General features: G+C 40.7%; 5 protein-coding genes across 11 annotated transcripts; 2 read left to right on the top strand and 3 right to left on the bottom strand.

Annotated features, from left to right (window-relative positions):
* The first annotated feature begins 2,168 nt into the window (after nt 1–2,168).
* LOC125466403 (glucose-6-phosphatase catalytic subunit 1-like) lies at nt 2,169–23,304 on the top strand. Of its 3 annotated transcripts, XM_048560855.2 has the most exons (10): nt 2,170–2,491; nt 4,791–4,900; nt 5,017–5,122; nt 6,751–6,866; nt 11,826–11,875; nt 18,767–18,999; nt 20,856–20,965; nt 21,074–21,179; nt 21,588–21,703; nt 22,584–23,214. In XM_048560855.2, the coding sequence occupies exons 1-10, from the start codon at nt 2,262–2,264 to the stop codon at nt 23,096–23,098; spliced, it is 1,692 nt and encodes a 563-aa protein (XP_048416812.2). In that variant the 5' UTR covers nt 2,170–2,261; the 3' UTR covers nt 23,099–23,214. The 3 variants fall into 3 exon arrangements, with proteins under 3 accessions (XP_048416811.2, XP_048416812.2, XP_048416814.1); XM_048560854.2 differs by having other exon boundaries at nt 2,169–2,491; nt 20,856–21,179; nt 22,584–23,304; XM_048560857.2 differs by lacking the exons at nt 11,826–11,875; nt 18,767–18,999; nt 20,856–20,965; ... (1 more) ...; nt 21,588–21,703; nt 22,584–23,214 and adding an exon at nt 10,114–11,750 and having other exon boundaries at nt 2,181–2,491.
* A 5,793-nt stretch (nt 23,305–29,097) lies between these two features.
* Nucleotides 29,098–58,466, bottom strand: aoc2 (amine oxidase copper containing 2). 2 transcript variants are annotated; one of them, XM_048560572.2, is made up of 4 exons: nt 56,750–58,466; nt 35,939–36,227; nt 34,659–34,788; nt 29,098–33,959 (listed from the first exon to the last, which is right to left on the bottom strand). In XM_048560572.2, exons 1-4 carry the CDS (start codon nt 58,329–58,331, stop codon nt 33,693–33,695), a joined length of 2,268 nt encoding a protein of 755 aa, XP_048416529.1. In that variant the 5' UTR covers nt 58,332–58,466; the 3' UTR covers nt 29,098–33,692. The 2 variants fall into 2 exon arrangements, with proteins under 2 accessions (XP_048416529.1, XP_048416531.1); XM_048560574.2 differs by having other exon boundaries at nt 56,762–58,458.
* An 18,451-nt stretch (nt 58,467–76,917) lies between these two features.
* Nucleotides 76,918–109,829, bottom strand: psme3 (proteasome activator subunit 3). 2 transcript variants are annotated; one of them, XM_048560434.2, is made up of 12 exons: nt 109,735–109,791; nt 109,128–109,197; nt 105,947–105,979; nt 99,924–99,986; nt 99,161–99,268; nt 97,045–97,093; nt 87,298–87,410; nt 85,401–85,469; nt 83,591–83,658; nt 83,259–83,313; nt 80,817–80,903; nt 76,918–78,680 (listed from the first exon to the last, which is right to left on the bottom strand). In XM_048560434.2, exons 1-12 carry the CDS (start codon nt 109,749–109,751, stop codon nt 78,600–78,602), a joined length of 813 nt encoding a protein of 270 aa, XP_048416391.1. In that variant the 5' UTR covers nt 109,752–109,791; the 3' UTR covers nt 76,918–78,599. The 2 variants fall into 2 exon arrangements, with proteins under 2 accessions (XP_048416391.1, XP_048416390.1); XM_048560433.1 differs by lacking the exon at nt 109,128–109,197 and having other exon boundaries at nt 109,735–109,829.
* A 57-nt stretch (nt 109,830–109,886) lies between these two features.
* Nucleotides 109,887–134,730, top strand: becn1 (beclin 1, autophagy related). Of its 3 annotated transcripts, none has more exons than XM_048560429.2 (12): nt 109,887–110,094; nt 111,058–111,186; nt 116,789–116,856; nt 118,841–118,899; nt 121,012–121,102; nt 122,588–122,724; nt 123,007–123,201; nt 123,821–123,967; nt 126,130–126,279; nt 128,568–128,628; nt 129,572–129,714; nt 132,953–134,730. In XM_048560429.2, the coding sequence occupies exons 2-12, from the start codon at nt 111,060–111,062 to the stop codon at nt 133,119–133,121; spliced, it is 1,347 nt and encodes a 448-aa protein (XP_048416386.1). In that variant the 5' UTR covers nt 109,887–110,094; nt 111,058–111,059; the 3' UTR covers nt 133,122–134,730. The 3 variants fall into 3 exon arrangements, with proteins under 3 accessions (XP_048416386.1, XP_048416388.1, XP_048416387.1); XM_048560430.2 differs by having other exon boundaries at nt 109,903–109,915; XM_048560431.2 differs by lacking the exon at nt 123,821–123,967.
* On the bottom strand, nt 118,588–143,678 carry cntd1 (cyclin N-terminal domain containing 1). Its single transcript, XM_048560432.2, has 8 exons — nt 143,283–143,678; nt 142,959–143,034; nt 142,360–142,528; nt 142,083–142,245; nt 137,624–137,768; nt 136,655–136,751; nt 136,460–136,508; nt 118,588–119,166 (listed from the first exon to the last, which is right to left on the bottom strand). The coding sequence occupies exons 1-8, from the start codon at nt 143,605–143,607 to the stop codon at nt 119,072–119,074; spliced, it is 1,119 nt and encodes a 372-aa protein (XP_048416389.2). The 5' UTR covers nt 143,608–143,678; the 3' UTR covers nt 118,588–119,071.
* Nucleotides 143,679–144,179: the final 501 nt, after the last annotated feature.

Below are 144,179 nucleotides of genomic sequence, written 5' to 3'. Positions count from 1 at the left end.
GACCATGGCTACTGCCCCATCCTCATCAACCTTCTTTGTCACTTCACCAAAGAACTCTAACAAGTTTGTGACTCATGACCTCCTACACACGATGCCATGCTGACTACTGCTAATCAAACCCTGTCTTTCTAAATACATGTATACCTTATCCTTCAGAATCTTCTCGATTAACTTACCTACCACAGATGTTAAGTTTACTGGTCTCTAATTCCCAGATTTTTCCTTGTAGCCTTTCTTGAATAACGGCTCTGCAGTTGCTAACCTCCGGTCTTCCAGGACCTCACCTGTGGCTAACAACGATGCAAATATATCAGCCAGGGTCCCCGCAATTTCTTCTCTAGCCTCTTGCAGGGATCTTGGCTGTATCTGATCAGGACCAGGAGATTTATCCACCTTCATACATTCTAATACTCCCAACACCTCCTCTACTGTGATATGGACTGTCCCCAAGATATTGTCACTAACTTCCCGAAGTTTCCATGCATTCATGTTTTTCTCCATGGTAACAACAGAGGAGAAATATTCATTCATCACCCATCTGCTGCGGTTCCACATATACATATCCACTTTGGTCCTTGAGCGGTCTTATTCACTCTCGAGTTATTCTTTTTCTTTTAATATACTTAAAGGATCACTTTAGTTTCCCCCTAATCTTCTCAGAAAGCTATCTCGTGCTCCCTTTTAACCTTCCTGATTTCCTTCTTCAGTAAACTCCTGTATCCCCTATATACCTCCAGGGATTCCCCTTGATCACAGCTGCCTGTTCCTTAGTCATGCCTCCTCATTTCTTCTGGTCAAAGCCTCAATATCCCTTGTCATCCAGGGTTCCCTACTTCTGCCAACTTTGCCCTTCACCCTCACAGGAGCATATAGACATTGAAATCTAGCTATCAAACTTTTATATAGATTAAAATTCCTCATAATTTTCACCAGACATTTCGGGCAAAGTTTTCATTATTTCTTCCTTAATGCTTCATCTCACTGTTAAATTTAATGTTAGTGTAATGTGCGCCTAAATTCCTCAATCTTCTAAGCTGGTTTAGCAAATGTTGACTAATGGTCTGGTAAAACCAATACATATTAACAGCCACTCTAAACTAAGGTGTATTTGCTGTATCTGTATTAAAAACATATGAATTTTGAACTTTACCCTACCCTCTCAAGTTCTGCCCATTGCAATATGGACCATTGTAGAAATCAAAGATGGGTTCATGGTTTGTACAATAAATTCAATTTGCATCAGGTGACACTATACGCCATTGATATTTTCACTTCTAAGAATGAAAATGTGAAAACCATGTTACGTATGAATAATAGGAATGGTATCAGGAATAATAGCTTTTTGTACTTTTCTGTATAAATGGACAATTTTCTTGAAACCTTCTGGTTGGCGTGTGTAAATTCTATTTACTTCTGCAAAGGAAAGGGACAAATTTCCATCGGAAAACTTGTTTAAACCTACTTTGTCACAGGAATTATGCACGTAAGCTTGTTAGTAATGATTAATGAATTCCTGAGACGAAGGTAAAATGAAAAGAAATTGGTTATCTTGTTTGAATCTACAAACCTGGCCTTCTCATGCAACTTCAGGGTTTCGTAGTTAAAGCAGAACAAATCTCTTGATCATTTAAACAGAAAGAATGCCCACCTATTAAAAGAAACTGGATTATTCTTAACAAGCAAAATTCTGCACAATGTTTTTTGCACTGATATAATTTCATACAGTATCCCCTCAGATGACCTTTACAGGATAGCACACTGATTTGTACATATTTACACAGTAACTTAACAGGCATCTGAGCTATTAGTGAAAACCCCAGCTGTTGCAGGGTTAACTTTTGCTTTCTTCTGGTTCAAAATAAAGAAGTACATGACATGTTGTAATTAGTTTACTTTAATTAAAAATTTGGTCAAGCTTACACTACTGTTGCTGTATCTGAAATTACATTATGTGAAGTACAATAATGTTAAAAACACTTCAGTCTTTCCTCTCTAATTGTTTATTAGCTCAATCAATAAATCCAATGACTTGGGTGTTTTTCACCTAATAGGTATCCAAATATGTTTGCGTCAGCTTGACATGATCTTGCTTTGTTCATTGACTCTGTGAACCTAGCTCGAGTCCAAAGATCACGGTTTGCGCATTATACTGCTGGCTAGCACGGTATATAACGGAACCACACAGTACAGCACAGAACAGCTAATCCTGCAAAGGGACAGATTGTGAAAGAGATTGTCTTAAATTCCCAAAGGTGCAGAGAATGGACGCTGGAATGGACCTGCTCCACAGCTCCGGGGTAGAACTGGTGAGGTATCTACAGATGAATTACAGGGACTCCCAGAGCTGGTTCACCTTTATCTCTTTGGCTGCTGACCTGAGAAACACTTTTTTCGTTTTCTTTCCTATCTGGTTCCATCTGTGCGAAGCAGTAGGCATCAAACTCATCTGGGTGGCAGTCATTGGAGACTGGCTCAACCTCATCTTCAAATGGTAAGTTTCAGAATAAAAAATATGTGTTATATATTATCATCTGTGAAACCTCATGAATTGCTTGAACATTTCTGAGAATCAGATTTATAGAAAGGAAACCTGGTTCTATTTACACACCAGGAACATGTTGATGCTGTTAAAAGTTTCTGTCATTATCCAAAATTCATTTTGCTAAAATTAAATGGTGTGCCACATTTTACCTTCAATGAATGTGGGCTCTTGTTGGTTCACCACAGCTATTCACAGGCTTAACTAGCTGAACATTTGAGGCTTTGCTGTCTGTCATCGGGAGTCTTCATGGGATTGATGGGCACTATTTTTATATCTTTCTTCAAATGTTTCCTTTTGATTGAAAGGCTAACTTCCCATTAGCTGATTCAGTGAACAAGGGCAAGTCAACCACAACGAAACACATCATAAACCAGTCCTGTTCTCATCAGATGTTTACACACAACTTCTGTCCAAGATAGTTGGATATTTATAGATCAGGAGCGTGACTTTATACTCTCTATAATAGCCAACCAATTCATTCAAGATTCAGGTCACAAGCCAGAACCCTCCTGACTTGCCACCTCAGTGTTACACTGATAATGGTGTTGTATGTTTCTAAATTCTATTCTTGTATATCCTCTAAAGGATATTATCTCTCATGAACTTGTTACGTCCTTATCCTCACTTTAGCTGAAGGGAAATTTTTTATTCAGATGCTGGTCAGAACGTACGTGTGAATCCAAAGAAATATAAAATCCAGAGCTAACGTCACTGCACCATGTAGTAGACATAAAGAAAGCAAATGACTGGCATCAATAATCAACCGACACCACTTATTTTAACACAATTTAAATTTGCAAATACTGAGAGGGTGTGTTGAATTCTGGGCCTATTCCATGTTTCACATTAAACAACTGACCACACAACTTCAGTTCCCGGTTCCCACATTCGCAGATAGAGTCATTGAGTCATACATCATGGAAATTGACTCTTAGATCCACCCAGTTCACACTAACCATGTTCCCAAACTAAATCAGTCCCACCTGCCTCAATTTGGCCCATATCCTTCTAAACCTTTCCTATTCATGCACTTATCCAAATATTGTAACTGTAATTGCATTCACCGCTTCCTCAGGCAGTTCATTCCACGCATGAACAACTCTCTGTGTGAATAAGTTTACTCCATGTCCTTTTTAAAACTTTCTCCTCCCACCTTAAAATAATTCCTCCTCATTTTGAACTCCCCCACCCTAGGGGAAAGAGCCTCGCTCTTTCCCTTATCTAAGCCACTCATGATTTTATAAACCTCTGTAGGTCACACCTTAACCTTCTAATACTCCAGTGAAAGATGTCCCAGCCTATCCTGCCAATTTTTATAATTCAAAATCTCCAGTCCCAGCAATATCCTGGTAAATCTTTTCTGAATTCTCTGCAATTGAATAATACCGTTCCTATAGCCGGGTAATTAGGTCTGCACACAGTACTCCAGAAGAGACCTTACTAACGTCCTATACAACCTCATCATTCATTCCAACTCCCATACTCAAAGGTACTGTCCTTCAAACCTGACATCACTCTTTTTCTTCAGAAAAACATCATTGCAAGCACAGTTCTGAAAATGCACTAGGCATGTTCCTGGGATGTACGGACTTCTACTCATTACTGCATAGAAGAATGAGAGATGGTCTTTTGAAATATCTAGTTCTAAGGAGTTTCACGGAGCAGATGTTAAAAAGGATGTTTCAAATTGGAGACACAAAATGATCTACTTCCGCTCCTATTTCTTTTATTCCAACTTTCCTTTCCTTTCCAATATCCTTAACGGTGCTGTCATCACAGTAATAGTACAAATGAACCCTCAGATATCTGTTACCATTTAATAGTATATCTATTATCATTTAAATCAGCCTTCAGGTCCGTTATTGGTGAAATGATGTGGGTACATTTTGTTCAAACAGATTTTGGGGGATGTATAAAACAGGGATCAGCAATTAACAAGACCAAGGCAACATTCTAGATAACCTCTCTGCAATCAGGACTCAGTAAACAAGAGGCACTTCGATCTGGAGTTTTACAATAGTTACACCTGCTGAGTTCAGCTCATTGTTCAAAATACTTTTATAAAGCATTTCTTATCAGCATTTTGCAGATATTCCCGTGTAAATGTTTAGCAAATGTTCCCTGTTATTTGGTTCAAACATGTTTTGCAATAGTGAAACTTTCGTGTAAAAACCAGAAGTTATTTTCTTCAAGCAAAATATATAAATGGCCTTTTTTTTCAAAGTTGTTTTTATCTTTTCATTTGCAGGATATTATTTGGACAGAGACCTTACTGGTGGGTTCATGAAACATCCTACTATGGTAATAGTTCTGTTCCAGTCTTGGAGCAATACCCAATCACCTGTGAAACAGGGCCAGGTATTGACACTTTAGCTCACTTCCAAAAATATTAGGAGTGTACATCTTTAAAAAATTAATGAATTAGGCTTTTCTAAAAATTATTCCTGTTGACCCCAAAACTTTGTCCATTCCAGGAAGCCCATCAGGTCACGCTATGGGATCAGCTGGGGTTTGGTATGTGATGGTGACAGCATTTCTGACCAGCATACTTCAGAATAAGCAGCATCGCATTCAGAACTGGTGAGTATTTGAAACATTTAATCTCATAAAAGTTATAAATTTGAGGCAAAATAAGTTTGATTGGATTTACAAGTAGGAAGGAAGCCTACTAAAACAAGACACCTTTTACTGTGGGTGAAATAAGAGCTCAGGACAATCATGATGAAATACAAGAGATGTTAAAGGGTGTGGATAAATTGATCTGTGTTTATATGCTTGACAGTCATACATAGAGAGATGAACTCAGTATCAGAAAGTGAACAGCCAATATTTTTTATTCATTCTCGGGATGTGGGTGTCACTAGCCAGGCCAGCACTTGTGGCCTAATTGCCCAGAATCAACTACATTGCTGTGGTTCTGGAGTCACCTGTAGGCCAGTCCAGATAAGGATGGCAGTTTCCTTTCTTAAAAAGGAAATTAGTGAGCCAACTATCAATAATGGCTTCATGATCATTGCAAAACTCTTAATTTTGGATTTTTAATTAATTGCAATTCCACCATTTGCCACGGTGGGATTCAAACCCAGGCCCCCAGAACATGAGGTCATTGCATAATTATTTTATGTAGAGTTTAGTAACTTCACAGGAGATAGATAGCATGTATTAATCCAAGATTGGTCCGGTGAGCAATTGCCTGAGAACATAATTCGTATTTAAGAAATTGAGAGAGAAAGAAAGGGTATAAAAGTGTAAATGCAAAGCATTTTCAAACTTTGGAATAAATAAATGCTTTTGGACATGACTGTGAATTATATGTAAAGCTTTGTTGCAATAAACCTTCTAAATATCAAAAGAAGCATTTAACAGGTAGTTAATAATAATTTTTCACCTTTTTATTTCTATATTCAAACTGTCAGGGTTCGATTTGGTTATGGTAACTGTAAAGTAAAAACAATTAAAATTATCCAGCTGTTTGTTAAATAAATTGGGCCCAGAAGCCTTTCCTGGCTCTTCAACAACTGAAAGTTAATGAATTAATATTGAAGTGTTATCGCTGTTGTTTTCTAAATAAATACAGCAGCCAATTTGGTCACAGTAAGCTCTCACGTAAAAGTTAATTCATTCTGGTGATTTTACTTGAGGGATGAATTCTGCTGTCAAATCTCTAAGGGAATTCTTTACCGTACCTTGTAGATGGTGACCAGGGATAGTTTGCATCACCAGGCATACAACAGAAGAATATACACTCAGTATGACACCAACATCTCAATATCCATATACAGTAAAGGCTGTAAACATAGACTACAAACTGAGGCTGATCATGGACTGAATCCATTAAATTTGCTGGCAAACATTGTAAGTTCTACAACACTAGTAAAGTCAAGCGTTGAGCTGCAAAGCTATAGATCAGTGAATAGTCCAAAAGTTAAACAAAGAGGGCATAGTTCTGTTTGTTAATAAAATGTATTCAGTTGACAAAACTCCTGAGTTGCCAACTTCCTTCTGTGCCAATTCATTACACCTCAAACAACTGCAGCATTTTATAACACCAAGACCAGAAGTTTAAGCTAAATATTGGTTAAAAATGTGCTTGCCATATTTTAAAAGATGTCATGTTTGCTCCATGTGCTGTTTAGATATTTTACGAGTATTTATGTTTCATTCTAACTGACATGTTATATTGTCACCCACTGCTCTCACTATTTCAGGTGTTTGCGTGCTTTATTATGGGGAGTCTTCTGGCTAATTCAGGTCAACGTATGTGCATCCAGAGTATTTGTGGCTGCTCATTTCCCACACCAAGTCTTCCTGGGAGTTATTTCAGGTTAGTGAAAGAATGTGGCAATCCTTCTTGTACCACTAAGAGATCACAATTTACAATCTGTGCTGCTATTGAGAATGGCTGATTACAGTTAAAAAGAGCTGACACACAGACATGATGGGCCGAATAGTCTGTTTCTGTGCTGCAACCATTTTATGATATAGTTCAAAATTCCTTTCTGTTTATTTAAAACTTGTCAAGCCTTCTGTGAAACTGGCACAGAGATAAATGTTGTGCTAGTGTACCTAAATGACAGCAGTTCAAATTCCAGCTTATATCGATAAAAAGCACATTTTTTAAGTATTATGTCTTTTTCAACAGAAAGTCAGCACATAATTATTTATGCAAAATTGTTTTAGCTGCCATGGTAATAGCTTTGAAATTGGAATTATTTCTCCTTCAACAAATTTGAAAGAAAATGCAGTGTGCTATCACATTCTCTGGATGATCCTAAGAGTTTATCGCCAATGAACTACTTTTGAATTGCAGTCAGCAAACGTATTGTTCAGAATCTATTTTTGACTTACAAATGATGTGAAATTGAGACAACATTTATGAAATTGTTTTGTCTTTTAATGTCATTTAAGTACAATATTATCCATATTAATAAACATTTACGGGTGTGAATTGCATTTCCTATATTTAAACAAACTGTTCATTTCTGTTATTTTTATGCAGTTAAGCTATTATGAATTAACAAATTCAACTGAATTCTAATCCAATAAATCTAACTAATGATTTGAGAAACTACTTAGATAGAAGTGTAGTATGCTTCCTGGAAAGATGGTATTAACATATAAATGTACATGAATATGGTGCCAATTATTGTAAGACTGGTTCAAGCTTTTTTTTTTCAATGGGTGAAGCTCGGCTTTGTATGACTGCTTTCTTCCCTTTTATTTTCTACTATCAAATTTCTCCCTTCCTGAAGTTGAGACCTTCTTACTGGGGTGGATTTCCATCGGCACTGACAGCCATTAGTACCCCTCCTATGTAACCATTCTTAATGTGAGCCTGATCACTGAGCTTTGACAGAATGCCATCATCCTGTCCTCTTCAGCAAAGGCCATTGAATAATGATCAGGAGCAGGACCCCAGAGATAATAGGAACTGCAGATGCTGGAGAATCTGAGATAACAAAGTGTGGAGCTGGATGAACACAGCAGGCCAAGCAGCATCTTAAGAACACAAAAGCTGACGTTTTGGGCCTAGACCCTTCAACAGAAAAGGAGGATGGGGAGAGGATTCTGTACTAAATAGGGAGAGAGGGGGAGGCGGACCGAAGATGGCTAGAGGAGAAGATAGTTGGAGAGGACAGTATAGGTGGGGAGATGGGGCGGGGATAGGTCAGTCCAGGGAGGACGGACAGGTCAAGGGGGCGGGATGAGGTTAGTAGGTGGGAAATGGAGGTGCGGCTTGAGGTGGGCTCCATTTCCTACCTACTAACCTCATCCCGCTCCCTTGACCTGTCCGTCCTCACTGGACTGACCTATACCCTCCCCATCTCCCCACCTATACTGTCCTCTCCACCTATCCTCTCCTCTATCCATTTTCGGTCTGCCTCCCCCTCTCTCACTATTTATTTCAGAATCCTCTCCCCATTCCCCTTTTCTGATGAAGGGTCTAGGCCCGAAACGTCAGCTTTTGTGGTCCTAAGATGCTGCTTGGCCTGCTGTGTTCACCCAGCCCCAAACTTTGTTATCTAGGAGCAGGATCCCAGTCAATCAATCTTCTCTTCTTAACACAGAACTCGAAAGCCAAGTATCGAACTCAAGTGGAAGGACTCTTACGGTGCAGCGGTCATGTCTCTCTTGACCAGCAGGTCCAGGTTCAAAACATAGAATTCCTATGGTATGGAAGCACGTCATTTGGTACATCAAGTCCACACTGACCCTCTGAAAACCATGCCACCCAGACTCACTTCCCATAGCCTATTTCCATTACCTTGCATTCCCTAAGGCCAATCCACTTAACTTGCACATCTTTGGACTAGGGAGGAAACTGGGGCACTGGGAGGAAACTCATCCAGCTGTGTAGCGAATGTGCAAACACCACACAGACAGCCACCTGAGGCTGGAATTGAACCCATGTCCCTGGTGCTGTGAGGCAGCTGTACTAGCCACTGAATCCTACCTGCTCTGGAGGTGTGTTATAATAAATCCAAACACATTACTAAAAATACTCTTGAACTATAATAGGATCTCTCCTGATGTCAATTAACAGTGCAGGTTAGGGACTGAACATGATTTCTTCCCTAGTTTCTCTCGATGTGGAGGTGCCAGTTATGAGATGGTGTGGATAAGGTCTGAAGCCAGATGAGCTGAGGTTACAGTCACTTCACCTGACAAAGGAGCAGTGCTCTGAAAGCTTGTGATTTCAAATAAACCTGTTGGACTATAATCTAGTGTCATGTGGCTTCTGTCCTACTTTCTCTCGGTTACCTATTGCATTAACTCAGTAAACCATGGAGGGGGCTCATTGAGGTAGGATTAGTAATCAATAAAAGGCATTAAAAAATGTTTCTCCTTAGCAAAGCTCAACTGCAAACCAATATATGAAACCACCATAAATGAAAATTTGGAAAACATGAAACATAGCCAACCTTTCAACCATCAAGCCTATACCTTGCCCAGGCCTTTAAACTATCATAGACTCTGTTGACTTCTTTAATTTTCTGGTGAAAAGCTCTTTAAAAGTTTTGCCTCATCTCAGAAAATAATTAAGCAAATATATCGATGTGCTTTAATTCTTGCATCTATTTTATTCCAACAAGCATTTTTGCCATCTTAGAGTTGGTCATTCGAACAGTGCAAATATTTTGCTTGTTTAATGAGCTCCAACTGCTGTGATCCAATTAAGTCTTTAATCCCGTCTTAAAACAGCTATCACATTTTTTCTAGTTTGTTTTATTCGTTAATCACATCAAAAACAGATTCACTGGACAATCATCTCATTGAGCAAAAGATAACAAAAACATCAATGTGTCAGCTTACAGCAGGATAGGAGGCATGCATATAATTATTAGGTGTTTATGACCTGTAGGATAAGGCCCAACATTGAGACAGCTAAAGATGGGCATTAGCTAATGTGAGCCTAGCTAGGATGAGCTCAAACCATTAAAACTATATATTTCAGATAGCTTTCACTGTGAGTAATGTCACTAACTAGGGGAGTGTTTTGCATCAACGCTTCACAATTGTTTCTCGGTCTCTGCTGTCACATTGTTAACTTCTAACTATTTTGCATTCAGGATTGATTGTGGCTGAAGTGTTTGGCCGGATTGATACAATCTACAATGCAAGTTTCAAGCAATATCTGAAGATCACTCTGTCCTTGTTCTCCTTTGCTCTGGGCTTCTATCTGCTGCTGAAAGTGCTGGGAGTGGATTTGCTGTGGTCAGTGGAGAAAGCCCAAAGATGGTGTGCCCGACCAGAGTGGGTCCACATCGACAGCACTCCCTTTGCTGGTCTGGTCAGGAACATGGGGGCCTTGTTCGGATTGGGATTAGCTCTCAACTCCCCCATTTACGTCGAAAGCTGTAAAGGGAAGAGGAGCCAGCAGTTCAGCTTCAGACTAAGTTGTATAGTGGCTTCATTGCTCATCCTGCACCTGTTTGACTCAGTGAAGCCCCCGACTCAGACAGAATTCCTGTTTTACTTTCTATCTTTCTGTAAGAGTGCTGCAGTACCTCTGGCTGCTGTGGCAATCATTCCATTCTCTGCATCACATGTCATGAGCCAACAAGAGAAAAAAATGCTATAGTTCGCTAGAACTGAAATATTTGTACAATAGAGGAAAATAGTGAAGCCACTCTCAGCAATCAAATCAGTTTGAGTTTGACTAGCTGCTCTACTCTGGAACAGAATCGGAATTCAATCAACACCATATCGCTTGCTGGTTCCACTAAACAGACAAGATCTTGTTAGAGATGTGACTTCCCAGAAAAATTGTGCATGGTGCAGATTTCCTGAGGAACAACTGCTCATGTTTTAGATCAGCAGTAGCATTTTTAGTTGTTGTTTCTGTCTGTATTCTTTTGTAACCCAGTGTTTGAAGCAAGTTGCATTTATCCAAGTCAAACCTCCAGAAAATCAGTCACCTGTATATTTCTGCGTGGTCAAATAAGAGCCTTAAAGGGTTATGTTTCATGCACTGTTGTTGCCTTCATTGGGTTCCTTGTCAATAAATCTGTTTATTAAAAGGCAACATTTGGAGCTCCACTGATAACCCAGTGCAAAACAGCACGTGGCGTTACAAACAGGCTAATGTTACCTGAGCAGGAAGCAGGGCTCCACTTCCTAATTAATGGCCTGTATGGAAAGCAGGCTTATATGGTTATGGGCGGGGTTGTACTGGATCATGATTCACCCCATGGTCGAATATGCTGCTGGCACAACTTTTATGCTTACGGGATAAAAAATAAGTCAGTTCAATTTGACACTGAAGGTCCGTGTGAAGTCTGTGTTCGGGAGGGGACACAGCACAATATACTCCTTTCTACCATTTCGTGTCCTAATTACTGTGTTTAACTTTAGTAATTGGGAACATATTGCTCATTACCAAATAATCAGGTCACAATCGTCTCGTCAACAGGATTCAAGTCTTCACAATTTGTGCTTTAAGAGGAAAAGGGATTTTAAAATGCACATGTCCGAACCCACCACTTGTGCATTGGAATATAGTGTGGCTCTGACAGTGGGTGGATAGTTATTTATTTTGCGTGGGTTCTTTATGTCACAAAAACATACTGTTAGTTTCAGAAGACTATTTTGGAAGACCAATTAGCTGGGTTAACAATCTGCCATCATTTTGTTCTTTTCACTGTGCACATCTTTGAGTGAAGCTTTTGTTTTGTGTTTTGTTGTAATAAATATTTTGAAAGCAAAAGCATGTTGTTTTGTATTTTATTTGTTTAGATTTTGTGCGTTTTTATTCTAATTTATTTTATTCTGAATATCCCAGCACTGTATACAGCTCTAGCTGACAGATGGAAGTGTGAGCCAAGACAACAGGTAAGACCTGCAATTTGCAAGCAGATAAAAGTGTTCTTGTCTGAATATCATGAGTGCTCCCATATTCCTAGGTCTGAGCAGACACAGGATGGGGCCTAAGTACAGCAGGACCTTGATTAGATGGGCTGATGGGCTGAGGAGTGGCAGATGGAATTTAATTTAGATAAGTGTGAAGTGTTGCATTTTGGAAAGGCAAATCAGGGCAGGACTTATAAAGTGGATGTTGGGTCTTGGCGAGTGTTGCTGAACAAAGAGACCTTGGGGTGTAGGTTCCTAGTTCCTTAAAATTGGAGTTACAGGTAGACAGGATAATGAAGAAGGAGTTTGGTATGTTTGTCTTTATTGGCCAAGAGTTGGGATGACATGCTACTGCTGTGCAGAACATTGGTTTGGCCACTTTTGGAACTGCATTCAGTTCTGATCTCCTTGCTATAGGAAAGAACTTGTTAAACTTGAATGAGTTCAGAAAAGATTTATGAGGATTTTTGCCAGGGTTGGAGGGTTTGAGCTATAGGGAGAGGCTCGATAGGCTGGTGCTATGTTCCGTGGAGCGTTAGAGGCTGAGAGTGTGATCTCATAGGTTATAAAATCATGTGCAGCATGGATACGGTGAATAGCAAAGGTCTTTTTTCCAGGGTAGGGGAGGCCAAAACCGGAGGGCATAGGTTTAAGGTGAGAGGAGAAAGATTTAAAAGGGACAACTTCTTCACGCAGAGGGTGGTGCATGCATGGAATGAGTCACCAGATGAAGTGTGGAGGCTGATACGACTACAACATTTAAAAGACAACTGAATGGAAGGGTTTAGAGATATTTGGGCTAAATGCTGGCAAATGGAACTAGGTTAATTTAGGATATCTGGTCGGATGGAGGAGTTGGACTGATGGATCTGTCTCTGTGCTGTACCACTGTATGGCTGTACAATTAAGTCATTGTAACCCTTTTGACATCCATATTCTAGACTAACGGGACTGCAAAGAAACTAGATTAGGAATGTGTAGCCAAAGGACCTTCAATATTGTTGTGAAAGGGAAACTAAAGAGTGAAGAGAGCAACAAGAAAAAACTGATGGACAGGTGTGTTAGAGTGAGAGGTATTTTTAAGTTGTTACAGCAACAAGGACTGGAGAAGAACAGAACCAGAAGTTGCTGGAAAAGCTCAGCAGGTCTGGCAGCATCTGTGAAGAAAAAGAGTTAACGTTTCGGGTCTGGTGACCCTTCATCAGAAATGAATTCTGAGGAAGGGTCACCAGACCCGAAACATTAACTCTGACATTTTCTTTGCAGATTCTGCCAGATCTGCTGAGCTTTTCCAGCAACTTCTGTTTTTGTTCCTGATTTACAGCATTCACCGTTCTTTCAGTTTCTATTAAGGACTGGAGAGCACCTTTTCAGGAATTCAGCACAGGAGGCTATAGTGTTGATTCAATAAATGGCTAAGATATGAAAAGAAAACATTACAGCTATTCGCACAACTGAAAATAACATTAGGTCTTTAATGGTGGAGATGCTAATAAACTTCAATATTTTGAAATCAATGCAGAAACAGAGCTGGCAGGGATTAAAGTTCTTTTGCATCCTAGTTCTGCTGGATCTGATAACGTTAGATCATTAATGTGTTACAAATCACTGATGAATATATATAATCTCTCATTTAAGCTCATCCTATTCCATGAATCTGAAAGATTCCTATATAGTGCCAGGATAGTGTATAGGATTAGAGATGACTCACCACAACTTGCAGAGTCCAATATTTTTAGGTGATGCCAGTAGAGCTTTTGAAAAAAGTCTTCATCTTTCAATAACTTGTTCAAATTGTTTAAAGTACTGACAAAACTAGACAGCCTCTTTTGTTTTATCCTTTATTTACACAAAGACCTTTGGACAAACAGTGTACACAAATCTGTTAGATAAGATTTTATTCAGAGGATTTAATGATCAGGTTTGGCATTAAGCACCAAGGTGGCTGTAGTTAACGGAGGAAACCTTAAATTCATTCAGTTACAGTAGTGAGATTTTTACCAAATGTAACATCCATAAAATGGTTCCAGCACAGAGGATGGCCATTCAACATATTGCGTCCATGTCAGTTCTCCATGAGAACAACTCACCTAGTCCCAATCCCCCACCTTGCTCTATTCAGATAATTTATTATTTCTCTTTGTAAAGCCACAAATCAATCTGCCTCCACCACTCTGCATGCAGATCCTATTCACCTGCTGTGAAAAAAGACTTTTCCTCATAATTCATTTGCCAGTCACTCTGGTTTCCGTTCCCGCACAACAGGAGCAGTTTCTGCCTATCTGTTCCATTCAGACCCTGCGTGACTTTGAAACTTTCCATCTTTTTAAGTAATCTCTTCTCCAGTGAGATCAGCCTCCAAACTACCCACATAAGTAAACATCCCCATTCCTGGAATAATTCTCGTTTTAGACAGCAAATCCCCACAGTGTGGAAGCAGGTCATTCAGCCCATCGAGACCACACTGACCCTCCAAAGAGCATTCCACACATACTCACCCCATCCCTCTCACGCTGCATTTACTTTGGCTAATCCACCTAATCCACATATCCCCGGACGCTGTGGGCATTTTAGTACGGCTGATCCACCTAGAACATGCACATCTTTGGGCTGTGGGAGGAAACCAGAGCACCCAGAGGAAATCCACGCAGTTACAGGTAGAATACACAAATTCCACACATACAATCACTCAAACCTGAAATCGAATCCGGGTTCCTGGCACTATTTGGCAGCGATACAAACCACTGAGCCACTACTTCTGTATCACCTCTATCTCTAGTGCCTTCTCATCTTTCCTGTAGTGTGGTGCTTGGAACTGGCCATAGCAGTCTAGTTGAAAGTGAATCAGTGAGCTGAATTGGTTTATCGTAATTTATATAATATTGTACCCTGTGTCCCTTTTTATAAAGCTGAAGGTCCCAAGTGCTTTGTTCATTACTTTCTCAAGTAATTTGTCAACAAGTTTCCATCTTTAATGATTTTTGCTCTAATACTCCCAGGTCCCTCTTTCCCTGCATCCCTTTAGAATTGCACCCTATAGTTTATATTGCTTCTTCTCATTCTTCTTACAATATTGAATCACTTTGTAAATATTTCCATTATGTCTCATGTGCTGCATGCCTACTCTCTTATCCTCTTGAAGTGTATTGCTAATTGCCTCACAATACGTCCAAGCTTCATATTGATTCACAAATTTTGAAAATGCCTCCTGTACACCCAAGTCTTGGACATTTTTATAAGATCAAGAAAACCAGGGGCACTATCACCAACCCCTGACGATCACCAATTTGTACCTTTTCATCATTACTCTCTGTTTCCTGTCACTCAGCCAATTTTGTATCCGTGCTGGGCTGTCCATTTTGGTTACAAACATATGAATTAGAGACAATGTAGGCATGCCAGCCCTTCAAGCCTGCTCCACCATTGAATAAATCCATGATGGTAACCTCAAATCCAAGTTCCTATCTACCTCAAAAACTTTTCATCCCCTTGCTTAACAAAAAAGAAAATAATTAAGTTATAGACTTGGAAGAATTTCTTTTATCATAGCTCCTTAGGATAAATTAGCAAAGCATGCACCAAATGTGGATTCTCTGCAGACTTTGAAAAGCAAGTTTGATGAATTATTGAGGATGGGGCTTACCATCCATTATTAAAAATGGGTAAATGGTAAATGTAATTGTTGGTGCTGTGAGTCACTCTCAGGACCTTAATTGCTTGCAGATTGGAGAAGTAGTTATTTTCCTAAATTGATCTAAGGTTCTTTATTTTGATTTTACTTTTGCCTCCAAGGGGTTACGTCACTGGGCCAATCAACAATGTAGACTCTATATGTCGGAATGTCTTTTCTTGTGTTTTTTTAGTCACAATTCAATAATTCACAGTAAGCCCCTTCTTGGTTGAGCTTTCAGACAGAAATGTAGGCCTTGAGAAGGATGGCTTGTTATGGAAAGCTAAAGCCATAGGCAAATAGCATCTCAATTTAGTGTGAGATCTCAAGTATAATTTTACCATTTGCTCCTTGACCACTCTATTGAAAAACACCTTATTATGAGAGATACTTGGAGATGTGGTTTGGAGGTTTCCGAATGGAATTGCTCCTGTTACTTTTCAATTAAGCCAGAAAATGCTACCATTAAAGATTTCAATTATTGTTGGTGAAGTTGTTCAAAACATCTCTTCTGATTGATTTTCTCTTTTAATCTGCTAATAAATTAAACTATTTGAATATTCAAACTTATAACATAATGTCTTTGATTGTGAACATTTGCCCCTGAATTTTAACTGGGTGATCCAAATTTTCAAATTGCAGATTAAAGATTATTGCCCAATTATGGAGACACTTCCAGTAGGATGTTACCGAATAATCAAGGAAGTGGGCTCATAGCAATTCTGGAAGACCTTTACAGCTTTTCTGAATTTTGCTGTTGTGTATGTATGTAATTAGTGGAGCTATCCAAATGGACAAGGAAGATTGAGCCACCTACTGTGCAGTACGAGAGCTACAAGACCAAATTTAATATTTTCTCTGTCACATGGACTGTCCTATCAATATTCCCATTTTGGAAATGTAACCATACTCCAGGCTGATTCTTAAAACTTAACTCTTTGGCAAAGCTGTTGGTCATCTGGTCTACAATCTCCTGGATGTCAGATTTTGTTTGATTACCCGCCTATGAAGTATTTGTGTAGTATAACTATACGAAAACATAAGTGCAAATTGTTATTGCATCAATAAAAAATGCACGCTTCATGTTTCTAACAATCGATCTATTTTTTGCTGTCAATTAGACTTCCAAGAGCTAATAATTATGAGATATGCAACATTTCTTTTTTTTGTAATTCTTTCAAATGGTGCAGCATTGGTAACTAGGCCAACATTTATTGATCTCCTGCCCATTTATAGCTGGCCTTGAGAAGGTCTTCGGAATCCAACTTCTTGAACCACTTCAGTCCATTTGATGTCTATAGATATAATATGATGTTTAGAAAGTGTTCCAGAGTTTTGACACCACCAGCTGGGATGGATAGGTAGTTTAGTTTCAAATCAGGATGTTACGTGACTTTGCAGGGAGCTTGCATCTGATGGATTTCCTATGCATCTGCTGCCCTTAGCCTCTGGGTGGTAAAGTTGCAGGCTTGGAAAGTGCTGCTGAAGGAGCCTTGGCGAGCTTCTATGGTGCATCTTGTAACTGAACACAGTAGCGTCACTATGTGGCAATGTTGGAGGGAGTGATATTTAAGATGTTGGATATGGTGCCTGTCGAGCAGACTGCTTTTGTCCCGGATGATGTCGAGCTTCCTGAGAATTTTTGAAGTCGCACTTAAACAATTCATGGAATAGGATGAGCTTAAATGAGAGACTAAATATATTCATCAGTGATTTGTAACACATTAATGATCTAATGTTATCAGATCCAGCAGAACTAGGATAATTCCATCACAATCCAGACTTGTGCCTTGTAGATGGTGGACAGGCTTCAGAAAGTTACAAAGTGAGTTACTTGCTATAGAATTCCTAGCCTCTGATTTTAATCAGATTCATAGAATAGAATCATAGAATCCTTACATTGTGAAAATAGGCCATTCAGCCCATCAGGTCTGCACCAATCTTCCAAGAGTACCCCACCCTATCCCGGTAACACTGCATCTCCCATGGCTAATCCACCTAACCTGCACATCCCTGGACACTATGGGACAATTTGTTATGACCAATCCATCTAACCTGCGCATCTTTGTCCAATTTACGACATAAACATCTCTTATTGATGGTTTTTGAGGCAAATGCACAATCCAGTGTGGAGCTAAGCCATGCAGAAACTAGGAATGGTAGGTTTGATCACTGGCTTTGTGTAGCTGATTTCTTGGCAGCACAAAAGCATGCTGATAATAATTGAACTCCCTTGATGATGGAGAAGAACTGTTGGCCAAAGACTATAGTTCTGGTTGCAGTATTAACTGGGATAGAGTGTCAACTGATTGCAAATGAATAGAGGATCAAGGTAGGTGTGATCTCCCTATATTCCAATGGCTCATTGACTGTCACCGTCTCAGCTTACTTGTCTCTGGAAGGCTTAAGAAGTAAAGGCGGAGAACATTATGTAATGCAGGAATCATCCTGTGCATGATTAATCTTAGCTAGAAATCTTAAAACTTCAAAATCAGAGAATGCATGATTAGAATTAAAATTGAGAATGCATTAAGCAAAGCCAAAGACTTTGAGTTTTATTTGGCATCACTTGTGACCTCTGGGCATTCTAAAGCACTTTGCAGTGAATGGTATATTTTTTGTTTGGAAGCAGTCAGAACCTGACAATGCTTGTTCACTGTGTAGCCTACAGAGAATGGAGATGGATTAAATGTGGAGATTGAAGGGCTTGTGCAAACATCACAGAAAGAAATCTCGTTACTGCAAACTGCTGACCACCAAAAAAACTTCCTTGTTATTGATTTATCTGATTCACGTTTTTTGAACTTTAATTGTTGACAATGGTAGAGTTGCTACCAAGATCAGAAGAGAAATTACTAACGAAGTTATAAGCTTCTCTGCTGAACACAACGTCAGTCTTTCACATTGGCAATTTAAACAAAAATTAGGTTTTAGTCACTTCAAAGATGAAAAGAAAACCATAATGAAACAATTGCACTGAATTGCTTGATTCAAAGACACAGACAATTCACAAGTTATTGTCCAATTTTACAGGGCATTTGATGAATCAAAAAATCAGATACCAAAGGAATTTTCAGAGCATGTGTTTGTATATAACTGATATGACAAAGTGAGACTCAGGCAATGGGTCAAGGAGACATAAAAGCAAGAACAGGGGAAAATAATCATTGCATTGGACTCCTCGACCATTTTTGAACGTGCAGAGAATGGACGCTGGGATGGACCTGCTCCACACCTCCGGGATAGAGTTGGTGCAGTATCTACAGGTGAATTACAGAGACTCCCAGAGCTGGTTCACCTTTATCTCTTTGGCTGCTGACCTGAGAAACACTTTTTTCGTTTTCTTTCCTATCTGGTTCCATCTGTGTGAAGCGGTGGGTGTCAAACTCATCTGGGTGGCAGTCATTGGAGACTGGCTCAACCTCGTCTTCAAATGGTAAGTATTTACTGGTTAGCCCAACCAAATGTCTAAGGAAGAACCTTAAGCTTTCACTGTCAAGCATCTTAGGACGGTTAGGACTGGGGTGCAGTGTGCATGGATTGGCATATCTGATGATGCTGACTGCTTTAAATATTCATAGAATCCCTACAATGCAGAAAGAGGCCAATCCACCCATCCCGGTGTACCAACCCTCTGAAGAGATCTGACCCAGACTTATAACCCTACCCCAATCCATCCTAGTAACCCCGCATGGAATTTTTTACCATGACTAACCACCCAACCTGCTCAACCCTGGATACTATTGGGCAATTATTTTGTTCCTATAAGATTGCCTGTCAGCAAAAAATTTGAGTTACGGGTTAAAATGCCAATAATTTCTTTCCCTGTTGCAGACTTATCCATTGCTAGTTTAGAATAAAGTCTAGGTTCCCACGCCAATTTATTCATGAAACATTCCTTAGCTTCAGTTTGTGTCTCTGTCCCATATTCCTGCCACATATGGCTCCATTCCCCGTTAATGTGTCAACACTTCCTGTAATGTTTGCATATTTACTTATCCTTTTATGCAGATAATTTTAAGTTTCCTGGACTCGGATTGGCATAGATTAAAAGGTTATTGTAATGTGTTAAGTTTTTATTGTATACTTTGCTAAACTCACAGAATGCAGATAGTGGTGAGGATCTATGAGATTGAACTAACAGTCCCTAGCCACCTACCTCAATGTTGGAGATCATACATAATAATGTGAAGATAGAGCAGTCATACCTTTGACTCTTGACCTCCGTAAAACTGTGTAGTCCATATGTACTGACAGTTACAATCATGTGGGCATGAGTGGCTATGAATTTTGTGAAAAGTCAACAAAAATCCACATAGTGCCACCATGCGAGGAGTTCATAGTGCAAGTCCCATGAGTTAGCAAAGTTTAATTCTCAAATCAAGTGGAATGTTCAAGTTCATGAATTGTTTCAGCCTGGGAGCGGAGGGTGGTCCATTTTCACTTGTATCACTGGGCGTTAAAAGGACAGTGTAGGCTCAGGATGGGATCATCCCAATCAAGTGGTGAGTGCCATTTTGAATGGGGTCGCAATATATGAGATGAAATCTCAGAAGCACTTGGCCATTTCATATAGCAGGCCTCTTTCAAAGTGCAAATTGACATCCCACGATGCTGATTGCCTCCTTAGTTTGAAAAAGGGCAGATGTGTATCAGCCATCACAACAGCAGAGAGGGAGCTTGGGGAGTTTGATATCAATTTTGCAGTACCAGGAGTTAGCTGAAATGCTACTCTGTGTCCCCCAAAGGTCTTTTCCCCACTTTAATTTAGCTTTTCTAGAGCAGCTTCTTTTCTGGAAGATACTTTACAGCATTATCCTGAACAGCACTTACTTCGATGTGTCCACATATGGCTGTACAATGTGAAAATCTCAGGTTTTTCACAAAATTCCCTGTTGGTACTCTGCCTGTACTCATCCATGAGGTACAACTCCTTGGACAACAATGAAAGCAAATCCCAGGGTGAGATATAAAATATTCTTTTGTATGGACAATGTCATAGAGTGGTGTCTCCTCAAAGAACTTGAAATATATACAAAACTGGAGCGTATTCAGCCCATTTGTCTATTTGCCAACCATTTGAAGCAGTAACCTACAGTTCCATTCCTGTGTTATTTCCCCTTTGTCCAACAATTGATTTGTTTTCATCTATGTATATAATTCTCATTGTAAAGTCATTACTGAATTACCTTTCACCACCCTTTCAGATAGTGTTTCACAGACTGTAACAACTTGCACAGTAAAATGTATCCCTCCTCAACCCATATCTGAAAATGTGCCTTCTTTTTTCAGGATCTTATTTGGCCAGAGACCTTACTGGTGGGTTCATGAAATGTCCTACTACAGCAACTCATCTTTCCCTGTGTTACAACAATACCCTATCACCTGTGAAACAGGGCCAGGTATTGAGAGATCAGCACACTTTCAAATTATAGAGAGTGTAGGTCTTAATAAACCAAAGATTGGATTTCTTTCGGTGTTTCTATTGACCCAAACTTTATCCGTTTCAGGAAGCCCGTCAGGTCACGCCATGGGATCAGCTGGGGTTTGGTACGTGATGGTGACAGCATTTCTGGCCAGGACCCTTCAGAATAAGCAGCATTGCGTTCAGAACTGGTGAGTCACACATCATGGATCTATTGGTTTTGAAGTTTGCAACCTCAGGCTTGGGTTCAAAATAGTTGTTTCATGTGTGAATATAATTGACAGAATTTGAATGGGAGCAGAGATCAACGTGTATTATTTGGCTTAATCAATGTTACCTCTGGTAATAAGTGCATGATTCCCCAAGTGGACCCTGTCCTAAACTAAGGATCATTCAAGTGGAAATTGGCTGCTGGGGTTTAGTTGAGACTCTGGTGTTGCAAGACACTGGGCCTCACTTTGCATAGTGGGTGTGAGTTTCTAAATTCTCACCATTCCTCATCCATCTAAACCTGGATCAAAGTTAAAACTGGACCTAGAGATATAGTTAAACATTAGTATTTGTTGTTGCTTTGCACTGAGGCCTCTCTTATGTTCTAGGTGTCTCCGCTCAGTGCTGTGGATGGTATTCTGGGTGATACAGTTCTGTGTCTGTGTGTCCAGAGTGTTTGTGGCTGCTCACTTTCCACATCAGGTCTGTCTGGGAGTCATTTCAGGTCAGTGGATACATTACTCACAGGTCACAGTTAGAATGCATCTTTGATATGTTCAACTGTCATGGTATTAGAAATTCATTTGATGCACTGGAATATAAATAATGCAAAGAGTACCATCTCTGTACAATCTACAGCTGTTAGTTTCAGTCCCTATTAAAAAGACACTTCCAAGTATTTTCATGATTGAATTTAATGGATAATACAGGTCCCCTGCACACTCCTACACCGGCTTCCTTTGCGCTACTGTGAGTGTGTTTGGGACCCCTCCCAAGGATTGCAACATCCAGATCTATTATTTGCTGTTGTCTGAAAATGCTTCTGTCTTACACCCACACCCTCCACCGGGCAGCTGTTATGAGGCAGCTGTCAACTGCAGTACACCAGCAGCACTCAGAGTCAAATCTGCCCCTGCCATTCTCTCACAGATAACAAGGTGCAGAGCAATTTTCTGAAGAAGGGTCTAGGCCTGAAAAGTCAGCCTTCCTGCTCCTCTGATGCTGCTTGGCCTGCTGTGTTCATCCAGCTCTACACCTTGTTGTCTCAGATTCTCCAGCATCTGCAGTTCCTGCTATCCCTGCCATTCACTCCATTGGTTTTGCACGCATTTTGAGTGTGAGTTGAATTGCACAGCCACAGAATTTAACACCCATAAATTGTGGGGAATGGAAGTATTGATCCAACATCATTAAAATACAATGTGACTTGTTCATTCACCACAAAATAATGGCCTCGGCGAGAGAGTGACATATAAACACAATTCTGTCTTTCTTTTACTCTCATTCATAAAATGTTAATCAGCTTCTATACAGAGGCTATGTCCTGATTTGAAGAACTTCGCTTAATTTTCCCAGTGCTAACTGTTATAATCTGTTCTGTTCAGGATTGATTGTGGCTGAAATGTTTGGCCGGATTGATACAATCTACAATGTGAAGTTTAAGCAATATCTGAAGATCACTCTGTCCTTGTTCTCCTTCGCTCTGGGCTTCTATCTGCTGCTGAAAGTGCTGGGAGTGGATTTGCTGTGGTCAGTGGAGAAAGCCCAGAGATGGTGCGCCCGACCAGAGTGGGTCCACATCGACAGCACTCCCTTCGCTGGTCTGGTCAGGAACATGGGGGCCTTGTTCGGATTGGGATTAGCTCTCAACTCCCCCATTTACGTCGAAAGCTGTAAAGGGAAGAGGAGCCAGCAGTTCAGCTTCAGACTAAGTTGTATAGTGGCTTCATTGCTCATCCTGCACCTGTTTGACTCAGTGAAGCCCCCGACTCAGACGGAATTCCTGTTTTACTTTCTATCTTTCTGTAAGAGTGTCGCAGTACCTATGGTTGCTGTAGTGTTCGTTCCGTACTGTGTGTCACAAATTGTGAACCGAGAGGAGAAGAAAAAGCTTCTATAGATTTTGAAAATGAAACATTGACACTGGCAATAGGGTATGTCATCATGTGGTCTTAAAAAAACTTAGTCTACATTAAAATGCTTCATGTACAATTCACAATAAAGGCAATATGGTTTTCTGCTTAAAACTTATTTTCAATAGATATTTTTCTCTGAGACAGACCAGAAAATGACACCAACGAAAATGCTTGCAGTCACGCATCAACTCCAGTGTGACAGGTGGAGATGACTGTTGGATAAAAACAATGCACAAGACAAACAATTTTTCCTAAAATGTCCCTCCTTCCATTGGTCGCACATTATTATCAGATTTGTTTTGAAACTTCTGTTCAGCTATTGTGTCTGACAAAGGATTGCTGCAGAAACATTTTCAAGTTATTGTTATCATTTGTTCTAAACTGGGAGTGGTAGTCTACACTCATTGGGCAATTTGGAATTTGTTTCTCAAGCCAATCTTATCGTATTTGGATCATTTTAACTTCCCAGGGCCTATACTTTCTAAAATGGATCTCAGTGATTTACATAAGGGGCTAGGTCTACCACAGGTTGTAACCACACGGTTGAGAAGCTGATTAACATTTACACCACAGTGATTTTCTTTTATTAAATACCTGTTGTAGAGATTAGAAAGGGTGGGGTATCAAGATACTGATATATTTGGGGTGAATAGCTTCACCGTCTCACATCCTGGGTTGCTAGAAATCAGGGTCAGGAAGACTGCTTACATTAGAGTTGTTTGTGTCTGGGTTAAATGGCAAAATGTTTCCTCTTGGCTCCACAAGGAAACTAATGGGTTTCCTCCACCTGGGACTTCAACTTCCTTCCAGGGCGGTAGGGTGGCTCAGTGATTAGCACTGCAGCCTCACAGCGCCAGGGACCTGGGTTCGATTCCAGCCTCGGGTAACTGTCTGAGTGGAGTTTGCACATTCTCCCTGTGTTTGCATGGGTTTCCTCCGGGTGCTCCGGTTTCCTCTCACAGTCCAAATGTGTGCAGGCTAGGTGGGTTGGCCATGCTAAATTGCTGTAGTGTTCAGGGGTGTGTGTGGGTTAAAGGGGGATGGGTCTGGGTGGGATGCTGCAAGGGGCGGTGTGGACATGTTGGGCCAAAGGGCCTGTTTCCACAGTGTAAGGAATCTAATCTAATCTAAAAAACCTTTCCAACTCCCTCCCTCTTTTGCTGCTCCTATGGGTTCTTATCAGCAGTAACTGTAAAAATCTCAATGGTTCCTACTGCTTTGCACTAGACTACACCACTTAATGAATCTAGAAAATGGATGCAGCTCAGTTAGAAGAGAAAGGTCAGTGCTATGACATTTGTGGCTCACATTCCTTTGTTTAATTCTTGTGCAGCCCTTTTGGGAGTGAGGATGACTTCTTTTCCTCTCTGGTGTTGTTGGTCCTGCAGTGACTAAGTAATTTGCTGAATCTGCAAACCCTTTCCCAAGGAGGGCAGGTGGTGTACGCTGAGGTGTGTCGCTGGAGTTTTCAAACACTCCTGCCATTCTTTGACATTGGCCTCCATTTGGGCCCGTTGAAAGGACTGGAAATGGATTTTACCATTGCTTCTTCTCCAGTTTGAGTGATACAGAGCTGGCAGTTCTCATGAGTTGGTGGGAACTTTGCATTTTTACAAGGATAATCTAAGGATGTTCTTCAAGCATTTCCTCTGCTTTCCTAATAATTGTTTGCTGCGACAAAACTCATAATGGAGTTTCAGAAATCTCGCACCAGGCATATAACCAATGTACCCAATCTGCCATGCAGATTGTCTGAGTCCAGTGACTTGATGCTGGGATGTTGGTGTGAGAGATGACCCGATATTGGAGTGGTTATCCTGCCAGCAAAGTTGCAGGGTTTTACAGATGCATTGCTAGTGATATTTCTCAAGATATGTCTGCTGTAAATTGTCTATATCTTTGATGAAACATGAAGGTTGGTGACCTGTTGCCCTGAAGACTATGAGTTTTATGTCAGGTTTGAGGTCTTTGTCATCAAGCACTCTGTTTCTCAGACAGCCAAAGACTGTGTATTTCATTGGTATTAGTATTGGGAGAGTAGCTTCACCAATACTTTTTTAAAAACCTTGAAGATCTTGAAATTTAGTTTTATTTTTAGTGATTGCTTCTGTTTCATGAGTGGTAAAAAGTATGTGACAAGATTAAAACCAAATCTGAATAAGTGATGACAATTAGCTTTCTTTCATGGCGTAATCTGTATGTTTGATTTTGTTATTTCATTCTGAAAATTTTCCAATAAAGAAATTGACAAATGCTGATGCTGCCTGTTTCTTTTCCTACTGAGGAATTAAGCTTATGAATGAATTGTTCAAGTTCTTACTACAGACCACCTATGGAACAGTATATTATAGGGTGGAAAATCATGTGGAATATACTGAGCCTACTTTGACTTTAACCGCAGCATCATTGCAGAAGGCAGGAGCATTGTATTATTATTATACGGATAATAATATAGGCTGTATTAGGTATGCATTATTCCGCTGCTTAGGAAAATCTGAAACCCTTAAAACCACACAAGGTCTACAAGTACGTTCTGAGCTCAATAAAATGTTCGCTACAGGATGAGTGTTAATAGGAAATAGGAGGAATGACTGACAGCCGTCATTTGCGTCTGCAGCAAAGTTTTACTTTTCAAAATTGACTTCTAAAGTCTTAAACACTCAAAACATATAGATGATAACTGAAGCATCTAGGTCTCGCTCCCAGAGATCTCTTTTGAAAACAATGACAATTATTCATGGAAGCAAACATGATTATCCCCCTTTTGATTTGTAGTATGTTAGCATAACATTTCTGGTGGCGATTACCCATTAAAGTGTACTCCATTTTATAAGGAAGCACCTTACAAGTGACAAGGGAGTAAAGGACTGTGGGGAACAGGCAGGAAAGTGGAGCTGAGACCATAATTCAATCAATCTTAAATTTACTGAATGGTAGAGCAGGCTCAGTAGGCCAAATGCCCTATTCCTGCTCCTACTTCATATGACCTTATGAGCAAATGTCCAGAAGCTATCCTACGGATCAGAAATCTTGATTTATAGAATATCCAGTAATTTACACACAGAAATAGGTCATTCATCCGAACATATCCATGCTGACTACTTGAGAGAATAGTTATGCTTAGTCCCATGTGTCTGCTTTACGTCTGAAAATCTGTAAATTACTCAATCTCAAATTCATGTTGCACTCCCATTTAAATTAATAATGGAATCAGTATTTCATATGCAGGATTTCAGATGGGAACAAGTCTTCGGGTGAAAAATGTTCACTTCATCAATGCTTTAGGTAGACTGGCACTGTTCTTCTTGGACAGGAGAAAACCAAAAGGAGATTTGATCATTTTCAAAATCATGAGTGGGCTTGACAGAACAGATAAGGGGCATCTGTTCCAGCTCATAAATGGGTCAAAAACCAGAAGATACAAATTTAAAGTGACTTGGAAAAGAAGCAGATCCAAACTGAGGCAATTGTCCTGAGTAGTTCAGATCCAGAATGCACTGTCGGGAAATATGGTGGCTGCAGTTTCACCTGAGGCATTGAGGAGGGCATTAGATAACTATTTAAATGGAAATAATGTGCGAGGTTATTGGGATAAAGCAGGACAAAGGTGCTAAAGCATGATGTTAATTTGGAGAGCAGCAGCAAATATGACGATCTGAATTGACTCCTTCTGCCCCATCACCTCTGAGATTCTGTAAGCTTTATACTCTGTTTTTCAACACAAATAACCTGTGAGCTTTTTAACCATCTTATTCACTTGCCCAGTCTTATAACTTTAAGGATTCCTGTACATGGACAACAAGGTTTCTTGCTCCTGTACGATTTTCAAAATCATGTCATTTGTGGTGTCTTTCAATTTTAATCCTCCTGATATTCTTTATTTCACATTCTCTATAACAAGCGCCATTGGCCATGCCTCTGCCCAATTCAATATCCTGTTCATTGCATCCAGAGGCCTTTGACCACCCTCTTCATGATGTACTGCACTGTCAAGTTCACATTACTTGTAAATTTCATATTGAGACTCCTTACACTGAGTCTAGGTCCTTTGTAATGAACTGCATTCCCGGTAAAACTTTCTGAATCAGACTTGAAATTGCAAACAAGTTAAGCATAGTTACATATGGTTACATAGTTCCCAACTTGGATTTTTTTTAACTTTGGATTTGCTTGGGTGAAATACATTTGTATTTTTTGGCTGCATTTGAGGAGGTCAGTGCGCAGGAGGTCATCTGTTCAGTATCATGGGTATGTTCAAAAAGCTCTGTTTGATTGGGAGATGGTAATCCAATGACATTTTCTGCCCTTTAGAAGGACCTGACTGACTGCAGCAATGTAAGCAGGTGGCTCGCTGCCACCTTCTCAAGGGCAATGAGGGGATGGCCAATAAACACTACTCAGGCCTGTGACACCCATAGCAATTGAAGGAATGAGCTGGCCGCACACTCCCACAGTCTCTGCAGGGAAAAATATAAAAAAGAATTAAATGAGGAAGAGAGGTTTTTGCTTGCACTGCCTTCATGGATTGTAATATAGGAATTTTGTTTTGTAAGTTTTTCAAAACAAGTGCCAGGCATCCATTATAGGGATTGGGACATCAAGTGACCTTTTGTATATCCACTTGCTTGAACTGTCAGTAATTCTTACTTAGTACCTTCATAGCAGATTTAGTACCTTCATAGCAGATTTAGTTTCTTCAGAGCAAATTTAGTACCTTCAGAGCAAATTTAGTACCTTCAGAGCAAATGTAATACCTCCATAGCAAATTTAGTACCTTCATAGCAAATGTAATACCTTCAGAGCAAATTTAGAGCCTTCATAGCAAATTTAGTACCTTCATAGCAAATGTAATACCTTCAGAGCAAATGTAATACCTCCATAGCAAATTTAGTACCTTCATAGCAAATGTAATACCTTCAGAGCAAATTTAGTGCCTTCATAGTAAATTTAATACCTTCATAGTAAATTTAGTACCTTCATAGCAAATTTAGTACCTTCATAGCAAATTTAATACCTTCATAGTAAATTTAGTATTGACATAGCAAATTTAATACCTATATTGCAAATTTACTACCTTCATAGTAAATTTAATACCTTCATAGCAAATTTAGTACCTTGATTCCAAATTTAATACCTTCATAGCAAATTTAATACCTTCATAGTAAATTTAGTATTGACATTGCAAATTTAATACCTATATTGCAAATTTACTACCTTCATAGTAAATTTAATACCTTCATAGCAAATTTAGTACCTTGATTCCAAATTTAATACTTTTATAGCAAATTTAATATCTTCATAGCAAATTTAATACCTTCATAGCAAATTTAATGCCTTGATTCCAAATTTAATACCTTCAGAGCAAATTTAATACCTTCAGAGCAAATTTAGTACCTTGATTCCAAATTTAATACCTTCAGAGCAAATTTAATGCCTTGATTCCAAATTTAATACCTTCAGAGCAAATTTAGTACCTTGATTCCAAATTTAATACCTTCAGAGCAAATTTAATGCCTTCATAGTAAATTTGATCTCAGGGCAAGAATTTTCTACATCTTTAGACATAGATAATTATAAACATATCACCATTACATTAGCAATGAGACATCATAATTCAATCACTTATCTGTCAGTATAAAACAATTAATAAACATAGATGTATTTTCCAACGCAGAACTAAGAGATTAAATTAACTAAAATTGGCTACAATTGAGAAAAAATATACAGCTATTTGTGACACAGTCTTTGTCCAAAATGCAGTAAGGACTATCCCCACAGTTTGTAACATTATAAGGAGGCTGTTGGAATGGTGGAATACTTTTCTGGTGCTTGATTCTTGTAACTTTGAATGTGCCTCGTGGTCATTTCTCACACTGAGCAGAACTGGCTGATCTCTAAGTAACTTCTCTAGACAGATGTAACGACATGTATCTAGTGCTTTGTACGTCAATGGTAAATGACATTTCTGGAAAAAGCAAACACATTGCCTCATCCATCAGATCTTTTACTAAAAAGGAGATGCAACATCATTACAAGCTCATTATACAGGAAATTACATTGATTTTTGTTGACTAATAGTTGCATACATAATTGTCACTTTCAAAAAAACACTTGAAATTACTACAAATTACTACATGAACAAGTGACTCACTCAATTGCATCAAATTACTCCTTATTCTAAACTAAAAGGCTAAATATGCTTTTAAAGTATCAAAGACAAATTTGGTGTTAGCATGTAAAGTCACATTAGTCCCACCTCTCATTAAAGAGAGACAACTGGTAATAAATTGAACAGGCAAGGTTAAGAAGACAGAACCTAGACAATAACCACAGGAATTGAACCTGCATTGTTGGTGTCATTCGATCTCATAAACCAGTCATACAACCAACCAAGTTAAATCACCCATCACTGACACACCGAGGCTTTGCAATAACTACATTGACCACCTTAATTTCCCAGTTTAAATCTTGTCTATAATAATTCAGTGTTAGAGAACAAAGTGGAGTCTATATAACATCCAACCTGGTCTTCTCTAAAACCATACAAATAAGTGAACTACAGTAGCATTAGAGAACAGTGCCACCTCCTGAAATGAATGTTTGCTGTTTTACCACAGAACGAGAGTGAATTCAAAATGTGGCTCAAGGAAGTCATTCAGCTTGATGTAAAAGTTGTCAACTTTTTATACACCAATATCTCCTCACCCCTGCTGATTTAAAGTGGGACACAACTAAGGCTCATATAGCCAACAGCTACTCACAAAGATTTCTCAATAGAATTAGTGGATTGTGTTGGTCAGCCAGAATCCCAATGGGTTTTCCGTACAGTTTGAACCTTTACGAAACAGAAGTTGGTTGTTATGCCCAAACAATTTGGCATGCTTTGAACAAACTTGAATCTCTTATTATGATTGGTTGGTATTCAATTCCAGCTCACATCTCAGACTTTGAGGTTTACCTTATGTTATTTGTACCATTGATGGCATCTTTTGTCTACACTCCCAAAAGTCAGTATTTAATCTTAATCAGCAGCTGATGTGTAATCCTCATATTCATCACATTATCAGATGAACTATAGAAATCCAACTCAAAAAGACATACATTATTTTCATTAATCCCCCCTCAGATCACACGCAATGATGGTTAGCATCTAGATTTAATTGCTTAACCTTTGCTGCCTTAAATTGACTTTGTTATCATGGTGGGGAAAACAGTGCAGCAGTGAGCATGTGATTGAGTTGCATTAAGTTGTACCACTTGAGGTCATTCAAAACAGTGCTGCCCACTTCTTTAATTGTATCAAATCCTATTGCGCTATCATCCCTGTGCTCACTCATTCACACTGGCTCCCGTTAAGCAAGGCTTTGCTTTTAAAATTTTCATCTTTGTTTTCAAATCTCTCATCAGTCTTGGCACCCTCCCCTCCCTATCTCTGCAGTCCACTCTAGCCTCACAAGCCTTTTATCTTCTTTCCACTAATTTGCATCCCTCAGTTTTTAACTAATCACTCCACGATGGTGACTATGCCATTAGATACCTTGGACCCTAAATTCTGTAATACCTTGTTCCTTTGCTTCCTGCTTATAAAACACTCCTTAAAATCTACCTCTTCGTCCAAACTTTTAGTCATCTGATCTAATATCTTCTCAGGTGGCTTAAGGTTATACTTTGTTTTCTAATGTTCATGCAACGCATCTTGGGACATTTTATTTTGTTACACAGGCTATATAAATGTAAGTAGCTAATGCTGCTAAAATCTTACCGGATAGTGTTTCATAGTTGTTGAATATTAAAAGATGACAGTTGTATTTCAGATCCCATATAGTTTTATTAAAACATAAGAATAAGGAATAAGAGTAAGCTATTCAGCCTTTCAAGCTGTCTCTCCCATTTAATAAGACATAGCTGCTCTGATTTCATGCCCAATTCTACATTCCCGCATAGCACCTATAATCTTTTATCCCCTTGGTAATCAAGAATCTATACATTTCAACTTTAGAAATGTTTAAAGATTCTGCAACCACTGCCATTTGAGAAAAGGGAATTCAAAAGACTTTCAACTCTAAGTGATAAAAATGTTTTCTCATCTCTGTTTTAAATGAGATGCTGCACCTTAAAAAAAACTATGACTCCCAGCTTTCGATTCTCCCACAAGAGGAAATACACTTTTGGCATCCTCTAATAAAATCCCCTCAGGATCTTATGTTTCAATTAAGTCACCTCAGACTCTTCTAAACTCCAGAGGATACATATTTAGCCTGTTCAGTCTTTTCCTATAAGTCAATTCCAGGTATGAGTTGAGTAAACCTTCACTGAACTGCTGCTAGTGCAGTAACATCCATCCCTATGTATGGCAACTAGTACAATCACAAAATGTCAAAATGCTGTCAAAAGGATTTCACATATCAGATTTGTAATCAGTATGAATCTAATTTATTTACAATATTTATGATCTAGGCTGGTGATTACAGCAAAAGGTGTGCCAAAACTCCCTTAAATTACACAGCCAGCCATTTCATACTGCATAGCCAGTAACACTTGATTCACTTAGCACTGAATCTATATTGATTGGCTTGTTGAGTTGTTTTTTTTTATAATACTCTGTATAGGAAGTCATTCCTAAATAGAGAAAAGTGAGAACAGTTTTTGCATTAAACATAAGAAAAACTGAGGCAATCTGCCTTCACTGCACTTTACTTCCAATGGAACAACCACACTCTTTAGGATAATCAGAGGGAGTTGGTCAGGACATCAGCAATGAACATTTAAGGAAGACAGGTACTTTTATTCTGCACTTTTCACCACTCTGCAAAGATTAACAAAGAAAATCTTTGCACTAAGCTAATATGCAAGGTCCATGGAATGGATCCTCATTTCATGCAGATGCAACCACGGAAACAAAAACTTCTTTGTGTTGAATGTGCCATTTTGTATCCTCAATGGTAATCTGACCAAACTACCAGCTTACTATGGATATTATATTTCCTCTGGAAAAATGAATGCTTTGGCATAGCTTCCATTGCACCACCTGGTGCAGAATGAGAATCCATGGATCCAGTCTAACAAGTATAAACCTGCTATTCAATGCGGTTTTAAACACACAGATTGCATTATTGTTGAAGACTGTTTCCCTGATGTAGTATTACCAGTAGCTTTAAAAGAACACTTCTCACTTGTAACAGTCAAGGTATTACTGACAATGTGCCTCTGATGACAAACATAGTTGACTCTTCTACTTATTCTTTTATGTACATTTTATAAAAGTGGCCAATTAATGTGCAGAAGAAACAAAATATTCAGCATGTTATCGTTGTGATATGCCAAAGTAATTCAGCTTTTGATTGAAATGTGTAGCCCATGGTATTTACTTTCCCAGATGGCATGCTTACAATATAAAAAATGTGTTTAAAAATGAAGTTATAAAAATGTTTATAAAGGAGAAGTTCTGTCTAACAATAAGATATGATCAATATCACTCTGTTATGCTTGTCATAACTAACTTTACGACTTGATTGAGAAGAATAAACAGATGGAATCGTGGAATTTAATCACCTGACTACTCATAAAAATCCTGGGAAAATGCAAAAATTCTATGTTAAAAAAAACCAGCATTTGACTTACTGAATCACTAGAAACTGATGACCTAATTAAAAGCAGCTCTCATTTGGAATGGAGCTTTCAAGACATTTTAAAAGACCTCAAAGCTCTTTAACAAAATTGTAAATTAAATTGGTTAAAAATGATTAATTAGTCATAACTGATGCAGCCACTCAACTTTGAGACATTTCCAATATTTTACCCATGGCTTCGGCCCATCTTTCATTATGTTGTAATGATGTGTCAGTCTCAGCTCAAGTATGCAAAATTCCTTTGTGTTCCCTCAACTGTTCAATTAATCAACTGCTACATCAAGGCATGAAGATGTCAGTCAGTCTGTGAGCTTCTAAATGTGATGGTTTTAACCATAAGGGTTTTAAGGGAGAGTTATTCTTCAGTCACTGAGCTTTGTGCATCAGCTGTGCATGTTTTGAATTTGCTAGTAGTGGTTGCTTCAGCCTAGCAGGATTTCCTGTCCATTACAGTTTGATGGATAAAGAATCTTGTGGGGCCCTGCACTTTAGCACACAAAGGAGACAAAAGCAGGAATTTGATAAACCTGCCCTGTGCTTTCCTTTGTTATCTGACATTGGATTATTGGGACTACTAACAGTTGTATAACAAAGCAACAGCGTGCATATAAAGTCAGTTCAACACCAATACAATGAATAGAGCTGGAGAAACTGCAAGTAGGTCATCTGTTTAAATGATTTCTTTGCAAAGAAATAACAGGGGTTCATGGAAAGTGATGGCCAGTCATGATCAGTGCTCCCTAAGCTGCGCAACAGCTTGTGTGGCACACTTCCAGGGTTCTGCACATGGCAATTGGCATTGGCACAGCATTGACTTCCAGTTCCAGATGTCACTGCTGCACACGGTCCTTGGAGTCCCATGCAGCTGGGAAGAAAATGAGAGGGAATTCTAGTCATGATTAACTTCTCTTCTCAATCTGATTATGTCCTGTTAATTATCAACAGCTAATTAGTCTGTTCCATAGGTAAAATCTGGGAACTTGGGTATACAGGTAGCATACTCTGGTGTACATGCGACAGGGTTGTTTTCACATCTTTCTGCATCCTCAGAAGTATCAATGTAGACAGCATCTTCAGCATTAACTGATGGATCATTCAGAAAGTAGTTGATTGGCTTTAAATAGAAGCCAATGCCATTTCCAGCTGTGGCAGTATTGGGAACATCCTCTGAGTGGGGAATGTGGAGAAAGCCAGCTGTAATCCAAGCTACCAGGTCCTGTTGGTAAACATGAAGAAAATAGGAGCTTGGTTACCATTTTGGCACGTAACTGATTAAAAAGTACAAAGTTTCTTCATTCCTTTCCTGAAACAATGGGGGTAAAATTGGCCAGCACTAGCACAGCAAAATAAACTTTACAGTTGCAGAGCTTGTAGAGTCATTGAACTATACAGCACGGAAACAGACCCTCCAGTCCAACTTATAAATGTCAACCAGATATCCTAAATTAATCTAGCTGTGATGACATTGTAGAAGGCTATTTGGCCCACCAGCCTATATTGAATCAGCATTAGGGTCCTTCTTCCTAAGTGGAAGCTTAATCAATAGCATGTAAAAGCAACAAGGCCTGACCAATTCCAGCATCATACATGAATGTGTACCAATGCAACACTATGGAATATAGAACCCAAGTAAAATGCATCTTCTTTAGTCCAGGGTAATGATGCCAACCATTGTTACCCAAACAGTGCCCTGGCTGGACTCAGCAAACTCAGCACATTCTGTGTTAGCATGGCTTGTCAAACTGCGCAGTGCAGTTATCTTTCAAATATCTCGTGGTACACAAGAATGGCCTGGGATTATTCTCACACCGCTCTCAGTTTCTGTGGGCAATCACAATCTTCATCCATAGTTGGCACACCCAGGAAAATTGTATCTCCACAATCAAATATTTTTTATACACGTATTTAAACAAACCTCATTTTGAATATCTTCATCATCAATAAAGCCAGCAAAATAAACAGCAGGATTCCAAGGGTTATTCTGATTGTACATGCTGCTGCTTCTCTGTTCCTTCTCTTTGTACTTTGTCACTGCCAACTGGTACCTACATTGAATGAAATAACAACATTAACTCACTTTGTCCATAAAATGCATGGATTCAAATACAAAAAGTCACATTTATGGAGGCTCTTTAAGCAATAAAGTCCCTAAGCACTTCATAGAAGGTATACAGAACACATTTTGATACAATAAAAAGAGACAGGAGGTAGAGGACCAAAAGATTTGTCAAAGGAGGCTTGAGGGATTACATTAAAAGAGAAAGAGAGGCAGAAGTGTTTAGAGAGCTCCAGAGCTTTGGAGGCAGCTGGAGACTAAATACTAAAGAAAAGAAGACATTACTGTACGTGAAAAGGGTAAAGTGGATGAATAGGGCATTTGGATAGCTGCTTGTATGGTAAGGGTGAGGGTTAGGGTTAGGCATAGAGAGGATGGTGGATTGGAAGCAGACCAAAAAAGTGATGGTCCAAAAATGAGAGGAGAAAAGGAAAGGCAGGACTTGCACAGAGGAGATGAGTGAAAAGTAGATCATATATAAACAGTTACACAAAAATTAAATTGTAAGAGAAGCACGTGGAGAAAGACAACAGAAATTGGAAAGCAAAGAGCAAACAGAAGAGAGAAAAAAAATGACAGCTAAGTGACAGTGACAATCTTGCTCATTGACAAAGCATGGAGCATCGGTTTACAGGACTTTAATACCAATCCCTATTGTTTAACAAACACAACAGCATTACAATTCAATGATGATATTAAAGGCAATTTAAATCGCTTCAGTAAAAAGAAACTTGCATTACCATGGATTCATAAATTTATTTTACATTTATCAATTTTATTTAATTGACAAAAAATGTCTCCCAGTGTAGTTTACAACTGCAAGAAATCAAAGATCAGTTGTGTTATTTTACTACTGTTGTTAGGGATGAGTACCAGACGGTCAGATAAATTCAGTAACTGATGTTTTACAGTTTTCAAAAGACTGAAAAGCTTTAGACATAAATACAAAAGATTATGTATTTTTCCAGGTCTTGTCATGTACTACAGAATGGTATGTTGTTACTTTTTTGACTGCAGTGCAGTCGTCAGCAGCATGGTATTCAATATGTATATGGATATATGCATACAGCAATACAATTTGTAACTCTTTTAAAGTAATACAACATTATAATAGCAATTATGAAGTAAGTGCACCGTACCTTTGCCAGGATATAGCCTTTTCTTCTGGAATTTCTTCAGGTATACTGTCAGGATTAAAGCTTACCACTTGAATCCTATAACCGCGATAATGGTTCCAGTTATTTCTCTGATGTAGATTCACAAAACTCAGATATCTAGGCATTTTTGTCCCAGCTCTGAAAGCAGCCTGGTTTTCCGTGCCCAATATCTGCTCCTTGACTACGGGTACATGTATCTTCTGGTCATTTTTCCACGGGGCTGATTTGAGCTCATATTCCACATCCTTTGTTTCAATAGAGTTACTTGTTCCTAAAAGCAACAAAGGTAGATATGAACTGACTATCATTCAAAGCATAAAATTAGAATGTTGTATTAGATTTTAATTTTCCACTTATGATGAGTGAAACCTGATTGGGAACATGCATTTATCATATTTAGAAAATAATAATCAATACACCAGTACAGTAGGAACTTGCAACAATTAATTCTGTTAAAAATCCTTTGTTGGCTTTATGTGGCAACTGGTGCAAAATTGAAATACACATTGGTTGCTGTTATTCTGCACATTTTGCATTGTTACAATGACAACCTACTCCACAGCATGCAGAAGATGTATTACCACAGTCTTAACCGTTGTTAGTTCTAGTCACTGTCTTCATACATGGATAAATATCACAATAAAGCCCTGAAATATCTAGTGATGTGATTTTTGCCTCCATCAAGGTGTTTTACCTGCTATGGTAATGTTTATGTTGTATCACACAATATAAGTAACAAGCTGAGGGTATTGAAGAATTCAACAGTTATTTAATACAGCTAACAATTCTATACAAACTACATTTTTTAGACTGGGCTAATGTTAAATGAATAGGTTATATCAGCAGAGCCTGAATCCAGTACGGTGTACATTACCAGCGATCACAGGTAAGGTGGAGAATGAGGCCTTTCTCACCTCAGGTCACATGTTGTAATGATATGTTGATATCATGAGCCTGTGTCTTAAAAAGTATATTGATCCTGAGACACAAGACAGCATCTACATCTTCATATATTCGCCCAAAAAACAAACAATGGCAGCAAACCTTATCAATGATGTCTAGTTCCACATTATTTTCTAAACCTATATACAATTTTCTGTAGAGATAGTAAGAACTGCAAATGCTACAGTCAGAGATGACACAGTTTGGAGCTGGAGGAACAGTGTGGCACTGGAGGAACACAGCAGGCCAGGCAGCATTAGAGGAACAGAAAATTTAATGTTTTAGGTCGGGACCCTTCTTCAGAGAGAATTTGTGTCTACATTGCAGGGCAAGTAGAAAAGGAATAGCGCAAGTGGAACTGGCTCTACTACATTGGCAGTGCCTTTGCAACTGAACATATGTTCTTAACTTCGGCAGTTCAAACAGCCACAGGCCTACAAAACTAAATTCTTAGACAAGTTAACACTTATGTATGGTGTCAGCATTTCCATGCACCTTCAATGTTGAATATACTAAATTGTATGTGAAACTACAGTATTAATGAGGAAATGATTCTTGTACAACAAAAGTCACTCAGTGGAGTGCACATGCTTATCGCTGAAGGGTTGAAAAGCAGCTTGAAATGTGATAAAGATGTGTTTCTTTTGGCATTATTCAGGAACTGATGCAATGTCAAATAATCAGCAGATATAACATTATTTTCCATGGTTGTCAGGAAAGTGTCTTCTTTTCATGTAAGCTCAACTTGCTAGTGGCTATCTTAGTTTTTAAATCAGAAAATCTTAACTCAGTTCTATGGTAATTTCTAGAATTGTTTACTAAATACAGCTGCCCTGTTCAAATTCTATTGATACTCAGCTTTTCCAGTTTCAGATCTGTATCCATGATTGATGCACAGGGTGGGTACTCACTTATGGGAAGAAATAGACCTCATATTATCAGGACATCAGAAATTCTCTCTATATGACATGAAAACCTTGGAGTTTGTATATTGCTTTCACATTGGGATAGACTGGAATGTGTTCAGTATCTCTGGATTTTGCACAAATCCATCATTCATTTTGTATGCTTTACTCATCATAGACTATATTGAATAATCTATCACCTATGCTATAACTAACATAAATATAAAGTTGCCACAGTTTCAAAGGATTGTAGGGCTTCCCTCTCATTAGAAAGATGATGGTGGTGATTTAATCTGATGGATATAATGCCTCAGGAAGGGGAGAGATTGAAAAAAAGATGGTAACTGCAGCTGGGATAGGAATTTAACACAGGCTGTTAGCATCATTCTGCATTGCAAACCAAGTATCCAGCCAAGTGAGCTAATCCCCCACTTACCCACATTATTGGATGTTACATATGTGAGCTAGCCGAGCTCCTACTAGGTTTCCACACTCAACAGGGCCATGATAACTTTAAGTAAAATGTAGTGATTGTAATGAGGTCAGCCAGTTGGACCTCACAGATGATGAGCAATCTGATTGAACCAGATTAACAGCCTTAATCAGGGAGACCTGGCTGACAGACAAAAGGAGGAGTGTCAGAGATTCTGACACTTGGGGTGCTGACTCTGATGGGCTAGAGCCAGGGCTGTGTGACCTGGTGACAGGATACCTGCCTCTGTGGAGTTATTGATAAAAATCATCTGGATATTCTTAAGGAGTGATGATACAGTGAATTGCCTTTCTGCTCTTGTTATTTTGTTAATTCTGATCGCTGCATTTCTACCTTGGAATGTTGATCTGGGCTCCCTTAGAAGTGTGCAACATAGCCACAATCAGCACAATTCACCAGTGGTGCAGTGTAGCTGGGGGAGCTCAAATCAAATCCTCTGTGCAGTAGTCACTGTGTCATATTCTGAGCTTTAAACTGTCCAGTGGCATAGCCAGACAACTGCTGTGGATGGGTAAGTATAGAAGATTTAACAAGGTAAGGACAATAACTTGTTTAAGGAGCTAGGCTGCCAAGCAAATAATGTACCAGGTGACTAGCATACCTGATAAGTGATGAGTCTTAGGATTGGATGCAGGGTTCAGGGTCTGTAGTCAGTGGGGATGGGGGCTTGTCAGGAGTGGGTGCAGGAAAAGGGCAGGTTGTGTCCCAGAGATTCAAGCCAGCATAATAGGATTGAAACTGACAAGGATACAGGACTGGGGAGTGGGAGGAGTTTGGTGCTGGTGGAGGCTTTTGGATCCTGTGGGAGATGAAAGTGTTTTGGGATAGGTCTAGTTAGTGGGGATGGTGATTGTTAGTGATATCAGGAGATAGAGTTGGGGTATGGAGTGAGATGTATTGGGTTGTCAAATTAATAGTTATCTGCATACTAGGATTTTAATTGTCTAAACTCTTTTTCTGGGTGACTATTAAATTAACAGAAGTAGAGCAGAATTTGCAGATTATTTATGAAAGTCTATCAACTTCCACTGATTCAATTTCTTGTTGTGGACATCTCAAATAGGATTCATTGCTGGTTTGCAGTGTTTACTAACTTGTTCATGATATTTTATATCATCATTCGGCTTATGTGCCTGATTGCATTAAATACCCCTACAACTTCAACCATGTTTCAGACAATGGTTGTAGTTAACTTATCAATGGCATATCTTGGCTTGTGGGTCTCTACCCCAAACATGCAGCTTTGCATTAAACATTCAGTCTGATATGAATGTTCAATTGGTAGCAGTCCTTGAATAGATGCCTCATCACAGAATCCTTAATGTTTAAGGAGGCTTTTCAGTCCATCCTGTGAATGCTGGCTCTCCAAATGAGTGTCTCAGCTAGTATCATGATCTTGTCATTGCCCCCATAACCCTGCACATTGCTTTTTTCAAATTATAACTTAACTCCCCATTGAATGCCTTTGCTGTAACTGCCTCCAGCATGTTCTTTGGCAGTGTATTCCAGATATGAACTACTCACTAATTTTAAATCTATGCACCCTCACTCCTGATCCATTCACAAGTAGAGACACTTTCTCTCTACTCTGTCCATACCTCCTACATTGAATCAGATTGTTTCTGCCTCCTCTACTGTGGAGCACAGTCCCACCTTAACCAAGCCATCTTTGTGACTGAAATTCCTAATTCCTGTAACTATTCCCACAACCTGTTCTGCACACTCTCCAATGCCTTGTCCTTGTTAAAATGTAACACCCACAGAAGTGGGTACAAGCCTCCAGCTGAGGCTGAATTAGTGTCTTGTATAAAGTTAACACAACCAACTTGATTCTGTATCCTATGCCCCTGTTAATATTGTACAAAACAATACAGCTTTATTAGCTGTGTTCTCCACCTTTCCTGCCACCTTTTTTAAAGGTGGTTTCCTTCACCTTTACTGACTTAAGCACACTGGAACCCAGGTTCCTTGACTGCTGTATCCATTTGAGTTGTAGCCTTTAGTTTGTACTGTCCTTCCATGTTCTTGCTTTCAAAATGTAGCATTTCACATGAAACAAAAACTAATTATTGGCAAAAGCCAGCAGGTCTGGCAGGATATGTGGGGAGAAGGCAGAGAAATCATTTTGCATCCAATGACTCTTCTTTAGAACTCCACATTGAACTCTGTCTGCCACTTATGTGTGGAAAGTTCTTTACAGAGGGTGGTGGGTGCCTGGAACATGTTGCCAGTGGAGGTGGTAGATGCAGACACATTAGGGTCTTTTAAGATATATTTGGGCAGGGAGCAAATGGACACAGACCGTTAGAAAATAGATGACAGGTTAGACAGAAGGTCTTGATCAGTGCAGGCTTGGAGGGCCGAAGGGCCTGTTCCTGTGCTGTAATTTTCTTTGTTCTTTGGTCTCTGCCTACTCCATCAACTTGCCTATGTCCCTTTAATGCCTTAAACCATTCTCCTCTCAGATTACATGCTTCCAAGTCCATATCACCTGCACATTGAAATTGTTCCCCAAACCCCATTAACATCTGTTCAGTTAAAGCAAGGATTTCAATGCTGACTCCACTACCAACTTCCCCACCTTGACAAAACAGCTTTGCACCATTACTCTGTTTCCTGTTACTCAGTCATTTTGTGTCCCTGTTGCTACTTCCTTTTATTCTATAATCTCTCAGGTTTTTCTATGGCAGTGTATCTCAAACCTTCTGGAGGGTCCTGTGCAATGCATCAATAGAATTGCTCTAATCAACCCATTGTTATCTCATCATCAAACTCCAGTAAATTGGCTAAACATGGATTTTAAGAAATCCACAATGGCCCTCCTAAATGAACTCAATTTTTGTCTGTTAATTTAGTTCCAAATTATTATTTTCAGAAGTTCCCCCCTAACTGCAAACATTAAACTGATAGATTTGTGGTCACTGGGCTCATCCTTTAATTCTTCTTTGAACAAGGGAGTAATGTTAACAATTCTCAAATTCTTTGACACCATCTGAGGGTCAAAGGAAGAATAAAAATTATTGCCAGTGCCTCTACAATTTCTATTTTCATATCCATCAGTATCCTTAGATTCATCCCAATGTGCCTGGGGGTCTTGTCAACTTTAATTACATCACCTATCCAATACTTTCCTCACCTTTCCCTTTCAAAGGAACATGCCCTCAGACTGTGCCTAAAACCTCTCCTCTTTGAAGGTAGCCCATTTGTCAGCAACAGGTTTTCCCATCAACTGGTTCCAGTCTTTCTGGTTCAGCTCCATTCTTAGCCCACCACCCTATGAAGTTGGCTTTCACACAATTCATTATTCTTAATCTGGATAATTCATTATCCTTTTACATGATCCACCTAAACCTTACAACAATCATTCTGCCTCAGATGGTTTCCCACTGGTACTTAATTTACTTGGTCAACCTCATTCCCAAGCATCAGGTCGGATAGTGCCTCCTTTCTCTTTGGATTGGAAAAATAAGGCTGTAGAAAATGCTCCTCAACACACTCTAGGAACTCTTGACCTTCTCTTCCCTTTCCACAATGACTATCCTGATTATGTTTGAAGGATTAAAGCCTCCAGTTTAGAACAAATATAATTTTGAGCCTCACTGTGATTTCACAAATTCACAGAATTGTTATATTGCAGAAGGCTATTTCGCTCATGTCCTCACCAATTTGCTGAAGGAACATCAAGACTTAGATTGCCTTTTTCTTAACCTCTGCAAATTACTTATACTGAAATGATTATCCAGAGACCTCTTGAATGCTTTGTATGAACCGATCTCCACAACACTTTCAGGTAAGACTGAAGAACATGTTGCATGAAGATGCTTCTTCTCACAAGACATTGACTTGTTTTGCAAATCACTTTAAATCCATGCAGTCTCAACTTCATGTTTTGCAAGCAGGAACACTTTCTGTCTACCCTAAACAGGCCTCATGATTGTGAAAACATGAGTCAAACCTCAAGACTTCTGAAGGGTTCAGTAACAGTTCACATACAAGCTACAAGAACTGGTCAAAACAAGTGTTCTCACTATCTGTCTTATCTCAAAGGAGTTTGAGGCACATTAAGAATGTAAGTAGTACAGTTTGTAGAATAAGCAGCAATGTCACTAAAATCTTATTGTACATGCAGTATGTCCACAACTGGTCAGTGACATGTATTCAAATAAATGCCAATGGGCCTGGCCAGTGATCGCATGTCACTGTGCAGTGTCTTCAGGCTCTCGTGCACAGCTGCCAAAACAGACCAGCTAGTAAATGTGATCGACATTAATAAAGTATCACAGAATCATAGGGCTGTTGCAATATAGGAGGCCATTTAGCCCATTATTCCTGGACTGGTTCTATTACTCAGTGTCAACCTCCTCCCTTTTCCACATATCCCTGCACACCATTTCTATTCAAATAATCATCCAATGCCCTGTGAATGCCTCAGTTGAACCTTCCTCCATGACATTTCGAAGCAGTACATTTCCCCACCCAAATTGCTCAGGTGTGAAAAAGTGTTTTCCCACATCACCCATGCTTCACTTGGACATTGTTTTAAAGTGCTTGCCCTCTCATTCATTCTTGTCCTTTATGAGCAAGAACAGTTTCTCCATATCCACCCAGTCTGGCCTGGTCATGATTTTACAATGGTGCCTATTATTTTATGTTGTCTTTTGATATTCTTCTGATACTTCCCTGCTTTGAACTTCATCTGCTCACTCTAACACCTTGCCAATGTCCTTTTGGAATTTCACACTACTCTGTTTACAATTTTTCCAAGTTTAGTATCACCTGCAAGCTTTGAAATTATCCCATGCACACAAAGATGCAGACCATTAATATATAAATCAGGAAAAGCAAGGGTTCCAATACAAATCCCTGGGGACCCCAGTAAAAATTTTCCTACAGTCTGTTTCCCATGGCTCAGCCAATTTTGTATCCATGTTGCTACTGTTCATTTTCTACCTTGACCTAGGACTTTCTTCAAGGTTGCTGTGTGGCAGTGTCAAATACCTCATGGAGATCCAGATCTACCATAGCAACAGTATTATCCTCAATGACTCTCTTACCTCCAGCAAGTTGCGTAACAACCCTTTCTGAAATCCATGCTGACACTTTCTAATCAACCAACCTTTTTCCAATGGGCAGTTACTTCTATCCAGAATAAACTTCTATCAAGAATAAAAGTTTCTAGAAGTTTATCCATCACAAATTCCTTGGACTATCCTTAACCTTCTCAAATGAGGCTGTAATGTTTTCAATTTTCCAATCTCTTGGCACCTCTCCTGAGTCCAGGGAAGAGTGAACGATTATGGCCAGTACCTCTACAATTCCTACCCCCTCTTCCTTCAAAATGCTTGGATGTTGCTCATCCAGCCCCAGTATCTTGTCAACCTCAAGTGCCAAAGATCTCCAATTTCTTCCATAATCAGTCCTGATCCCTTCTAGAGTTTCCTACTGTCACCTGAATTAAACACAATACCTCAGCTGAGGTCTAACTAGCATCTTATACATGTTCAGCTTAACCTCCCCCATTCTTGTATTCTAAGCTATTATTAATAAAGCTTAGAATACTTCATCCTTTATTAATTGTGCCCTCTACCTATCCCTGTCAGCTTTTAATGGCCTCTGCACATATATACCCTTATCTCTCTGCTCTTGCTCAGTCTGTAGGATAACTTTTTACTTTTGTACTGCCTCTGCATGTTCTTTCTAAACATTCCCCTCAATATTGATTCATCAATCAGAGGATCTATCAATGTTCCTTTTACCCTGGCTGTGTAGCTAAACCACTTATGATGCCTGATCAAACCAGATGAACTATCATTCTTGACAGAGGGCAAGACCAATCTCCATTTGGAGAGTGGGATGCAATTCAGAGGAATCCACACTTGCCTGTTCCTGTTTAAATTGCTTGTTGATCAGCCATTCCCTCTCTCCCTTCCTACTGTTAAGCTGCACAGTGTCCACAGTTATAAACATGCCATCCAAACATCCCCCTCAACTTCATGGATGCAATGTAGTGCTGCCAGTTGCTGCACAAGCCCTAGAGCTCAAACTACTGCTACTGAATACATTTCCTGCACAAGTAGCTAGCCAGGACCCAGAGTTCCCATGTGACATAATCTGTGTAATTTCAAAGTTGAAGCAGCCTTTTATTTATTAGTTCACCTTGCTACTTCTAAAAAAAATTAAAACATACAACTGAGTAAGATCTTACTAGTACTGAAAAAACCCAGCTCATAATTACCACAGTTGATTATTTGCTTTAATCCTGACTTAAAGCACCTCTTTCCCCATGTGTACTGAATTCTCACATTAACCAAATTCACTCCTATACTCAGTTTAGGTCACATTGAAGTGCAATCCCCTGACTGGGTATCTGTTACTGGCCATGCAGTTTTCTGCTCCAGTATTTATTTAATTTTATTTCTTTCCCATCCAGAGATGTTTTCACACCTCTCTGCGATATTTCCTTCACCAAATCACATGTTTTGTTTTGAACTTATTTCCTCCACCATCAAATGTCCAGTGTTTCATCCAGTAATTTAATAAATATATATCCTATTTTAGTAACCAACCTGTTTTGACATAATTATACACCTCTGGAGCAGGTGAGACTTGAACCCAGACCTCTCAGGCGAGGAGTAGGGACACTACCACAACATCACGAGCCACAACCCAGTATTAAGTACCATTTGAATCAACCACTTTCAGCTGATTGACTGCTGCCATTAGGCAGCCCTCTGGTTAACAATAACATTCAACTTATTTGAAGGTTGTTAATTGTACATCAGGGTCTGATTCTTAGTCCATAGTTAATCTGGAGAAGATGATTAAAACTTTCCATGTGAATCAAATTTGCTCTTACATTGTGTATGGCTCATTCAGTCATTGTCTTTGAATTGTTCACCTCCAATGTTTGTGCCTTATGTTGAGTCAACTTTTAGTGTTCTGAACAAACAATGATGTTGCTTCTTTCAAAGTAAACAGACCAGTGATTTGTCACTAAATGTTGGATAATTATAACTAATGTTGGATTACTTGTAACTGCTGTTGGCAAGCAGTTGTCTAGTTGAGCCAGGCAGAAGATACAGAAGCTTGAATACACAGACCAACAGGTGCAAACACAGCTTCCTACCTACTGTTGTTAAATTGCTGAGTGGACCTCTCCAACTTCAAATAATGTTGATCTTGCTTTGTGCAATTGTAACCTTGTACGTCTCAGTCTAAGCACCCTATGATCTGTATGTCCTCTAATGATCTGTCTGTACTGCTTACAAAACAGAACTTTCCACTGTACTTAGGTACATGAGACACAATAAATCAAACCAAAAAATCAGCTTGTTTTTGCCACAAGTCAAACTGTGAACTTATCATGTAGCATAAAGTTTTAGATGAAAAATTGAGTTTTTAAAATTCATTTGTGGGATGTGGGTGTCGCTGGCTGGTCAACATTTGTTGTCTGTCCCTAGTTGCCCTTGAGTAGGTGGTGGTGAGCTGCCTTCTTGAACTGCTGCAGTCCACTTGCTGTGGGTTGACCCACAATTCCATTAGGGATAGAATTCTCAGATTTTGACACGGCACTGAAGGAACAGCGATATATTTCCAAGTTAGGATGGCGAGTGGCTTGGAGAATTGAAGGTGGTGGTGTTCACACATCTGCTGTCCTTGTCCTTCTAGATGGAAGTAGTTACGGGTTTGGAAGGTGCTGACTGGGATCTTTGAATTTCTGCAGTGCACCTTTTAGATAGTAGCTGCTGTGCGTACTGAGTGGCAGTGGTAGAAGGAGTGGACGCTTGTGGGTGTAGTGCTAAACAAGGGCTGCTTTGTCCTGGATGGTGTCAGGCTTCTTGAGTGTTGGGGCTGCATCCATCCAGGCAACTAGGGAGAATTCCATCACCATCCTTGTGGATGGTGAACAGGCTTTGGAGTCAGGAGGTGAGTTACTCTAGGATTCCTAGACTGATTTGCTATTAAACACAGTGGCTATATGTGATGAGTCCATTGAGTTTCTGGTCAATGACCCCCAAAATGTAGATAGAAGGGATTCAATGTTGGTAATACCACTTGAATATCAAGGAACAGTGGTTAGAATCACCCTTAGTGGTGATTGTCATAGACTGGAATTTGTGTGATGCAAATGCTACTTGTCATCTGCCAGTCTAATTTGAACATGCAATAAGGTGTAGAGCTGGATGAACACAGCAGGCCAAGCAGCATCAGAGGAGCAGGAAGGCTGATGTTTCCAACCTAGACCTTCAGAAAATAATACACTGTTTCAGTATCTGAGTCATGAATGGTGCTGAACATTGTGTAATCATTGGTGAACATCCCCATTTCTGACCTTATTATGTGATTTGACTACTAAAAGGCAGCCAAAACAATGTTCAGTTCAACCCTTTGTATTGTCAGCTTTAACACAGGATTGCAATACAAAATTCCCATAATGCTCATGACTTGAAGTACCATAAGGTGTGGTTTAGTCAAACATAGCTTGTCTCTAAGGGAATTGTGGATTCAAGTGCCAATTCAGGATTGGGCATTAACAGTACAAACCAAAGCTGATCCTCCTGTGCAGTACTGAGGTAGTGCTGCATTGTTGGAGGTGCAGTATTTCACATGAGGTATTAAACTGAAACCAAACTGCTTTCAACAATATATTTAAATATTCCACATGCTGCTTTGAGGTTCAGGAAATATTGTGGCCAGTATTTATTTCTCAGTCAAGAGAAGTGCCAAAGTTGCATGGCCAGCCAGTGTGGTTGTCTGTAATCCCTTGCTAATGTGTAAGATTGTCCACCTAGGAAATTCTGCATCACTGCTCATGGGATGAGGCTGAGGGTGGGGAGATTTTAAAACTGCTGAATTCCACGTTTAAGTCACGATCTGCTGCACAACTGCCTCCTTTGGTGGCTGAGCCCATCCCAGGGTCACATCTCCACACACATATTTTGTGGTTGAATTCCTCTAGGTGGATGGAGTGTGCAACAACATTTAATGTGGAAATGCTGTTGCACACCATGGTCCTTCACAGAAGTAAGATCCAGTTCTGGTGGCAACGAACCCTTTGACAGGTGATCTCCATACTTCAGCAGTCTTTATCTGCTGTCACAGCCACTGGTATTACATGTGTATCTTTTCCCTGCTCACCACTGAGAACCTCTTGTTTTGGACTGCTGTTTGGCTCCTCCCCTCCAATCTTACCACTATGCATGGCCCTGCTTGGAGCTGAACTCAATGGAACACTCAAGCCTCCACTGCACAGCAAGGAGCCAGTCTATAGAATGTGAGAGTTAAGTGTGGAGCTGGAGGAGCACAGCAGGCCAGGCAGCATAAGAGGAGCAGGACAGTTAATGTTTTGGGTCGGGATCCCTCTTCAGAAATGGGGGAGGGGGAAGGAAGCTCAAATAGGGAGGAGGGGTGGGGCTGGGGAAGGAATGTGGGATTGTGATAGGTAGGTGGTGCTGGGGATTGGTCAGTAAGGTGGGAGGAGGGGATAGGTGGAAGAGAAGATGGACAGGTTGCCTCAAGTTGAGGAGGGTTCCTCATGGGATGAGGCCGAGGCCAAGGGTGAGGTGGAGATTTTAAAACTGGTGAATTCCACATTTAGGTCATGAGCTGCTGCACAACAGCCTCCCATGTTAACAGAATCTATTTGCAACCTATTGCCATGGGCTTCATTCCATGGCCAGTGTCCTCCTTGCCTCTAGGGTCAGCTCAAGAGATTACTTCATATCCATTTGCCTCTTTAGCAGAACAGATTAGAGTGATTTCCTTTGGGAAGACTTGGTTTACCACCATGTGTGAAATTAAGAAATTGCTGACCAGATATTGAGCCTAAACATTTCCAATGGTGTAAGGCCTCTTCCTGAGAAGAATAATCTCTTTAGTTGAATTTGAGGTCTGAACCACCTGGTATTAAAATTGAGAATAGAGCTGCCTGCTGGACATGAGATGCCTGCTTCACATCATTGCTTGCTGCTCCTCTCCTTTTAAGTTGGGATTTATATGGAAATCATGTTCATTTCACAATGTGCAGAGCTACTGAAGCCTACAGAAGTTGGTGAGAGGGTGTAGGGTTTGAAGAGATGTGGGCTTTTTCAAGAACACTGCAAAGGTACAGAATCTATTTTTCCAGGCTAAATGAGACCTTCAAACAAATGTGCATTGCCTGTGTACCTGTAACTGATATCTTTACAGAAAATGCATGTCTGTTTATAATTGAGTGAACATGTCACCAGACATGACAAGGAAACTGGAACTGGACCTTCAGGTAAGCATAAAGTGTCATCCTCTTGCACTATCTTAAGTTTAGGTTAGCCAACTCAGTCAAAGCTTCTAGTCTAAAAGCAATTCTACAATTTGGGGCTAACATCCTGTGAACACGAAGCATGAGACACTGTACATTTAATGAGTATTCATTCAATGATGGACAACTGCCTATCCTGCAGTTCTCAGTTTCATTTGAAGTCTGAGTGAATTATTTAGTACATTTTAACTTCCTGGTTCACTATCTGAGAATACTTCAATGTAAATGTCTATTCCCCCCCACTTACTAATATTGTTGCACCCCTCTCGGACAGATCTTTACTAACAGTTGGCTTCAAACTGACATTTCACACCAGAGATCATTTGATCTTTGTAAGCAACTTACATTGACATCAGTTAAAGGTGCCTTCACTCAAAGTCACCATGAAATCTATGGTAAATGAGAGAAAACTGGATAGGGCTGGATGTATATGGTGGGCTGAGCAGCATCAGGAGGAGCAGGAAAGCTGTCTTGGGTTGAGACCCTTCAGAAGTGAATTATTCAATTCTTTTCAGAGAAAGGGTCTCTACCTGAAACATCAGCTTTCCTGCTCCCCTGCTGCTTGGCCTGTTGGGTTCATCCAGCTCTATATGGTTTTATCTCAGGTTCCCCAGCATTGGCAGTCCCTATTATTTCATGAAATCTATGCCATTTGTTCTATACCATATTGCTGTGTTGGAGCATTCTGAGCACATATTGCCTGCTGCATCTCCTACATTACGATGATGACATTTCTAAAGTATCAATTGTTTAAAACATGCACATGAAAAATGCTATATAAATATGACTATTTTTGGCAATGCATGGAAAAACATCCTGAGTAAGCATTTTTTAAGGAGAATGTCTTTCAAACCCACATTCCCTGAATTGGTGCTGCAAAGACAAAGTGGTCATTTGCAGGGCAGAGCTTTCCATTGCCTCCAATTATTCATCAGAAACCCCTGTCCTGATCCCCATCTGAGAACACACCAACTCAAATAACTACTGCAGTCATTTGGATGTCAGACACACAGATTATAAATTGACTATAGTGGCAAACTTGTTTTGCAAAATGTTCAAGTGCTCCATTTAATCTCCAGCAAAGTTTCCATACCCACATCAGTTCAATCTAATTGTTTAACAAGTAGATGCTCAAAACATTTGCTCTGTAAACTCTTGGACAGAAGCACTGAGTATGATTTACTCTGGGCTATATAAAACACTCTTCCAAATAAGGTGAAGCTTCAGCAAAGCTCATAAAATTGTGCAGCTATAAAATGAGCAGCAATTTCTAGTCTAGCATTGATACTTGCAGTACAAATTCAGCCTTTGGTTTATTGGGTCATCTTAAACTACTTTGACTTTTTGTCCCTTTCTTTTCAAGAGATTTGTTAATCCAAAATTTCTAAGTAATTGTCTTTTGAATGCAAAAATACAAAATAACACAGCAGGCAAAAGATAATGGGCTGAATTTTCACATCCTGACTCAGGGGAGAGATGGATCAGGTTTGCTGTTAGCAATTAGTACTATTTCACTTAATTACTATTAATTACTACTGGAATAAAAGTACCTCCCAACAATGATTTCTTTCCTATCATGTCTGGCACACACCATCAGATCCTGTAATACAAGGAGTTAATAGCTAGACCACATTACTAATGTCAGATCACATGGAACCAAAATCTGAGTTAAGAAGGTTTGAATGAAGTCCTACTGAACCAAGCCCCTCAACCTTGTGTAGAGTTAATAAATGTTCACTAGTTTCCACTAGCATGGCATCCAGTCCTTGTCTGCCTAAGATTCCCAACTATTTGTGACACTTGTGTATTCCCATCCATGCTTTCTCTTCCCCTCTCCATTCTTTTGGTGTCTTTCTGGTTAGTGCAACTTGCCTTGTGCATCAGCTGCTGATGTGAAACCAGGGCCAACAGTATATCATGACAAGAGACTGAATCTTTATAAGCTAACTATAACAACCAAATATCACATGATTAAATCCCTCCAGAATTTCCAGTGAAAGTTGGCAACCATCTTAGTTCTTGCAATGCCACAATGATGCCACCCAAAGTTTGCAGGAACAGCACTTCATATTTCACTTGGGAACCATGCAGCCCAATGGTATCAATGTGGATTTCACAAGCTTCAAAATCTCCCCTCTCTGCAACCGCATCCCAAAACCAGCCCAGCTCCTCACCACCTCCCTAACCTGTCCTTCCTCCCACCTATCCCACCCCCCACCCCCTACCTCCTACCTACTAGCCTCATCCTGCCCCCTTGTCCTGTCTGTCCTCCCTGGTCTGATCTATCCCCTCCCTAACTCCCCACCTACACTCACCTTTTACTGGCTCTATCCCCACCTCTTTGACCGGCCTGTCTCCTCTCCCCTTATCTTCTCCTTTATCCATCTTCTATCCACCTCCCCCTCGTCCTATTTATTTCAAAACCCCCTTCCCTCTCCCCCCTTTCTGAAGAAGGGTCTCAGACAGAAATGTCAGCTTTTCTGCTCCTCTGATGCTGCTTGGCCTGTGGCATTCATCCAGCTCTAAACCATGTTATCTCTTAACCACTTAGGAGGTTTTGATGTCAAAGTAAAGACACTTCAGCAATGTATGCCTGAAACAATCTGGCTTTCAATGCTCAAAATTCATGGAGGCAGTTCGTGAATTTTCCCCAAAATTCCTCTAGTTGTTCAGGAAGATCCACTTGCAGGGGTGACCACAGAAATGAAGCTGAATATGAAAGCCAGCCCAAAGAATAGTTGAATTTGAAGACAAGGAATGCTTAGATGAGAATCTCTCATGCAGCCAACGTACTGAGCCAAATTGAGGATGGAGGTGTTAGGAAGCTGGATGGGGACATTCTGTGATCAGAAGGATGAGATCAAAGCTAAGCTCAGGACTGAAAATACATTGAATGGCATCATATGGTTGGGAAGGGAGGGAGATGTGAAGACAATGATGTGGATTTACACTGGTGACTGAAGATGATCACTTTGGCTCTCTAGTGCTTGGGGGCAGGAAATTGGACAAACAGTGAGCAGGTGAATGACAACACTGGTGTAATGTTGTGTCAGTGTACATGTGACCCATGACTGCAGTGTTTGTAGATTAGAAAGAAAGGAAATCAAAGACACTGACAGCTCCCTCAACATTGCACAGATTTTTTTGACGTTGCCTCCCATGGGCACAGACAGTCTCTCTTGCTGCATGTGATCCAGGGCCTTCCAGAGGTCTAACTCATGTTTTCTTTCCAGCACCCTGTGACTTATATTGTACACCTCTGCCATATTCTCTCATATATTAATGATTGCAAAATTTCACCTTATCCAAACTGTCAATTCAGACTCATATAAAGTACTTGACTATTGATGATTTAAAGTATATGGGTAAAAAGAATGGCAGTAATGTTAGTTAGTAGTTTAATTTTCCTGTAAACTATCTCAAATTATTCTTTTTTTATTTACAAGAAGGTAGAAACAAACAAGTTGAGATTTACTGACCCTTCAAAGGAAGGTGAATTCTCTGGGAACTCAACCAGCAAAATAATAATACAGACTTTTTTAAACACTGTAAATGTACAATGCAGGCACTGATCCTTTAAGCCACAATCAGAGTCCGAGACAGCATCTTTCAAATCTAGAAAGACAACGGCAGTAGATACGTGGGAACACAGCGGCCTACAAACTCCACAAGCTGCTCTGCATCCTGACTTAGCCAGTCATTGAGTCATACAGTGTAGTGACTTGGAAATATATTGCGGTGTCTTCAGTGTCGCTGGGTTAAAATCTTAAGCCTAATGGCATTTTGTGTCCATTTACAGGAAATGGGCTGCAGTCGTTCAAGAAAGCAGCTCACTAGCAACTTGTCCAGAGCAACTAGGGATGGGCACTAGATGCTGGTCCATCCAGCACCACCCACATCCCATGAATGGATTTTAAAAATCAGACATGTTCCAAGTCATTATATCTGATATAACACTATGCTCTGACTAAAGGAAATGTTTGACCACCACGATCGTTAACCAAGCCTCACCTTCCTGAGATGAGTCAAGCCATGAATTCATGGTATTGAAAATTTCCATAACAATGAGTCTTCTTTTCACAAAGTATTTGGATTGAAACATCCCAACTGAAGAAACACCCATTTACTTAGGAAATTAATTATGGTTTCTCAAAATTTACGCTTTATTTCTAAGGATAACTCAGATTAGATTCCTCTCTCAAACAAAGCAAATCTCAGTCACTTGCTCATTAAGAAATCTAACTTTAATAGCAGATAGATGCAACAATTAAAATTTATGTTGGGTTCCCTAGCAAAAATATGATTCTGCTTTATATTTCTTTCCATGAGCCATCTAATATCATGCTTTTTGGTTTCTACAGAGACGTTGAATTACTTGTTGGTTCTTTAATAAATATCCACCTATTTATCAATTGATATTGGCTCAGTTTTCTGTACCAATAACTCAAACATGGCAACACTGTACTCACTTTCAATGCAGGAGTACTTATCTAACTCGGACTCTGAAGATATGCAAGAGAATCACAATCCAGCTGTAACTTTACCTAAAGTCTTTCCATAGGAAGGTTAAAAACCTCAAGTGGTTCTTTTCCTTTGGTATGGGGCTGGTCAATTCTGTAGCCCCTTTTAAATGCCTCAGGAATCTGGCTTTCTCTGCCTGAAGTTGATAGGGGTTAACTGGGCAGTGCTTGAGATCCAGAATAGCTCCAAGCAAAAGGGCTAGGATCAAAACGCACTAACTCTTCATAACTTTCCACAATCTTTAGTCATTTGGTCGTATTTAAAAAGGTCACAGCAATAAGCACATGCCCCAATTACAGTACAGTATTTATGTGGCTCATGGGTATTGCAATACCGAAATGCCAGAGGGTAACTAAATTAGATTAAAGGGTTGTGAAATCCTTTTCATAAAATTAAAAAATAGAGAAGGCTAGAAGTACTCAATGTATTTGGAAACATCTGTGGAGAGTAACAGAATTACTGTTTCAGGATAGGAATGTTGTGATCGAAGTACTCACTCAGAGAAATATAAAAAGAGGAATAACAAAACGGAAGGTTTCTGACAAGGTGAAAGACAGGAGAGATTAAAATGACAAAGGGTAGAATAACCAAGGCAACGGCAAACAGCAGAATGTATTGAGATAGATAAAGATGCAAGAGATGAGTCTAGAGAGGTTTCATGTGTAAAACAAAAGCATAATTACCGACAGCTTCTGTCCAAAAACTACAAGAAAGGAGAACACAAAACAGAGAAACGGGGCAAATTTTGAAATCAATGTGAGTCTGGAAGGCTGTATATTTAAGGTTGAGATAGATAGATTTTTTGGACAGTTGGGGAATAAAGGGTTACATGGAGAGGACAGGAATATGGCCGTGAGGAAGGAGAGATAACAAAGTGTAGAGCTGGATGAACACAGCAGGCCAAGCAGCATCAGAGGAGCAGGAAAGCTGATGTTTCGGGCCTGGGCCCTTCTTCAGAAATGGGAGAGGGGAAGGGGGTTCTGAAATAAATAGGGAGAGAGGGGGAGGTGGACAGAAGATGGATAGAGGAGAAGATAAGGGGAGAGGAGACAGACCGGTCAAAGAGGCAAGGATGGAGCCAGTAAAGGTGAGTGTAGGTGTGGGGGTAGGGAGGAGATAGGTCAGTCCAGGGAGAACGGACAGGTCAAGTGGGCGGGATGAGGTTAGTAGGTCGGAGATGGGTGTGGGGCTTGAGGTGGGAGGAGGGGATAGGTGAGAGGAAGAACAGGTTAGGAAAGCGGGGACGAGCTGGGCTGGTTTTGGGATGCAGTAGGGGGAGGGGAGATTTTGAAGATTGTGAAGTCCACATTGATAACATTGGGCTGCAGGGTTCCCAAGCGGAATATGAGTTGCTGTTCCTGCAACCTTCGGGTGGCATCATTGTGGCACTGCAGGAGGCCCATGATGGACGTGTCGTCTAAGGAATGGGAGGGGGTGTTGAAAAAGTTTGCAACTGGGAGGTGTAGCTATTTAGCGCGAACCGAGCGTAGGTGTTCTGCAAAGTGGTCTCCAAGCCTCCACTTGGTTTCCCTGATGTATAGGAGGCCACAATGGGAACAGCGGTTACAGTACATCACCTCAGCAGATGTGCAGGTGAGTCACGGAGAGAGTGGTCCCTCCGGAAAGCAGATAAGGGTGGGGAGGGAAAAATGTCTTTGGTGGTGGCGTCGGATTGCAGATGGCAGAAGTGTCGGAGGATGATGCGTTGTATCTGGAGATTGGTGGGGTGGTACGTTAGGATGAGGGGGATTCTGTTTTGGTTTTTATTGCGGGAGTGGGGTGTGAGGGATGAGTTGCAGGAAATGCGGGAGACACGTTCGACTGCGTTCTCGACCACTGAGGGGCGGAGTTGTGGTCCTTGTAAAACGAGGACATCTGAGATATACGGGTGTGGAATGCCTCATCCTGGGAGCAGATCTGTCAGAGATGAAGGCATTGGGAATAGGGGATGGCATTTTTGCCACAAGGTGGGTGGGAGGAGGTGTATTCTCGATAGTTGTGGGAGTTGGTGGGCTTGAAATCGATGTCGGTTTCTAGGTGGTTGCTGAAGATGGAGACAGAGAGGTCCAGGAAGGAGAGAGCGGTATTAGAAACGGTCCAGGTGAACCTAAGGTTGGGGTGGAAGGTGTTGGTGAAGTGGATGATGAACTATTTCCAGGTGAACACCAACACCAAAGACATTTTTCCCTCCCCATCCTTATCTGCTTTCCGGAGGGACCACTCTCTCCATGACTCCCTTGTCCGCTCCACACTCCCCTCCAGCCCCACCACACCGGGCACTTTTCCCTACAACCGCAGGAAGTGCCACACCTGCCCCTACACTTCCCCTACCCCCTCACCTCCATCCCAGGACCCAAGAAGACTTTCCACATCAAGCAGATGTTCACCTGCACATCTGCTAATGTGGTATACTGCATCCGCTGTTCCCGTTGTGGCTTCCTCTACATCGGGGAAGCCAAGCAGAGACTTGGGGACCACTTTGCAGAACACCTCCGCTCGGTTCGCACGAAACAACTACACCTCCCAGTCGCAAACCATTTCAACTCCCCCTCCCATTCCACAGACAACATGTCCATCCTGGGCCTTCTGCGGTGCCACAACAATGCTACCCGAAGGTTGCAGGAACAGAAACTCATATTCCGCTTGGGAATCCTGCAGCCCAATGATATCAATGTGGATTTCACAAGCTTCAAAATCTCCCCTCCCCCTACTGCATCCCAAAACCAGTTCACCTTGTCCCCGGCTCCCTATCCTGTTCTTCCTCTCACCTATCCCCTCCTCCCACCCTCATCTCCTACCTACTAACATCATCCCGCCCCCTTGACCTGTCCGTCCTCCCTGAACCGACCTATCTCCTCCCTACCTCCCCACCTACATTCACCTTCACTGGCTCCATCCCTGCCTCTTTGACCGGTCTGTCTCCTCTCGACCTTTCTTCTCCTCTCCATCTTCTATCCACCTCCCTCTCCCTCTATTTATTTCAGAACCCTCGTTCCCCTCCCCCATTTCTGAAGAAGGTTCTAGGCCCAAAACATCAGCTTTCCTGCTCCTCTGATGCTGCTTGGCCTGCTGTGTTCATCCAGCTCTACACCTTGTTATCTCAGATTCTCCAGCATCTGCAGTTCCTACTATCTCAGAGAATCTTCAGTTACTGGTTGCCCAGGTGCATGTTGGAAACATCTCCTTACAATAAGATCCTTGCTCCAGATGTGACACTTAAGAGAATTGCTAGAAATTGAACAAGTTAATATGACCCTTAAACTTTTGAAGTTACTTTGCAGCAAAAACAGCAATGGGTGGAAAAGCTGAGCAGGTCTGGCAGCATCTGTGGAGAGAAGTCAAAATTAACTTTTGGGTCCAGTGACCCTTCCTCAGAACTGAACAGAAGTTACTTTGTAACCCGAGGTACCAAGGTATGGAACTGGATGAGCACAGCAGGCCAAGCAGCATCAGAGGAGCAGGAAGGCTGACGTTTCAGGCCTCCACCCTTCTTCAGAAAATTTTATGAAGAAGGGTCTGGGCCCAAAGGGTCAGCTTTCCTGCTCCTCTGATGCTGCTTGGCCTGCTGTGCTCATCCAGCTCCATACCTTGTTATCTCAGATTCTCCAGCATCTGCAGTTCCTACTATCTCTTACTTTGTAACCTACCCGCTACATCCACATCAGCCTTGAAATGCAAGAAATGAGTGTGAATATTCCCCAAAAGATTCTCTTCAAGTTTTGCTCCGTACTTAAGACCGCTCTCAGAGAGGATTGATGTCAGTGCATACCCTGACGGATGGACCTTGGTCTCAATCACGCCGTTGTGGTGGAATATGTAATCAAACACATAATCATAGTTGGCCACGGTTGAGATTGACCTTATGATCAGCACGCAGTCCGCTACCGCCCCGTAAGAGGGAGCTGTGTACCAGCTGGAAAAGTGCCGCCTCAGGGGAATCTGCTTGTTCAGTTCAAAGATACAGATGGAATTCCTGATCTGCCCTGGTTTCTCACTCTCTGTAAAGTGAACAGTGTCCACGAAGACCGCAGTGTACGGACAGTCCACGCCTCTCACCAGTTCGTTAGCAGATCTGCCAATGCTATAATGCTGGTCTAGAAACTTGGTCCTCATTAAGGAGGGCGAGTCGCCTCCATAAACAGAGTTGAGCTCCTCCACACTTAATTCATAGGCGATCCTTTCCTCCATGAATCGGATATTAAACAACTGCAGCCCATTGACAGTACTGTGGCGGAAAGCAAATTTCCAATTAAAATACCTCACATGGTTGTGAGCAACAGAGTATCGGCGGCCTTGAGGCTCATATTGCAACGGAGAGACTGAATGATGTTTCATGTGAGGTTTCAGCGATGCATAGTTGGGATCAGATTGCTCTCGGTGCAGTCGGATCTTCTTGACAGCACCGCGATCATACTGAGTGATCAGCTGCTCGATGCTGTCAAAGTACTGGCCGTTGTAAAAGATCTGCTTCACTTTCCACTCGGAGATATTGCGGCTGCTGTGGTCAATCAGCACCTCGAAGCCCAGGGGGTGCATGAAGACGCCGCTAACGTTTCTCAGGAACGGGAACCAGGTTTCCCGGTCACCCGTTTTGAAGCCACGAGGGGCAGAGTCCAGGTGGATCAGATCTTCCCAATCTGAGCCGAAACTTTGCAGAAGGAGCCGAGACGCTTTCTCCAATCCCATTCTTAAAAGAATCTTTTTATGTTCGAAGCTTGTCACAGGTCTGGAGTGGAAGCTAAGGTTCTGGTATTTCTGGGAAGTAATGTCTTTGTGGTAGGTTGGATTTGGAAGAGGTCCCACCACATATTCGGTGATATTGGGCTCACTTTGCTCTCCAAATATCACTACCGCTCTCGCTTCTCTCTTGGGTTGGTTTGCCACGCTGTCCAAAAACTTTAAGACCTCACTTTTCCGGGGGAGCTGCAGTTCGATCATGTGAATGTAATTGTCTGAGGGAAGAGCTTCAGCGCAGCTCACCAGCTTCACCCCAAGTTGGAGCTTCAGATACTGCACAACGCTAGTTAGTTCCTCACTGTCCAGGTCTGCAAACACCATTCCCTGAGACGTCTCCCCATACACCTCCTCCAACAGCTCTGTAAACTTCGAGGGCTTACAGCTTGCCGATTTCGACAAGCCCACCAGCAAGATCCAATTTAGGGCTATAATCGCCACCAGAGCCACGGCCAAGATAGCGAACAAAATCTTCAAATTCATGGTGAACGGGAGAGGCAGCTTTCCCCCCGTTTACCACATGAATAAACAGCATCCAGATGTTTTAAAGCTGAAGGGAAAACATTGCGCTGATTGGTTCCAAACAATTTGACGCCGCAGTATCTGATTCCCATATCCTTCTGTGAAAACTGGGATCTTGAGAGTTTAACTGTTTACTGACCATCAGTCCGTATGATGCAAATCTACGGTACAACCCGTAACCCTCCTTTGACGTTAGATTCAATCAAATTTTGCACTAACTTGAGTTTCATGCGTATCATTTTAATGAGGAATTTTGCAGTATTGAAATCAGATTTTGTTCACAGATTTCCACAACGACCCTCATTCGCTTAATGGAATGTTAGTTTTTGAATGTGCAATCCTATTGAATAAAGTACAAAATCCCATCCGTGAGAGCAGGACCCAGGCTGTCTGCTGTCCTTGTGTTGCTGGCTTTGATGAAACCAGATACGTGCATCTCGCGATGAAAGGGGTATTATTTATAGAATATAATCATATAATTTTCCAAGTTTGAATTTCAAAATAGTCAAAAACAAATGTACGTCAGCTTTTGTGCTCCTGAGATGCTGCTTGGCCTGCTGTGTTCATCCAGCCTCACATTTTGTTGTCTTGGATTCTCCAGCATCTGCAGTTCCCATTATCGCTGCTTCTTTTGTGAAGGGTTTTATGGACAACAATAGTTTAGAGCATCAGAAATAAGAGCAGGCATAGGCTGCACCATTTGATATAATCATAGCTAATCTCACCTGTCTTAACTCTATTTTCCTGTTCTCCATAACCATTCAACCCATTACTAATTAAAAATCTGTGTATCTCCACCTTAAATTTACTTAATGTCCCGGCATTCATCACTCTCATGTCCTGAATTTCAAAGGTTCATGTCTCTGTAGAAGTAATTTCTCATCATCTCTGTTTACAATCTGCTATCCCTTATCCTGAACTTATGATGTCTCATTCAAGATTGTCCCACAAGAAGAAACATCCACTTCATGTCTCCTCTGTCAATCCCCTTTAGCATCTTATATACCCCAATTAGCTATCCTGTCATTCTCCTGAAGTCTAGAAAGTATCAGCCGAAGCTGTTCAATCTCTGTTCACAAGGCAAACGCCTTATCTCTGGAATCAGTCTAGTGAACCTTCTCTGAACTGACTCCAATGCAACTTTCTCACTTAATAAAAACGAAAAAAAACTGCAGATGCTGTGAATCAGGAACAAAAACAAAGTTGCTGGAAAAGCTCAGCAGGTCTGTGAAGGAAAGATCAGAGTTAACATTTTGGGTCTGGTGACCCTTCCTCAGAACTTCCTTCCTCATCAAGGGGACCAAAATTATACAATATATCTGGTCACTAGTGCCTTGTACAGTTTTAGCAAAGCTTCCCTACTTTTATGCTCTATTCCTTTAGCAATAAATGCCAGAATTCCATTTGCCTTCCTTATGACCCGCTGTACCGACATCCTAGTTTTTTATAATTGTGCACAATGACATCCAGATCCCTCTGTACGGAAGCACTCTTGAGTTTCCTCTCCATTTAGACAGTATGTTGCCTTTTTATTCTTCTGGTCAAAATGGACAACCTCATATTTATGACATGAAACTCCATTTGCTAAATTTTGGCTCATTCATCTAACCTATCAATATCCATTTCTAAATTCCATATTTCTTTATTATAATTTACTTCCCCTTCAATTTTTAGCATCATCTGCAAATTTGGCTATCAAACCTCTATCCCTGTATCCATGTTATTTAATATAAATTGCAAATAGTTGGGGCCTGAGGACTGAGCCCTGTGACATTACAGTAGCACTTTTCCAATCCACTGAAATCTTTTTCTGCATTCAGGTGATTTTGGAAGATGATAGCCAATGGATCCATTATCTCTCTTGCATCTTACTTTAAGATTCCAAGACATTGGTATTGGGACTTGAGGACACATCTGCCTTCAATCCCAATTGTTTACTCAGTATTTTTTCCCAAGTCATGATGATTGCCCTATGTTCCTCCCTTTCTCAGACCTCTGCATTGTCGATTTCTATTGGGATGGTGCTAGTGTCCTCCACCTTGAAAAATGAGGCAAAATATTAATTTAATGTCACTGCCATTTCTGTGTTCTCAACAATAAACTTCCCAGTCTCATTCTCCAAGGATTCAACATCCACTTTAGTTATTCTCTTTTATATCGAAAAACTGTTGCTACCAGTTTTTATACTTTGTGCTAGTTTTCTTTCAGAATTTTACCTTTACTCTTTTTACATTACATTTTTTAAAGTAATCTTTTATTGATAGAATAGAATATATAGAACACTACAGCACAGTACAGGCCCTTCGGCCCTCGATGTTGTGCCGACCTGTCACACTGATCTCAAGCTCATCTAACCTACACTATTCCATGTAAGTCCATATGCTTATCCAATGACGCCTTAAATGTACCTAAAGTTGGCGAATCTACTACTGTTGCAGGCAAAGCGTTCCATTCCCTTACTACTCTCTGAGTAAAGAAACTACCTCTGATGTCTGTCCTATATCTTTCACCCCTCAATTTAAAGCTATGCCCCCTCGTGCTCGCCGTCACCATCCTAGGAAAAAGGCTCTCCCTATCCACCCTATCTAACCCTCTGATTATTTTATATGTTTCAATTAAGTCACCTCTCAACCTTCTTCTCTCTAACGAAAACAGCTTCAAGTCTCTCAGCCTTTCCTCGTAAGACCTTCCCTCCATACCAGGCAACATCCTAGTAAAGCTCCTCTGCACCCTTTCCAAAGCCTCCACATCCTTCTTATAATGCGGTTACCAGAACTGTACACAATACTCCAAGTGCAGCCACACCAGAGTTTTGTACAGCTTCACCATAACCTCTTGGTTCCGGAACTCGATCCCTCTATTAATAAAAGCTAAAACACTGTATGCCTTCTTAACAGCACTGCCAACCTGGGTGGCAACTTTCAAGGATCTGTGTACATGGACACCGAGATCTCTCTGCTCATCCACACTACTAAGAATCTTACCATTAGCCCTGTACTTTGCCTTCTGGTTACTCCTACCAAAGTGCATCACTTCACACTTGTCTGCATTAAACTCCATTTGCCACCTCTCAGCCCAGCTCTGCAGCTTATCAATGTCTCTCTGCAACCTACAGCATCCTTTGTCACTATCCACAACTCCACCGACCCTAGTGTCGTCTGCAAATTTACTAACCCATCCTTCTACACCTTCCTCCAGGTCATTTAGAAAAATAACAAACAGCAATGGACCCAACACCGACCCTTGCGGTACACCACTAGTAACTGGTTTCAAGGATGAACATTTCCCATCAACTACCACCCTCTGTCTTCTTTCAGCAAGCCAATTTCCGATCCAAACTGCCATATCTCCCACAATTCCATTTCTCCGCATTTTGTACAATTGCCTATTGTGGGGAACCTTATCGAATTCCTTGCTGAAATCCATATACACCACATCAACCGGTTTACTCTCATCTACCTGTTTGGTCACCTGCTCAAAGAACTCAATAAGGTTTGTGAGGCACGACCTTCCCTTCACAAAACCGTGCTGACTGTCCCTAATCAATTTATTCTTTTCTAGATGATTATAAATCCTATTCCTTATAACCATTTCCAACACTTTACCAACAACTGAGGTAAGGCTCACTGGTCTATAATTACCAGTGTTGTCTCTACTCCCCTTCTTGAACAAGGGAACCACATTTGCTATCCTCCAGTCATCTGGCACTATTCCTGTAGACAATGACGAGTTAAAGATCAATGCCAAAGGCTCGGCAATCTCCTCCCTGGCTTCCCAGAGGATCCGAGGATAAATCCCAGCCGGCCCAGGGGACTTATCTATCTTCACCCTCTGTTGGATTTCTAATACCTCTTCCTTGTGAACCTCAATCCCACATAGTCTAGTAGCCTGTATCTCAGTATTCTCCTCAACAACATTGTCGTTTTCTAGAGTGAATACTGTTGAAAAATATTCATTTAGCGCTTCCCCTATCTCCTCTGACTCCACACACAACTTCCCACTACTACACTTGATTGGGCCTAATCTTACTTTCGTCATTCTTTTATTCCTTAAATACCTATAGAAAGCCTTAGGGTTTACCCTGATCCTATCCGCCAACAACTTCTCATGTCTCCTCCTGGCTCTTCTGGGTTCCCCAATCTTCCTAAATTTTGGCCCATTCACCTAAGCTATCAATATCCATTTCTAAATTCCACATTTCTTTATTGCAATTTACTTTCCCTTCAATTTTTAGCATCATCTGCAAATTTGACTATTGAACCTCTATCCCTGTATCCATGTCATTTAATATAGATTGCAAATAGTTGGGGCGTTGTGCTACCAGTTTTTATACTTTGTGCTAGTTTTCTTTCAGAATTTTACCTTTACTCTTTCTACATTACATTTTTAGTAATCTTTTATTGATCTTTAGATGTTTCCCAATCTTCCACTGCCACAAGTCTTTGTGATACAGTATGCCTTAGTTGTTGTCTTTATATAATCTTTAATTTCTTTGCTTAGACATGGATGTTTTCCCTCTCTTTTAATCGTTCTTCCTATTTAGAATATATTTTAGTTGACAGTTTTGTGAGAATTTGCCTTAGAAGATGCCAAAACTCAAAGGAAAGAAACCACAGGAATCAGTTTAAATAGTACTTAAGTGTCTGATGTAGAGATGCAATTTATATTAATTTAAGTCACTACAAGTTGATGTGATTGGGAAATGGGTTTAAAGCTTGGATTTAAGATATTTTCCTAAGCTGTAACTTTATCTAGATTGCTTCATTTGAAATTTTGTTTTATTTTGTTATCATCTTTTGTGTCTAAAATGTCTATTGTTAAAGAAACTTTGCAGTCTCAAAAGACAATGTTTCAATGACTGACTACCATATATTAAAAAAAACATAATCGATAGAGCCATTTCTCATTCTGGAATATGACTTGTCCAGTAGTACCATCAGCTGGGATCATAATAGTCTGGACAGCATGAGCAAGAGGACAATGTTAACAAATGAATAGAAAGCTGAATGTAGTTGAAGAAACAAAACATATTTACGTGACAACTTTTCATGACATCAGGATGTCCCTACCCTGCTTCACAGACATTTGCAACTATGTACAGTTGTATAATTAGTGTGGGAATTTTAGAAAACACTTTGCTCTTGGAAACATTTGACAATAAGGGAATCACTCAGCAAGTGAACCAGCATTTGTGGAGACAAACAGAATTAATCTTTTCAGTCAAATACACTTCACCTTCAAACCTAAAGATACAGACAAACCCCTCTGCACATATTCTGCACAGTCAACACGGCTTTGTGAGGGGTAGGTCATGCCTTACAAACCTTATCGAGTTTTTTGAGGATGTGACTAGTAAGGTTGATGAGGGTCAAGCTGTGGATGTGGTGTATATGGACTTCAGTAAGGCATTTGATAAGGTTCCCCATGGTAGGCTCATTCAGAAGGTCAGGAGGAATGGGATACAGGGGAACTTAGCTGCTTGGATACAGAATTGGCTGGCCAACAGAAGACAGCGAGTGGTAGTAGAAGGAAAATATTCTGCCTGGAAGTCAGTGGTGAGTGGGGTTCCACAGGGCTCTGTCCTTGGGCCTCTACTGTTTGTAATTTTTATTAATGACTTGGACGAGGGAATTGAAGGATGGGTCAGCAAGTTTGCAGACGACACAAAGGTCGGAGGTGTCGTTGACAGTGTAGAGGGCTGTTGTAGGCTGCAGCGGGACATTGACAGGATGCAGAGATGGGCTGAGAGGTGGCAGATGGAGTTCAACCTGGATAAATGCGAGGTGATGCATTTTGGAAGGTCGAATTTGAAAGCTGAGTACAGGATTAAGGATAGGATTCTTGGCAGCGTGGAGGAACAGAGGGATCTTGGTGTGCAGATACATAGATCCCTTAAAATGGCCACCCAAGTGGACAGGGTTGTTAAGAAAGCATATGGTGTTTTGGCTTTCATTAACAGGGGGATTGAGTTTAAGAGTCGTGAGATCTTGTTGCAGCTCTATAAAACTTTGGTTAGACCGCACTTGGACTACTGCGTCCAGTTCTGGGCGCCCTATTATAGGAAAGATGTGGATGCTTTGGAGAGGGTTCAGAGGAGGTTTACCAGGATGCTGCCTGGACTGGAGGGCTTATCTTATGAAGAGAGGTTGACTGAGCTCGGTCTCTTTTCATTGGAGAAAAGGAGGAGGAGAGGGGACCTAATTGAGGTATACAAGATAATGAGAGGCATAGATAGAGTCGATAGCCAGAGACTATTTCCCAGGGCAGAAATGGCTAGCACGAGGGGTCATAGTTTTAAGCTGGTTGGTGGAAAGTATAGAGGGGATGTCAGAGGCAGGTTCTTTACGCAGAGAGTTGTGAGAGCATGGAATGCGTTGCCAGCAGCAGTTGTGGAAGCAAGGTCATTGGGGTCATTTAAGAGACTGCTGGACATGCATATGGTCACAGAAATTTGAGGGTGCATTCATGAGGATCAATGGTCGGCACAACATTGTGGGCTGAAGGGCCTGTTCTGTGCTGTACTGTTCTATGTTCTATGTTCTATGTTCTATATTGGAAATACTGAATTATAGTGCAACCATTGCAACGGGGATTTTAACATTTGCAGGAGGCAGCTAAGAACCTCACCTCTGGCTGTCCAACACTCTCTCAGAGCAACACTGGTGCATCAGCCTTGCATTTATTCTCATCTCTGGAGTGGAGCTTAAAAATGTTTGATTCAAGAGGTGAGAGTGGTACCACTAAGCCATGACTGACACTTTTTTCAATCTAATAAACTAGGGAAGTATTGGTGATTGACTGTCAAACTTTAGAAAGAATTGGATGAGTTAGTGGTCAAGGAAGACACAAAAGGAAACGTTCCTTGCCCTTTGGTATTCATTAGTAAACCAGAAAATGCACAAGAAACACAAGTAATTGGAAGACAGAGATGTATGAATGAAACATTGTAATATGTCCTGAGAGTCAGAAATAGCTATGGTTGCAAAGTAAAACAAGTAAAATTAAAAGGGCTAAATTCAATGGATTATGGAATCATTGGAAGCTAATATTTAGGGGCAGTATTTTCAACAATGCACACACAGATTGTAAGTGGAATAAAAAGGGGCATGTGTAAATAATGTTTTACATGCGTCACCACTGGACATTTCAAAACACTTTGCAGCCAACATAGTTCCTTTGAAATTCAGTTGCTGTTGTAATACAGGAAAATAAGTAATCAAGATAATAAAATGTGAGGCTGGATGAACACAGCAGGCCCAGCAGCATCTCAGGAGCACAAAAGCTGACGTTTTGGGCCTAGACCCTTCATCAGAGAGGGGGATGGGGTGAGGGTTCTGGAATAAATAGGGAGAGAGGGGGAGGCGGACCGAAGATGGAGAGAAAAGCAGATAGGTGGAGAGTAGAGTATAGGTGGGGAGGTAGGGAGGGGATAGGTCAGTCCAGGGAAGACGGACAGGTCAAAGAGGTGGGATGAGGTTAGTAGGTAGGAGATGGAGGTGTGGCTTGGGGTGGGAGGAAGGAATGGGTGAGAGGAAGAACAGGTTAGGGAGGCAGAGGCAGGCTGGACTGGTTGTGTGGTGCAGTGGGGTGAGGGGACGAACTGGGCTGGTTTAGGGATGCAGTAGGGGAAGGGGAGATTTTGAAGCTGGTGAAGTCCACATTGATACTATTGGGCTGCAGGGTTCCCAAGCGGAATACGAGTTGCTGCTCCTGCAACCTTCGGGTGGTATCATTGTGGCACTGTAGGAGGCCCATGATGGACATGTCATCTAAAGAATGGGAGGGGGAGTTGAAATGGTTTGCGACTGGGAGGTGCAGTTGTTTATTGCGAACGAAGTGGACGTGTTCTGCAAAGCAGTCCCCAAGCCTCCGCTTGGTTTCCCCAATGTAGAGGAAGCCACACCGGGTACAATGGATACAGTATACCACATTGGCAGATGTGCAGGTGAATCTCTGCTTAATATGGAAAGTCATCTTGGGGCCTGGGATAGGGGTGAGGGAGGAGGTGTGGGGGCAAGTGTAGCATTTCCTGCGGTTGCAGGGGAAGGTGCCGGGTGTGGTGGGGTTGGAGGGCAGTGTGGAGCGAACAAGGGAGTCACGGAGAGAGTGGTCTCTCCGTAAAGCTGACAAGGGTGGGGATGGAAAAATGTCTTGGGTGGTGGGGTCGGATTGTAGTAGGCGGAAGTGTTGGAGGATGATGTGTTGTATCCGGAGGTTGGTGGGGTGGTGTGTGAGAACAAGGGGGATCCTCTTTGGGCGGTTGTGGCGGGGGCGGGGTGTGAGGGATGTGTTGCGGGAAATGCGGGAGACGCGGTCAAGGGCGTTCTCGACCACAGTTGGGGGAAAGTTGCGGTCCTTGAAGAACTTGGACATCTGGGATGTGCGGGAGTGGAATGCCTCATCGTGGGGGCAGATGCGGCAGAGGCAGAGGAATTGGGAATAGGGGATGGAATTTTTGCAGGAGGGTGGGTGGGAGGAGGTGTATTCTAGGTAGCTGTGGGAGTCGGTGGGCTTGAAATGGACATCAGTTACAAGCTGGTTGCCTGAGATGGAGCCTGAGAGTTCCAGGAAGGTGAGGGATGTGCTGGAGATGGCCCAGGTGAACTGAAGGTTGGGGTGGAAGGTGTTGGTGAAGTGGATGAACTGTTCGAGCTCCTCTGGGGAGCAAGAGGCAGCGTCGATACAGTCATCAACATAACGGAGGAAGAGGTGGGGTTTGGGGCCTGTGTAGGTGCAGAAGAGGGACTATTCCACGTAACCTACAAAGAGGCAGGCATAGCTGGGGCCCACGTGGGTGCCCATGGCCACCCCCTTTGTCTGTAGGAAGTGGGAGGAATCGAAAGAGAAGTTGTTGAGGGTGAGGACGAGTTCGGCTAGGCGGATGAGGGTGTCGGTGGAGGGGGACTGGTCAGGCCTGCGGGACAGGAAGAAGCGGAGGGCCTTGAGGCCATCTGCAGGACTTCACCATCTGTGGACTTCACCAGCCTCAAAATCTCCCCTCCCCCACCGCATCCCAAAACCAGCCCAGTTCGCCCCCTCCCCCCACTGCACCACACAACCAGCCCACCTCTTCCCCTCCACCCACTGCACCCCACAACCAGTCCAGCCTGTCTCTGCCTCCCTAACCTGTTCTTCCTCTCACCCATCCCTTCCTCCCACCTCAAGCCGCACCTCCATCTCCTACCTACTAACCTCATCCCACCTCCTTGACCTGTCTGTCTTCCCTGGACTGACCTATCCCCTCCCTACCTCCCCAACTATACTCTCCTCTCCATCTACCTTCTTTTCTCTCCATCTTCGGTCCACCTCCCCCTCTCTCCCTATTTATTCCAGAACCCTCACCCCATCCCCCTCCCTGATGAAGGGTCTAGGCCCAAAACGTCAGCTTTTGTGCTCCTGAGATGCTGCTGGGCCTGCTGTGTTCATCCAGCCTCACACTTTATTATCTTGGATTCTCCAGCATCTGCAGTTCCCATTATCAAAGAAGTAATCAATTTGTGCACACCAAGTTCTTACAAGCTTCTTTGTGATGTTGAGGGATAAATGCTGGCTCAGGCATCAGAGAATACTAATGTTCTCTTCTTAGAAATAGTGTCATTGGAGCTTTTAATTCCACCAGATTATGTCCACTGTCCCTACCAGAGACTCTGTCCTAACTGCCAACTCCATCCCCCTCTCTACTAACACTGGGGCTGACGCAAACCATTCTCAACTTTATTGTTTGTTTTTGGTCAATGATGAACCTTGACCACATATCTGTGCTATTAAGTGCTTATATCCCAAACCTGCTGCTGCCTCAACTCCTGCTGAACTTCTCATTCATGCCAGTTACCTCTAAATTTGACTGAACTTGAGGAAATATGTAACTCCAAACACATCATAAATCTCAATCACCTGTCACCCTGGTGTCAGCCAACCTTCATTGGCTGCCAGTTAAGATTTTGACCTTTGTTTTCAAATCCCTCTGGGACCTCATCCTTCCCTAAAGCTCCTACAACCCTCAGGTGTCTGACCTCCTTCCATTGCAATCCCTTGCCCATTCCCAAATTATTGTTATGAATGTTTGTCTTATGTTATTATCAATTGTGAATGTGGATTCTGAAGTGTACCCAAATATGTATCACATGATTTGTAATTCTGTATTGTGCATATTAAATGGGGCATTTTAGTTTTATTTTGAGCTCTGAGTACTGTCAGGTTATTTGGTTTGCCTACATGCAATTAGATGAGGTCATTAGGAACCTTTGACTTGAATAGTTCAGCTACATTAGCTGCACAATAACCAGGTAATTAAAAATGTGAACAGTATGGTGCAAAGGATCTGATTTTAAAATTATTCCTGTGTTTTTGACTGGCCCTGGCAGGTCATAGCACACCCAAACAGAGCATCAATGAGCAGGGTGTTACAGAGAAGGTGCTGCTTGTAGCACTAGGAAGAACTGTTGATTCTTTCCATAACTTTGCAGATGATTGAGCATAATAATGGTAATTAGCCAGTGTGGATTTGTTCTGCTTTTTGTAGCCGTGTCGCATGTGAAAACACTTTACTCTAAATGTTTCATTGAGCTTAGTTCCTCAAATTAGAAAAAACAGAAATCACTTACAATCAATTCAGAACTTCTTTATATGATCCAGATTATCACTCTCCGGTTAATACTGGAGTGGCGACTGGCACCTGTATAATACACAACTAATTTGATTGTCCCATGGACCAATGGCTTAAAATGTTTGGGGTGGAGATGGTTAATGAGAAAAAAAATCTTAAAAAAAGCGTAACTGGCGTGGATAGAATGTCAAAATCTTTAGAAGTAAATAGTTTACACAAGCTAAGGGAGGCAGGAAATAATCCCCCGGGACATCATTTGTTCTGGCAGTACTTGATAGTTTGCTTGCCAAGTTTACTAGACTTCTATCTTTTCGATAATGAGCGACACCATATGTTAACCATTAAAGCAATTTTAAATCCAAGGTCTGCGATTAAGACTGAAGGTGACTACAGAGAAACAGGACACATCGATTAGCTATTGCCTCTAAGAGGCATACAAGTACAAAGGATCGGCCTGCTACCCGTAAGGCTTAATAAAATGTGAGGCTGGATGAACACAGCAGGCCAAGCAGCATCTCAGGAGCACAAAAGCTGACGTTTCGGGCCTAGACCCTTCATCAGAGAGGGGGATGGGATGAGGGTTCTGGAATAAATAGGGAGAGAGGGGGAGGCAGACCGAAGATGGAGAGAAAAGAAGATAGGTGGAGAGAGTATAGGTGGGGAGTTAGGGAGGGGATAGGTCAGTCCAGGGAAGACGGACAGGTCAAGGAGGTGGGATGAGGTTAGTAGGTAGATGGGGGTGCGGCTTGGGGTGGGAGGAAGGGGTGGGTGGGAGGAAGAACAGGTTAGGGAGGCAGAGACAGGTTGGACTGGTTTTGGGATGCAGAGGTTCACCTGCACATCTGCCAATGTGGTATACTGCATCCACTGTACACGGTGTGGCTTCCTCTACATTGGGGAAACCAAGCGGAGGCTTGGAGACCGCTTTGCAGAACACCTCCGCTCAGTTCACAACAAACAACTGCACCTCCCAGTCGCAAACCAAAACCCTCACCCCATCCCCCTCTCTGATGAAGGGTCTAGGCCCAAAACGTCAGCTTTTGTGCTCCTGAGATGCTGCTTGGCCTGCTGTGTTCATCCAGCCTCACATTTTATTATCCTGGAATTCTCCAGCATCTGCAGTTCCCATTATCTCTGATACCCGTAAGGCTTCCTATCTTTTTGGTCTGAGACAACAGGATTCGGTGCAGGCTGCTCTCGGGGATGTCACTCCAAGGGAAGCACGCGAGGTGATCCTGCTCCTCCTGATCCCACACCAATAGGAGGCGAACACTATTTCCGATCAATAGATAATGGTCCTATCAGCTTTGGACGCTCACAACAAATCTCTGGTCTGCAATCATCTTGATCCAGTTTGCAGATGGACCTCAATTCATACCAACCCAACAGCCGGAGACTCAGTCACGACGCTCTGAAGCTCGTAGCTGCCAAACCTGGGACTTCATAGTTTGTCATAGATAGCAAAGTGTGAAGCTGGATGAACACAGCAGGCCAAGCAGCATCTTAGGCGCACAAAAGCTGACGTTTTGGGCTTAGACCCTTCATCAGGGAGGGGGATGAGGAGAGGATTCTGAAATAAACAGAGAGAGGGGGAGGCGGACTGAAGATGGAGAGAAAAGAAGATAGGTGGAGAGGAGAGTATAGGCGGGGAGGTAGGGAGGGGATAGGTCAGTCTGGGGAGGACGGACAGGTCAAGGATACAGGATGAGGTTAGTAGGTAGGAAATGGAGGTGCGGCTTGGGGTGGGAGGAAGGGATGGGTCAGAGGAAGAACAGGTTAGGGAGGCAGAGACAGGCTGGGCTGGTTTTGGGATGTAGTGGGGGGAGGGGACGAACTGGGCTGGTTTTGGGATGCGGTGGGGGAAGGGGAGATTTTTGAAGCTTGTGAAGTCCACATTGATACCATTGGGCTGCATGGTTCCCAAGCGGAATATGAGTTGCTGTTCCTGCAACCCTCGGGTGGCATCATTGTGGCACTGCAGGAGACCCATGATGGACATGTCATCTAAGGAATGGGAGGGGGAGTTAAAATGGTTTGCGACTGGGAGGTGCTGTTGTTTATTGCGAACCGAGCAGAGGTGTTCCGCAAAGCGGTCCCCAAGTCTCCGCTTGGTTTCCCCAATGTACAAGGAGCCTCACTGGATACAGTATACTACATTGGCAGATGTGCAGGTGAACATCTGCTTAATATGGAAAGGCATCTTGGGGCCTGGGATGGGGGTGAGGGAGGAGGTGTGGGGGCAAGTGTAGCATTTCCTGTGGTTGCAGGGGAAGGTGCCGGATATGGGGGATTGGAGGGGAGTGTGGAGCGGACAAGGGAGTCATGGAGAGAGTGGTCTCTCCGGAAGGCAGACAAGGATGGGGATGAAAAAGTGTCTTGGGTGGTGGGGTCGGATTGTAGATGGCGGAAGTGTTGGAGGATGATGTGTTGTATCTGGAGGTTGGTGGGGTGGTATGTGAGGATGAGGGGGATCCTCTTTGGGCGGTTGTGGCGGGGGCAGGGTGTGAGGGATGTGTAGCGGAAAACGTGGTCAAGGGCATTCTCGACCACTGCGGGTGGGGTGTTGGGAAGTTGTGGTCATTGAAGAACGTGGCCATCTGGGATGTGTGGGAGTAGAATGGCTCATCCTGGGACCAGATGCGGCAGAGGAGAAGAAATTGGGAATAGGGGATGGAATTTTTGCAGGGGTGTTGGTGGGCTTGAAATGGACATCAGTTTCTAGCTGGTTGCCTGAAATCAAGACAGAGGGGTCCAGGAAGGTGAGGGATGTGTGGGAGATGGCCCAGGTGAACTTGAGGTTGGGGTGGAAGGTGTTGGTGAAGTGGATGAACTGTTCGAGCTCCTCGTGGGAGCTCGTATTCCACTTGGGAACCCTGCAGCCCCGTGGTATCAATGTGGACCTCACAAGCTTCAAAATCTCCCCTCCCCCCACTGCATCCCAAAACCAGCCCAGCTCGTCCCTGCCTGCCTACCTGTTCTTCCTCTCACCGATCCCTTCATCCCACCTCAAGCCGCACCTCCATTTCCCACCTACCAACCTCATCCCGCCTCCTTGACCTGTCTGTCCTCCCCGGACTGACCTATCCCCTCCCCACCTATCTTCTCCTCTATCCATCTTCGGTCCGCCTCCCCCTCTCTCCCTAATTATTTCAGAACCCTCTCCCCATCCCCCTCTCTGATGAAGGGTCTAGGCCCGAAACGTCAGCTTTTGTGCTCCTGAGACGCTGCTTGGCCTGCTGTGTTCATCCAGCTCCACACTTCATTATCTCGGATTCTCCAGATTCTGCAGTTCCCATTATCTCTGCTCACTTCACAGTCTGTCAGCCTCCTTTGAAATAAATTGAACAAGAGAATGTTGTACTTTATTAAGTCGCAAGGTGGATTTCAGTTTTTAAGGCCACTGTCTTTTAAAACAGTAAGACGTACATTGCCAGTCTTGAGTTTTTACCATGACTTTCCCTGGAAACATCTGACAATATTTTTGGTTCAGATCTGAAAGATTTGATTCCCCGTTTTCAAAAACAGAAACGATTTGCAAACCAGTCACTGGAGGGCAGCGGCCAGGCACAAACAAAGATTTATTGGCTCCGAGACATTTGTGGCTCACCTTGACCACGTACATTAAGAGCAAACCATGTTGCAGTCATCACTACAACCGCATCTAACTTCTGCGCCCTGTGCAGGTGACACACCCCGACAGTGCCGTACAGTCTTCGGCAAGTGGCAGCTCGGAGGGAACCCCCAGTATCAAACAAAAGTTACTTGGTACGAACATACTGGTTGTAAGCAGCTCCATTTTGAGGTGTACAAGATGCATCAAAAGTATGCACCATTCTCAAGTTTTAATGGATTTTAAGAACAAAAGAAAAAGGAATAGAATAGGCCATTCTGCCCCTTGAGGCTGTTCCACCATTCAATGAGATCATGGCTGATCTGCGGTCTAATTTCCATATACTTGCCTTGGCCCATAGGCCTTAAAACCTTTGCTTAACAAAAATAACCTCAGATTCAAACCGAACAACTGATCCAGCATTAACTACCAATGCTCCTTCCACAAGGGGGTCTGTTCAGCTGGATGCCAGGTTCATGACCAACACTGACTAATAAATAGGATTTCTGTTACTCTACAAGTAACTTCGAGCAGGACTACTCCTCAGTGAACAGGAAAGGCACTGATTGCATGAAAGTCTATATTTTATTTGACAAGTAGTAGAAGTGAATGCAAGGCACACAGGCATCATTTGCTGATTCAGATGCAGTCACATCAATTCCATCACTTGTTACAGTTAAAGCAGAATTAGGAGCTGGACTGCTGCCTAAACTAGTGATGCACTTGTAATATCTGAGCGCAACTGCTGCAATAACAAAGGGAAATCCACATTGAAGCAAATTACTGCAGGTGTTGGAATCTGTACTGGAAACAGTGCTGGAAAACTCAGCCGGTCAGGCAGCATCCATGGAGAGCAAGCGAGCTAACATTTGAGTCAAGATGACTCTTCATCTGAGCTCTAACAAAGAGTCACCTCGACTCAAAACATTAGCTTGCTTGCTCTCTCTCTGTGGATGCTGCCTGACCCAGTGATTTCCAGCAATTTTGTCTACAGGCGACATGGGGTTCCCTGAAAAGACAATCAGATGATTTAAAAAAAAGTTAGGCAGCCTGGAGAAATATTGGAGAAAAAATTTGGAAATGTCAATAGTCATGCTCCAGTGTCAGTTTACTTACTGCATTGTTGCTTCCTGTCTCTTTCATTACAATGCCATGGGGAGAGTAAAATGGAACAGCCCTCAAAGCAACAGCAGAAATACATGGAACGAACATTAAATCCAAGTGAGGAGGAAACAAGATCTCCCAGACTGCCTCCAGGCTGTGAGAAAACTGAAAAGGCCATTTATGATGCTTTTATCACAGAACAGTAAATGAATCAGGCAATAAGCTTCTCCCTCCCTCATCATATCAACATCACGATCGTCTAGAAACACCATACATCTACAAAGAACATACCTTAACTGTTTTAAAGCCAGTTGCTTATCACAGCTGTGTTTTAGCTTCCCAGCTGTATAAAACGACGTGCTTACTTTATTAGTAATGTTTCTCTGTTCACATCTCAAGAGAGAATCTTCTGTGGTTGTTGTCACTAGATATCCAAAGACACATGATTTCTTGATCCTGATCAATCTGGCACCATGGAAAGCTTATTTCACTGCCACTGATGATTCTGTAAACTCCTTTTTGTTTCAGTTATTCTGTTTATGGTGCCTTACTTGACACTGTACCTTGAACTGACTGTGGAAATAAACTACAGGACAGGATGCAATTGCTGAAACCAGAAGAAATGAATCAAGTGAGTTTCCAGTTCCCCACCACTCTGGAAAGAATCAGTTCTGTACTTTTGCAAATAAATGTCCAGACAAACTTGTCAATGTATATACACATTTTAAAAAGGACAAATGGCTTTTTAAATTTTAAGTCTCATGAGGTTTATCTGATACGCAATGGATCGACAAAGAAAATGACTGAAGGGTGTAAACCCAAGATATTGACTTTTTTGCTTCTCTGATGCTGCCTGACCCACTGTGCTCCTCTAGCTCCACACTGTATGGAACTTTGGTTACAATATTGGTGAGTTTTGGGAAAAAAAGCAATTACTAACAAATTTGGGTTAAGCGTCCTAATATTTATTGCTGAACCCAGAGTAAAAGCATCAAGAGGCACTATACAAGATTTGAAAACAGCTCAGTTTGCAGAAATAGACTGAAGCTGTGAATCAGACAATTTTGTCCCCTGCTAGGATGGACCTGATAATAAAATATTAAAACCCCAAACCATGATCACCAGGACATGAAACGTCCATACAGTATCTATAGTCTGATTTGATATTTCAGTCATTACTTCTGCCTTCTTGCTTACCTTACATTCACACACATGCAGAGAATGGTTACTGTTTCAAAAAGGCAAACACGCTAAGAACTCTGTGTGCAAATAACTCTTCGCCACATTTTCACTGGCAGGAGAATGTCAGGGGAGAGCCCAAATTTCCCCCCAAACTTAAATTTATTTTAGCACACACGTCAAGTACAAACTAGGTTCTACAGTAGAGAACAGTCTGTGGTTACTATCAATGTTTGAATTGTAAACATATGGACAATAAAATATCCCTCTAACAGATTTCTAAATACCTGTCACTCAGTTGATTTAATTGAGAAAGTAAGGGCTGGGATTTGAGCACAACAGCTACTAGCCCTTTAGTTTACAGTTCAGTCACAGAAAATAAATATTTACTTTTCAGTTTTGATTAACGGTACTGCATTCTGACTATATGTTGAATATCACTAGGCACAACAGCAGCAATTACAAACTGACTAATTCTAATTCTCTGTCCCATTGAAAAGATAAATCATCATGCTTTGTGATGTAATAAAACACAGCTACTAAAACATTGTATGGGGACATTTTTGATAATATGGGATTAAGGCTAAGAAATAGAACTAGCTGCATCTGATTTTATCAGTGGAAACTTTTATAGAAAAAGGCCAGAAATACATTTCTCCAGCTTGATAAGAGGATGCAATTTCTTTTACTTACAAACTACTACTTGACAAGCTATCCATTTGGATTTTGAAATTACACCTCCCACATTGCAACCTAAAGTCTGGAAATATTGCGCTTCTTTGTAGATGCGGGGGGTGGGCCACGGTGGTATGTGGTTGAAGTGGCGTGGAGAGGAAAGAAACAAAAGCAGAAATCAAGTCAATACCTTCCTCTTGCAGACTTCTTGCGCCCTTACTGCAGGCCTTCCGAAAGCGTGGGTCGTGGCCCCAAACAGGTTCAAGAGCTGAAACTTTGGGGTCACAAGTTCCAAAGCAGTAATGGCCATTATGGAGGTCTGACTGAATGATGACAGCTGCACTTCCACTCGAGCAGATTGGCTCCTATTTCCCCACACTGATCACGCCACAACACCACCACCAGCAGCAGCAGCAGCAGCCCCCCCCCCCACCGCCGACTTCTGTTCCCACAGGTCTCACTGCAGGGTGCTACAAAAATATTTAAGCCTCAAAATAGGGTCACAGTCAGAAAAATGTTTGGGAAGAGCTTCCTCATCGACATAAAGGAAAACAAGGCTTCCTTATTAACAAACCTAGAAAGCAAATTAATGCCAAGTTTTTTTTTGGTGATAATTTCAGATGAAAGAATTCAGTTCAGTTAAACTGGAAGCAAGACACCTTGCAAATAGCTTTACAATAACTTGAATGAGTAATGCAAAAAAATGTAGATACTCATTAGTATCAGAGGCACACACTTTCTTTAGCTCAGTTGGGTGTCCAGTTTCAAGTTATCTATTTTTTGTTTGCTTTAAACTAAACATACTTTATTTTGCAGAATTCTTTGAGAAGTTTGTGTTAGTCAGTCAACTGAGGCTGTAGTGACACGAAACAACAGCGAATCCTGTAACTCAGATATCTAAGAACCCGCAGAAACCACAGAAGCTCCAAGCCCATCGATTGACTACAGAACATTGCATTATGCTTGAAACTGCAGAATACACATGGCAGAAATAGAATATATGTCATAATTTTAATTTTAAAAACTCTAAAGATCTATTTCAGTCTGCCGGGAGGCCCAATGGAAAAAAAACATGCTAAGCCCTAGGGCTCCCGTGACCTTGCTGTTCAAATCATTTCATGGCAATTTTGAACAATGCTTCCATTGTTGAAAACTAAACCAGCTGCAAGAGACAGCTTCCTAATAATCCATTTCCAAAATCTGAAGAAGTCAACCATTCTGTAACAATCTGAAATGTTAAACATTAGTGCAGTCCTTGCTGAGGTAGATACCATTCAAGCTCCTTTTCTTGAGAAGCAAGTGCTCCGCAGAGTTTCCTGGGCAAAATGTTCCACAAATCGTGTGCAAGTCATGTTATCACCATTTAAAACATATTTCTTTGCTGGAGACTTTAATGATTTCAGAAGAATGTACAGTTAGGAAGAACACTGGTACAAACAGGGTAGTAAATGGCGAGGAAAGAAAATGAGACAAGTCAATAAAAACAAACGAAGTAAAAAAGTTAGAAAGACAAATCTAATGAGGAGGGCAGCATTCTTAAAACAGTTAATAATGATTTAACCTGTTTTAATTTAGTTTCAACAGATTGTGTAAACCAGGCTAGCCTGTATAATAGGGTTACTTCAATTTGCATGAAAGCACCATGGGGAGCATGGTGTTTGGCAGTGGTTAGCACTGCTACCTCAGAGTTCGATCCCACCCTTGGGTGCCTGTCTGTGAGGAGGCTGTACATTCTCCCCGTGTGTGTGTGGGTTTCCTCCCACAGTCCAAAGATGTGCAAATTAGGGGGGGTTGGACATGTTAAATTATCCACAGTGCTCAGGGATGTGTAGGTGAGTTAGCCATGGGAAATGCAGGAATGGGGTAAGGGGATGGGTCTGGGTCTGGGTGAGATACCCTTCAGGCAGTCAGTGTGGACTTAGTGGACCAAATGGCCTGTTTCCACAATGTACGGATGTAATAAAACCATTGCCATCACATTTTGTTCCACTGTTCTCAGCACAGTGCTCCTGTAAACTGCGTTGTGTGCAAGATAACCAGATTACAATATGCAAGCAACTGCATACATCAGACAGAGAGCCCAACACACATTGTCTCAGAGGAATGTTTTATTAGGTCTTAGATAATTTTGTAGTCATCGTCATGGTCTGAAAGTTGGGCTCATCAGTAAATGTGCAGTCCACCCACTAAAAGCTCTTGACTAATGGGCTCAACATTCTCAACCTACGCAAGAAAAAGAAGTGAATGGACAAATACATAGCAAAGTGCAGAAATGGGGTTTAAAAATTGCGAGCGACTTCACAAGAAAAAGGAAGCTGAAAAAGTTAAACTGGAGAAACCAATGCTCAGTATCCTAATTTAGGGCAATTAGAAAAATCATAGCAATACGTAATTTACGTAGAATTTATAACTTCATTTATCCCCACTTTGGAGGCTCACACTACACATACAGCACAACTTTTTATTTTAAAAGAACATTTTCAAATACTTCTCTTTAAAAAAATGTCCACTGGTGATCAGGGAAAGGAAACAGAACAGTCAGTAAGTGTACCATATAACTTGGTGCAATAGGTGCTCCTTTCTACAATTTGCAACCTTCAAACCTGTGCCTGGTGTCCTGTGGGCATTTGCCTATATGTAAAAGTCGTGCATGACTAACATTCAGCATTTACAGGATAATTTGTACGTCATCTTTCATCTTTTTTAATGACGGAAGGATGTGAAAGAAATGGAAAAATACCATATTTCGAAATAAGACTTACTTCTAAACCGAATTCTTTGCTAAGACCAGTAATACTGTACATTACAAAGAGATTTGTCAAGCAAAATGGGAAAGAATTCCTGAAGGTTAAAAACCTCTGTACATCATAAAAAGAAAAGATGAATGGAAATCCCTTTTCAGCTATTCCACTAAAACGCAACAAACACTGTGCTTCATTCTTCACTCCAATTCTTCCCATCTCAACAAGACCAATCTCACGTAACAAAGCCAAGGCAATCACGGTCTTATATTTGGGGTTATAAAGGTTGGATTCCAATTCACAAAGCACACCAATTAGTACAATGCATCTGTGTTGCTATTCCTGGGTCGTTTGATTTTCTCAATGTTTTTGATGATCATGTCGTGTAATGTTACCTGTTGGAGGAAAAACACAATATTTTAAATTCATGAACAAGTGCACCGATTACAGCAAGAACAGAAAGTTGGTACGTTTTCTTCTATAGAAGCTGAATGTAAATCAATCCTAGAAGTTGAAATAAAAGTCTCTCTAACATAAAATTGCAGATTTACAATTTAGCAGATTAAGCCTCTTAATGTTGAAAGGATAGCCAGTGCGAGAAACTGAACAACTCACACCAAAGTGGCAGGAGGCTGAGATTTAGGGTAAGTTGTATGACTGCGGCAGAGTAGGACAAAATTGACATTAGCTGACAGCCTTCTTGACCAATGCCGACTTACTGCAAAATTCAGCTGCTGGGAAAATGAAAAACAAAAGCCAGAATGCTTTTAAGAATTTCTTTTGTGTCCCGTTGTATAATTTTAAGTAATGATGTGTAGTACAAAACATACACTGTCAAAAGGATTATACTAACAACCATTTTAGGTTTGTCAGTCAAAGAATATGTACATGCACTGAGCCTGTTTTAACTCAACAAAATGGATAGCACATATCCATTGACTCATTTCTCAGGGAAAGGCCCTGACCAGAATTAAAGCCTGGCCGTTAACTATAAATTATTATGATGCATTCGTCATGGCAACACATCTATCAGAGTACACTTGCCCACAAGTCAATGCTCCCCTCTCATTGTCTATAAATGTTTGTTTTCTCCTTGAATTATTATTCTTGTGAAATATCCTGATGAGTGCAAAGCTTTTAGAAAATGCTTCCTTTTTCTTAAAGCAATACTCAGTTTTAAGTATCAGTTGAGCAGGAACATCCCAAAGCAATGATTGTGTTACTTTTTATTTGCATCCTGTGCTCAAATATGGTATAATTTAACAACGCAGATTCAAAGTTATTCAGACCCATTGGACCTTTCAATTTTTCAACACCCAACAACAAAGCTGCTTTCAACCTGTATCAACAATGTAAATTGTACAATAGTATATGGTAAAAATCAACTTATTCACTTTAGGAGCAAAAGATAAAGTTGTCCGTACAGTTTTCTGCTTATAATCGGGCAACATCTCAATTTCCAAACAAATTTTAGTCAGGAATATTAAAACAAAAATATTGCTGTTGATAGAAATCCTTAGCCAGTTTGGTGACATCCATAGAGTGACAAAGAATTAACATTTTGGACGATTGAAGCATCAACGTTTTATCAGAATGATAAGGGGCTATTGTCCAGAAAAGTTAATTTTATCTCTCTCCTCAGTTACTGCCCAACATGCTGGGTATTTCCAACATGTAGCTTGACATGAGTTAAGTTTGAAATAGCATTTTGGGAAGAATCAGATAGGGTGGAATTAAGAGGAGAAAAATAATAAAGGTTAGAAATCAGCCTGAGGTGGTGGCACAATCCAGATGGTCAACCATTTTGTGCCATTATTTTAGATGAATCTTGAGACTTTGTAGTTTGGGACTTGCCAGCAAAGGAAGAGAATGTACTCCTATCCCCACTATCATTGGATATTTGAAATACAGTAAAAATTATAACGAGCAGCCTGCAAACCAGAAATCTCATTGGAAACATTCTGTTTACCCAGTTTGGAGCATACACTTTGAACACCATTCATATGAGTCCAGGCAGTTAAGTTTGCTTACATTAAAACTGAACTTGAAAACTTCCCAGTCAAGACCATTCTGGACAATAGGTCATCTAGTTAAGTGAAACTCATGAAGAATCCCAACAAATTTAAAACTAGAAATGACCAGTATTATGAGTGTGTAAAATTACGAAACATAACTGAGTAAACAAAGTTTGTAGTCAAAACTTCAGTTAGCAGGCACGTGAATTATATCCTTCTTAACCCCAGAGAGCTGGTTATCTCACTCTCAGACAGTGAATCACTTTGCACTTTAACGTTACGAACTCCTGACATGCAAGGTCAGGCCTAATTTGATCGAGAGGTCATCTTAGGATAAAAGAGGTAGCAGTTATAAAACAGGGATGAGAAGAAATGACTTCTTTCAAAAGGTCATGAATACATGGAGTTCTTTACCTGAGACTGGTGGATAGTGTGGCATTGAGTATGTTTGAGAAAGAGACAAATTTTAAAATATAAAATAAAATCTCTATACACACGGGCTGAATTTATACTTACATATTGGTTTCTCAGTTCAGAAACAATTAACCGAAGGCTGATGTATTCCTTTTCGTCAATTTCAGACACTGTGCGACGGTAATCTTCCTAAACATCGAAACAGGTAAATTATTCCTCCAATTTCTATTTCAAAAGGATCTGCCAACTGATTATTTCCCTGCAGCCCTGTACATAAAGCTAATGACCATTTTCCATGACTTAAATTAGCTGATTTCAGCAGGCATGCCACAAGCGATCTAGGCATTCAGAGGTCAGCGTGGAAAGCAACCACAATCTCCTGCTTACAGCGCGCGTTGTGGATTTGAAGTGAGTGCAGAGTTTTGTTCTTCAGTCATGTTTCCCCCTTCATCAAGGACTCCCTGTTTACACTCGTGAATGGAGACTAGATTTCAGTAGGGTGTTGGAAGGTGTCTGGCAAAACAGCTACAGCCAGCACAAGTCAATATTTATTACAAGACAGGCTGAATGGGTCACTAAAATTCATGAAAGAAAAATTACTGTGCCCGTCTGTGTGTTGCTCAACCAAACAAAAGTGAAATTCAAAAGTACCAGCATTGAACATAAGGAAAGTCATAACATTACATCATACACATTGATCAATAAGAGTTCAAGCACAGGCAAACTCTGTTTAGCTGGATAGGGATAATTATAGGTACACCGAAGTACTCCATGGTAATGTTTATGCCAAATTTTGTAGTTCCTGCAGAGTTTATTTTAGAAAGAATGCTTTTTGCACTTATGGCAAATATTGCAAGTATTTGACTGATGTATTTTATTTTAATCTGTTTCAACATGATTCGATTTCAACTAGTGAACAGCACTGTGGCTGCCCAAGCTCAGGCTGAACTGAACACAGATCTAGTAGGAACAGAGAGGAAATTGTCCTTACTCATTGTACATCTAATATAGATGCCCCCTCTCAATTAACATGAGCTAGGTTTTTACCCTCACTGTGGAGATAAAAAGTTGTTTTCAAACCAAATATATAAAAACAAATGTTAAATGGGATTTTATAATGTAGAGTATTAGTGGCAGATAATTCAGTCATCTGTGCATTTCCCAATGCATAGCTGTATTTACCAGGGTGCTAACAGAATTACTTATTTTAACTTAAACTATAATTGAGTTGCTTTTGGCCACAAGAAATTAAAACTCCAGTGCAATTTTAATCTAATTTATTCTGTAAATTACTTTTCAGGTCATATATCCTACTCCTAGACTCTGACTACATTACAGTGTACTTGGAATTCCAGTTGGCAATGGAAGTGACATTTTGAGAGATGCCAGGCTTAAATCTCACTCCATTCTTTTTTAAAACAATCACTTGTGTTTATATCAGTCTTAACATAATCAAACATCCCAAGGTGCTTCACAGAGGAAATGTAAAACTGTGCGGCATTCAGCCACTTAAGGCAATATTAAGCCAGATAACCATGGCTTAGACAAAGAGAGGACTACGGATACAGCAGGGTTGCAGTATTTTTGTTGTGAATATGTAGTGCAGTGAACTAGGCTAATGATCTGGGATACAGCTTTGAATCATTTCACAGAAGATAGCGAAGCCTGAATTCAATTAATAAATCTGAATTTTTTTAGAAGAAGTTAATAGGATGGTAACCATGTCAATTGTTCTAAAATCCCAACTGGATCAATTCTGTCCTTTACAAAATGGAAGTCTGCCATCCTTGTCCGGTCTGGTCTTAATGTGATTTCAGACCCACACAATGTAGATGTTTTTAACTGCCCTCTGAAATGATCAAGCAAGTCTTATCATTCAAGGGCAATGAGGGATGGGCAACATATGTTGGTCTTGTTAGTCACACACACAAACCAAGAAGGGAAAAAAATCCCTAAAGTTAGAGCAGAGGCAGCCAAATTAACATTTGGGATGAAGACGGCCGATGTTACTGATACGGAAATAGATGGTTTCAGAGACACCATAAGGTCACCTGGCCGTCAATTATGTCACAAGTTGTGACGTTTAGTTAGAACTCAGATGGTTACCAGAGAAAGGAACAGAATTGATTGTGAGGTAGTGGAGTTTGTGGCAGGACCAAAGGCTTCAGTTTTTCCAATATTTATTCAGAGGAAACTTCCCCTTATCCAGTAGTGGATGTTGGATAAGCTGTCCAACAATATAGGAACAGAGGGGTGGAGAAAGGTGGAGAGGAATTACAATGCAGTGAGGTTAGTGTACAAAAGCATGCCATTGATTTCAGTCACAACATTATGACAAAATGCACCTACATCTCTCATCAAACTTTGAATGTGCGATCAAAGATTTTTGTAGAAGCTTAGAAAATAGCGCGATTAACTATTTGTAGATTTGTACGACTTGACAAAAGGAACCAATTGACTGGTTATGCATGTATTTCACTCTGGACATAACGCTTAATTTTAGTGGCAAATATACTTTCACATCAAAGTTGTACTACCACTTACCACATGGGGATACTTAGCTACTTTGGACACCAATTTTGCTCTTGTTATGTAGTATCTGGAAAACCACAAATACATAAATGTGTTTTATAATTTGAGTTTTGTTGGCTTGTAGAACCAGAAAGCTGGGCATCATTTACATTTTTAACACTCAAAGATGATACTAGTTATACTCCCCATCAATTAACAAACTAAACAATTAATGTGAAGCTTCTAAAAAGAGTTGGAAACATTAAACAGAATGCATTTGATTTAAGTGCGCATTCTAAAAAGTTCTAATATAAATTAATGGCTAAGTCCAGATAAATGAATTATACATGAAAGTCCACACTCACCGGGAGATCTGATCCAAGTATGAAGCAGCTTCACTTTCAACTGTTCGAAGTTCTGCAACAGTTTCTTCCTTTAATTGAATGTGGGAAGGGAAACAAAAGGATTGAACAAGTGCTATGGCAATATAGCTGCAAAGTTTGTGCAAAGTATTTACCTTGACTTGCCAAAACTGAATTACTGTACAAATCATTTAATATTATATTAGTGGATTTTCAAAACTGCTTTAGAAAATCTCCATTTCAAACTGGATTCAGTCATTTATTCTGTCTAATGTTCCCTCAAATTCTAATATGATAATATGGGCAAGCAAGTGATGGTTCACACTGGTATTGGTGAAAGACCAAGGTTCTTTCAATCTAAAACAATACCTTTCTGAAGTAGACTGTTGATGGCACAGTGCTAATGCTCCTAGCTCTGAGCCAGAAGGCCTAGGTTCAAGGTCCCACCTTCCCCATTCATGTGAGATAATACCTCTGAATAGGTTGGTTAAAATATCTATAATGAACTTTAGTCAAGCTGAAAAATTTGTTATAATTAAAAAAAGATTTATCCGAAAACACTGGCTTAAAATAAGCCCAGAAGAAACCAGCGGCATATTTAAGTTTGTAGCAGTTTTAGTGAGACTTGGCACAGAGGATTTCAGCTTTTTCCATAAACACACTTAACTTTAACTTTCAGTGACAAGACTGGTATTGAAGAGCAAGAAATGTTGGCAGGTCCAAAAAAACAAATGCAGTCTCTGAGAAACAGATCCAAGTACATCACCCAACCCGGCCGCTCAGGTCAGCTTGTCACATGGCGAACTGTGCTCATTCATACGTTTGAACAGCTGAGATTTTCTACTTTACGTTTTAGTTTTCCAGTGTTCCATCAGGAGCACTTCATACTGGATTCTTGACTACGTTTGATAGTTAAAGAAATTAATCTAATGCAATAAATGAAGTGATAATAAACCAAGGAAGCACTGTCAATGATAAACAGCTGATATGAAACTGTTCCATTGAAATATAACGTGCACATATTAACTACCTAATGCACTCTAACTGAATGCATATGTAGATAAAATAATCAGTTTCAAAATATGCCTACGCAATATGTTGCCCTATCTCACTTATTTTCTTAGCGTAACAGGCCAAGCTGAGAAAATGATAGAGCACACTGAAGTGGACAAAAACAAAAGTTGCTGGAAAGCTCAGCAGGTCTGGCAGCATCTGTGAAGAAAAAATTCAAGTGTTAACGTTTCGGGTCCAGTGACCCTTCTGCAGAACTCAACACTGAACTGGGCCTAATGGCACAGGCATTTGTTCAAAGTTCATTATAGATGTGTTAATATAGTCATATGAATGGGTAAGGTGGGACTTGAATCTAGGCACATTTGGCACTTGCGTTTACAAGCAGCCCAGGCTGAGGTGAAGGCAGCCAAATCCTAACGGCAGCAAATTCCTTGTGAGAAACAAGCCTGGATGCTCGCAGGAGATGCTTTTATGAAGCTGCATTTCCACAGAACAAAGCTACCCACAGTTCAACAATCAGAACAGTAACCAGAGTACAGGAGATTGTACTCTTACATAGTTGCAATTATGCAGAATACAGTGACGTTTACCATACAGCTGGTCGCACTGCATGATTTGACAGTGCATGATGCTGATACGCAGATAGAGAAGCAAGGCCCTCCAATTCCAGCTAATAACTCCCAGCTTGATCAACAGGGTGAGGAACAAGATCCCTAAATGCAAAATAAATAGCAAATCGAGGGTGTAGGAAATAAATGTGAGGAAATTGTAAACAAAAAAGTGCATGCAATGATTGTACCTGAATAGAAACGCCAAAGTTGTTGCCATCTTCTATCCTTGGTATCAGTAGCTGAACCCACATTTTAACCTAGGGTATGTTCAAAATAACTGAGAATGACACAGTTGTACAACCCACACACACGGGAAATGCAGATACCACGTGAATGACGACACTACAAATACAGCTTTTGCATCTGGAGTCATTATTTTTATTCTCTCTCATACACAGTAATCCCATTTGGGAGAGAGAAAGAATAAAATGTTCTCTTGGCTTTGACCACTGAGTTCTTGCCAAAATCTGTTTGCAGATTTCTACGCATTTAAAGCTTGGAAAGAACTGGTGCACATGGTTCTTTCTTGCAGCCAAATCAATAAAGTTTGTTTTCTTTTAGCTTATTAAATATTGCTATAATTTCTGCATGCTGCTTTCATTGAGAACACCTTTAGCTACTTAAAAACACATTTCAAGTTGCTTCTGCAGGCTTCATATTTACATAACTTAGTATTTAGTGTTAATTTACATAGAATAAGGTCAGACATGAATTAAGATTCTTTACCAAATGAGTCAGATAGTTAGAAACCAATCACTTTTTGTAAATGAAACTCAACTTTTGTTTAAACATATATGATGGTTCTAACTCTTCAGGTAGTTAATAAATCCATGGAACTCCATACATGGCTGCATCCCTTAGTAGCATGGATCTCAAGATGCACATTCTTCTCCAGTCAAAACTGCCCCTGAACATTGTTACATAGTCAATGGTTATAGAGTCAATTTCATCACGCAGATCATGGTGAACATAACTGTCTACCAATTAGAGGTGTGAAAGCTCTGTCATTGAAATCAATCTATTCAGAAATTGATCGATATCTTGAGGCTATGACATTAAGACACATGGAGGTAGTGTGTGCAAGTGGCACTGAGGCACACAATTATCTGTGACCTGACTGAATGGTGAAGCAGGCTTGACAGTATGGTCTATCCATGTTTTATGAGGCAGAATGGGGTTGGAGGGGGTGCATTGACAGTCCCTACACATTTTAACCTTAGGCTGCTCAATTTCAATCCAAATAGAGTTGGCCTCTCCTCCTTGCTTTCCATTTAGATCCCATATTTTTTCACCTGTACCTTTACAGTCCTATAGATCTGGGAGGACGTTTTAAATATTTTTGTTTACCTTGGGGCCTATTTACTGGTTTGCCATTTCTACTTTTCGCCTCTTTGCCACCAGAATGTTGACTCCTTACTCCTTGGTGCCATCACCCCGTATGCATCTTGTCTAAATGAACAATATTTTAGGAGATGTACGTGGCTGAATAAAGTCAAGATATTCCAGATGAAGATTAAAAATAACAGACAAGAAGAGCAATCGGCAAGAGTTCCAAATGTTCATTTCCAATTCGTAAGGCAGTACCAGGAATTTTATCCTATTATCATATACACCCTGAGTCTGTATCTGCTTTGTGTTAGTATTGGAGGCAAGGTTCCAAATTCACACTGGGAACAGCAGCCAGAATGAAAGGTTCTTCCACGTGACAGCCTCATTTGAATAGAACAGTCCTGAAGGTACAAGACATTAAATTTTAAAAAAATGAAAAATTAGGTGAAGCAAACTTCATCCAAGCTACAACTATGTTTTCTCAGTTCCACGTCAGTTCTTAGAAGTGCCACTAAAGAAATGGTAGGGACATCTTTTCCACTCGAGATTTCTAACATGGTTTTTTTTCCTCCAGCGGAGGATATGTCTGATGGATGGAATTGCTCAACATCATTGAAAAGTTACTCCTCGTGGGGCCATGCTTACACTCACCTGCACCTAAATGCAGAATTGTTGCCTTAAGTCACCGTCAAATTTTGCTAACTGCACAAAGCCGAAGGCACACCAGAATGACAAGTTGCAAAATATGTCACTTACTGTGTTACACTTCTCCATGAGTGTCCTGATTTCTGGTTTAATTTTCTCAATCATCTCAACCAGCTGCTGGTTACTCTTCAGCATTCCATTTGGAATTACAAACACCTTTGTTCCTATCATTGAAAAATGTAACAAAGACCACGAATCAATCAATGCAAACTTTATAGAGGCTGAAAACACACAGCACGTTTGTCAAAATTTTAGATTAAGACATTAACTTTGGGCATTGGACCGTTACCAGATGCCCTAATGCCAAAAATATTAAGAGCTCAAAGGCTGTCAGATTTTCTGAACACAGCAATTTGCACTTTTAACTCTTGCAGCAATTCTAAGTCGCAAAGTCTGAATGACCGAATGCCAGCTGTGAACAATCTCTGTTGAACTTACCGCTACGGTTTACTGGCAGGGACTTCATCAAGACTGCACACTGAAAAGGCATGGCACACTACTACCGCCCCCCCCCGCCCCTTCCCCCACCACCACCACCACCCCCCCAGAGGTGGAAAGAAGGGGAAATAATGTGGAGAGCTTGCCGTGGCGAGAAGGTGACCACCTTCTCACCAGCTTACTATTTAAGGTCGGGGTGATAAGGTTCATGGGTGAACTTCATGACTTGCCACCAATTAAAGTCCTTAAGTGGTCACTAAATAGCCATGCAAAGGCCTCAACTTGCCATCTGGTGTTATTGGTTCCATGGTGCCCTGCTGCTAGATTTTTTTTGGTGGGGGGGTGGTGGATCTCCATTTGTTCCAATGTAGAGGTGGAAGAACGGATGGAAGGTAAAGGGTTTGGCCTCAAAGTCAGAAACCCTGCCCTTGTCTCCAACCTTCCCCTCCCTGACAGTCATCCTCCTCAGCACAAGAGTATAAAAATGTACTTATCATCTTTTCAAGGGATATATTTATTCCTCACCCCACTCCACCACTGACGTGTAGGCCTCAACAGAGATAAGGCCCCAGAAGCTTCTGGGGACCCAGGCCAGCAGTGCAGACGCCTGAGATTTATCGAGAAACTCAACACGCTGGTTTATCAGCTGTTACAATGAGCTGACTGCTGGAGGAGTGCATGTGTTTTCTTGGTAAGTGAGGGTGGAGTACTCATTGCCACCTACATGCTCACACCCATAAAAGAACAGGAAAATCCCTCCCAAGGTGGCCCAAAATCAATAAAATACCATTTCCAACAAAATTACAAAGTTATAAAAGCAGTGAAATTGTACTGATAAGAAATATAAAGTACATGAACTTAAAGAGAAACATTCCAGATATCCTAAGACATTTCACAGTTCCTCCCCAATGATTTTCCCACTAGTCTCATGTTCATTAGCTATTTTCAAAAGCTTTTTTCATTGTTTACAGTTCTTTTAACTGATAGTAAACTTAATATTTTCCTGTTTTTCAGCAGAGAATACTCGTGTGCAACACCAAACATTAAGCACCAAAGTATGGCTTCTTCAAATCTGTCCAAATGTCTGTTAACAGGTATACTATCTACAATATCAGAGAATCTTCTACCTCATTTCTCTCATGTTTGCCGTGAGAGACAACATGAAACTGTAGAAAATGACGAATGCTGGTACTCACTGGGAACTGGAGTAAACTGGTTTTCATTCAGGATTGGTTACACACAAGGAAAAATGTCCCATTTGCACGACTCTGATTAAATTGCTCTACTACATTTCCTACTCCCAACTCAAGAGCACTAACAAAAAAAAAACACGAATAACCTCCCAGGCAACTGACCCCCCACGGACACAAGGCCCAATGTCTTCGACACAAGGTTTTAGTCACTCCTCCTAATTAATGGATAATGAAATGTCATTAAACCTGAAAAGTTAATGCTGTTTCTCTATTCATGAACATTACCTGATTCGTTTTACATTTATTGTGACCTAAAGGTCCAGGAGGCCACCAGTAAACCCAGTGTTCTATGTCAACTGCACAGCGATCCAATCAGATCCATATCATCACTAGGTTCACAAGGTCAATTCCTGGAATGGCGGGACTATCATATGTTGAAAGATTGGAGCGACTGGGCTTGTATACACTTGAGTTTGGAAGGATGAGAGGGGATCTGAGTGAGACATATAAGATTATTAAGGGATTGGACACTGTGGAGGCAGGAAGCATGTTTCTGCTGATGGGCGAGTCCAGGACCAGAGGACACAGTTTAAAAATAAGGGGTTGGCCATTTAGAACAGAGTTGAGGAAAAACTTCTTCACCCAGAGAGTGGTGGATATATGGAATGCTCTGCCCCAGAAGGCAGTGGAGGCCAACTCTCTGGATACTTTCAAGAAAGAGATAGATAGAGCTCTTAAAGATAGTGGCATCAAGGGTTATGGGGATAAGGCAGGAACAGGATACTGATGGTGGATGATCAGCCATGATCACAATGAATGGTGGTGCCGGCTCGAAGGGCCGAATGGCCTACTCCAGCACCTATTGTCTATCACTCTATCACAAAAGTTTTTCAAGTTATTTCCCTCACGTGCCTATCCAATTTTATTTTGAAATCATTCAGTACCTTTGCTCCCAAACCCTTGCAGTGAGTAAGTTATGTCTCCTGTTAAGCTTGAATCCATTCTACTACTTGTTCTGACCTCAGTCATGAGTCTAATAAGCAGCAACTTATTGAAGATATTTTGAAACAGTTTCCATTTTCCATTTACGGAGAATTGATAAAAGGCTGCTGTGATGCATGTGTGCGTACACACCATAAATGAAATGCAGCCTGGAATACAAAGTCTGCATAGCTGTCAGTGCCCTTTTAAACAACTGCAAAGCACAAGTTGTCTTTGCTGTTTCTTGAGGCTATTACCCCTGAAAAGCTGAACTGCCGTCAGCCAGGAAATTAAAAAGGAAAGTGTTCAGATTAGTTACATGCCCCCTAAGGGAGACCACAGATGGGAAAATGACAACAGAATGCAAAGAGTCTTTTAAAACATTGGAAAGGAAGCTCTACCTAAAAACATAAACAAATTAACGCTTTGAAGGCTACTCTCAAGGTCTCTGCATACATGTGCTTTCATTTCTTTGGGCCTTATTTACAATTAAGTTATAATGCATGTGAGTTTAAAAGCTGCATTCCTACTTTATGCATGTGGACACAGTACTCCATCTACTGGTGGCATTGGCCACTCGTACAACCATTTTAAAGATCCACTCTCTCCACCTATCTTCTTTACTCTCCATCTTCGGTCCGCCTCCCCCCCTCTCCCTATTTATTCCAGTTCCCTCTCCCCATCCCCCTCTCTGATGAAGGGTCTAGGCCCGAAACGTCAGCTTTTGTGCTCCTGAGATGCTGCTTGGCCTGCTGTGTTCATCCAGCCTCACATTTTATTATCTTTGAATTCTCCAGCATCTGCAGTTCCCATTATCTCAAAATATATTTAATCTGATGCACTACTCTAATCTGCTCTTTGGTCCTTCTATTGACGTCCGATTAAAGTTGATCAAACATCAAACCCGCAGACAAGGGTGGCGCAGTGGTAGTATGGCGCACTGACCTCTACATCGCCGAGGCCAGACGCCAACTCTCCGACACCACCTCCTACCGCCTCCTCGATCATGACCCCACACCCGAGCACCAAACCATCATCTCCAACACCATTCACGACCTCATCACCACAGGGGACCTCCCACCCACAGCCTCCAACCTCATTGTTCCCCAACCCCACACGGCCCATTTCTATCTCCTTCCCAAAATCCACAAACCTGTCTGCCCTGGTCGACCCATCGTCTCAGCCTGCTCCTGCCCCACCGAACTCATCTCCACCTATCTGGACTCCATTTTCTCCCATTTGGTCCAGGAACTCCCCACCTACATCCGTGACACCACCCACGCCCTCCACCTCCTCCAGGACTTCCAATTCCCTGGCCCCCAACACCTCATATTCACCATGGACGTCCAGTCCCTGTACACCTGCATTCCGCATGGAGATGGCCTCAAGGCCCTCCGCTTCTTCCTATCCCGTAGGCCCGACCAGTCCCCCTCCACCGACACTCTCATCCGCCTAGCTGAACTCGTCCTCACACTCAACAACTTCTCTTTTGACTCCTCCCACTTCCTACAGACTAAGGGGGTGGCCATGGGCACCCGCATGGGCCCCAGCTATGCCTGCCTCTTTGTAGGTTACGTGGAACAGTCCCTCTTCCGCACCTACACAGACCCCAAACCCCACCTCTTCCTCCGGTACATTGATGACTGTATCGGCGCTGCCTCTTGCTCCCCAGAGGAGCTCGAACAGTTCATCCACTTCACCAACACCTTCCACCCCAACCTTCAGTTCACCTGGGCCATCTCCAGCACATCCCTCACCTTCCTGGACCTCTCAGTCTCCATCTCAGGCAACCAGCTTGTAACTGATGTCTATTTCAAGCCCACCAACTCCCACAGCTACCTAGAATACACCTCCTCCCACCCACCTCCTGCAAAAATTCCATCCCCTATTCCCAATTCCTCCGCCTCCGCCCCCACGATAAGACATTCCACTCCCGCACATCCCAGATGTCCAAGTTCTTTAAGGACCGCAACTTTCCCCCCACAGTGATCGAGAACGCCCTTGACCGCGTCTCCCGTATTTCCCGCAACACATCCCTCACACCCCGCCCCCGCCACAACCGCCCCAAGAGGATCCCCCTCGTTCTCACACACCACCCTACCAACCTCCGGATACAACGCATTATCCTCCGACACTTCCGCCATTTACAATCCGACCCCACCACAAGACATTTTTCCATCCCCTCCCCTGTCTGCTTTCCGGAGAGACCACTCTCTCCGTGACTCCCTTGTTCGCTCCACACTGCCCTCCAACCCCACCACACCCGGCACCTTCCCCTGCAACCGCAGGAAATGCTACACCTGTCCCCACACCTCCTCCCTCACCCCCATCCCAGGCCCCAAGATGACATTCCACATTAAGCAGAGGTTCACCTGCACATCTGCCAATGTGGTATACTGCATCCACTGCACCTGGTGCGGCTTCCTCTACATTGGGGAAACCAAGCGGAGGCTTGGGGACCGCTTTGCAGAACACCTCCGCTCAGTTCGCAACAAACAACTGCACCTCCCAGTCGCAAACCATTTCCACTCCCCCTCCCATTCTCTAGATGACATGTCCATCATGGGCCTCCTGCAGTGCCACAATGATGCCACCCGAAGGTTGCAGGAACAGCACCTCATATTCTGCCTGGGAACCCTGCAGCCATATGGTATCAATGTGGACTTCACCAGTTTCAAAATCTCCGCTTCCCCTACTGCATCCCTAAACCAGCCCAGTTCGTCCCCTCCCCCCACTGCACCACACAACCAGCCCAGCTCTTCCTCCCCCCCACCCACTGCATCCCAAAACCAGTCCAACCTGTCTCTGCCTCCCTAACCGGTTCTTCCTCTCACCCATCCCTTCCTCCCACCCCAAGCCGCACCCCCAGCTACCTACTAACCTCATCCCACCTCCTTGACCTGTCCGTCTTCCCTGGACCGACCTATCCCCTCCCTACCTCCCCACCTACACTCTCTCCACCTATCTTCTTTACTCTCCATCTTCGGTCCGCCTCCCCCTCTCTCCCTCTCTCCCTATTTATTCCAGTTCCCTCTCCCCATCCCCCTCTCTGATGAAGGGTCTAGGCCCGAAACATCAGCTTTTGTGCTCCTGAGATGCTGCTTGGCCTGCTGTGTTCATCCAGCCTCACATTTTATTATCAAACATGACGCACTCTTTTTACATCCATGTTGTTGCTCTCTAAACCCATAACTTTGTCTTTGAAACCCTTCCATTAGGTTTCTGCAGCTGCCGTAGAGTCATGCTGCACTGAAACAGACCCTTCGGTCTAACCAGTCCATGCTGACCATAATGCCAAACTAAACTAGCACTTGGCCCTTGTCCCGCCAAACCTTTTTTATTCATATATTTATCTAAACTATCTTTTAACAGTTGTAACTGTAAACCACATCCACTACTACTTCTGGAAGTTCATCCTAAACACAATTCACTCTTTTTAAAAAAATGCCCATCGTGTCTTTTTAAAATCTTTCTCCTCGCATCTTAAAAATATGCCCCCCCCCCAGATTTGAAAACTCCCACCCCTAGTGAAATGACACCTGCTATTCACCTTACTGATACCTCTCGCGATTTTATAAACCTTTTTAACGTCACCCTTCGCCTCCTACACTCCAGTGAAAGACGTCCCAGCTTCCACTTATAATTCAAACCTTCCATTCCAGGCACCATCCTGGTAAAGCTCTCTGAACCCTCTCCAGCTTGATAATATCCTTCTTATACAAGAGAACCAGAACTGCACACAGTACTCTGATAAAGAGCAGACAAGAAGAGATCCACCAACGTTCTGTGCAACTTCAACATAAAATCCCAAATCAAAGGTCCAGGGAATGAAGGCAAGCATGTTAAACACCTTCTTAACCTGTCCATATGCCATCCAGGATTTGCCCAGATTTTAGATTATCCACCAGATCAATCGAAAGTGGCAGGTGACAAAGATAAGCATTTTACTTCCAAGTTTCTAAACTGGTCTGAGGTTGTTTCATCTTTCGTGGTTGAGCTCAGCAATCCTTCTTAGACACCTGCATTAACCCACGAGATATTCTCAGCAAGAGAAATACCTGGTATTTAATCCCCATTCTTAATATCATATCTTCAGAGTGAGGGATTAAAAATACCTTTCAGTGGGCACAATGATTTCAAGAGTGCATTTAATATAAACACCCATTTAACCATTCTTTATATTTCAAAGAGTTTGCAATTATTCATTACTTTCCACCAATTCACCATGCTCTGTGGACTAAGAGTAAAATAATATTCTGTTTTTTGGATATCCCAGATTTGGACTACTGAATCTGCAATTATGTTCCAGCGAGTTTTGAGAAGTTTTGCAATTATGTTCGTTTGTCAATGGGGACAATGCCTCTGCAACTTTCTACATCTGTTTGACATAATTCAATCATTCTCTCTTTGGTCACTAACTGAAGCTGAACATGATAGTATGTAACTGTCGCCACTTCACCACCATGGTCTAACCTTTTAAACATTGCCCTGACTGCTCTGCATATCCCTGAAGGTGCATTTTGCTCTTTTAACACTACTGTCTTTGCTTAATCCAACCCATTCTAACCCTTAGAGCTTTCTAATCAAGGGTGAATTACTACTTTTTGGTCTCGTGAAATATCTAATCAGTAGTGTGTGTGTCTGACCGACATTATTCACAGTCCTTAATTAGCAAACTGCCTTATCATGGATTCAAAGCCAAATATCACTTCAAGTGAGTTAATGCAGTTCCCACAATATACAATTTTGATCTATATATGGATGATAATGATATGACAAATTTACAACAACAATGCCTCATTTTATCACACAATTTCTCAATGTAACTTTTAAACTGACAACTATCTTTCCAAAAGTAATTCTTCAATTTTATCGCACTACTTGAATCAAAATGTCCTCCCCACTGAGTCTGTTCAGCATCTCTTTCTCTCTTCCAACAGAAATGTCAGCATTACACAAATGCGAAGTAACTAAGATACACAAAAGGTTTAATGGAGATGGCATAACGTTTTTGTGCTAAAATGACTGTGTGAGCAAACTATGCAACTTCAGACAACAAACTTCTGCAGCTCAGAGCTCCATAATACAAAACGCTTTGCTCAGGCTTAAAAAGGCAAATTTAAAAAGCAAATTTTCTTTATAAAAAGTAATCAATACACAATTATATAAACATGTCAAGATATCTGCCCAGTGATGATTAAATTTAGAAGTATGAATTAAGTACCTAACATTAAAACTCAAAACACTCCTGTCCTTATGCGAATGATTTTGGATGAGCGGCAAGATCAAACATTTAAAGGGTTAAAACATCTGTTGACTGCTATTCTTGGAAAAATACCATTTTTTTGAAAAATTGTTGGAGTGCACTTAATGGCCGACTGATTCATTACAGATAATCGTCATAAAATCCCTACAGCAGAGAAACAGACCCTTTGAGTCAACAAGTCCACACTGATCCTCAGAGCATCCTACTCAGACCCATCTGCCTATAACCCAGCTAATCTACACATCCCTAGACATGGTGGGCAATTTAGCATTGCAAATATACCTAACATGCACATCTTTGGACTGCGGGAGGAAAACAGAGCACTCACAGGAAACCCATTCAGGCATGAGGAGAATGTGCAAACTCCACACAGGCAGTGACTTGAAGGTGGAATCAAACACGGGCCCTTGGCACTATGAGGCAGCAGTGCTAACCACTGAGACACCCTGCGTTATTTGCAATCAGAATTTTCTTTTGAAAACTGTTGGATAATATAATTTGGCACAGTGGCTGTACGGTCAGCACTGCTGTCTCAGTGCCAGGGACTTGGGGTTCGATTCCAGCCTCAGGCGACTGTGTGGAGTCTGCACATTCTCCATGTCTGCGTGGGGTTCCTCCGGGTGCATCGGTTTCTTTGGACCACAGTCCTGAGATGTGCAGGTCATGCCAAACTGCCCATAGTGTGGAGGCTAGAAGTATTATGGGAAATGCAGAGTTACAGGAATAGGGTGAGGACAGTAGGGGGATTGTCTGCCGAGGGTCAGTGTGTACTAATGATCTGCTTCTACAACTGTAGGGATTCTAATAATTTGCTGTATTTTGTTTTTTTCAATTCCTAACTGTTACTGATTGTTTCAATATATGAAACTTGGCTGTCTGGGCAGTGTTTGAAAACTACACTTACAATACCAACCCACAGACTAGCTTGCCATCAACCTCTATACAAGCTCACATGCAGAGAATGGTGAGTTATTGGAAGTTTGCTGTCACATGTCCAACGCTTGTGCAAGTAACAGTCAAGAAAAGGAGAACAAAATTCCATCAGCTAGATAGTACTTTTTCTGCGACTGCGGTGTAAGGCCATAAGCATTTAAACAAATAGTTATAATTACAAACAAAAAGATTATCTGGACCAGAACGTTGCCAACAATAAATACTGCCCCTCAGGCCAACTTCATTAAAAAGCAGTTATACAAACAAACTGAAGTCAGAAATATGCTATTTTAAACAAGGTCTTAAGTTACATAAACAACAGAGAATAATTGTGCAACAGGAAGTTACATGGTTGGGACAGACAGGTTATTTTCTCAGCCAAGTGTTAAAATAGGAATCGCGGGGAGGATTTTTTTTTTGCTTCAGTATCTCTGATTCTAAGTAAGAACGCCCTCTCACTGGAAACAACTATTGAAGCGACATTCCCGTTGGCAGCCTTCTGACTGGTTACTGATGAGTTTCTGAACTAGCAAGCTAGTCTCAGCCATGAAGGTGCTCTTGGAGTTGTAAAGTTAAAGGACTATTTCAGAGGGGCCAAACCAGTAGGATCCTTGGACTGCAAGGGAAACTACATTAGTGAAAGTGTTGGTGCCAACAAGACAGCATTTGCTGCCAGGGGCCCCCTCTTTGGGGACTGGAGACTCAAATTCTGACGGTTGCCACGGCCTGCAACAGGAAGGCTGCTGTCAAAGATGTGGTATCTGTTGCGCACGCCTGGACATGGAGTGTCCAACCTAAAAATCTCTCCAAACCGGGGCTATGTAAATCAGCTGCCCTCTTCCGCTTCCCACGCTAATTCAGAAGATGGACTGAGCCACTTTGCAACTATTCCCCCCGTCCCTGGAAAATTCAGCCTTTGGCTTCAGAAAAGGGTCATGATGATAAACTATTAACCCAAATGCCCAGCTCCATGCATGCATCCTTTACCTGGACAATTACTTTCGCCATCTTCCAGTTTTCTCTTCTTAATGTTGCGCTGAAATTAAAGAAATATTTAAAATCAAATTCCAGCATCAGGGAAGGATTAAGTAAGGGATATAAATTGAGAACAAAAGAGTCAGCAGAAGCCAAGGGGCCATAAAGCAGATGTTAAAATAGCTTAAAAGACCAATTACATATATACCTGAAAATCAAAAGGAAACACAAAGTGAGCAGTGAGGAGACAATACTTAAACATAATTGCAACATGCAAGAGGCAGATTGTAAATTGAAAGCAAAAGGGCTGTCTTAATGTGGTTTTCTTAAATTGTTCTGTAAAAGTTCTATTATGTTCCACTAACGCTCCTTGTCTTTGCTCATCAGTTCCTTGGAATTGCTCTGCTCATTCTTGCAGTACTCCCTCTTATTTGTCTGGGAAGGGAATACTAAGCCAAGGGAGAAACCTCTGCGAAACAAGAAACCAGCTCGGCAAGCCAACCAATCTCAACACTCACAATCCAAGCTACAAATCTTTTCAAAAACCTTAGAGGAACCTCCTCATTAGTTGAGAGTGTACATTCATTTTGGCTGATTGAATACCTATTAATACAGTGGAAAAGTTACACTGCAAACTTTTGGGTAAAGCAAAAATTTAAGGTCTACATTTTAGGAATGCAACAGGAAGATTTAGAATTGCACTAAATGTTTTGCTTTGGTTCAAACAGAGACAAATGATGTGAGGAAAGGTCTTTTAATTTTGATAACCAAGTAAAAGTCGATGAAAATCTAATTTCCATTAGTCATGAATCCAATTCACAAATCTGCCAGTAATTCATGCACAAATGGGCAACATCATTAGAAAATCAAAAATGGTGGCTAGTGTAGGAATACAATAAAAGGAGGAAGAGCTGTTTGAAATTTACACTTAGGCATTTATTGAAGAGGCAAATGGGAAGCTTTAATCCACACTACACTGACCGAGGATTGCTCTTATGCCAAAATTGGGAAAGCTCTCAGTTTCAGCTGCTGACCAAAAATTTTTAAGGTGAGGTTGGAACACTTGAGAAGTAAGAGATTGTTCTATTTGTTGATGCTTCTGTTGGAGTATTGCTTCAATTGTTGTTCCCATAGAACTCCCATACAGTGAAACACTCTGCATTCAACAACAATAGATAAAGTACAAAAAACGACAGCTCAAGAGATTTCAAAAAACTGACAGAACACCAGGTCATATAACGGGGCCCGGGGGGGGGGGGGGGGGGGGGGGGGGGGGGGGAGGGTTTAACAAAATTATCGTTAGTTGTAATGATAATAATATAAGTGCAGCATGGCTGACATGGGACTCAGTTTGTAGGCATATGATGTTAAACATGCAGCAGAATCCTTGTGCATTATACCAAGTTATGTTGTTGCCACAATCTTAAAAATAAAACATGTACACAAAAAAAAGATGGCATTTATACTCTAAATTGTGCACCTCACAAGGGCTTCTATAATTTCTGAAAATGCTGGTAATGAGGGGGAAATCAGGAGATAGTTACCTCTTTGATTAAAGTGTTATACACATCTCAATGCAAAGTGACCCGTTCATTCCAAACATATGCATTGTACGAAATGTGACAGGCAGCCAGCTTTTACATCCTAAGAGCAGTCAGGCCCTGACAGATTTACACAAATGATACAGGATCCAAGCTGGACAATCAGTTATTTTGTTTTTTATGATGTCTAAGTTCCTATAATTCTCGGCCTCCGAAAGGAATCAGATTTCAAGCCTTTCTTCACATTTTAACAGAAATGCTAGAAGTTAATTCAAATTTGTCAGCTTTCAGTCAGAAAAGTCACATGACACCAGGCTATAGCCCAACAGGTTTATTTGAAATTACAAGCTTTCGGAGCACAGCCCCTTTGACAGGTGAAGTTTGAAAGCTTGTGATTTCAAATAAACCTGCTGGACGATAACCTGGTGTCATGCGACTTCTGACTTAGTCGATCCCAGTCCGAAACTGGCACCTCCACATCAGGTCAGCTTTCAGGGTCAACTGCTCAGTTCTTCAATTTGATTTTGTTCACAATGACTATAACTGTCCCAAGAGAGATCTTGCATATCCTCTTTTGAAATACTCACTGCGCTATCCAAGCCATCATGGCTGTTGGTCAGCATTATAGGTTCTGGCACTGGCAAATTGAGGTCTGAATGAATAGTAGCCAAATCTGAAACATTCAAGAGGGGTTCCTAGAAAGAATATATCTAGTGTTAGATACATTTACATAAGTAAAACCCAAAAACAGTGCATCATGAAGCCAGTCAGTGCAAACACAGCAATAGTGCAATTTTTGAGAGATAAAGAAAATAAAATAATTTCCAATGTATTGGTTACAAACAATAATGAGACACTTCCAATAAAAATATCAAAAAATGTGACTCTCATTACTTTGCAAATTAAAGTGTCCATTATAATACTACCCATAAATAGAAAGACCTCCAAAATTTATCTTCCAACACATTCATGGATGAGTTATATTGTTCTGTACAATAACATTATTATTTTCCCAATACAATAATGAAAAGATATTGACAAAACTAACTGGAAATGCACAAGTCATACAGAGAAATCTGAACACAAAACTTGTCATTCTTGGATGGCAGTTATTGTAGATCTACACATTCCTGAACACTAGGTTTTTTTTCATTATGATATTCATCTATAACGAAGCAATAAATTTACAGATCCCTCATTTCCAGCAAGGAAGGCAGTTTAGAGCTTTCAGGTGGAGAACGTTGTCGCCTTACGCCCAATCCAGAAGCCTTTTGAGTAGAGGCTCTGGGTTCGGTGAATTTATCCTAAGATCATCAACTTATTTATATCGAGTAAATAATTGAGTCTTACCTTTAGAAAACCATCTAGTTCCAATAACTTCTTTGGAAAGAAACTTGCAACCAAGTCTTCTGCCTGAAATGCAAGACATAAATGTAAATCAGAAAAATTTTACATGGAATTGGCTGTTCCCATAAAAGCAATACTCTTGCTGGATAACTAATCTATTATAAACCATAATGGCATATGGAAATTCTCACAGGAAAATTATTTATGGTGGAGGCATAACTGTAATGTCACAGAACTGGAGGATAATGCCTTTTGGCCACAGGCCGATGGTGAAATTTGAATCAATAAAATCTGGAAATAAAAGCTGGCCTGAAGGTAACCACACAGCCACTGTTGAGTGTCATAAAAAACATCTGGTTTACTAATGTGCTGTCCCCTACTTGGCCCATTCTGTATGTAAATCCAGATCCAGCAATGCTGTTGATCTTAAAATTGCCCCCTGAAATTGCCTAGTAAGCCACTCAGTCGCATCAAACTGCTACGAAGTCTAAAGAAAGAAGTGAAACTGACAGCAATCCTGGCATCAACCTAGACACCAGAAACGACACCAGCAAACACAGCTTTGTCAGTCTTGCACTGGCTTCCTTACCAACACCTGGGGACAAGGGCTAAAACTGGAAGAGCTATCTCAGACTAGGTAAGCAACAGCCTGACAATCATACTCACAGGACCGTACCTTATGGACACAATTTCAGAGATCACCATCGCCATCCCTGGGTAGGTATTGCCCCACGAGCGGGGTAGGCTCGGGGAAGTCAGCAGTGCAGTGGCATGCAGTCAAGAAGAAATTGCCCCGAGTGGTCAACATAGCCTCCGGATATCAAGAAACTTACTGGCATCAGGTCAGAATTGAGCAAGGAAACTCCTGCTGACTATCATCTACCACCCACACTGAGCTGATGAAATCAGAAATTGTTGAACACACTTGGAGGATGAACTGAGGATAGAAAGAGCGCAGAATGTACTCTTGTTGGTGGACTCCAATGTCCATCAAGAGTGGTTCAATAGCACTATTACTGACTGAGGTGGTCAAGTCCTAAACAATACAGCCACTAGAGCGGATCAGCAGAAAGTTGTGAGGTAACCACTGAGGCAAAAATCTACTCAACCACACCCTCACCAAACTACCTTCCACAGAGGAGTCTGAAGAGTGACCACTTCACAGTCCTTGGTGTGAAAACAGCATTTGGCGTAAGGGTACAAAGGCACCTGAGCAAAGCTCATGTCAATGGGAATCAGGAGGATACTCTCTACTGGGCGGAATTATAGCTAGCACAGAGGATGGCTGTGGTTGCTCGTGGTCAATCATCTCAGTTACAGGACATCATTGTAGCAGATCATTAAGGTAGTGTCCTCAGCCCATCCATCTTAAATGGCTTCAACGACCTTTCCCCTATTATAAAGGTGGGATGTTCATTGACGATTATGCAATGTCTAGCATCAGTTGCAACACATCAGAACCGAGTGTGTGCATTAGTTGGGAAAATCTGAAGCCTTGATTAATTCATACCTGATTTAGCCTAACTTAGGTTGTAGCGAGCATTAAGTAGAAATCGACTGTTCAAAATCTATAGGTGCTATACTTAAGCACAGTTTCTTATTCAAGGCTTGCAGGAAAAGAGATGATTAATTAAATATTAATTGAAATTGGGTCATCATTAAGGTACAAGGCAGTTCATTATTATTGGGAACATATACAAGTTGCCAATGTCATGTGACTTAGTCCTCAAGTGCAACTTGTAATAGAGTGCTGATGTTGATACTCTTCAGGTCAGCAGAGGAGAAACAAAGGTGTTTGATTGCTTTTGCTTAAATAAAGCAACTGACTGCATGTACGTCTAGTCTTTAAAGTAAAGATTTTAGTTGATATTTAGGTCTTAAATCTTTTTCTCTTTTCTTAAAAGTAGCTTGTTAGGTCTAAAATTGATTCTGACAAAGAATTACAATAAAAGGTAAAAGGTAAACAGCAGGAATACTAGAATGATTAATTAATAAGTGAAATAAAACATGATAGAAATGGCAGATCAGGTTATAACTTGCTGCTACTTCAGCATGTGGAGCTGTTGGACTCCAAGAAGTTTCAGCGTAAACACGTCTGTAGAAAGTGCTTGCAGCTTGAACTACTTTGGTTCTAAGCTGAGGAGCGGAAGTCTGAGCTACAAGACATTGCAGCACCTCAGGGAAGGGGCAAGTCACCTGGACATTTTGTTCCAAGAGGTGGTCACACCCGAGACTAAGTCATTCAAATATGGTCTGCGATCAGGAACAACAGCATATGACCACAGATGAGGCAGGTATGGGAAAGTATTTGAGATGTCTTGTTCCCTGTAAGTATCCATCAGTTATTAAGTTCTTTCAAGTTGTGTGGATGAGACTGTGGATACACAGAGGATGAGTGAGCTGACCAAGGCATCATGATACATTGAGTTATTTAAAGTAAGGGGAGATAATGATAAAGCAACAGTGGTAATAACAGTTTAATCACGTGGGGAACATAGGATTAGAGACATAGAGATGCTGCTCACTGTAGCCACAATTGAGCTACGGCTGTGCCTGGAGCCATGTTTAAGGACATCCTCAGGGCTGGACAGGAAATAAGAGGAGGAAAGGAGGGATGCAGTTGTCGTCATCCACATTGGTACCAACAACATTGACAGACCTAACAAGAAAGATCTGCGTTAGGAGCCAAATTAGAAAGCAGATCATCAAGATAATAATCTGGGATTACTACCTGTGCCACAGACAAATCAGCGAAGGGTAAATAAAAGCATGGATTTAAATGTGTGGCTCAAACTGGTGTAGTAAGAATAGGTTTGCATTCATAGGGCACTAGGTCTAGTACTAGGGTTGAAGGAAACTATGCAGAAGGGCCAGGCCACACATCAATTGTGCTAGGACTGGTGTCCTAGTGAGCAGAATAATTTGGCCTGTAGAGTGGGTTTTAATCTATTTGGATCCTGGGGTGGGGTTAGTTCAGAAGACGGAAAATGTCGACATACTAAGCAACATGAGACAGTAAGCATTGCAGAACAGCTTTTTAGATAACGATACCGAGGGTGAAATAGCAACAAACAGGAGCGTGGAAACAGTTAAATAAAAGGCTGCAACGTTAAAGTTAGTAGATCTATCCTTCCAGAGAACTGTAAACAGCTCCTCGTGGGACAGAGTAACAAAAATCCCAAGGCCAATGGAAACTTACCACTTGTCATTACAAGGGATGATAATGCATTCATATTGCAGTGCACATTGGCCTCTATCATGCTAGTCCACTCTCCATGTTCTTGGACTTGGGCATAAACATGGAACGGACACACACAGTCTAGTGCTATGACCTCCTTCACTGCCCACTGCACAGACCTGTTGATGTTCACTTTGACCAGACTAAGGAGCAGGCCCACGATCCATCTTCTTATCTGCCAAAACCTATTGTGCATTAGGCGCCCATTGACAAGGAGCAGTGGGCTGAAGTACAGCCAAAAATTTAAGCCACCTCTTTAAAAAGGGTTACAAAATAAAACATTCAGAATACATATAAAAACAGTCTGGCACGCAGCACTTAAATTTGTCTTGCATGGCGCTGCTGCATGCAACATTCTTCATCCCAGACTCCTGTTGGAAAGAGGAAGGAGCCTCCTTTTAAGGGAGCCCTCCATTGGGTATTGCCACTTCCAGGTGCAGAACATTATACCAAGGCATGTCCGCACAGCAAACAGAAAATCCCTCCATGCCCATTTGAAGGGGACAGGATGAATTTCCTCAGGAGTGCTCAATTGTGGAGTACTGGAACCCAAGGGAGAAATTAGTATTTTCTATATTTCAAGTGAAGTCCCGAATAATAAGCATCACCTGTCAGTCCAGAGATACTGCATACACAAAAAACAATACTCCAACAGCCTTCTTTCTGAAAAGGCACACGGATAAATTAAACAAAATAAACTTCTACCACTACAATTTTTCTTTCCTTTTGGTCAGCCCATCTTTTATAGTATGTTTTGGGATGGTCCAATCAAAATGTAAACAAATGATATAACTTTAAACATAATTTTTTGATTCTATAACCAACAGTAATAATTGATATTTCTTATGGAGGTAATTACCATCTCTCCAGACTCAATGTCCACGAAGAAACTCCTAAGTTTAAAAAAGCTGCTTTCAGCTTCATTCATTGGATTAAGAGGTCTTCTAGATCCATTACATGTCAAAATAGAAGACCATCATCTATTGCAGCCATAACTCTGATATTGCTAGATAAATACACTAGTTACCTTTCAAGTGTAATAAAGCTAGGCTTGTTTCAGTTGCATTCAAGATGCATACACATTTCTTAACTAGTAACTTCCAATTATCCTTTAGTTAACATTTTAAACTTTAATCTAAAATTTATAATCCTGAAACTATGTTTTCTAAAACTTATGAATCACAAACAAGATTTTCAGAACATAAACAGAACATTCAAGCCATAATAGAGCAACAGAGTAAATATTACTTTATTCTTATATGTCTTACTTACCTCCTCCAAGGTTCAGCGTGAACAATGGCACATTTACATACTATAGATCATGTGTGTCTGTAGTGTTTAGTTTTGGCACAAAGATGAATATACCTCCAATATACGTTGAAAGAGAAATCTTAGAATATATTGAACGCTTATCAGAATGACGCAGTCACCTGTCTCAAAAGGCCACAAGGTGACCCAACACTGTATCAACCATGCCAACTCAACCATCTTCAAACTACAACAACGAAGGTTTGACCGCAAAGACCCCTCAAATCAAACAAAAAGCTTGGAGCGCGAGTGATTGTTGTTAGAACACCTGGACTTTGTATAATAGATACGAAAGAGTGCTAGAGAAATTCCATCAGCAATAACTCTTATCACATTCTCCAGATTCAGTGGGAGGTCTCTCAAACAAAAGTCACTTTCTTTCTTGAGGACAGTTCTACAAACACTGAAGCAAAACTCCTGTAAAGTTAACTATGAGGGAGACAAACACAAGCGTTGTCAAGTACGGTCTCGCTACCAGGTCATTTTCACAACTCGTCTGGCTAGCCTTCCAGAGAATGATGAAAATGCTACAGATGCACACAAACCGTCCTTGAAGCACAACAGCGTTGACATTAATGACAAGAATGTTAAGGCAAAGCTGCAGCCGAGGAGGAAAGAAAAAAGTAAATCCTGCACGTTGGATGCTACGAACTCATGGGTCATTCTATCCCATATGCCCAGACATTTGCCAGTCGAGAATCTTCCAGTCACTTGAAGATCCTTGGCAGAAACATATGCCAGCAGTTGGGAAGAAAATTTTGCCTGTAGATGCAAAGGATGAGTCTCCTGCTTACAAGGACTCCAACACCCGGTCAGCTCCATCTTTAGGGGTATGATTGTGATTGTGATTATGACCCACTGTCACCTTAGAGCATGTACCATTGAGAGATTAGGCAGGCAGCCAAGTCTAGTACATCACCACTGGTGTCCTATAATGATCTGAAAATAACTTAGCAGTCTTTGGACAAATCACCTGCTAACTTTCTGACATCTGCTGGGAGGTGTCCAGGATTGAGTTAGGATGTTCCATCAACACATTGTCAAGATCAGGGGCTCAGTAAAGGCTAATCCATGAAGAAATCAGATTGATCTCCTATATTTACCACCACAGGACGATATAACCGGTGGCCAGCACTGTGATACCTACTGCTTCTCACCCAAATCAAGAGAACAGCATAAGGGACATGGTCTGAAAACCTATACAATCCTCATCTATCCTATCAATGCCAAAAATTGACCCACAATCCCACTGGTAATACCACATTAGAATAAACTCAATTTGGGTTTCTATATGAAGTCAAACAGGAAGTCAATGAATAGCTACATGCCTGTTTCCAATTAAAGGTTAAAGCAGGGCTCTGAAAGTTGATGTTTTACTCCCAAGAGAAGCAAAGCCAGAGGGAAACCAAGTGAAATTATAAATAACAATTTCACATGCAACTTTTGTTTTCAACATTTTGTAAACCAAATTGCTACTTACTTCAGCAGTCATTCGCTCCCTGAAAGCATCCACCTAAAACAGAAAATAAAATCTATTTTGTGGCTAGTGTAATTTGAAAAACATGTCACAACAACACAACAATTTTCTAATAGGGTTTTCTGGGCCCTATCCCAATCAATGTCAGTCTTCCTTGAGACTTCAGTCAAAGGAAAACAGCAACAAAATCATTTAGTCTCTAGAGCCTGCTCTGCAATTCAATTAGATCACATCTGCTCCATATACCCACCTTCTCTTCACATCCCGTATTACTTTTGGTTAACAAAAAAAATTGTAAACCAATCTCACATCTGAAATTAACAATTGACTAATATAACTAGCGAAACAGAGTTCCACCCTATCAGGTTTTGCACATACAAGTCTTCCTTAACTTAACTTCTCAAATGCCCACCCTTAATTGCTGATTGTGCCCAAATCCCAGACACTATCTAAACAATGGAAAAATTTTCTTTGTTCTTTCACCCATAATACCTTATAATTTTGATCAAGTCATCCCTTAATTATTTGAAATTAAAAGGAACTCAACCCCATTTTCCTTGTAATTTAATCCTTGAGTCCAGGGATCATTCTGATAAATCAAATGTTATACTCCCTCCCAGGTAACGCGTCATCCCTAAGAGCTAACATTTAGAACAGATCACATTAGTCCAGATGTGATTTAACAGGAGTATGTACATTGCAGCATAACATTGCCCACCTTGCTGTGTAGGCTCTAGATATAAAATGTTGGCATTCCATCAGCTTTTTTTATTACTATCTGCACCTGTCCATGACATTTATGCTTGTATGTCAAACACCATTGCCCGAAAACATTTGGGACTTCCAATATTTTTAACAGTTTAAAGGACAATTCAATCACTACTTCACCATTTAGAAAGTACTGTGCTTCTCATTATCCTTTTAGATCCAAAGTCTTTAACCTCAGATCTGCCTGCACTGAAATGCATTTGTCACAGTTTTGCTCGCTCCCCTGATTTATTAAAATCGCTTTGATTTTGTTAAGTCTTCTTACCCCAATTTACAAAAGAAATAAAACCCCACATTAAAAACACTGTCTTTACTAAAGGTGCCGGCAGAAGGCTGACACCCATGAAGACTGTGCTGAATGCTTAACTTGCTATAGCCACATCTCATTGATGTGATTTCATCCTTAATCATTGTGGGAATGGCCTCCTGCCTACCATTTCCCCTTTCTTTCCTGTATACCTTATAACCCGTTATTTCGATATTAGTCTTCACCTAGTCAATTAATTCTTTTGGAACTTTGGGGATCGAACCGGTCCATTGTTCTTCTTTGTATAAGAATTCTGTGGATGCTGGAAACTTGAAACACATGCAACGAATTCTGGAGAATTTCAACAGGTCTGGCGGCATTTGAGGAGACAGAAATCAAATAAATGCTTTGAGTCAAGCATGATTCTTCTTCAGAACCTTTTGATTGTTGATATCTTCCAGAAGGGAGTTCATGCATCCCATGAAATACAGCAATATTTTTGGATGTCACCCATAAATCATTTTGATCATCACTGCAGTACATGCAGTACCTTAAAAAGGTACCCTTCTGAACAATTTAGCATACACGCTTTGTAAGAAGGATTCAGCTGATTCTAGAGTAAACAAATGTAATATTGCTCAAAATATAATAAATGTAACATCAAGTGTAATTAAAGGATTAAAGTAATTTGTAGAGGCAGTGTTGAATAGATAAAACTGTGAATAGCAAAGACTTCTGCAAACTTGTACGTTGATCCTAACTTGGCTGTAAGGCCAACAGTGGAGTGACAGAATATTAAAAGTGGAATAAGTTTGAGTTGACAAGAACCAAATACAATATGTCTTTTAAATGTTGTAAATGTAAAACATTCAATATTACAAACAGGTGACAGTACATTAAGGGACTGAATTTAAATTTTTTGTTTTATAATATCCTGTGATGGATTAGCTCTTTGAATGTTGACTTAGGATGTGAACTTTATCACAAAACCTAAATATAGAACCATCAGCATTTAAGCATGGTAGAAAAGGTACAATGTACTAGTCACTACTAATAAATATTTCAACAAGATAATTGGAAGTCTAAATATTTTTCAGTAGATTAGAAACTTTAAGCAATTTAGCACAAATTTGTCTGGATTTATTATACCAGAATTCTTGAAAAAAGGCCGAGACTTCTAAATGTTGGGGATAGGGAATGGCAGCTGAGGAAAAACCACTATCAGTAATGACCAGTCCTACGCACAGCCATCTTCTGGCCACGAATAACCTCTTGATGCATTTCTCATCAGCTGTTTACTTTTAAAAATGCTTAAAAAAATAGCTGTATTATTCTTAAGTGGTTCTGCAGGTTGAAAGTACATGAGAACAAATTAGTACTTTATAGATATTTTTAATGAACATATTTCACTATGTTATTATACACATCCGAAGTCAATGGGGTTGGGCCCAGGCTTCCTGGCCAAGAGGTGAGGACACTATCACTGTATCACAAGAGTCCCCAGTTAGGTATATATATATATGTTTATGCCACATAATCAGACATATTTGCAGTTAACAGTCTTCAAAAATATAGAATTGTTCTGAGTGTTTATGTTCATAGAATCTTTTCCAGACTATTTTTAATCTAAGCCATTAAGTATTTCCTTCTGTCCTTCAGTAATAGGTTTCATGCTCTGATGACTTTACAGATGAACAATCTTCTAAATTCTTCATTGGATTTATTAGTGATTAACTGGTCCTCTAGCTTTAGACCTCCCCAACTGCCTTACAACCTTCCTCAATTTATGCCTTATCTTGTTCTATGTTCTCGCCACTGCATCACATCTACATTCCAACTCGCATCCTCTAGTCTTTCAAATCTTAGCTCTCACATCAATGGGCGCTAGAGTCATTAACCACATACCACTTCATTTCCCAGTTCACAAATATATGGTTAAAATGTCCACGGTGGTCAACTGCATCTCAACTCATTATAGGAGAGACTATTGAATGTATTATTTAAGAGTTACATTTTGAGGAGACTCCAGATGAAGTGGGGAGGTAGAATAAAGGTGAGGAAGATACTGATGTCATTTGTGCAATAGCTAGTTTGAGCATAAAAGAAACAGAAATGTTCTCTCCCCCACATTCCCAAAGCAGCCATACTTTTAAAAAGCTTGAAACTTACAGTATCAGATTTAGTTCCATGAACAGGTGCCTGGTTAGCAATGAAGAGCTTGCTTTGTTGGCGGGGGGGGCTGGAAGTGAGAAAGAAGGACACATCTAACTTTAACAGCGGTATGGACTCTCTCCAGAGGCTGCCTGAACTTCTGAATATCTCCAGCATTGTTTTTGTTTAGAAAAAAAAGTACAACCTACTCGCAGCAAGACACAACGCGTGCTGCTATTCCGAGTCAATGCGAAAGCCACAACGTCTGAGTTGAAAGCAGGCAGCCCCCATACAGCAGGCCGCCCTGAGTCACATGTAAGGCTTTCTAAGACCTCGGCTAGGGGAAGGCTCGGGGATGCAGGCCGGTGGATGGATTGCTGGGGTTGGGTTAACCGGACGAGTTAATACCCTGAACCTGCCCCGGGGCGGTGGGGTGGAATTAGGAGGTGAAGCCGTGGTCTAAAGCCTTTTTCGGAAACAACGAACGGGGTTTGTGTTTTTTGTGTGTTGATGGGTCAGAGAGGGGTAAGGAACGGGTGAAAGATGGGGAGAGTGTAGAGAGAAAAGTTTAAGCCGCCGGGTAAGAAGCAGGCGGGAATAACGCCGGTTCTGGACCGACCCCTACCTTGGTCCTGAGCGCATTGTCTAGCTTCAGCAAGCCCGACATGTTGCAAAGAGGCAGCGCGAGCCCGGCGCCTGACGTCAGGCGCCGCCCTCCCATTGGCTGCCTTCATGTAGCAAAGCGAGAAGTCGCAACTCAGTCCGGAAGTGAAGGCACTTCCGGCTTCAGGGGAAAGAGCAGGAAGGTACTGGGAGGAGGGTTAAAAAAAGGAGAAAAGAACAACAATATTATTATCAGCATCAGTGCTGTGTGAGTGAGAGGCAGAGTAGAAGCTTCCTTCAAGCTCTTGGCTTACCATGTGGCTGCCCTGAGTTGTTTGTTCAGCGTCAGGCTTCCCTCCTTGGCAAGTGAGAAACAGATGAGGTACATTCCCGCTAGCGTTGATTTTGTTTCTCACCTCAGTTTACGCTTAGCGTTTTCACGAGCCGCAACTGTGCAGATTTTAAGCCTATTCCTATCCTCTTTCTTCCCCCTCCCTTCTCCCTCTCTTTCTATTTGTAAGTAGAATTAGGGATGGCTGCTTTAATGATCTTTTTAATGGGGAAGGGGAGGCGAGCATTTTCTACTCGTATTTTAAAGTTCCAGTTATTTAGATTTTTTAAAAAAAAATTTCTAAATAACTAATGTAAGTGTGACGAACTGGGCTTTATTTTTGTTGGCATTAGCTCCTATTTAGTCTTTATGCGAAATTGTTTGTGGTGTAAAATAATTGGTGTTTTGTGGGAGGGAAGTTCTAGTGATCATTTGTTGGAATATAATATCATGCTGCCGGATTTTCAGCATTATGGTTACTCTGAGTGACTAGTTTATCATGCACTTTTTTTTTGCTTTAATCCCTCCCCAGCTGGTGTGCACCATCTCAAAATTTTGTCTTTCCTCCATTATGCTGCCTTGTGTTACATGCTAAAATAACCTCAGCCATTTAGCCATTTGCTATTTTCCATTGTGCCCATTATAGCTAATTTTGCTTTTTGTGAGCTTTACCCTTTTTCCTTTACTTTGCTCCAATGGTATTCTTGTCACCTATCAGATGTGAGATTTCAAATGAATCTGATGAAGTGACAATAATTGAATTGTTCATTTGATTGCTCTCCACACAACTACTGATCTTATCTATTAGGAGCTTCCACCATCTGTTTGTTTCAATGTACAACCTTTGCAATATTTCCCTTTGTCTTCATGCTTGATCTGCAGTTTTCAGTGTAATAAAGCAGAAATTATGTGAAAATTTCACACAGTGTTCGGAGAGTTCACAATGGGGTGGGTTGTTTCTAGTTTGTGGCAGGAATAACCAAATTGTTTTCTGTGCTTTCTTATTTTGTATAGCTATGGAAGGTTCTAAGTCTTCAAGCTCCACTATGCAAGTGAGCTTTGTGTGCCAACGTTGTAGTCAACCCCTAAAGCTGGATACATCCTTCAATGTCTTAGATAGAGTGACAATTCATGAACTTACAGGTATGAGATTGCAATAATAGTATTCTTTCATTATCGTTAGTTGATAAGTTGGTTGCAGTCTTGTCTCTGATTCTGTAGGTTGAGGGTTCAAGTCCCACTCAAGTCTAAAATTTGAAAGTCTGACTTGACACTTAGTGCAACACTCTCTCTTGCCACTGCTTCAGTCAATGGTTCTGGTTTTCGGTTGAGATAGCAAATTAATGCCGCATCTATAACCATAGAAAGACAGAATTTTACAGTACAGAAGGAGGCCATTTGACCCATCATGTCTGTACTGGTTCATGACAAAGCTACTCAGCTAGTCCCATTCTCTATCTCCTTGGCCCTCTAAATTCATCACTTTCAAATATATTTCCGACTCTTTTGAAATCCCCACTCCTCTCCCAGGCACATTCCAAATCCTAATAACTGTTAGTAAAAAGGTTTCTCTTCCTCTCACTCTCTTGGTTCTCTTGCTGATAATCTTGAAACTGTTATCCTAAATTACTGATGTATCAAATAGTGGATGCAAAATATCCTTCTTTACGCTGTCAAATTTGTTCATAATTTTGAGCACTGGTCACCTCGTAATCTTCTCTGCTCCAAGGAGATCAAGTTCAATTTTTCTAATCTAAAAATCCTTCATTCCTGTTACTATTCTTGTAAATCTCCTTTGAAGTCTCATGGGACTTCCTTAAATAAGATGCCCAGAACTGAATGCACTACTCTTAATGTGGTCTGACCAATGATATATAGACATGTAACATCACTTCCTCACTTTTATACTCTCTGCCTTTTTATAAACCCAAGGATTCCATAAGTTGTCTTAACAACTATTTCAGCTTGCTTGGTCACTTTCATGTGAACCCTGAAGTCCCTCTGTTACTGTATTCCCCTCAAAGTTGAACCATTAAGCTTGTATTTTGTGTTTCTTCTACCAAAGTACATTACCCCACATTTTTCTGCATTGAAATTAATCTGCCAGGAGTCTGCCCATTTGGCCACCTTGTCAATGCTCCTCCAAAGGTGCTCAGTAACGTCTTGTCAATTCACTATTCTCTTTAACTTAGTATCATCTGTGAATTTAGAGATTTCCCCCTCAACATCCAATCCCAAATTGCTTACATAAATAAGAAAAAGTCGCAAAATGGATTCCTGGCGAAAACTACTTTCAACTTGTGTCCAGTCTGAGAAATGTCCACCTATACCCATCCCTTTTCCTATGTTGTAGCCATCTTCTAAACTATGCTGCCATTAATCCCAAACATTTGTAAATTGCTAAGGAACCTGCCATATGGCATTGTATCAAATGCTTTCTGAAAGTCCAAATATACAACATCCTTGGCATTACCCCCTACCACTGCCTCATCAAAGAGCTCAGTTAAGTTTGTGAGACGTGCACTGCTCTTTATAAAACAATATTGACTCTGTATTAACTTAGTTTTCTCTAACTGTATGTTTACCTTATCCTGTATTGTGGCCTCCATCAGTTTTCTCACTACAGATGTAAAACTGACAGTTTCCTGGGTTATCCTTTGCCCCCTTTTTAAACATGGTGTTATATTTGCGATCCTGCAGTCCCTGGGACTAATCCCATGTTCAGGGAAGCCTGGGTTTCCAACAATGGCTCTACAGTTTGCTCCCTTTTCTCTCGGCAATCTAGAACGTATCCTGATTGGTTTGGCTACTTCTGTGCCTGGAATTCTGCCAGCCTTTGTGACACCTCTTCTTTACCTACCATGTACTATTTGGTTGCTCAATACCCACGTTTTTATTTGAGCAATTGACTTTACCAAATTAGAAAATGATGACAAAGTGAAGCACTTGCTTAAAACCTCTACCATAGCCTTTGATTAAGTAACATGTTTACTCTACTTGTTCCTTTATGGACCCCACTCTATCCTTAACTAATCTTTTACTATTAATATGTTTGAAGAACATTTTACTACTTGCTTTAGTGCAGCTTCTTAGCTTCCTCAGTCCAGCCTTAGCCTCTCTCTCCTGTGTATGCAACACAGTTCCTGATTTCTATTATTATAGAATCCTTGCACTGTAGAAAGAGCTGTTTTGTCCCTCAAAGCATCTCACACACTTTCAGTCTCCAACCCTATCCCTGTAACCCTGCGTTTTAGCATAGCTAATCCACCTATCCTGCAAGTCTTTGGACTGTGGGAGAAAACCAGAGCACCTGAAGGAAACCCGGGGAGAAAGTGCAAACTCCAGACAGACAGTCACCCATAACTGGAATCAAACCCAGGTCCCTGATGCTGTGAGGCAGCGGTGCTAACCATTAAGCTACCACATCGCCTAATGATGTTGCGATTATTAGTCCAGTACACAACATGTGCTTCCTTTTTCTTCCTTTTATTTTCTCATCAATATCCTTAGTTGAGGTTGGTTGGCTAGCCGAGCTGGTTTGTTGTTCGTTACCGTGCTTGGTAACATCCTCAGTACATCCTCCGATGAAGCGTCGGTGCGTTTTCCCGCCTGGTTTTTAAACTCTGGGGTCTATTGCGATGGATTGCCTCACTTCCGGGTTTCCTCCATAGTGGAATGTATATGGGGTCGAGTTCAATGTGTTTATTAATAGCATGCTTCGTGGAGTCCCATGCTTCTAGGAATTCTCGTGCAATTCTCCGCCTAGCCTGTCCCAGGATCTTGTTGTCCCTGTCGAAGTTGTGGTTTTCCTTGTCCCTGTGGATTGAGCTGAGTGAGTATTGGTCGTGACCTTTTGTAGCCAGTTGGTGTTCATGTACTCTTGTTGTCAGTTTCATTCCTGTTTGTCCGATGTAGTGTTTCTCACAGTCTCTGCAGGAGATCTTGTAGTTGTGCAAACACTATTTAAAAGGGCAACAACACACTGCAGCAATATGGAACTACGCCAAGAGGAGAAAGAATACCTCTTCCAAGTGTTCAAGAATAATGGATATCCAAAGAACTGAGTCAGGAGATGCCTACAGGAACAGCAGCAGAAAGATTCTACACGCCCCGACACACTCATCACACTACTCTACGTCAGGAACATGTCAGAGTTCACCACAAGACTTCTACGACTGCCGGGCATCAGAGTGGCACACAAGCCCACATCAACTCTACGACAAGTGCTCACCCGAACTAAAGACCCACTCCCTGCCATGGACAGGACCAGTGTCATCTACAAGATCCCCTGCAGAGACGGCGAGAAACACTACATCGGACAAACAGGAAGGAAAGTAACAACAAGAATAATGAGCACCAACTGGCTACAAAAAGTCATGGCCACTACTCACTCATCTCAATCCACATGGACAAGGAGAACCACCACTTTGAGTGGGACAACACCAAGATCCTGCGACAGGCTAGGCAGAGACCAGCACAAGAATTCCTGGAAGCATGGCACTCCACGAAGCAGGCTATTAATAAACACATTGAACTCGACCCCATATACATTCCACTACGGAGGAAAGTCAGAAGTGGGGCGATCCGTTGCAACGGACCCCAGAATTTAAAAGCCAGGTGGGAAAACACACCAACGCTTCATCAGAGGCTGCATTGAAGATGTTACAAAGTACGGTAACGAAACTTATGCGGAACAACAAACCAGCTCGACGAGCCAACCAACCTCAATGCCCACAACCCAAGCTACAGATCTACTTCAAAACCTTAGATATCCTTAGTTACCCAAGGAAGTCTAGCTTTGGATGCGCTGTATTTATTTCACCTGGGTAAGTACCTAGCTTTCACCCTATTCTTCTCTCTTTTTTGAAAGACTTCCCCCTTCATCTATTGTTTATTCCACTTAAAAAAAATGTTTCCAATCATTGTGCTCCAGTCAAATTTTAGAATCCTAATATCTACCCTTTTCAGTCTGGGATCTTTAATCCTTAACTGATTTTTTTTTTCCCATTTTCCAACTTAATTGTTATTTCCCAAATGCCAGCCCACTCTTATGTTCTCCACTTGACCTGCCTCATTTCTTACGACCAAATCCAGCAAAACTTTGTCCCTGTTAGGACTGGAAATGTATTGTTCCAGGAAGTTCTCCTGCACACATTGCAGGAATTTTTCCCCTACCATACACCACACTCCACCTTTGTTCCAGCATGCCTTAGGGTAATTGAAGTCATCAATGATCACAACTCTGCTTAACCTGCAGATTTCCATAGTCTGCCTGCAAATGCTCTCCTACTTCCTTCCCAGTATTCAGAGGTCTGTAATAAATGGCCAAAAAGGTCACTGCTCCCCTCCTGTTTCTCACTTCCAATCATATATATTCATATCTGCCGTAGCTACTTCCAGTTTGAAGAGAAAGATCCCAAGAAACTACTTCAAAGAAGTGTTCATTCTGTTCTATCAAATATATATCCCTCAATCTACATCATAAAAACAGATTTATCTGGTCATTGTTGCACTGATGTGTTTCTTTTTATTTGAAAACTGGCTGCTGTGTTTCCTACATTATAACAGTAACTCCACTTCAAATTACTTCATTGGATGTGATTGGTTCAGGACATCTTGTCATGAAAGGTGCTTTTGGCAAGTCTCTCTTTGTTACTGATCTTTGAATACGTTAACTTTTATTGCAGGTAGCAACCTATTGGAGTAAATTGACAATACTGGCCACAAACATCCAATTTAAAAAAAAAATCTTCCTCTTGCAGCTATTGTGATTGACATATATGTAAAGAATGACATGTATGTAAGTTTCCTGACTAAACTTGATCAAAATTAACAGGGTGGCTCAGTGGTTATCACTACTGCCTCTCAGTGCCAAAGACCTGGGTTTGATTATGGCCTTGGGTAACTCTGTATGTAGACTTCACATGTTCTCCCTGTTTCTGTGTGGGTTTCCTCCTACAATCCAAAGGGGGGCAGTTAAGGCGGATTGACCAGGCTAAATTGTCGTGGCGTGTCCAGGGATGTGTAGGCCGGGTGGACTAGCCGTGGGAAATACGTGGTTACAGGGGATTGTGGGGGAGGGTACAATACAATAATCGATCTGTCAGCTTATTACAAACAGAAAGGTGATGGGTTGGTGGTGTCTTTGTACATTGACAGTATGTCTGTATTTTTTTCTTTGATTTGGTGAAACAAAATGTGAGTATATTTTGAACTGAAATTGAAAGCTACTTATAGCAAGGAAGTCCAGAAAGCCCATTTGGAGTGAGTCCTGGGAATAGTTGAGATATTCTGAAAGGACCATGAGATCAAAGAACTACAATGGTTTGTGTGGGAATTCCATGAAGAGCATAAATGTTATTGTAACAGGGCTTGAGTGTAGATGGGAGGGAGAGTAAGATATAGCAAAGTACGTCAGTTGGCAGTGGGAAAGCATAGGTTACAGCAGTGATGGGTTAATCGTTTGTGTGTAAATGTATTTTGGGAAAATTTTTGTTGGATCTGAGATTACTGGGAGATGGGAGTAATGGGAGAATTGAATTTATCCCATATCTTTGCCTTCAGGCAATGGTGAGGAAAAACAGAAAATGAGTGAAAACGGAATTGCGTGGTGGAACAGCCATACTGATGGACTGAATTTGTGTTTCATGTGCTTTGATGCAAAATGATGTATCATGTATAGGTTTGTTAGAAAATGATTAATATTAGAAGATCAGTAAGCCAAAAGCTAACTTGTTTTATTCAGCCCCTTTGGTTACAGTTACTCCTGTAAAGCCAGAAGAAGGAAAGGTGGAAAATAGCAACTCTGCAGAGGTAAGAACTGAAGTAGCTGTATATAAATCAATTAAGTTATAATTAAATTTTAGTTGCTGTGTACTCACTATTATTGTTAAATATTCTGGTATGTTGTGTGTTGCTGAAGTATACTGAGTGCATCATGTTCTGGGAATTCCCTTTGTTGGCTGTAAATGTATGGATTGTGCTGTGTATAGTACACAATATGAACCTCATTGAATTGTTAGTATGTGGTGCTGTTTTACAACTGCTTTATGACACATCCAAAAAGAGTAAGTTTGATTGCACTTCCCAAATAGGCACATCACTTTTTGTTTCTGTCAAATTGTTGTTCTAAGGGAGAGGATTTGTTTCATGTTCAAATTATAGAACAGGTGGAAAAATGAAAAACTCAAAATAAATGTGCTGGATTTTGCTGGATAGAATGTTAGAATGGGGGAGTGCTGACTTGGAGATGTCATTAACTGTGGCCATTGAATGTCAAAGATCCTGTGGCTCTGCAAGGGGAGCATGCAGGATTTCCTTGGTATGTGGAATACATGGCTTCATCCACCAATACTACCAGAACAAATTGATTAGTTATTAATTCAGTTGTGTTGTGTGTAAAGCTACATGAGAATGATTTTATTTCAAAGTAATTCATCCAGACTTGAAATACGAAGCTATTTATGTAGATCTTTTCTCCCCAACAATTTCTTCTGGAACATTTCTCAAAATATCTTCATTTTGAACAAGGAAGAGAGAGAGATGAATTTGACTATTTTTACTGCCTTCTATGGTCTATAACAACTTTTAAAAAAAGATTTAATTTACTTATATCCTTTTCCTTTTTAAAAATAGATGGTCTATTTCCCCAGAAATCCAATTTAAAATGACCTACAGCAAATTCTTTAGAATTAAAACAAAACAGGGTTTATTATTGCATTCAAAGCCAAGGGAATGGTTTGTGACATACATTGTCCCACACATGCACCCAAGAAAGAAAAAGGAAGGAAAATAAGTTACAAATTGCTTAAAATTTAAGATTTCAAGTTTGGTTCTCATAAATTAGTCAGTCCAATACAAGAGTAAGTGCTCAGATATTGTTGGATGGCTACTGGTGTAGTAGTTGTGAGTTGACTAACTTGGAAAGTAAAATAAAGTTTTGGAGAAACCATACTTGTGGGAGATGTTGAGACCAGAGACAGATGAGCTGTTTAGCTAAGCTGGGAGCTACTCACTCTTCTGATGTTATAAGCAGATTGTTGAACAAAAATCAAGCTTCATTACCTGGACAAAAGTGAATTCAACACTTGCTGGAATATGATAATCTGCATTGTATGAACGAGGATATTTAAACAAACCTGCAGCCTCAGACGTGTGACTGGAGTTTTTGGTTTAACCACTTAACTAATAAGTGTTGATGTCCTGGCCACCAACTATTGTGTTTGGGCCAGATAACTCTGGAATTGCTATTACCATGTTGAATAATAATGGACTTCAATGGTCTTTTTACTCAGAACTGGCTGAAGTAAGCATCTTGAATATTAATCCTTTTATGTTGGCTTGGCTAGAATGTTAATTCAGTGCAGAGCATCGTATAATCAGGAAGTTCACTTTTGTCTGGGTGACTGTTAGAAATTAATAGAAGCAGCCACCTTGCTCATTCTGTGTTTGACAGCAGCTATTTTAAAATCAAGCAAGAATCCATTTTAAGAAAATTTAAGCATGAGAATTTTATTATATGAAAATCTCTCTCTTCCTGCCCTCTGGGTGTTATAGTTTCACAACTAAGTTGTTGCACAAAACATACATCAGAACCCTCTTCCCCCTCCCCCTTTTCTGATGAAGGGTCTCAGCTCGAAACATCAGCTTTTATGCTCCTAAGATGCTGCCTGGCCTGCTGTGTTCATCCAGCTCTATATTGTGTTATCTCGGATTCTCCAGCATCTGCAGTTCCCATTATCTCTGATATATCAGTTGGTCTTCATTTTGACTTCATTTAAGATGCTTTATTTTTCAGGAAGGTTGCACAGAAAATAAGCCAGATGGCGTTTCCCGAAAATATATTCCTCCTGCTCGGTCAGTACATGTAGTTTAACTTTATAAATACTAAATCAAGTTATAACTCTTCTTTCCACTTTCAAATGGCAACTACTATATTGATTTTGCCATGCTGATGGACTGAATTTGTGTTTCATGTGCTTTGATGCAAAATGATATATCATGTATAGAGATGGAACTTTGAACTTCATCACAAGCAGGGAAGGAAGACCCGAGGCCAAGTCAATTGGCTTGTTCTTGCACATTTGTTTCTGACTAGATCCATGTTGCCTCGTGGCATCTTGTCTAAAAAATGGGGGAAGGAAAATAAATGGAAAAATTTGACGTATAATATTTCAGTGCAGTAGAATAGTAGATTTTCAAACTAGCATTTAAATTGTCATTTCTTTTCAATATAGTGTCTTCCAAAATTGCCACAATGTTTTATCGAGTGAGGTAATTGTTTCTGGTGCTGAGCTGTGTAGGTAGAAAGGTCGTACTTTTGATACCTGTGATGCTGATACTGCAGGGATAATATTCTTTGCATCATTTAGAATGAGGAAGGGTGTTTACCTATTATTATTGTAAACCAGTGACACATGGTGGAAGTGAGAATATCTCTAAAATGTGTTGAAGACAGGATGTAGTTCTGTTGAGGTACAACCATTGATTAGTCATGGTTGTCTTAGTGCTAAGTTCACTAGATTGATTCCTGTGATCAACACATTTTGACAAAGTTCAGTAGATTGGGAATTAGTAGGATGAAGGTTGTGTTAAACAGGTAAAATGCTTGATGTTTGACAGGTTGGATTTTTGGATGCTATTTCCCCAGGTGTAGAGTCTAGAACTAGTGGTTACAGTCTCAAAACAGATCAGCATTTACAAACAAGATGGGTAAATATTTACTGAAGGAGCTGTTTTCCTTGGAATTCTTTACCGCAGAATTGCAGATGCTCCGATATATTTATATTCAAGATTGAGATCAAAGATTTTTTGACTAAGGGATGGAGGATATGGAGTTAAGACCATAATGCCACAAGAAATAGCAACAGGATTAGGCTGTTTGACCGTTCTAGCCTGCTCCATCATTCAAAAGGATTATGGCTGAAACAACATTCATGTCCATTCTACTGCGTTTTCCCTGTAATCCTTGATTCCCCTACTGATCAAGAATCTATCTGTCTCAGCCTTTAAGTATATACAAGGATTCCACACTCTCCGCTAACTGTGACAAGGACTTCCAAAGAGACTCAATCCTTAGAAAAGCAATTCCTCATCTCAGTCTTAAATTGGCACCCCTTTACTCGAGATTATGGCCTCTGGTCCTCGAATCTTCCATGAGGAGAAACACCCTCTCAGTATTTACCTGTCAAGCCCCTTAAGTATCCTGTGTGTTTCATTGAGATCACCTCTTATTCTTCTAACCTCCTGTGACTAGCATCTCAACCTATTAGGCTTTGCGCAGAAGACAATCCCTCAATAGTTTGATGTGGGAAGGTGGAGAACTGTAAAAGATCAGTCATGATTTTATTGAATGATGGAGTAGGCCTGAAGGGCTCAGTGGCCATCTCCTCTTTCTCACATCTCATGATATCATTGTATTTCTTATCTCTTATATTTAAAAGTGTTTCATATACTTTGAAATACTGTATCTATTCAGTTGTTAAACTCTATATATATTTCAGAACTTTATCTGACCAATAGTTAAGGGAAGAGAAAATGGGTGGGTGGGGGGGGGGGGCTGCGGTGGTGGGAAATGGAAAAATACTTCTTCTTTACTCTTGTTACTTCTAACAGTGTACTGGAGAAAGCATGCTTTCTGTCTAAATGTCTGTAGACTTGATTACATAATTTCACAAATTCATTGTAAACTATTCAATATCACCATTATAGATGAAAATTATAATTTCAAATCCTAAGCCAGGTATATAATTTAAAATACTTTGCTATCTTACTTTGAAGACATTTATTTTTATGGTTAATTTAGACAGGTTATTGGATTGTCTGTTTATGAATGCAATGAAAAAATGCAACGTATTTATTTTCTTCAATTAGTGGGACTACATCTTTTGTAATTTTAAAATAGCAGATATATTTTCTTGAGCTTTGTGATTATTTGGAGAATTGTTATAGAAGTTTAATCTCTTCTAGGATGTTATCCACTGAAAGTGCTAACAGTTTTACTCTCCTTGGAGAAGCTTCTGATGGCGGCACAATGGAAAACCTAAGCCGAAGACTCAAGGTTAGTGATTCGTCATCATTGTTCACTTGTATACAGCAAATATTTTCAATTATATTTTTTAATAATGCATTTTACAGCAAAACACTCTTGTATGTGAAACAATGTGTGTCTCTGTATAATGCTTTCAAACAAATCCCTCTGATGGACTAATAATGCTAGGTCAGATCGCATAGTCCCATCAAGACCTCCAGGAAATAATATGCTCAAGATTTTCAATATGTGATGTTATTTTTCAACAGAGTTTATTTTCATTCAAACCAATTTATGGACACTTTTTAAAAAATTAATTTCAAAAGATAGAAATGTTTCTGGACTTTACATTACAGGAAGATTGGTTAAAGTTGAACAGCAGTCAAATTTCAAAAACAAACTTATTCTTCAGGATGGTTTCCCGTTCTTTGTTCAGGGGTAGTTTGGGATCTGATTATGATCTTTATCACCAAGATGGAGGGGTGTAGGTTTCAAAGCAAATCATTATATTTCAGGGTTACAGGAGAGTCAGTGAAACCCCTCCACGTTTTGTCGCCCAGGAGAGTTGCATATTTATCCTGCTGCATATTGCTCCAATGAAAATAGTTTTTGCTAATCTTGGACCATCCCTGGGAAAAACCCCATATTTGTTAGGCTGCTCAATGCAAACGCAGGACCAGTATCTGCTTATTGGGAGACGTTTTTGACCATCACAAGATGTTTAAGAATGCGGCTCCTGCCCCTTCTCATGCACTAAGTCCATTCCCCACTGCACCACACCTTGCAAAGATTGAGAACATCAGGACAAGACTAGGGTGAACCACCACCTGGGGTCAGTGCAGGATGCAGCCCTGCAGGAAGGCAAGCTTGTGACTTTACCACTATGCTAATGCCCTCATAACAATGTCACTGGACATAGTAATCTGGATCATCTGGCAAATTCTGGGAACATATTCCAATCACACCATGACAGATGGTGAAATCTGAATTCAACAACAAAAACTAGAATTAAAAGTTGGTCTGGTGACCGTAAAACCGTTGCCGATAGTTGAAAAACCCATCTGGTTCACTAATGTCTTTCAGGGAAGGAAACTGCCAACCTTAGCTGGTCTGGCCTACGTGTAACACCAGATCCACAGCAATGTGGTTCACTCTTAACTTTACTAAATTAAGGATTGCCAATTAAATGCTGGCCTAGCTAGTGTTGCTCACATCCTGTGAGTGAATTTTTAAAAAATTACCAATGCTAGATCTCGCTGGGGACTTATTAGGAGATGTGCTTTCTAATTAATTATGTGGTTTGTTCAAAGTAAAATTCTCAGATTGGACAGGTGATGTCCTGTTGCTTTCTGCTCGTCCATCCCGTGGGCATTGTGTTGTCAAGCTTACTGACTCTTGAAGGCTCAGTCAAATTTTGTGACTTCCTCCTAGCACATTTAATTTCAGTATGTTGTCTACGTTAATGTGAAATAAAATTGTATATGTCATAAAATTCTGTTGGTAATTGTTAAATAGGTGACAAGTGATCTGTTTGACATCATGTCTGGTCAGACAGATGTGGACCACCCTCTCTGTGAGGAATGTACAGATACGTTGCTTGATCAGTTGGACCAGCAACTGAATGTTACAGAAAATGAATGTCAGAATTACAAGTAGGTTATTAATATTATCTCTCTTGTATCCAAAAATTATACATGCATTATCATCAGAATTTCACTTAGAAAACATGAAACCTTGATCAGCAGAACCAAGGCTACTAAGTTCCAGACAATGTTGTAAAGAGTTAAATATTCCCAAGAAAAATAATTTTTATTTAATATCTGAGAATAACATTTTCAAAACTACATTGAGGCGGTTGCGTGGTTGTTAGCTTTTTGGTGAAGTAGAATCCATTTGATGAGGTGTGACTAAATATTTGTACATTCTTGATGCAGGAACTGTTTAGAGATACTTGAACAAATGAATGAGGAAGATGAAGAGCAACTGCTGCAAGAGCTGAAAGCACTGAATTCCCAAGAGGACTTTTTAATCCAGGAGCTCGAAAATGTGGAAATGAAACGAAAGAAGGTAGCAGATGATTTGGCTGAAGTTAGGGCAGAGACTGAGAGACTCAATCAAGAAGAAGCCCAGTGAGTAGACAAAGTTTTAATGTAAAAGTACAACGCAGTAATTGATGGCACACAATAATTATTGCTTTTCTCACAGCATGTATGAAACAGGCTGTCTGTTGAACGATTTTTACATTCTCATATCTAAAACCAGAAATACTGGAGGAATAGGGGAGGTATATTTTACATAAAAACAGAGTTAAGGTTTCGGGTCCGGGTCCAGTGACCCTTCTTCAGAACTCCGGACCCGAAACCTTGAGTTCTGAGGAAGGGTCATGTTACGTCCCAGATCACTTGCTCAACAATGAAACTCAACCCAGTTCCAACTGGAAAATAAAATCTGAAATACTGATGCATGTAAAAAATTATGTAAATTTTTCTAGTCTTTTATTCAAGTGCAAATATAGTAACTACAGATGGACTCGGACATAGAGACTTAAATTGACTTATTTTTATATCACATTATGTACACCAATACTGAAGATTCTTAGCACTTTCTCATTGTTTTGATTCTTTTATTTGTTTCAGCATGAAATTTGGTTCATTTTGAGTTTTCAAACTCTTAAGCTCGAATCAGATGCAAGAAACCAGTCATATTAATTTTTGTTTATTTTGCTTTTGTATGAACCTTATGTTAAAGGTACCAGAGGGAGTACTCTGAATTCAAAAGACAGCAACTGGAGCTTGATGATGATTTAACGAGTGTTGGCAATCAAATGAGATATGCTCAGATTCAGCTTGACAAACTCAAGAAAACCAATGTTTTCAATGCCACATTTCACATATGGTGAGAACTAGTCACCTTTACCTGTATTTATTCAGTAATGAGTTTGGATTGCTGCAGTTGTCATCTGTGACTATCCTGTGTTCAGATCAATGTATACAGAGACTGCATTTTAATTAAACCTGATTGCCCTGACTTGCGTAAGTCTGTGGAAACACATTAGCATTCAAGTAAATGTAGCCTCTTACTGTGGCAGGACAGCTTGTTCACCATATTGTTAACTTAGTTCTTTCTTTATACATCGTTTGCTTTCATCAACGATCATCCAGGAACACTGGGGGAGAAGGGGAATCTGGTTTATAATGGAGTACAACAGTTATGCTTCTGGGTCAGGTATAAGCAAACTTGAATATAAATGTTGAAACTATTCTAGTACTGATCAACACATTAAACATGAGAAATCTAAAGCAGATTGAAAAGTTTGTGACAGTTGGAATAAGTCATCTAATTTCTGGAGTATTGACTTAAATGCACGATGGCATAAAATCCTCTTCTTTTTTTTTGTTCTGCCTCCTTTAAGAATCCTCAACCATTTTCTTACAAGAATGGTTGTTATGTGAATGCCTAATTGATGCACTGTATGTCTTACTTGCAGCTTCTGAGCCATTTATCAACATGGTTTTATTTGTACAATATTTATTTTTTTTTTTGTTTTACATTTTGTGATCCAGAAAGTTTGGAAAGGGCATTTTTAAGAATTGCTTCATTGATGCACAGATCCTAAGTGACAACATTTAAAAAATTATTACATGTTGCAATATACAAAAGTTGATAAGAACATGGATTTTCTACCATTCATTTAGTGGTATTTAAGCAGAAAGGGAGCAGGAAAAGAAGAAAATTACATCAGGAACTTGTACTGCTTGATCCTTCCTCATTTATTACCCTCCCAGTTCTTACCAGAAGTTATTTCTTGCAAATAATATTGGTAACATATAATAATGCAATAGATATGTTGCTCATCAATGATTAGATATATAGTACTGTAAATACATTATCACTGATTATTAAGTCTTACCACGTCAGATTCATAATCACAATGGAGGGTCTTGAATGTGTTGCAGTTCACACTAGGTGTCAAATGTATACAGAAACTGAAGTTTCCTGCTCAACAGTCACCCATCTCTTCATTTTTAAAGAGTATGTTTTTCCCTTATTTGATGAAATATCAAAAAAGTCTGGTCTCTTTTCTTGCATACAACCTGAGTTACTCAGCCATCAGCAGTTGGAATTAATTGTGCAATAACATGGTAACGACATCATACAACAAAATGTACTTTATCTCCAAACTTTCAAATTAAAAGAGCAAGTAAAACAACCATCATGATCTTCCATGTTAAACATCCTTGTGCCATGGCCTTATTACAGTTAAAATGAAAGAAATAAACTTAATATTATAAGGGAAATAGTACTGACATTTAGGAGAGGTGATGCCCTAGTGGTGTTATCATTGGACTATTAATCCAGAGACCCTACTAATATTCTGGGAACCTGAATTTGAATCCTGTGATAGCAGATGGTGGCACTGGAATTCAATAAATATCTGACAATGTAACCATTGTTAACTGTCAGGAAAAGCCCGTCTGGATCACTACAACTCTTCAGGGAAGGAATCTGCCATCATTATGTGGTCTGGCGTACATGTGATTCTAAACTCGTAATAATGTAGTTGATACTTTAATTGCCCTCTGGTCAATTAGGAATAGGTATTAAATGCAGCCCCAGCCAGTGATGGTCACATTCTGTGGATGAATTATTTTAAAAATGTTCATTTTTGATACTTAGAGATTGGGAAGGAATTCTTGTAGATTTCTTTCTTTGAGTATTAATACAAACTATCCATTTACTCCTCGCTTTCTCAAACTGCTGATCTTGACTTCCTGCTTCAACATCACATCAGGCTGGCTCGTATTATTTTGAAGTCTTTGTAGTTAATCATGTTACGGACAAGTTCACTGCCAGATATTGAATTAGATAATAAATTCACATTTTAAGTGTCATGCATTACATCTTTTCATTTGATTTTTAAAAATTTAATATCAATTTTCTCTCCCTTCACTAATTTGAGTCAGAAGACATTTCGATTGAAATTTGGATGAATCACAGAACACTTTTTTGTATTTCTGTATTAACTTTTTTTTTCCCATTGTCAATATTGTCAACAGGCATAGTGGACAGTTTGGCACCATCAATAACTTCAGACTAGGACGTCTACCTAGCGTTCCTGTGGAATGGAATGAGATTAATGCAGCTTGGGGGCAGACTGTGCTGCTACTGCATTCACTGGCTAACAAGATGGAACTCCGATTTCAAAGGTGCATTTTAAAGCTGCGTATAATCTGTGTCTACGATGAGTTTTCAAGTGAGACCTATCTTGCTTGGAATGCCAGCTGAAAGTTAATTGTCTTGAGACTCTGAATGAAACTGATCCAATTCCTAATAACACATTTAAAATATTAGAAAAAAAACAGACTAACAGGAAAAAACTGAATCTAGAGACCTAAGCAGTCTTTAAAGTAGAAAATAAGAAATTATATTGCCAGTCCCATTTGTGTGATTATTTTTGCTTAAGCATTGCCTGATGTAGTTACATAACTAAGAATCTATTTCTAAGCACTGTTTTCTGCTAATGAATTACTTAGCATTTACATAATATTCATTGGCAATTTTGCCATTTCGTTATATTTAGATCAGCTTCTTCTCTGTCCTTGAGGTAACTCTTGGCTCAGATTATCAACATATGGAAAGTGGATTTCCTGGTCTTTGGAATTTGTGCCAGTATGGCAGAGGGTCAGAGATGTACACAGGAAAAAAAATTGTCTAATAACACAAACGCTACATAGCTATTTTACTTGACGCCTGTGATAATGGGAACTGCAGATGCTGGAGAATCCAAGATAATAAAATGTGAGGCTGGATGAACACAGCAGGCCCAGCAGCATCTCAGGAGCACAAAAGCTGACATTTCGGGCCTAGACCCTTCATCAGAGGGGAATGGGGTGAGGGTTCTGGAATAAATAGGGAGAGAGGGGGAGGCAGACCGAAGATGGAGAAAAGAAGACAGGTGGAGAGGAGATTATAGGTGATAGGTCAGTCCAGGGAAGACGGACAGGTCAAGGAGGTGGGATGAAGTTAGTAGGCAGGAAATGGAGGTGCGGCTTGGGGTGGGAGGAAGGGATGGGTGAGAGGAAGAACAGGTTAGGGAGGCAGAGGCAGGCTGGACTGGCTGTGTGGTGCAGTGGGTGGAGGGGTAAGAGCTGGGCTGGTTGTGTGGTGCAGTGGGGGGAGGGGACGAACTGGGCTGGTTTTGGGATGCGGTGGGGGAAGGGGAGATTTTGAAGCTGGTGAAGTCCACATTGATACCATTGGGCTGCAGCGTTCCCAAGCGAAATATGAGTTGCTGTTCCTGCAACCTTCGGGTGACATCATTGTGGCACTGCAGGAGGCCCATGATGGACATGTCATCTAAAGAATGGGAGGGGGAGTGGAAATGGTTCGCAACTGGGAGGTGCAGTTGTTTATTGCAAACCGAGCGGAGGTGTTCTGCAAAGCGGTCCCCAAGTCTCCGCTTGGTTTCCCCAATGTAGAGGAAGCCACACCGGGTACAATGGATGCAGTACACCACATTGGCAGATGTGCAGGTGAACATCTGCTTAATATGGAAAGTCATCTTGGGGCCTGGGATAGGGGTGAGGGAGGAGGTGTGGGGGCAAGTGTAGCATTTCCTGCGGTTGCAGGGGAAGGTGCCGGGTGTGGTGGGGCTGGAGGGCAGTGTGGAGCCTGTACAGGGGTTACAAAATAATGGATAGAAGAATCAGTAAATGTATAAGGTTGGAGAAGCAAAGACTGATATTACTGAAGTGAAAAGAGGAGGTAGGAGATCATTATGAAATGGGGTTGGGAGCTCAAGGTCAAATAGGGTTCTGACCAGTTTGGTTTGATCTGATCTGACACAGGAACCCATTTGATCAATCCTTTTTATCTAACAGTTTGTGGTGGAGCAGAAAAAAAAATTTTGTTCTTTCCAATAGAGAATTTCAGCACATTCAGGACTAGGTCAGACGAGGAGTTTGATAACAGATGTAGCGGGGGGAGGGGGACCAGCGATGTCGAGTCCAGTACAACTGGACACCATGGATATGTGCAGAATTTCAGATGTGGTTTTAGTTTGCAAGGTGTAGGTGAGAAACCGGAGAATACAGTGAATAATTTCTTGAAGTCCAAAGTTAACAATGTTGGCCATGGGAGAACAAATTGAAGGAGCTTCTCCAGTAATTGCTAGACAGGTAAGAGTGAAACCAGAAGTCTAGGTCCATTCAGCTGTACTATGGAGTGATGACTTTCGTCTAACACATTTTGATCAGTGTGGGAAAATGAACTTGCACTTCAAGCCATGCCTTGTTTTGTTTATGTGCAACTGAAAGGGTTGTGAGTGACCTTTCTGATGTAGAAGAAACAAACATTATCATGACTTTTTTTTCTCAATTAGTTCCAGTTCATTGCAATGATCAGTCCAATGCAAAGAATATTTAAGAATGCAAAATACTGTAAATTGTTCAGTAAACGTACACAACTTTAAGCAAAATGTTTCTTCATTTTATAGGTATCGTCTTGTCCCTTATGGGAATCATTCATACTTGGAATCACTTACAGACAGAGCAAAGGTCTGGACTGCAATTGTAAACAGAGATATGTCTTTGAGAATGTTCTGTTATACTTATGTTCCATTAAATTTTAAATTGCAGTTTCCTTTTAAATGGCAAAACTGGCATTTCTCAAGATGGCTTTTGGAAAGCATGGAATTTAGTGCATACAACAGGGAACGAACAAACAGAATTAAGGCCTGGGTTATATTTCTGACTTTTTCAGAGACTTTGCTTAAGATACTATCTGGATTGCTGAGGTGCAAGCCTATGGTAGATAAACTGGGAATAATCTCAATCTATTTCACCCAAAATGAACTCTACAGTGCCAATTATTTGACATGAAGCCACAGTGACATTTGGTATCGAAGGTTCAAATAAACATATTTAGTTGAAGGAAATAATGTTTCTTCCATGCTGCAGATGACTTAAGTGCTTTAAGCTGATGTTAAATGTGGGAAATAGTTTCCCACTCCGCCTACATGTTTAGATGTGTATGCGCGTGTATTAAAAAGGACAAAATTATTTCACTAGGTAAAAGAAATAGTAATTTTATTACTTTAGCTCTTTTGAATACACGTTTGCATCTGTTCATTTGTTTTATTAAATATTAGTTCTACAAGAATTTTGAGGTGAGTTCTCCTTTTGGCTTTTCGGTTACTGATGAATAGTTAATTTTAAAAACAATTATAGGACACTGTCATTGTAATGTAGCACAATGACCCATGTATGGTGGAATGCAAGTTTAATTTTTTTTTCATTCTCTATTACTTAGTTTTAGTAGTGTCATTGTCAGGGAAGCAAAGTAATTCTAGGCTACCCTTGCATCACCTATCTATTCAAATCAGAATTATCCGAACTTTTTTTTTTAAAATCGCACTTGTAGGGAATGGAAGAAAAAAATGGACTTTACCTCAAATAAATAAGGCATTTTAAAATATCGTATTTCCAACTTACTGTGCAGGAGCTGCCATTGTACTGTTCGGGAGGATTACGATTTTTCTGGGACAACAAGTTTGATCATGCTATGGTGGCTTTTTTGGATTGCGTTCAACAATTTAAAGAGGAGGTAGAAAGAGGTGACACTGGCTTCTGCTTGCCATACAGGTAAATTTTAGTTAGGTATTTCACCAAGTCTTAGTTAACATAGGAACAGTCAAATATTTATGTTCTAAGGATGAGATTATTTAATTGCATTCATAAACTGAGTTTTCATATTTAACAGAAGCTTTTATAAATTATATTTAATATGTTATCTATTCCACATTTGGGAGGAAACATTTGAGAACAGATGACAAATGCAAGATCTTTTACAGAACATCTGATAAGTTGTTGTGTTTGGAAGGGACTAATTCTAAACTCTGCTTCACCCTGTGTATTATTTAATAATCAACCCTCAAAACACCAGTAATATTAATGACTATGATCCAAGGAACCCGCATTCTATTTTTATTGTATATGAAAGGGGGGAAAAAAAAACTCAGCTTACTGGTTAGCTGTATTATATGCCTGTCAACTCTGGACACATTTAACAAATTACATGCCATCTCAAGGGTCATCAATGTTTGACTATGGTATACAGTATGAAGCTCCTTCTATTGATCTGATTGACTAATGCTGTAAAATTAGGATAGCTTCTTTGTAAATGCGGAGTGTATCTGCTGCTCATGATGCAAAGAAAAAACTATGGATAGATTTTTGCTTTACCTTTACTTTGGAGGAGCTAATCTTTCATCATTTATATCCATTTGAAATTTTTCGAAGTCACAGCTTTGCACAAATATGATCATATGGCCTGTTTCTTTGGGAATACCTGATGGCATCTCCACTTAGGATCCTATCTCTTGTAACTGTAAAATTCTTTCAAATGAGTACCATAGGTAATTTAAGAGATGTGACCTATTTGATAATGATTTTATAGTCAGCATTGAATTAAAGTTAATTACTACTTTTGGGTGGCTAGTTTGCATTGTTTGATCTTCATCAGCCACAAAGAGGAGTAACCTCTCTTCAGAACTTGATACTTCTTTATCATTATTGTACACTAGTTAATTCAGTAAATCGGACAAAGGAATAGTAATCAAAAGAACCAAGGTGACAAAAACATAAGATAGTTTGAGAGTTCAGTGAAGAAAAGTGAAGGATTTGAGTACAAGAGTAAAGGTGTCTTGCTTCAGTTGTATACAAGCTTGGTAAGATGGCACCTGGAGTAGCATGCAGTCTAGTCTGGTCTGCTGCTTAACTAGGCAAAAATATAATTTCTGTAGACGTGCAGCAGATGGTCATCAGTCTAATTCCTAGGATGGCAGGATCATCCTTAAGAGGAGAGACTTGAAATTGGTCTACGTTTTAAGAAGAATGAGTTATCAGTTTGTAGAACAGAAAAAGACTACTTGATCAGCATCAGCTGAAAAATGAATTAGAATTAGCTTTATTGTCACATACTCACATGAGGACAATGAAAACTTTACAAGTTGCTACAGACAGCACCCTCTTAAGTACAGATACTTAAGTATGGATTTGTTGATAAAATAGAAATTAAAAAATAAAAAGTCCAGAAAAATAAAATAGAAAGATGGAAATTACACAATTTACAGACATCCCACCCTGCCCCACCCCAATCCATGCAGGGGCTGTGCTTTTGAGTCCAAACCTATTCCGTGTAGTTAAGTTTGAAGAAAGTGTTTTATTTAAAAAAACAAGGACAACAGAGAATGGGATGGATGAGCTCCCAGGATGGGAGCCCTACTCCTCCTCCATCCTGGGATGAATCCAACACCTTTTATTCCACTCTCCAGAACTTGAGTTCATAATCTTGCAGGATATGGCACTTGAATTGCTTAGGCAGAAACCTTTCAAATGAATATTTCTGCTTCTATCCTTTCAGGCAGAGTGTGTTCCAGATACCTGCCAACCTCTGGGTTTGAAAAGCAGATTCCTCCTCTTCCTTTTAATCTTTCTACCAAATCACTGAAGCAGCCCCATGTCCAAATGCACCAATAGCTGGATAATATCCAGGCCTTGGCTGCAAAGTGACAAGTAACATTCGTGCCACATAAACACCAAGTAATGGTAGTAGATTCACCAACTTTAGGTACATTTAAGTTGTCATTGGATAAGCATATGGACATACAGGGAATAGTGTAGGTTAGATGGAGTTGAGATCGGTATGATAGGTCAGCACAACATTGAGGGCCGAAGGGCCTGTACTGTGCTGTAATGTTCTATGTCTATCTTAAATGAAACAGAATGTAACCAGCCCCATTGACATTCAATGGCTTTAACATCATTGAATTTCCCCCATTGTCAATGTCCTGGGGGTTACCAGAAATGGAACTGGACTAACCATACAAATCCAGTGGCTACAAGTGCCGATCAGAGGCTAGGAATTCTGCAGCAAGTAACTTAGCTCCTGACTGCCCAAAGTCTGTCCATCATTTATAAGGCACAAGTCAGGACTGTGGGGGAACACTCTGAACTTGCCTGGATGTGTGATATTACAACATCATTAAAAAAGCTTGACACCATCCAGGACAAGGCAGCCACTGGACAGGGACTGCAGCCACTCTAGTACAGACACTTAGCAGAAGTGTGTACCATGTACAAGGTGCACCGCAGAAAGTCTTCTTGAATAACACCTTCCAAACTTGCAAGCATTTCCATTCAGGGCTGGGGAAGCAGATATGCTAACACCACCACCTGCAGGTTCCCCTTCAAGCCACTCATCGTCCCAAGCTGGAAATATATTGTTGTTCCTTTCAGTGCTGTTGGGTCAAAAATCATGAAATTCCCTCAGTGATGTCATTCTGAGTCTACCTCATTGACGGACTGCAGCAGTTCACCATTATCTTAAGTACAATTAGGGATAGACAATAAATGTTGACCCTACCAATGGCACCTATATCCTGATATTAGTATTTTTTTAAAAATCACTAAATATTTGCCCCGAGTCCCTAACTTGCCTCAAGGTGATCTAAATGAAACTTATCAAAAGTCTTAGGTTACAGTCAAACAATGTTTTCCTGTTGGGGGTCTAGAGGAGCAACAGAGTCTTCAAAGGACAGTCATTCTGACTGAGATGATGGGGAATTTCTTCACCGAAGGTAGTGATTCTAAACAATTCAGAAATCCCAGAGGGCTCTGGAAACTGAGTATGTTCAAGACAGTTTGATAGATTTTTAGTTGTCAGTGATATCAGGGTGTAGGTTTTGTGTGAAGAAATAATGCTGAGGTAGACAGACATGATTTAGAATTGTGAAGCAAGCTGGATGGCTTACTCCTATGTTCTTGCTTACTCAACTTCAAACTGAATTTAATAACTTTGTGATACTTTTTTGCTACATAGAATGGATGTGGAAAAAGGAAAGATTGAAGACACGGGAGGAAGTGGAGGATCTTATTCTATAAAAACACAGTTCAACTCTGAGGAACAGTGGACAAAGGCACTCAAATTTATGCTTACCAATTTGAAATGGGGGCTGGCCTGGGTGTCTTCTCAATTCTATAACAGGTGATTTAAACATTATTTCCTCATTGAATCCATATCGCTTTTGCTGAGCATTGTTCCAAGTTTCATCCAATGTTATTGCCTATCTGAGGTAATTCACTGTGCGTTTATGTATGCTTTTTCTTGAAATAAACCATAATATCATCAAATGTGACAAAGTGGAGAAGTAGCTGGCACAGTGGGTTAGATGTTGAATGCTAGCCTTTCAACCATGGACCTAGTTCCAAATCTGATGAAGTGAAAGTCAGCTTTTAAAGATATGTGTGAAATGGATCGGGGTCGATCTCGTCCAATTCTGAATGAACACAAAGCTGTTTTTCGTTGCAATCTCAGAGCAAAGCCACAGTATGGCTGGTGAAAAATGGGGGAAAGATGTCACAGTAGTACAGTAATACAGTGCTGTTCTGATAGTTCTAGCATGTGGATCTGACTGGAGAGCACCTGATGATATTGAGTGCCTGAAATGGAAAAAGACCTGTTCTGCAGCACTAATGTCTCTTACGTTGATAAGCACACATGGAAAAAAATATATAAAATGAGGAACAAAGTAACTTGTGTACCTTTTTTATTCATGGTTGAAATATATATTCCTGGATTTTGAGTGGAATGTGCTAAATCGCGATGTACTGCACCAATTCAATTGACTGACATGTTTAAACGAACTGGAAAAATGTTGCTTTTTTTTAAAAATGGATATCATGTAACTGTAATACCTGACTTCAAATCTAACATTGTTCTTTGTGATGTTCAACAATGTCAAATTTTGATAGGCAAGTGGTCAAAAAGATTTTTGCTGTTAGTCTACAGTTTATTCTTGCCTTGACCTGTGAAACACATTTGATCATGTTGAGGTGAGACTTCATAAATATGTACATTTTGGCATCCAGGCACAAGAGTTAAAAGTAGTTGTTAACTTTTAATATTAGCTTCTATTTCAATGCAATCCTTTTGAGTGCTCACCACCTAACCTGCAGCTGGGCTGGAATGTTACATCGGCATTGTGTGGTTACAAAACAACCTGAAATTCAGAATCTGTGAACCACAAACAAGGTGCAAGCAGTTTTTCATCTGAACCATGAGTTGAGTGTTTCTATCATACCAAAATACACTATTTTAATAGCGTGTGTGTGTGTGAAGTTTTATTTATAACAATTAAATTCTGGCATGTTGTGCTACTGTTTGTTCAAGATGAAGTGGGAATAACATTTCATACACTGGTGTCATGACTGACTATAGAAAGAATACTCTATTCAATACAGGCATGATGACATCTGCACCGAAGAATTAAATTTGTAACATAATCATTGTGTCATCTCTAGAATCTGACCAATAGCGGACATCGTACAAGAACAGTATTATTAGGCCATATACTCATTTTCACAGAAGCATAGTGTATTATTTCTCAGTAAAACCTGTCCACTGATCCTGTTGTACACTTGGTCTAGTTTTGAAATGTATAGATTAGCTCCTTTTTAATCTGGTATCACTAGAAAACAAGTGAAAGCTCTGGACCTATAGTTCACTAAGTACATAAATTAAACTTGAATGTCTGTCCAAAGTTGTAATATATTGTCTTTGACGTTTGCTTTAATTAAAACTTATCTAAACAGTTTGAATATCTTTTCAGACACTTTTGTCTCTATCGTAAACCTTGTGGAATCTGTTAGGAGTCCAGCTGTATTTGTTATGTCATCTATTCAAATGAATAGAGTGGAAATTTGTTGATTTGGTTACTGTTTATTAAGAAGCTTACTGTGAATGAAGACAGAAATAGTGTTTGATGTTGTATGACAGGATTTGGGATTAGCCATTTATCAAAGTCTTGGCTTTATCACATCTTGCAAGGAGGGACACTAACATAACAAATGCTCAGTGCACCTCTGTACATATTTATTATGGAGTGTTTATTCCATAAAATAACAATGCAAGATGAAAAATTTGAGCACAAAATTCAGTTTCAGATTAAAACCTTAACAAAGTTCATGTAGCTTCAAGTATCTTTCTCTGCAAAGCAAAACTATTCGTTCCTAGAGCAAGAAGACATTGCACCTATGCTATGGTCAGTAACTTCAGCTATAATTTAGTTTATACTATGAATGCATTAAAATGGTCCATCAAAAACTGAGGAAGAATAATGGAATCATCATCAAATTTGGTCTTGATGTTATCTCTTTACCAAAACTTTGAGTACAGTCTTTAAAGGACCAAAGGACTCTCTCGGAGACAGATAACTGGTGGTGGTTTAACCTGAAGGTCACCATGCCTCCAACAAGGTTGAGAAGGTGGGATCTTTGTGGTGTCCTCATCACTGTGGGAATTGAACCCTACACTGCAAACCAACCATTCAGCAAACTGACCCCCAAAACCTTTGAGTAAAAAGTAATTGCAATTAAGAAAGTTTGTGCAGTTTTTATCACCAGTATTGTCCTGCTAATTTAAATTAAAAGCAAATTGATGGTTTTAGGTACTCCAACAGGCATACCACATTTAAATAAAAGAAAATAATGAATGCATCCAGGGCCTTCAAACAGGGCACAACAATTAATATTAGGTAGATAGACTTGTTGTGGCAGTCAACCAGAAGCTACTTTTTAAATAGGAAATAAATGATGACGTGATGAGATATTATTGTCTGGCATATAAAAATGTTTTAGAAGGTTAGTCAAAGAACTGGGTTGTAAGGTGGAGAGGCTTAAGAAGGTAATTCCTGACCTTGGAGACTAAGTCAATGAATGATGGCTGCCAATGGTGGAAAGATGAAACTTGGATATGGGCAAGAAGCCAGAGTGGAGGAGCACCGACATCTTAGAGTGATAGGAAGGAACAAGATTGTAGAGCAGTATGAAAAACAGAATTACACTATCCATTCTAAGGACTTAAATTCTGGTTGTTGTAAGTGTGTAAACTAAATTACCTAGAGATTTTATGCTTCAGGCAAACATATGCTATTGCTTCAATGGTAATTTGGTTATAAAGCCAAAATCTGACAGCTAATAACCATTTCCCTTTTACATAATTTTCCTTAAGTTTTTTTTTTCCCAGAAAATAAATTTAATCTTCATATTCCTGAGAAGATTAAATGCTTTGTATAATCAATCCTTCATTAATGAATTTGATTTTAAATATTTAATTTAGAATTGGTTGTGATGTAATTTAGTTCCATGTATAGTATAAGAATAGTACTAAAGGATAACATTTTTGACAAACTGCAATTCATTGATGTATAATTAACAAAATCACTACAATTATGGCACTGACAACATTCAATATCCGTTAACAGTGGAACCTATTTTAAATAACTTGTTCCTGGAAATATGTTGTTTAATATTACTTGAGAAAACTCACAGATGCTTTCTTGTGTTACACCACTAATTGAAGCCAGCTGCTGCACAACCTTTTTTGTAAAATAAGAAACAAAATTAATATCATTTTTGGTGACAACTTATTGCTTAGTTTCTGTTAGGAAAACAGTTGAAATCCTTAAGAATAAAAGTGAATAATAAATGATACTTTTAGTGATATGTAACCACTATTTACTACCTTGAACCATGGTGTGTAGTTCAGTATGAATGCACTTGTTCCAATGACCCCAACAGCTAGAAGCATGCAATCTTCCTTTACAGTCAAAAACTTTGCTCTATGATAAAGTGAAATATTGTTTAATGTATTTTTCTTAAAACAAAGAACATATGAATGACTTGCATAAATTAAAGATGCAAACAATTAGCTAGAGGGCTGCCTGCCATTCTAACTTGTAGACTGAGTATCTCTGATCTACAGTGTGTCAACAAGGTATTTCACCATGGGAGTTAATGCAACACCTAATCATTTTTCTGTACTTATGGTCCAGGGTGTTTGAACAGAACTTGATTTTCTTTCACATTCTTGAAAAATAACTCATTAAGGAGATCATAACAGAAGTAATGCTGTAATGCAGATATGCTGGCAATTTCATGCAGAGGTCTTACATTTTTAAACTTCATTAAATAGCCCCAACCTTACCATAGGATTATCTTTTCAGTATTCACAAATCTCCCAAATATTTATCATAATTCTTAAGTACAAAACTGGGTAAAAGGAAATATTATGTGTTTTATCATGTCTTAACTGCCAACATTTATAACTATAGAATTAAAATGCTTATACTACTACGGTGCTACATCAGTAGTGGAGAAAAATTAGTCAAAGTCTAGAAGGTTTCTTTGGTGGCACGAGGGCGGTGGGGAGAAGGAAGGAAGGAAGGAAGGAAGGTTGAGTATCAGAAAGACTCCAACTAAAGGGAAATCTGTTTGTGACCCAACATGACCTATAAATTTATAGCAAAATCTGGATTGAACTAGCTCCTCCATGTATGACTTTTTTTGTGCGAAGTTTACCTTGAAGCTACATTTTAATATAAACTGCAACACATTTTGTAAACAAGCCCCTGTTTACTTTAGTTTATAAAGTAAAGAACAAAAATGCTTTAAAATAAAACTTGATACCAATGTGACAAAGAAAAATACTTACCTTTGAAGTTCACTAGGTATAGCATTTTCAATTGCAATTTTTAGTAAATTTTCATAGATGGTGTTTCTCATGAGGTAAACAAATTTAAGCACCTTTAGGGAAATACAGTGTAGATACTTAACTGGAACTGATGGATCATTGTACCCTTTCAAAAACAAAATCTTAAATTAGTTATTTTGGAAGTAACTTATACTGAAGTCTCGTTGTTAAAACTGCAAAGGAATGAAACTTAAAACAAAAACATGGATGCTGGAGAAATTAAGCAGGTGTAGCAGCAATTGTGGGGAGTCCAGTGATTCATCAAAACTGATAGAAGCTGGGAAAAGGTGGTACATACACTAAAGATAAGCTTAGGGAGTTGGAAGAAGAGGGTAGAGCTGAGTGGATAGGTGGAGATGGATCAGAGAGAAAGAGATGAAAGGGGTAAGCAGATGAGGTGATTATTGATCAATTTCTCTCCTGGGAAACCTAAGAAGTGATAATGAGACCTAAGGATAGAAGAGAATGGGTAGAATGTACTGAATGCAACCCATGTAATATTATAATAAAGGTTACTGAATTTTTAATGTCTTAGAGGCTGTATGGTCTCAAGTTCAAAAATGAGGTACTGTTCTTTGAGCTGGTTCTCAGCCTTGCTGGAATGCTGCACTACCCCTGCAACAAAAATTTTGGCATGGGGGACACAGTGATATGTTGAAGTGGCAGGCACCTGGAAGCTTGGGATCATTTTACAGACAAAACATAGCTGTTCCATAAAGTGATCACCCAGTCTGTGTTTCATCCCCCCACTGCGGAGGAGACCACATGGAATGGCGAATACAGTAGACTAGACTGAATGAAGTGCAGGGAAATCACTGCTTCACCTGGGTACTAAGGAATAAGGTAAACAAGCAGGCGGTACGCCTTTTGCGACATGGGAAGGTGGTGGCAATGGATGAGATGTGGACAAGATGTCCCGAAGGGAACAGTCCCGATTGAATGTGGATAAAATAATGGAGTGGAATCTGTGCTGGTCCTGACTTCCCACTCGAGATGGAAATGGTGGCTTATAATCCTTTGGATGTAGAGGTTGGTGGGATGGTTAGCGAAGATCAGGGGGACTCTATTCTTGTGTGAAGAAAATGAACAGGGGTGAAAGGTCAGAAAAAGCTAAGGGCCCTGTCAACCATAGTAGTGGGGAATCCTTGGTTGAGAATAAAGGGTGGGCATTTCTGAGGACTCCCTGGAGAAGGTGGTGGCATCAGAGCAGTTGTGATGGAGAAACTGAGGCTGTGGCATGGAGTCCTTACAGGAAGCAGAGTGTGAGGATGTACAGTCCAGGTAACTTTGGGATTTGGTAAGTTTGTAAGGGATATCAGCAGACAGCCTAATATCCAGAAATGGAAACAAGGGAAGGGAAAAGTCAGAGGTAGATCAGCTGAAGGTGAGAGCAGCCTGGAAATGGAAAGCGGAATATTAACATACCCCACAAAGAAACAGGCACAACTAGGGCGTCTGCAGGTACCCATGGCCACACCTCTGTGACATACAATGCTCCTCAGACAGTTATTCTCCCTGCATCTCGAGATCCGCAAGCACCGCAAATACACATTCTCAATCTCTCCTCCATTGGTACCATCTCACGCTGTCCTGCTGACCAACGCCGGTTCCGCTTCACTCTATAGCTTGTTTGACATTCTAACAAGAAACTTTCTCTTCCTTTTCGGGCATTAAGGAACACAAGCTGAAAAACAAACTCAGCATACCCATGGCCCTCCAGAACCACCTGCCCCTCCAGCCTTTCTTCTAAGTCCAACTCTTCGAGTACTTACTACGCCTTCTGACCTTCCACACTCTGCTGAATATTCTGTACTTAGTTTTAGTTTTATCCCTCTGTACACCTCTCTCAATGAATTTCAGGCAGGGCATGACTTTGAATTTTTCTGTCATCTCTGCTTCTGAGCCAAATTCTTTGGATACGTGTCTTCTTCCCCATCACACAGATGCCTTCGCCTGTCTCTAACACTCTCCCTCCACCTGAAACCCACACCTGGCTCCAGCCTTTTGACTGAACTCGACTTGTTCATTTGAGAACCGTGCATGTTACATTGGTCACCCTATTTGTCCCTCTAATACATTCAAACATACCCTGCATCTCCCTCTGAATTGACTACACTAAGCTCTCACATCCAATCCTGATTTTTGTCATCAAGCACAGCGACAAGGATGGTGGTGTTGGTGACATCTAGAGTTCAGGATGCTACATTGTGGAGACTAAGCACCAGCTCACAAACACTTCTTCCTCTTTTCCCCCAGACTACAATCTCACCATTGAGCACCCGGCCAAATTCTCATCTTGGGATCTCCCCCCGAAAGCCTCCAAGCTCAGAGTCCCCTAATCTCTTATAGTTCATGTCTACTTCCTGCCCAAAATCCACAAACAGGACTGTTCAGGCAGACCCATTATATTTGCTGTTCCTGCCCTACAGAACATATTTCTTCGGACCCTGACTTTATTTTTTTGTCCCCTTGTTCAGCATCTCCCTTCCCCATTTCCACAATTCTCCTGATGCTTTATGTTGCTCTCATTATTTCCTCTTTGCAGATGTGCATTCCCTTTACATATCCATTCTCCCATCAAGATGATTTTAGGATTCTCCACTTCTTCCATCCACCATCACCCTCTTCTGCCCAGCCAAGCTCATCCTCACTTTGAACAACAGTTTCTTTAACTCCTCTCACTTTCTTCAGATCACAGGTCTCGCCATAAGTACCCCCATAGGTCTCAGTTTTGCCTGTCTCTTTGTGACAATCCTGATCAGGTTCCTCCTTACAGTTCTTTCTCTGCTACATCAATGTCATGATCTGTACTGCTCCCTCCTGGTTCAGGACCGGTGGAATTGATAAATTTCCCCTTCTGTTTCCACCCTGCTTTCACCTTTACCTTGTCCATCTGATTCCTGTTTCCATTTCTGGAAAAATTCATTTCAAAACCATCAACTCTCACAGTTCCCTCCACGGTACATCCTCCCCTGCTTCCTACAAGGAATCCAGCCTGTTCTCCCAGTTTCTCCATTGCACCTGTTCTAATGATGTCACTTTTCACAAATAGGGCCTCAAATGTCCACCTTTCTCCTGAATTGAAGGTTGTCCACTAAAATGGTTGACAGGGTCTCTGCCAATATTCGACCCATCTCTCATACTTTGGCCCTTATCTTCCTTTCCAGAATAACAACGAGGTTCCACCGGTCTTCACTTATCATCCCCATCAGCCTGTGTAATCATAAGACTGTAAGCTGGCATTTCCGTCATCTTCTGTGAGATGCCAGGACCAGTCACATTCACCTTCTTCGTCACCAATCTTCAGGACCTTTCCCACTGGGTCATGGTGGTCAACACCTCCCTACACCTCTTTCTATTCAATTGCAGAAGGTGTTATACCTTCCTGATTCGTGAGGAGGAAAGAGGTAAAGTCCCAGACGGAGCTTCTTAATGTAGCAGCAATTTACTTGCACTTCAATGTACTCTACTGTATTCACTGTCCAGCATGGTCTCCTCTATACTGGGGAGATGAATTGCAGACTGGATGACCATCTCGCATGCCACCTATGTTCTGCCTGTAAAATGACCGAGCTTCTGCTGCCTGCCACTTGTGCCTCGTGTTATCCCGTGCCAACATTTCTGCAGCAAAGGCGCTGCAGTTTTCCAGTGAGCCTCAGTATTAGCTTGAAGAACAGCACCTCATTTTTAGTTTCGAGACCCTGAGGCATCTAGGACTCAACATACAGTTCAATAATGTTACAGCATGTTTCTATCCTGTTTGTTGTTACCCACCTCCAGCATCTTCGTGCTGCTATGACATCGATTGCTTTTAAGTCAACCTATTCTCTCCTCACTCATTCTCAGACATATCACATTTTTAAAAAAAATCTAAAGAATTGCAGATGCTCGAAATCAGAAACAAAAACAGAAATTGCTGGAAAAGCTCAGCAGATCTGGCAGCATTTGTAGAGACTGAAATGTTAACTCTGATTCCTGTCCATAGATGCTGCCAGACTTGCTGAACTTTTCAAGCAATTTCTATTTTCATTCCTGTTATTGTATTACGTAAGTCGCTTTCAACATAGCCTACACATTCTCTCCTACTCTCAGTGTCACTTATTCGGCTTCTCCTGTCATGATCTACTATCAATAATCCCCTTGTCTGACTACTCCTTTCATATCTCTCTCTTCCTCTGGACTCCAGCTCCATCTGTCCACACATCTTTCCTCTTTCCCAACCCCTCCTTCAGCATAAATACCACTTTTTCTGGCTACTATCATTTCTGAAGAGTCAGTAGACTCCAAAACATTAAATCTGCTTTATCCCCACAGATGCTGCCAAACCTGCTCAGTTTCTCCAGCAATTTCTGTTTTTGAACCAAGTTCAGTAATTGGTACAAAGCATTCAATTGTTAGTGATTATATTCTTCTCACTCACCCATGACTTCTAATAGTATTTCAGTGTGAGTGAAAGGGGAAGGGACGTTGACTTGAAAATTCAAAGTTTCAAGCACAAGTAGTTCTGAATCCAGAAAGTCTTCCTTCTTATATGAGTAACCGAGTGACTGGAGAAACTTCAAGGCCATGCTAATATTAACAATCTGGAAAAATAAATAAGGAAAGAAATGGATTGTATTTGTGGCTCCGGTCAAACATTAAGATGAGATTTTATTTTACGTAAATGCAGGAAAGGATCTAATGATGCAATACTTTACCTGGTAGTGGAATGAGATTTTGCTTGCTATTTGAACACACGACATGATCCGTAGTACAAAATGCTCTTGGATTCTATCCTGCAATTGTTCCCAATCAAGTTTTTCTGCATTTTTCTCAGATCCTGCACATGTAGATGAATACAGTTTTTCAATGTACTGTATCATAAACCTGTAAAATTAAACAGGTTATAGCTGATCTCATGATAAACCTTACTTTAAAATGAAAGGACTGTGAAATCAGACTTAATAATGACAAATGCTGTTGTCTTCTCAGTATTTTTCACCAGTAACAATGGTGATGCCAAGTAGGTGAAGCAGCCAATTGCACTGAAGCATTCTTAATAAGCCAGGAAGTAAGATGTTTCTCCTTCACTCAATCATTTTTAATGCAGTGATGACAGTGAAGCTTAAACATTGCACTGTATGTCATGTTATGATGCTAACTACATCAAATATAAAAATCCAACAGTAAATTGTTTTATCCTTACAATTCTGGGAATGGATCATTGAATAGGTGTTTTCCCAGCCCATGCTTCTATTTTAGTAAAATAATAGGCTCATTTTTCAAAACAAAATCATGACACATATAATTGTTTTACCTTTCCAATAGCTCCACAGCTTGATATCTTGTAACCTGATGAAGTCCCAGTTGCTCACAAAGAAGGAAAACAAATTCTGTGACATGGAATAACATAAAAAGTAACAAGAAAGTTGCAAGTTGGTCAAGATAAGTTAAGTGATTACACGTTTACAGTTGTTGATTTATGGGCTCCTGTGGCACAATGTTAGTGTCCCTATCTCTGGGCTGGAACGCCCTGGTTCCAGTGCCACCTGCTCCAGAGGTGTGTCGTAACACATCTGAACAAGTTGATTAAAAAATATCCGCCATTAATGGCTTCAAACATTAGTACTCGCACACCTACCAATTAAGGTTGTCTTTTTGAAACAGCCAGCGTGATGAGAAAGGTTCAGCAGGTTATTTTCATTCTCCTTGGCCACATGAAACAGAAACTCTTCCAACATCTCGGGGGGAACGGCGCTGAACGACAGCTCCGGAGTCTTTTTGCCGCAACCCTGGTTTTCCTCTGTGTTTACAGCCACCACTTTACTCATAGCCACACAACACCTCGGCCTTTCTCGAGGGAAGTACCAGTGACTTCGTAAACGTTGCAAAACCCAAGGAGCGGAGCGACTCTGGGTTGTCACAAGACTTGGAACTGCCAAGACAGGTCTGTAAACAGAACACATTAAATATTTCCGAAACGACTCTCGATGTTTGGTTCCTGGGAAGGTGCTAGAATAAGACAAAGATGGCGTCTGTTTCCCTCTCCACGTGCGCCGGGCCGGCTTCACCCTACTCCGCCTGCGCGTCGTGCCTCTTTCAGTATCGAGCCAAACCACCTGAGACGTGCACCCAGACGTTATCCCCTTGTCGTGTTGAAAAACGCCTGCGCAGTGTGGTGACCGCCGGCTGCTAACCTCGAGCAGCAGGTTCGTGGTGCAGCTGTTGGTTGTTCGAGCTGGAGGTCGGAGCTCAAACAAACAAGCAAAAGAAGCCCTACCTCTTGGGCTTTAGTAAAAGATGGGAAAATGGGTCAGCTTGAGGAAACAAACAAAAAAGTTTTCACGTATATAACCTCAGCATGTTTCGAAATGATTTACAGCCAATGAATTAAGTTTTTATTATTCTTTGCGGTGTAGGTATCTCAAATTAAAATCCGTGTATCGCCAACGTATGTGAATGTGGTAAACCATGTGATAATGAGCGGATTTGTCTATGATGTTGATCGAGGACTTTGTATTAGCTAAGACACTGAAGA

The sequence above is a fragment of the Stegostoma tigrinum genome, chromosome 31 (assembly GCF_030684315.1).
Source record: "Stegostoma tigrinum isolate sSteTig4 chromosome 31, sSteTig4.hap1, whole genome shotgun sequence".
In the NCBI taxonomy this organism is placed as follows: Eukaryota; Metazoa; Chordata; class Chondrichthyes; order Orectolobiformes; family Stegostomatidae; genus Stegostoma; species Stegostoma tigrinum.
The sequence above is the reverse complement of the archived record's forward strand: the minus strand, read 5'-3'. Positions and strand labels throughout refer to the sequence as shown.

What these genes read in the sequence shown, in the direction of transcription:
- cntd1 (XM_048560432.2), bottom strand. Translation starts at nt 143,607, where the DNA reads ATGTGTTCTGTTTACAGACCTGTCTTGGCAGTTCCAAGTCTTGTGACA. An exon ending in CAAAAAGACAACCTTAATTG is followed by an intron (nt 143,035 to 143,282) that starts GTAGGTGTGCGA and finishes TCCATGTCACAG; the next exon opens with AATTTGTTTTCCTTCTTTGT. An exon ending in AAATCTCATTCCACTACCAG is followed by an intron (nt 142,246 to 142,359) that starts GTAAAGTATTGC and finishes TTATTTTTCCAG; the next exon opens with ATTGTTAATATTAGCATGGC.
- becn1 (XM_048560429.2), top strand. Translation starts at nt 111,060, where the DNA reads ATGGAAGGTTCTAAGTCTTCAAGCTCCACTATGCAAGTGAGCTTTGTG. An exon ending in GACAATTCATGAACTTACAG is followed by an intron (nt 111,187 to 116,788) that starts GTATGAGATTGC and finishes TGTTTTATTCAG; the next exon opens with CCCCTTTGGTTACAGTTACT. An exon ending in GGCTTCTGCTTGCCATACAG is followed by an intron (nt 129,715 to 132,952) that starts GTAAATTTTAGT and finishes TTTGCTACATAG; the next exon opens with AATGGATGTGGAAAAAGGAA.
- aoc2 (XM_048560572.2), bottom strand. Translation starts at nt 58,331, where the DNA reads ATGAATTTGAAGATTTTGTTCGCTATCTTGGCCGTGGCTCTGGTGGCG. An exon ending in TGTAGCGGGTAGGTTACAAA is followed by an intron (nt 36,228 to 56,749) that starts GTAAGAGATAGT and finishes TGTTGCTTTTAG; the next exon opens with GAACAAGTAACTCTATTGAA. An exon ending in AAGGCTATATCCTGGCAAAG is followed by an intron (nt 34,789 to 35,938) that starts GTACGGTGCACT and finishes CATTCAATGTAG; the next exon opens with GTACCAGTTGGCAGTGACAA.
- LOC125466403 (XM_048560854.2), top strand. Translation starts at nt 2,262, where the DNA reads ATGGACGCTGGAATGGACCTGCTCCACAGCTCCGGGGTAGAACTGGTG. An exon ending in CACCTGTGAAACAGGGCCAG is followed by an intron (nt 4,901 to 5,016) that starts GTATTGACACTT and finishes TGTCCATTCCAG; the next exon opens with GAAGCCCATCAGGTCACGCT. An exon ending in CTTCCTGGGAGTTATTTCAG is followed by an intron (nt 6,867 to 11,825) that starts GTTAGTGAAAGA and finishes TGAATATCCCAG; the next exon opens with CACTGTATACAGCTCTAGCT.
- psme3 (XM_048560434.2), bottom strand. An exon ending in TACTTGGATCAGATCTCCCG is followed by an intron (nt 83,314 to 83,590) that starts GTGAGTGTGGAC and finishes GTGGTTTTCCAG; the next exon opens with ATACTACATAACAAGAGCAA. An exon ending in CTGAACTGAGAAACCAATAT is followed by an intron (nt 78,681 to 80,816) that starts GTAAGTATAAAT and finishes TTCCTCCAACAG; the next exon opens with GTAACATTACACGACATGAT.